Here is a 141126-nt window from a genome sequence, read left to right as displayed (position 1 = left end):
GGAGGACTAGAGGGCTGTGTATCTTGAATCTTTCTAGCACCCTCTCTCCCCTCTCCCAGAGTGGCTGTGAAGCAATCACCCATTCCAGAGCATATGGGATTGGGTTACAAAGAACTGGGTGGGGACAGTTGAAACAGGAAAAAGTCACAAAAGGAACATGTGGGGAAGGGAGAAGCAAGTCTTGATGGGTATGTATTGGAGCTGAAATCTTTTCTGATTTCAGCAGGATTCTCTCTGCCCATCTCCACCTGGAGCCACAGTCTCAAAAGACTCAGCCCTACTTCCTCCAAACTCACCTCCTAAGTGAATTAATGGGTTATCTTTCTCCATCCCACACTCTAAACAGCTACCCTTCAGGCAAACTTATTTCTCCTTCAAGATGGCTTTGAAGTTCCTTTTACCAGATTTAACTGCTGTAAATGCGCAAGGAGATGCTCACTGCAGAGTTTTTCCTAGTTCTTTACCTACCCGATCCCCAGCCCCGCATTTGCCCTGAAGACAAAACTGCATACCATTTTGCTTTGGGTCCCTCCAGCCAGAGTTGCCAGCCAGTCCTGACCATGAGAAGCTAGGGCAGCTACTCCAGAGAGGGCCATTCCGTGCGTCACACAGAGACCCAGCCCCAAGGTGTGTGGGCGAGCAGACAGACCCCCAGTGTTCCGGGGACTCGGCCAGCGCAGTGAACGTGGGAGGGGAGAGGGGGGAGGTGGGCGGGGGGAGGGGAGAGGAGGCAGAGTGCGCCGTCCGCTCTGAGGCCAGCAGCGGGGAGCGGGGCGCTAGAGCTGGAGTAGCGAGGCAGCTGCAACCCATTAGGGGCGGTGAGCTCATGGCTGAGAGAGAGTCTCAGCCACAGGAAACGACACCGGCGGGAGGGGAGGAGGGGTCTGGGGTGGGAGGCGGTGGGCAGGAGCATCGAGACCAGGCCTCTAGCAGGCCGGGACCAAAGAAGAGACCAGAGAGACTGAGTCAGCTCTCCCTGGCCCAGTTCCTCTTTCTTCTCGCTCCAGCCTCTCTGCCAGGGGGTGCCCTTCCTTTGGTAGAGGAGCAGCCCCGGTAGTGCTCCTCCCCCTTCTCCACTCCCCGCAGGGAGCGCCTCCCCGGCAGGGCCTCTCCCCCTCCTCCCCTCTCTGCAGTGAGCACCCCTTAGGCCGTGTCCCCCTACCCCACCCCCACAGTGGAAGCTCCCTGGCAGCGCCCACTGCAGTAATTCTTCAGAGAATACTTCTGGAGTGAAAGTTCGCAGGACAGTGACCACTCCTGTTGGTATGGGCTTCCCCTTAACTATGCCCTCCTGCTTCCCGTGCCCTGAGTGGCTGCTGCCAGGATCCCCTACCCCCTACAGGGAGCTCCCTCCTCTTTGCAACGGGAATGCCCTAACACTGATTCTGTTCCCTGCAGCGTGAGCTGGGGACACCCCCCTCCCCCAATCTCTTGTCTGCTCTAACAGCGTCACGCCCCCTGGCACTGTGAGCCCCCCTCCCCATTCTGTCCACTATCCCGAGGCAACCTCTCTTCTCCGCGGGAATTTCCCTCTTCGGTTTTCTGTCCCTGGCCCTAGCCCAGGCTCAGCTGCCGCCGGTCCCCCAGGGCCGGATGGGTGGGTCCGGTTCACCGGGCTGGGGACTGGGATGGAAAATGGTAGTTCCAGGCAGGTCAGTTCTCATGACCTGAGGCCGGCCCCTTGCAGGGCCGCTGCAGCACCCAAGCCGTAGGAGGGACCCGGAGGGGGAGGGAAGGTCCTGCAAAGGAAGGCACAGGTCAGGACAGAGGAGGACGAGGGGAGGTGTGTGGATTAGGGGAGAGACCAAAGGGAGGATGGGGGAAGGGGCGGGGAAGAGGAGGAAGAAAGAAAGGGTAAGGGCAGTACCCGGTGGGGACCGAGCCAGACAGCGGGGCAGACAGATCAAAGAAAAGAAAGGGGGATGGGAGGGGAGTCCCAGGAGCGCTCCGCAGCCCAGAGCAGGCGTCAGAGGCGCCCACTGGGGGCAGGCGGAGGGGACCCGGGGGTGGCGATGCGGGACTCACCATGGCTCGGCGCGGTTTCGCGTCCGACGCTCGGGCCGGCGGGCGGGGCCGGGCGCGCCGCCGCCTCCGTCCCGCCGCTCGCGTCTCCCGGGTCTGGCGGGAGGACAGCTCCGGCCGCGGCGCACGGCGGCTCGGCTCCCAGGCCGCGGGGCCCCGCCAGGGAGGACTGAGACGGCCGCCCGCCCCGCCTCCCAGCGCCCGCCCGGCTCCGCGCCGACCCCCTGCCGGGACTCGCGGGCCCCGACCCCCTCTCCCGCGGAGCCTCTCCCCGACTCCCCCGGCCGGTCGGCCTGGCTCTCCCGCAGCCCTCTCCCTCCTTCGCACCCCCTCCCCCCAGGGTAGCTGCGACCCTGACCCGGGAGGCCCGCCTAGCCGAAGATGCCCTTCTTTTCCCGCCACCGCCTCGCTCTCTGCGGGACACTCCAGAGGCTGGGGCGTCCGTGAAGTCCCTGAGATCCTCAGCCCAGGACTGGGGTCGGTGGGCGGCCGGAAGCCTCCGTCTCTAACTCGCCTGGGAACCTCTTCTCCCTTCAGTTGCCAGACTTGGGCAGAACCTGGGGCTCAGAAGAGACCCCCCTCCCCAACCCCTGCCCGCCTTGGGTGGAGCGGAGGGCAGGGAAGTCAGGGGATTCCTCCCACCCTCTGGGTCTTGCGGGCCCTCCTCTTTCCCTGCTCTCCTCAGTCCTCGAACGTTCGGGCTCTGACAATGGGCTCCTCTGTTCGGCCTGGGGATGGCGGAGGCGTGGGGGGCTGTGAAGGCTTGGGGTGGGCACCGTGGCTGAAGGGGGGCAGGGTCCGGGGATCAGGATCCTCCCGGAAGGGAGTGCACTGCTGGGAACATTTTCTGAGTCTTTTGTTGGTCGCTGTCCTATCCTCTCCGCACGTCCTTCCTACCTCTCCCACTTCTGCTAGCGGAGGGGAGACAGCAGAACCCCAATCAGACCCCATAATTTGACACTGGATATCAGACCCTTCCTTCTTGCGGGATGGTAATAGTCTCCCAGAGTCACTGGGGCTCCTAGTGGTGGGGATGGCTCTCTGACCCAGTAGACAAAGCGGGGGAGGGGTTGGGTAGACCAATGAAGAAAGTTCTAGCCTCACCCACCCTTCCTGGAGCCTGGATGGGAACTGAAGACCCAGTTAGGCTCCCCCAGGAGGGTTAGGGGAGGTTTAGGCATAGATGGGAGATGTCTTGTCCCTCCTCTGAGCAGGGGCGGGCGGGGTGGGGGTGGAGCTTCCAAAGGGTGGGCTTTTGAGAGGAGCTCAGAAAGCAAAATAGTTCCTAGAGAAGGGCCGGAGGGCCTGTGCCGCTGAGGATAGGGGGTGACGTGTGGGAAGCGTCTGCCCAGGGGACAGAACTCCCATGAAGCCAGGAGGCCGGAGCTTCTGGGCAGTCGCCGGAACAGCGGGAGAGTAGGACATCGCTTAATGTGGTGACTCTTCTCTCACCTCCTCAGAAAGTTAAACCCCACCCATTCTCCACTCCACTGGGTTTAGAAAAGAGGAGAGAGAAAATGTTCATTTTATTTGTAGGCAAGATCCCTCTGCTCCATAGTGGCAAAAGATTAATCTAAGGCCACAAACCCTAGTGACCATCTTTCCAGGAGAGTTAGAAGCAGGGAGTTGGAGCTCTTTTCTGTCCATGGGTTATGGGGCCCTGAGTCAGGAAGACTCTTCAGCTTCCTTAGGATTTGTGCCTGGGAACCGGGAGAGTGTGCCGTTGCTACCCCCTGGTGTCCACTGGGTAAACGCTGCCCAGTAGCTGGTTACCCAGGCCAGTACTTAGGTGCATTCGAAAATCAACCTACAACTTTTGACTCCCCCAAAACTTGTTTCTGAGTACCAGAGGGGGATTGGTTCCAGGAACCCCCACCAATACCAAAATCCATGGATGCGCAAGTCTCCTATATAAAATGGCAGAAGAATGCAATTTGAATCCTTACACTCCCAACCATGGATGGAAAACAGTACAGGTATTTATGGGGGGAAAAATCCAAGTACAAGTGGATGGGAAGTTCAAACCTGTGTTGCTCAAGAGTCAACAGTATTATGAACCTTATTCACTTGCTTCAAATCCAACTCACCTATTCCCAGTATTGAGGCATTATGAACCTTCCCTTACCTGGTCTTAAATTCCGTATACTCAAGCAAATTGGGAAACAGTTGGTAGAGCCTAAATTAGAAAGTGGAATATAAATTAAACTGGTTGTGGGAGTCCATGAACTTCTGGAAGAGGGAGTGGGTCATTTATTTTCCCCATGGAAAAAGAGCACTTGAAAATTTTTGAGCTTGTAGCGTGAGGGAGTTTGAATTCAGGGTCTGGGATCCAGTTACTGCTTTCCAGGAGTTATTTTAATCTGTGCTAAATTAGAAAGGTTTATTTTATTATTAAGTGCAATATGCTATGTAACTGATGTGGCTCAGTTGGTTGAGATTTGTCCCGGTGCACAGAGAGGTCACCAGTCTGATTCTTAGTGTGGTTGCAGGCTTGATCCCTGGTGGGTGGGGGGAGGAGGTGTGTGGGAGGCAGCTGATGGATGTTTCTCTCTCTCTCTCTCAAATAAATATTTTTTTAAAAGTAAAGTGACATTTACTATGCTTATAGTGGTTAAATACCACTTTCTCCAACTAAGAGTGTGTAGGTGTGTGGTGCATGTTTGTGTGTACAATGGGATGTGTGTTGATATATATGTTTTGGGGAGATGTGAAGGGGAAGATGGTAATGGAGGACTTGGAGGCAGGGAACAGACCAGGTTTAGAAGCCCTCTCCTGAATTCACAAACAGTTCTCATCATATTTCATCAATTTCAGACTCTTTGGGGCTTATCAAACTCCCATTTTGAAGATGAAATTCTGGCTTATTGAAGTTAAATAACCTGTTCTAAGCTACACAGTAGGTGGAGAGACCAGGGTTTGAACCCAAGCAGTCTGACTCCAAATCCTTCACTCTCAACCACTAAGTTATAGGGTTTCATTTTAGCTGCCCAAGTCCTTAAAAGAAGCACTTGGAACACTGCACCACTCTTCCACCACCTAGCCATCATGTTAAAAAGTGTTAGCTTTATTTCTGTAGTAGCAGTCCTGAAAGAGTTCCTAAAAGTGTTAGATATGTCCCTGTGAATCAGAGAAAAAAAGCTATTTTTTTCTTTAGACTTGTTCTAGAGTGTTATAGTTAGAACTAGAGGCCCATTGCATGATATTCGTGCAAGAATAGGCCCCTGGCTTCACTCCCAGCTACCTGGGAGCCAGCAAGACCCCGCTCCCACCGGGAGCCAGCACGCTCCATGGCCACAGGGAGCCAGCAAGTCATCGCTTCTGTCTGGAGCAGCACCCCAGTAGCTCCCTCCGCAGTCCCCCTCCCCCTCATAGCAGGCTTCACACCGCTCTGCACCTGCATATGCAAATTAACCTCCATCTTTGTTGGGTTAATTTGCATACTCACTCTGATTGGCTGTGGGCATAGCAGAGTGATGGTTAATTTGCATGTTTCTCTTTTATTAGGTAAGAAGATAATCCCCAAGAAATTTCCATTATGGTTTTTAGGGGGAAGGAGTGTTATCCTAACATGAGAATAGGTGGAAGAAACATTTGTGTCTAATGTTTATTATCTGGTTTATGTGCACCAAGAGATGTAACGACCATTGTACATAGGGTTGGGGCTTTAGGCTGCTCACTATTTGTCCCTTGAAGAGTAGCAGTAATGTGGGCGATGCTTTTTTCTCATGCTGTAAGGTAAGGGGGAATTAATGAAGGACCATAAAGGGGACAGGAAAGGACAGACTTGAGAGAACATTTTCTTGTTGCCTGTCCCTTCCAAGGCCAAACCTTAGTTATCTTAGGATAAGAAATCTGTGTAGTATATATATTTTAAATCTTTTTTTGTTTAACTTTCCCTTAGTTAAAATTTTATTTTATTGGTAATATTCCTTTAAAAATGTACAACAAATATTGGCAAAGTCCGCACCACCAACATCTTGACTGTGCGAGCACATACATTAGTTTCCACACTGGTCTACACGCTCCACTCTTACCTCCTGATAAACCATTCGCTGCACCCTCACCAGACTGATCTTCCAAATCCTCAATCAGATCACCTCAGTCCTTCAATGGCTTCCGATTTGCATGACTCCTTTTTTGCCTATTTCTCCAGCCTCCTCTCTTACCCTGAGTAGAAAGCTTCTAGTGATCCTCCAGCCATAGTGGCCTTTCAGTCCTTCAAATATGCCTTGCTTATTCCCAATTTGGGGCCTTTTTGCTCTTTTTTCCTTCTGCCTGGAGGAAGTCTAGTGGCTGGCTCTCATCCTTCAGTCCTAACTAAAGTGTTGCATTCTCAGATGTCTTTCCCAACCACCTGGTCTAGTGTTCCCCTTATGCCTCCCAATAATGTTAGTTTGTTTTGTTTCCTTCACATTTATCTCTACTTGATTATGTATATTTCCTTTCTCATAATAAGCCCACCTTTACCACTACATATTTTAAAATAAACTCTATGAACTCAGGGACCTTGTCTATTTTGTCACTGCTGCACCCTAGATAGTGTCTGACTTGGTCCCAGGAGACATCAGCTCTCCAGGTAAAGACTGTAAGGGGAGCAGAAAGCCCCACAGACCGAGTAAGACGTGAAAACTGGGAGGGACTGGGGAGGCTGAGGCTTGGGGTCTGCTGCTTAGCTTTCTTTAGCTCTCACAGGTTCTTTTGTGTCTGTGGGTTAGTATTTGCAAGCGGGAGATACACAGCATGGAATCAAAAGCAAATGTGGAACAGCTCCTGGGTTGGAGGTAGCTCACTGGGCTGGGAGAGTCTGCAGGAAGCATGGTTTGGAGAGGGAGCTCTGGAAAGGCTCCACATTCACTTACGGACTTTATTGATATATAAACCCTGAGACCCTTTTATAGAGTTGTAACCCAATGAAAACATAGTTTTATGTTCTGTTTTCTTCATGTGGCAGCGCCCATACTTATTTCCATGCATCAGGATAATTTTTGTGTATTTGCCTTCAGTTAAAGTGATAACTTGGTGCTTCAGTTAAAACATCAAATAGTTCCCCCATCATTTTTTAACTTACTCTTAATTTTGAGGAATTTATATTATTTCTTTTTTATTTTATTTTTTCAATTACAGTTTACGTACAATATGATTTTGTATTAGTTTCAGGTGTACAGCATGGTGATTAGACAGTTATATTTTACACAATGGTCCCCCTAATATTTTAAGTACCCACCTGCCACCATATATACTTACTATATTACAGTATTATTGACTATATTCCCCATGCTGTACTTTACATCCCTGGGATTATTTTGTGACTACCAATTAGTACTTCTTAATCCTTCACCCTTTTCACCCATTCCCCTACTCCCCTCCCCTCTGGCAACCATCAGTCTGTTCTTTGTATCAATGTGCTTGTTTGGAATTTGTATTATTTCTGAATTTTCTCTGTTACACAGAGACAAGTGTAAACAGATTTGCATAAATTTATCCCTCCTCACTTTGAGTTACTTCCATTTAGCTTATTTTAGCAAGTGGAATTATTGGATCAAACAGTAGGAGCCATTTTATAGCTCTTGCTATTACCTAATGAGGCAATACAGAGTTGGGCAAATGTAGGTTTACAGTTGTGAGTACGTGAAACACAGTTCATTCTTGTATTATTATGTATTAATTATTGTATTAATTTACATATGAACAAATGTAAACCTATTTTTGCCCAACCCTGTATTTGGAGAGCACAGGTTGTGAAACTCCTGAAGTATTTAAAAGGTTTGTGTGAAGAGGAATTGGATTTGTTCTGAATGGCTCACCAGTGATAAGGCATTGCTGCAGTGATGAGCTGTAAGGTTAGGTTCTATCCAGGGGAATTTTTAGTATTTAGAGCTGCCCAAAATGACATAAGGCTATCTTCATAGGCAGTAGATTCCCCCTCTCTGGAGATTTTTAAGCGTAATGAGAATTTTAAAAGAACTAGTTTTATAAACTTTCCTGATTTTGTGATCTGTATATTTTCCTAGTCCCATTACTTTGCTTTGAAAACAAATTTTGTTAAAAGAACATATTTGAAGACCTAGCATGTGCTGGGCATATCTAGTGGCAGCTCGAGCCCTCACTAGCAGGCTCCCAGCAGTCTCCAGGGCCAGGCAATCTGAGAATTAGGACAGCATGAAGTCAATGAAACCAACCCCCCAATCTTTAGAGCTGTTAAGCAGGTGGGTAAAAATTTATTTTTAGTTCCTTGACATCCTCTTTTCTGGAGTCATTGTCCACTTATAGGTCTCTGCCCATATTCCCCCTATTCTTGTTACAAAACTTTCATTATGCTCCCAAGTCAAACCCAGTAACTGATTGATTTTAAGTAATTATTATATTATTGTTTTTTATTTCTGCGAAAAGATAATTGTACTTCAAATGAGGAGTTTGGGCCCACCAAAAATCTGTAATTGGTGGAATATAGTATTCCTAATTCCACTAACGTAACTTTACCTCCCCACTATGAACACGTGTGTTTATATACACACATGCCTGCGCACACGTAGCCTTATTTATTTATTTTTTAAATCATCACCTGAGGATATGTTTGTATTAATTTTTAGAGGGAAGGGAAGGGAGGAAGGGAGGAGGAGAAGAGAGAGAGAGAGAGAGAGAGAGAGAGAGAGACATTCATGTGAGAGAGACACATTGATTGGTTGCCTCCCGAACTGGGTCAGATCGAGCCTGCAACCGAGGTACATGCCCTTGACTGGAATCAAACTTGAGAACCTATGGTCCATGGGCCAAAGCTTTAACTACTGAGCCAAACCAACTAGGGCATGCAGTCTGATTTTTATTGAACAAACCAGTTGTTGACATTCTGTTGTTTTTAATATATATACTAGAGACCTGATGCACGAAGATTCGTGCAAGAATAGGCCTTCCTTCCCCTGGCTGCCAGCACCACCTTCGCTCAGGCCAGAGCCACCTTTCCACCTCTAGCCTTGTTGCATCAATTTGCATATTCCCTCCTTATTGGCTGTGGGTGCCTCCATCTTTGTTGTGGAGTTACAGTCAATTTGCATATCCCATCTTTATTAGATAGGAGATATATATATATATATATATATATATATATATATATATATATATAAAATTTAATCGTCACCTGAGGATATTTTTCTATTGATTTTAGAGAGAGTGGAAGAGAGAGGGTAAGATAGAGAGAAACATCGATGTAAGAGAAACACATCAATTGGTTGCCTCCCACATGCCCCCCACCTCCACCTGGGCCTGGGCCGGGGAGGAGCCTGCAACCTGGGCATGTGCCCTTGACTGGAATCAAACCCCAGGCCAATGCTCTATTCACTGAGCCAAACTGGCTAGGGCTAGTTTTTATATATTTTTAAAACTACCTTGGTGAAATCTAGTCTTAAAACTCCAAGTTTAGCCAGGGACAAAAAAGCCCCTATTTAGGATAGAGATTCAATCATAGTCTCTGAGATTTACTTTTTCTTGGAGTATATTTTGCTGAATTCCTCTGCCACCACCACACTGGCCTCAGGAAAACTTTCTGAGTTTCTCCAGAATGCAATGGGAGGCCCTCTTCAAGTCAGCAGGGTGATCTACCTAAGGCAGCACAGTGCAGAAGCAGAGGGCGCTGAGGAGACACAGTTCCGGGTTTAATTCCGGTGCTGCCACTAACGGGGGTGGGCAAACTTTTTGACTCGAGGGCCACAATGGGTTCTTAAACTGGACCAGAGGGCCGGAACAAAAGCATGGATGGAGTGTTTGTGTGAACTAATATAAATTCAAAGTAAAGGAGTGGAGGGGAGAGCAAGAGAACCCTCCGCTCTTTCGGTTCCGTGGGCCGGATAGAACAGCCGAATGGGCCGGATCCGGCCCGCGGGCCGTAGTTTGCCCACAGCTGCCTAGCAGCTATATGCCTTGATCTGGGCTATTGCATCATCAGTAGTCACCCTTCCTCCTAAAAGCTCAATAAAAGCAACCAACCAACATGGGAACACGAGGAAATACAGTCACCAGTAGATGAAAACAACACAGAAAATGGGCTGGTTTTGCAATGTCAGTGTGAGTTTTTAATATGTCCCTTTTGTGCCCAGAAAAGAATATTCAGAGGGCCACTTTGGCTTTTTAATATTTATGTTCCCTGTATTAAAGATGCAAATCAGAAGCCAAGTTCTTCCTTAAGTAACTTATAAACAAATTTAAAATATATTTTATAAATTTAACTTATTCCATGCCCTTATAAAGTAATTTGGTCATCTGAGCTAACCAACATGACATTCCTGAATACCTAAAAAACTCTCACAAATCTAGCAATTCATAAATATAGTTCAATTCTTAGGTTTTCTCAAATGTTCCAAAACTGCTTTTAAAGGAAAGTTCTATTTCAAGTCACGTCTACACCAATTACACATTTTAAATTAGAATTACAAGGCCAATTTGTTACTGTAACGTACTGAATTCTCTTAAACACTGCAAATACTTAAAATACCAAATATGCACAAATTCCTTAATGAAAACATAATGATGCTATGTGTTTGATTTTCTTAAATATTCTATCCAATGTTTTGGTTATTAAAACAAACTTACCCACTAGGAAATATGTCATCCTAAATGGCTGGGAAGCCCCTTCCCAAGTGACTTTTTGGAAACAGGTCTTCCGTGGCCCAGAGAGCATAACCAGCAGAGATTTGTCCCAAGGATTTTGGGAAGCGCTTCTCAAGCCCCCAAGTGCCCCACTGAGCCCTGTTTTATGGATGCTGTGTCATTACTCTTTGAGTGGGCCAAGGCCCCTAGATTCAAGTTACACTCCATCTCATTCTTCAACCTACACACGGAAGTCAGAAACTCTTATCTACATTGCTACACCACTTGTTTGGATATAATGAATCTATTTAAGGATTCATTCTATTTGGAATTCTTTCCACACTCTTCCCAGCTTCTGGGGTCACAACTCCTACAGATGGTTGAATTTCTCCTGGTGTTGACTAACTCTGGTCACAGACCAAATGTTGCACCAGAGACATGTAACAGGAAGATTAACATGTAATAGAGAATGGGCTTTGGGTTAGGATGAATGACACTCTTTGGAAGGTGGGAGAAAAATGTTATGAAGTTCCTTTGATTCATTATACTCTTCTGATATTTGATATGTTTCAAATGTATTATTTTTACCTGCCTCTTAAACTAGATAGTGAAATCTTAATTTATTTTGAAATATATATTTATTGATTTTTAGAGAGAGAGAAACAGTGATGTGAAAGCAGAGCATTGATCAGCTGCCCCTTGCAGAGCCCCTGCCAGGAATGGAGCCCACAACCCAGGCATGTGCTCTGACTGGGAATCAAACCAACAACCTCTTGGTGCACAGAATGACACCCAACCAACTTAGCCACACTGGCCAGGACAAGTGTGTGTGTGTGTGTGTGTGTGTGTGTGTGTGTGTGTGTGTGAACTCAACCAAGATGGCAGCGGCCATGGAGCTGGAGTGAGCAGGAGGCTTGGGTTGCCCCCAGCGATGGAGAAAGCCAAGCTATCCGCCCACCATGGCTGGCCCTGGCCTCTGCTCAAGGCTACAAAGTTTCAATTATAGAAGATAAATAAATCCCAGATACCTGCTTCCAGCCGGCCCTGGCCTCCATTCAAGGAGGCGCTGAAAAAAAAAAAAGAAAAAAAGGAGGGGCTGGGAGCTTGGGTCACCAGGGGGGATGGCCAGCCTGAAAACAGCCCTCAGCTCCTCACCCAGTCTGGCACGCCCCCCCAGCGGAGACCCTCACCCCATGGAGGCATGGCCGGCCTGCAAACCACCACAGGCGCCTCGCCCAGGCCTCCCCATGCCCCAAGGGAACCCTTACCCTGATCTGGGACACCCTTCAGGGCAAATCAGCCGGCCCCCACCCATGCACCAGGCCTATATCTATACTAATAAAAGGGTAATATGCTAATTAGACTGGGAGACCTTCCAGGAGACCTTCCGGACGTTCTTCTGGACAAAGCCATGGTGGCAGGGCCGAGGTAGAGGTGGTTAGAGGCCAAGAGGGGAGGGCAGTTGTGGGTGATCAGGCCAGGATGGGACGGCAGTTGTGGGTGGTCAGACTGGTGGGGGGCGGGGCTGTTAGGGGTAAGCAGACCAGCAGGGGGGCCAGTTGGAGGTGAGCAGGCCATCAGTGGGGGTCAGTTGGAGGTGATCAGGACAGCAGGGGGGGCAGTTTGGAGTGAGCAGGCCAGAAGCAGGGCAGTTGGGGGCGAGAACACTGGCACGGGAGGCAGTTGGGGGTGATCAGGCTGGCAGGGGGGCATTTGGGGGGAGCAGGCTGGCAGTGGGGGGCAGTTGGGGGTGAGCAGGCCGGCAGGCAGAGTGGTTAGGGGCAATTAGGCAGGCAGACAGGTGAGCGGTTAGGAGCCAGCAGTCCCAGATTGCAAGAGGGATGTCCGACTGCCGGTTTAGGCCCGATCCCGGTAAACCAGCAGTAGGACATCCATCGAGGGGTCCCAGATTGGAAAGGGTGCAGGCTGGGCTGAGGAACACCGCCCTCACCCCCTCTCCCCCCACCCCCTACCCCCCGAATTTCGTCCACTGGGCCACTAGTGTGTGTGTGTGTGTGTGTGTGTGTGTGTGTGTGTATGTATGTATGTATATATATATATATATATATATATATATATATATATGAAACTTAGGAGTGTTTTCCTGGCTCTAAATCATAGCCTTCTCTAAAGCCATAACCTGTGTTGGGTACAGATTAGGACCCCAGTGATATGTGGAAAAAAGAAGACCCAAGAAGTTCTGTGCTCTCTTAAAGCAGTACATAGGATTGGGGAATTACTGAAGAAACAAACAAAAAAGAATGAGTTGACAGCCCTGGCTGGTGTGGTTCAGTTGACACAGGTGTCTCTTGAATGGTTGGCTATAATGTTCCCACTAGCCAAGACTGAGAGACTGCAGGAGCAGGGGCAAGTTTGGAAGCCAGGCAGATCTGAGGTCAGTTCTAAGTATGTTTCCTAAGATGCCTGCAGGACACTGAGGAGGCTAGTAACAGTAAGTAGCTGGAGATATGTGCCTGGAACTTGAGAGACTGGGGCTGGAGATATGCTTTGGGGTCAGGTAAGTGGCAGTTGAAGCCATGGAAGTGTACCAAGTCACTCAGAGAGGGCGGTGTGAGCTAAGAATAGGATCTAAGAATAGGACCCTTAGAAACACCATCATTTAAGGTGCAGACAGAGGAAGTGGAGCCTGCCCATGACACTGGAGTGAAGCCAGAGGGGTAGAAGAATGTTTTTTCCTCTCACTTCCAGTCTATCTTCCTTGGTCAGAAGCACAGGGGTGGGTAAGATAGTGATACTGGTGGGCAAAGCGTGGTGTGGTGAGGCCTCCTGGATGCTGTGGGAGCTATATTTGGGGTGGATAGTGTGGGTGTGGTAGGTAGCAGGGAGCTCTCTCTGCCTTAGATCTCTTTTTTCTAGAAAGCAGGGAAGGGGGTTGGGAGTCAGAATTTTTGGATTCTGTGTTTTCTCAGCCACATCACATTTCACCAATTATCCTTCCCTTATTCTGATCCCTAGTTTGTATCAGAAAATCTTTTTAAAAATGGGAAGTGGGTATGTGGAGGAGGCAGAGTTGGTAGAGGGAAGGAGAGGGGCTGCCTTACTATGCGCACATGTGTTTGTGTGTTGTGCACACACATGCACATGTGTGAATATGTTTATGTATGTATATATGTGTATGTCTTATGTTGGTGTTTATATGTGTGTATTATATGTGTATGTTTTTCTCTGTGTGACTATCTATTAAGATAAGTATAGAAATTGAGAGAAAGCATTGAGAAACTTCTATGCCAATTTGATAGAGTGATTTTATGTTAATTGACTTTAGATTTAATTAACTATAAAATTTGGAATTGGGTTTTTCATATCTGTATGTTCTATTTCATTTTATTGTATTTTACAAAATTATTGATCTGAGGCAGATTGCATATAAAACTGCTCCTTCACCTGGATGGCATAGCTCAGTGGTTGAGCATTGACCTATGAACCAGGAGGTCACTGTTTGATTCCGGTCAGGGCACATGCCTGGGTTGCAGGCTCAATACCCAGTGTGGGGTGTGCAGGAGGCAGTCGATCAATGATTCTCTCTCATCATTGATGTTTCTATCTCTCTCTCCCGCTCCTTCCTCTCTGAAATCAATAAACAAACAAACAAAAACACCAAAAAAACAAACAAACTGCTCCTTTACCACAGGTAGTTAGGGAAGCACTAATTTGGACCAGATCAAGATTTTTGGAAGGCCCAGATTCTGAAATTCCCAAGGGAGAGAAATTCACTGGAGAAGTCCGAGGCCCTGTTCAGCATCATATCAGAGAAGCATGGGTCAGGCCTCAGATCTGGCTGACACCCAAGGCTCAGCCTGCTCTTCCTCCCCTTCCTCCCTTTCGTGTGAGATGGGATCACCAGGTTGTTCTCAAGGGGGTGCTTGGCAGAGACCAGGCTGCTCCTCCAAGCCCAAGCTGCTCAGGGCTCAGCCCTCCTCCAGTCTGCCAGGCAAGGAAAACGGATGCCTCACAGAGATAAGAAGGGGTTTCCAAACCTCCAAACTTTGCCTTGGACAGTAACACACCCTCAATCAGGAAGGTCAGTCTTTTATTGAAGCAAAATCAGACACATTCTCGACACAGGGAACCCAGAGCAGGTTCTCCTGCCCTCCTCCTTACGTAGTCTCCCCTGCCTGGGATCCCTCTGAACTGTCTAACCACAGCCCTTCTAAGTTTGCATTTGTAATTTTATATTTTTATAAATTACAAACTTTTAAAGACAATCTCCAAAATTCTATATGGCATAGCCCCCACAAAACCCAGACCGTCCTGCTCACTGAGATCCTTGGGGCTTAAAGGGCCACACGGTAACACACACTCAGAAAGCAATGTAAGCAGAAGTGAAGGCTAAAGAGAATCGCCTCTCTTCTCTCATTTCGGGCACCCATAACCCCCCCTCCGGAATTAAGGGTATGTGCAGTTGGGAGTGTGGGAGAAAAGTGGTATTTGCAAGGAGGCTGAGGATTAGCAAAGAACTCAAGGGAGGAAATGCAGCAGCAGCGCCAGGAGTCTGCAGAGCTTGGGGTGAGGGAAACACCTGGCCTTAGACAGCATTACCCAGGGCACAGGAACTGGCAGGGATGTCAGGCTGCCCTGTTGTGGAGGGTCACGGGCCACGATGAAGAATAGGTCCAGTTGCTTGTCTTTGTACCTGCGATCTTGGTACCTCCCCAAGGGGAGCTCACACGTGGTCAGGGACACCGGCTTCTGGCTCTGATGCAGCTTTCTTGGCTGATCTTGCAGGCTATGATGGGGGTGTGGCAGGTGGCAGCCACACCGGAGAAGGCTTCATCCAGGAAGGTGTGGAGGCCTCTGCAGTGATTTGTGTGCTTGTTGATGTTGCCCATCGCCCCTTTGCATCCCTGGGGGCTGGGCTGCACATTCTGAGTTTCAAACCACTGAGCTGAAACTGTGTTTGGACTTGGTGCTGACCTGGGCCACCCACAGCCCCAGCAGCAGGAGCAGCAGCAGCGGGCAAAATCCCGCTCTGTCTGGGTCCATCTCTCCGAAGGGGGACAATGGCACAGAGGAAGAGGTGGCGGGGGGAGGTGAGTAGGTCACCACTGGGGATGTGTTGCTAGCCCTTCTTAGAATTTCATACCCTCAGTCAGTCATTGCAACCTGGAATATTGAAGAACACCATCGGCATTTTATTGTCCAACGTCAGCAGACCATGTGCCTTTTTATGTTCCCAATAAATCCTACGTTGTTTATCCCTCAAAAGAATTTATGATTACTTTTAAAAAAATATATGTGCAAACTGAAACTCAGAAAAGTTAAGGAACCTGTCCACCATTACACTGCTAGAGTGTGTCAAATACAGGATTTTAATCAACGCCTCTCGGCTTCCAAAGCCCCTGTTCTTTCCACACTCCCGGGTTTCTTGTTGGAAACTCTGAGAAGTCAGGCCACAAAAGGAAACGAATCTTGGAAGAAAAATAGGCTATGGGTCCATACCTCACTCTCCCAGGCTAGCTCAGGAGTTCCTGAAAGAAGCAATATTAAGGTTGTGGAGTCAGGTTAATTCCTGTCTGAATATTATGTGGCCCAGTTTCTTCCTGAAGCTGGATAAACAGTCACTCCCAGTAAGGGAGCCAGCAAAGCAGGGTGGTGAGTTGGGTTCTTTCCATGGCTGACGTTTCACCCTGATGGAGAAAGTCTTGGAATGATAGAGGGTCATCAGATCATCTCAATCAACTATCTCACCAATGAAGGAGCTGGAGGTCCTGAAAGATGAAGTGCCCTTCTCAGTGCTACCACATGAGTGGCAGAGCTGGGGCCAGGAGCTTCCTGACTTTCAACCCATCCCTTTGGTTTAGTGCCAGGCTGAAAGGGAAGGAGAAAGTTTTTCCATGGTAGCAGAGCATAGTGAGTGTGTCTCTGTGGTTTAAGCGGTGCATGAACATTGCCTTCAATAATTCTCTTCTAATCCTTCTGATAATATTTAAGAGAAAGTCTCCTATTAGAGCAAGAAGGTAGGTAAATTCTTTGTTTCTCCTCCCATTTCCAATAGAGACAACAGAACTCATATTCAGTTTTCAATTGAAAATAATTCTGAATGGAAGTTATAAACATTGGATGACACTATATTTATTTTTTACTTCTATTTATTAAGTGACACTCATATTCTTTGAAATATGGTGATAACCAGTTTCATTTTCAAAGTATTATTTGAACTAAATGAGTGCATGCATATTGAGTAAATTATATTTATACTAGTGGCCCGGTGCACGAAATTTGTGCACGGGTGGGGGGGGGGGGCGGTGTCCCTCAGCCCGGCCTGCACCCTCTCCAATCTGGGACATCCCTCTCACAATCTGAGACCGCTGGCTCCTAACCGCCCACCTGCCTTTCCTGCCTGATGGCCCCAACCACTCTGCTTGCAGGCCTGCTTGCCCCCAACTGCCCCCCACCGCTGGCCTTCTCGCCCCCAACTGCCCCCCTTGCCGGTCTGATTGCCCCCAACTGCCCCTCCCCCCCCACCAGCCTGCTCGCCCCCAACTACCTCCCCTGCTGGTCTGATCACCACCAACTGCCCCCCACTGCCGACATGCTTGCCCCCAACTGCCCCCCCCCCCGCCAGCCTGATCACCTTCAACTGCCCTCCCCTCCTGGCCTGATCGCCCCTAACTGCCTCTGTCTCGGCCCTGCCACCATGGCTTTGTCCGGAAGGACGTCTGGAAGGTCACCTGGTCTAATTAGCATATTACCCTTTTATTAGTATAGATACTAGTGGCAATAAGTGGGTTTTGCAACAATTGTAAAGGGAGGAAGCAAATTACTTAAATTGGGTAACTTGCTCTGGCTTCAGGTCCATGTCGATGTATTAGACCCATCCCAGCATCTCTACCTCTGTGATTTGTGTGGCTTCACTGCCTTTGAGATAAAATGCTCCTCAAAGTGGCAAAAGACACTTAGGCTTCTAGAATCTGCATTGCCAATGGAAACTCCTGAAAGGTGTGTCCCTCTGCCTCCAAGGGGGAGCCTGGGCCACCAGCAGAGATCACCCTTCCCACGGTAGAGATCCCTTCATGCAACCCTCCCACAAAGTTAACAAAACATTGATTGTTGAACCCAGGAGAACATTGTCCAGCAAGCAGTTGACGTGGGCCCCAGGGAGCAGATATACATATATTTATTTACCCAGGAAGTCATTTCTCTTTTGCAGGCCCTCAGCTGAGCCTCTCCCATTGAGATGGAAGGATTACCAAGTGATTATTCATTAACAGTTGCAGATCCAAGCTTTGGAGTGAGAGGGTGGGGATGGCAGCAGGAGCCAAGGCTGGCAGAAACATTTCATGCTGACCAAGGTGACTGAACACAGATTTTGCAAGCTCTGAGTCCAATTAAGTTGCAAACATGCTTTCCCTCAAAAAGGTGCTAACCCTGCAGCTGGCCAGCCCCACTCAAGGAGGCCTGGGGAAGGGTTTCCTATGGTTGTGTATCTGATCCTACTCATTCATCACAAGTCCTCCCAACTACCAGAGTCTCAGAGCTGTTTTATGCATGAAGCACTATAGGCTCAGTGCTTAGAGTTGGAAGTTTTCAAGGGTCTATAATATTTGAGACTAGGGAAAAAAATTTGGCTTCAATACTGGAAAAGGCAACTAAAAAATCAAATCCTATATAATAAAAGCCTAATATGCAAATTTCCCCCTTGTGCCGTCATTTGACTGGGAGTTTGACCACTCCCTATGACGTGTACTGACCACTAGGGGGTGGCATGGAACATGGCAGGTGTGGGCGATGCTCTGCGACCTCTTGCTGGCTACCTGGGGGAGGGGGTGACCGGGACAGAGGTGTGGTGAGAATGTGGGGTGTCCACTGAGCTTGCTCTCACTCCCTTGGGAAGCTCCCGTACTCAGGTGCCAGGCGCCCAAAAGGAGCCCGCCCCACACCTGCATGGCCTCTTCCGGGTGAGCTGGGCTGCAGCTGCGGGACCCGTGGATTCGCGCAGGAGCTGGTCTGCAAGGCTGGCCGGGAGAGACTGTGCTGCCTGCCTGGCTTCCATACGGTGCTGCTGGGCAGGCCAGAGGCCCATGCTACACTCGGGCCCACGGTGTCTGGCCGTGCTCACTGCATCTCCGCGTGGGGACTGGGGCGCCATGATTCAAGCAGAGGGGGGCGTGTGGGGACCCGGGGGCCCAGGTGCTGCCAAGGGACCAGAGGTCAGCTGGGACCTGCCCTTCCACACCAGAAGCTCACACTTTGATCACCGGCCAGGCTTAGGGACCATACCTGTGCACAGTTTCGTGCACTGGGCCTCTAGTTTAACATATTTACCTACCAGCTACCACAGTAACATAAAGTAAATTTACTTATTTATTTACTTTTGTGGAATGCTGCACGAATTTGCTTGCCATCCTTGAGCAGGGGCAGTGCTGATCTCTGTGTCATTCCAATTTTAGTACACGTGTTGCCAAAGTGAGCGTGATTTTATGTATTTTGGAATTTGGCACACATAAGTTTATTACTTTGGAATCTTAGGTTAGATTTTTCTTATTTTACAGGAATTCTCAAGTACCATGATTGCAGAAGGAACAGTGTCCATCATAAACTATAGTCAAATCATTTCAGAAGTAAGACTTATTAAAATAATTTCAGGTACATTTCTGTATGAATAATACTGAATGAGAAATATATATTTTATATATTTAATGTGGTGTGATGAAATGTTAAAGTGCCTAGTGTGTTATGGTGGTATTAAACAGGCCCTTGACATAATACACGTCACATTAAGGTCAGGTCGACACAGGGCTCTACGACAGCAGCAGAAGGGAAGGAATAGTACTAATCACCATTTATAAACATACTAGAAGCCTGGTGCACAAAATTTGTGCACTCGGGGCAGGGTCCCTCAGCCCAGCCTGGACCCTCTCGCAGTCTGGGAACCCTCGGGGATGTCCGACTGACGGATTAGGACCGCTCCCCTGCCTGGGAGCGGTCCTAAGCCGTCAGTTAAACATCCTTAGCACTGCTGCAGAGGTGGGAGAGGCTCCCGCCACTGCCACTGTACTCGCCAGCTGTGAGCCCGGCTTCTGGCTGAGCGGTGCTCCCCCTGTGGGAGTGCACTGATCACAGGGGGCAACTCCTGCATTGAGCATCTGCCCCTGGTGGTCAGTGCATCATAGAGACCGGTCATTCCGCTGTTCAGTCTATTTGCATATTAGCCTTTTATTATATAGGATAATATGTACTTGACACAGTGTTAGTTAATAGCAGTCATTAAAATAGTATTTACTGTATGCTAAGACATTGTGCTTTATATATAATCTTATCTAATAAAAGACTAATATGCAATTGACTGTCACTCCAACACACAAGATGGCTGCCTCCATATGGTCAAAGATGGCTGCCCCCATGTGGACAAAGGTGGCCACCACAAGATGGCCGGCAGGAAAGGACAGTTGTGGGCAATCAGGCCAGCAGGGGAGGGCAGTTGGGAGGGACCATGCCTGCAAGGGAGGGCAGTTGGGGGCGATCAGGCCAGCAGGGGAGGGCAGTTGGGAGGGACCATGCCTGCAAGGGAGGGCAGTTGGGGGCGATCAGGCCAGCAGGGGAGGGCAGTTAGGGGTGGGGGACCAGGACCTCAGGGGAGGGCAGTTGGGAGCAACAAGGCCTGCAGGGGAGGGCAGTTGGGGGCAACCAGGCCTGCAGGGGAGGGCAGTTGAGGGGGACCAGGCCTGCAGGGGAGGTCAGTTGGGGGGAACCAGGCCAGCAGGGGAGGGCAGTTAGGGGTGACCAGAACTGCAGGGGAGGTCAGTTGGGAGCAACCAGGCCTGCAGGGGAGGGCAGTTGAGGGGGACCAGGCCTGCAGGGGAGAGCAGTTGGGGGTGACCAGGCTGGCAGGGGAGGGCAGTTAGGGGTGACCAGGACTGCAGGGGAGGGCAGTTAGGGGCAATTGGGCTGGCAGGGAAACAGTTAAGCGTCGATCAGGCTGGCAGGGGAATGGTTAGGGGGTGATCAGGCTGGCAGGCAGAAGTAGTTAGGGGCAATCTGGCAGGCAGGCAGGTGAAGGATTGGGAGCCAGCAGTCCTGGATTGTCAGAGGGACATCCCTCGAGGGTCCCAGATTGGAGAGGGTGCAAGCTGGGCTGAGGGACACCCCCCCAGTGCACGAATTTCGTGCACTGGGCCTCTAGTTTTATATACAAAACAATATTATGTGTTCCAGGTTATTATCACCATTTTACGGGAAAGGAATCTGAGGCTTAGAGAGGTTAAGGTCACAGATTTAGTAAGTGGCAGGGCTGGGATTGAAAATGAGGTAGGTTTGGCTCCAATGTTTTGTTGTCCCTCTCTGCCACACTGCTTTTCTGTTTATTAATAGCTGCCTTATGGGCTGGGAGTCACCTTGTGACCAAATTCTATTCTAATACACTGGTCTTCCTATTGCCTCCTGGACATGTGTTGTGCCCTTCAACTTCTGTGGGTGTTTTTTTGCCTTGTCTCTTCCCTGAGAGCCCTCCCTCAAATGTTATCTATCTGCCAGAGCTCAGCTGTATCATATCAACTTGATCATATGTATGAGCCTTTCTGTACAACTCAACCTCAGGCTAATCCCTCCAGAACATAACCTCCTTCAGCATTAACTCCTGGTGCCATTCATGTGGGTATCTTGTTTTGTTATTTAACTCTTATGTGAGTTATGGTAAACTTGTAGTTCAGGAGTCTGGCCCGTTCGCATTTCTAGCTCCTCAGTGCCAGCACTGAGAGTTCACAGGGATACACCCGGTGACGGTGTGCTGAACTGCGTCACCGCTCTGGTCCTCTCAGTCTCTGCATCACTAACATAAAGAGTTTCAGTGTAATGATTTCTAAAATGCTTCCTGGCTCTAACTCTCTCTGAAACAAGAAGAAACATCAAAGTGCTAGTAGCCAGATTAGAATGTAAGGAGAGACCCTACAGGAAGACACTGAAGGTAGCTGAAAAGAGGGGCAGTAGATAATAAGCAATGATTTCCAAAGACCAGTATTTTTGTGTGAGGGTGTCACAAAAGCCTGTCTTGGGTTGCTGGCCTGAAGGACAGAAGCACCATGAAGTAGTCTTGGGCTGTAAGGGCCACCCTCAGTGTGGTTGTCAGGCTTCACCCTGCATACAGCCTCCTGGTGGTGAGAGGCAGACTGCTCAGGAAGAGGGAGGGGTTCTGGAGGAGCAGGGCTGAGGGGAGGGGCCAGGGTGCTGCAAATGGCAGGAGAGGCTCAGGGGGAAATGAGGTGTGTTTCTTCTACTAGTAAACCTCAGCGTGGATCCTGTATGAGATTGTCCAGCACAAGCTCCTGGTCCCTCAGGAGAGGGCAGAGGCTGTGTAGGAGAACAGGTTCAGCTGTGACTGATAAGCTCGCTGAAAGCTACGCTGCTCTGATAAGGTGCTATGAAGGGGTCTGAGAAGAACTGTTTCTGGTGCTGTTTTCCGTAGGTGCCAAGACTGAGCCAAGCTGGGATGTGGAAGCCTTGAAGTAAAATTCACCCAGAGGAAAGCTGAATGAAGGGATAACATTGACTTCGGCAAGCAGGTGGCTGGTGATGGTATTCTGTTTCCCTGGGCACAGCATGGAAAATTTTCAGCTAACTTTCTGCCAAACAGCTCCTACCTCCATGATGGACACATGGGGCCAGAACAGCTGACTTACTCCTAACGTGGCTTACCTTGATATTTCTGCATTTGACTTGTTCTGGCTGAGAGACATTCTTGCAATACTAATTCAAAAAATGAGACCAAGCTTGTGAATATTTAGCTCCCCAGTTACTTCATGAGTATGTAGAGCAGGCGTCCTCAAACTACGGCCCGCGGGCCACATGCGGCCCGCCGAGGACATTTATCCTGCCTGCCGGGTGCCGCTGCCTGTCCTGCTTAGCAACCGACTTGTCCCGGGCCTGCAGTGTGCATAGGAATTTGTTCATAGTTTTTTTTTTTAAACTATAGTCCGGCCCTCCAACGGTCTGAGGGACAGTGAACTGGCTCCCTGTTTAAAAAGTTTGAGGACCCCTGATGTAGAGCAATATCCCTGGGACAGAGAAGAGGAAAAGAAGAGAATAATGCAAACAGCATGAATGTCTGGGAAGCTGGGTAAAAGTGAACTCAGGCTGGCAAAGCCCAGAGGGTAAAAAGGGTGAGGGGACTGCAGGGTGGCGTCCCCTCCTGAGTAGCTCTGGAGAACAACAGGGCCACCTTGCCCTGGCTTCTCTGAATGTCCTCCTTGGTCTTTTTGTTGGGATCTGGGGTTTTGGCAATGAGTCAACAACCAGGGCAGGGGAGCTGGGTTGGTCTCAGTTGAGGTAGGAGCCTTGTTAGAAGCTCCCACAGGGAATCTCTCCAGGAGCAATTCTCCTCCAAGTGGTGTCCCTGGCTCTGAAGGCCCATGGCTGAGATATCCTGGAGTCTGGTTTTTGAACCCTGAGCCTCAGAACTTGATCCCTTGAAGTTCAGGGGCCACACTCGTTCTGGAAAGCCTCATCTGTTCCCAGGTCCATTTTTCTTTTCTGTGTAAAGGTTCTTTGGGGCCTTCTCAGGGAGCCCAATTCTTTTTATTTATTTATTTTTTAAAAATATTTTTATTGATTTCAGAGAGGAAGGGAGAGGGAGAGAGATATAGAAACATCAGTGATGAGGGAGAATCATTGATCGGCTGCCTCCTGCATGCCCTCTACTGAGGATCCAGCCCACACCTCAGGCATGTGCCCCAACTGGGAATCAAACCATGACCTCCTGGTTCATAGGTTGATGTCCAACCACTGTGCTACGCTGGCTGGGCTCAGGGAGCCCAATTCCACTGTGGTCTTGCCTCAGTGGGTGGCCAGTCTTCCCTTATTCCTGACTTGTAGGATCTGTCCTCAAGGGTAGTCTTCACTCCAACCAGAGGGAGGCATGTGGCTCTGTGCACATGGGTTTTGTGGCCTTTAACTCACTACAAGCCTGCGTGCAGCATTCGGACCTCCCAGGGATGACAAAGACAACCATGATAAAAACAACCATGGCTAACCTGTACTAGGGTTGTAGGTTTCAGTCACTGTTCCAAGTGCTCTATGTCTATTTTCTCTCTCTCTTTCTTTTAGCATTTGAAGGACCTTCCTACTGCTCTGGCCCCATGATTATCTTATTCTCTTTCCCCAATTCTTGAAGAGAAATACCGGTCAGACACACACCCATAGAGACAAAGTGAAGACAAACCTCATAAAGACCCATGTACTCCTGCCCTAGGCTGAATGCAGATGTGTGACCAGAGTGCCACAGATAAATCTCTCTTGATTTTACTAAAACTATTTTTGGGGGAGAGAAAGTAAAGCATTCATTTTACATAAAATAGGACTGTATGATGGAATCTTCTGAAAAATTCAAATAGCCTTTTTTTTTTTTTTTTTTTTTTTTACAATTTGAAATGTTTTTGTCTGATCTTGAGCCCTACTTTATCTGTTCTTGGCTAGGAACTTTTTTTTTGGCAAGGGGAATGAGGAAGAGTTTGATCTTCTTTGTTTAAATTTTTTGTTCTTCTGTTATAGAAGTCAGGCCTGCTTCATCCATCACAGGTGCTGCCAGTCGACATTTGACACTACAGTAATAAATATAAATGATAACACCTCTCAAACTTTCCCTACATGCCAGCCACTGTACTAAGTGTACTAATGTGTACTGTCACATTTGATCTACATAATATGCCTATAAAGTAGGTTACCTTGATATAGATGAGGAAATTCCCATCTCCCTAAGTCAAGAGGATTTTCCATCATAGTGTGTATTTCCATTGTGGGTAGAACTTTCTATGGAGCTTCATCATGCCCCTGGTAAGAGCTGTAACTGCTCTTTTGACCTCTCCATGATGAAATGGGGGTAGGAGAAGGACTTTAAAAGTGTGAGGATCTGAAGTCTTTGAAGGTCTTTTGGAGGCCTGGTTGCATGGGAGCATAGGAGAAATGTGATGAAATGGGCCAAGGCTCTCTCCAAGAGAAGGCTTCCTGGATGCTACTGCTGCTGGTGTTTTCTGCTGCTGTAGGTCTAGGGTTGTCCTCTGGAGCCATAGACACCATGAAGGGGGCAAACGGAATCAATGTGAGAAGGGTCCTGATCTCAAGGGCATTTCCTCTTCCTACATCCTGCTTTTGAGATCAGGACCCTTCTTCTTCTTTTTTTTTTAATTAAAAAATTGATTTTAGGGAGAGAGAGAAAGCGAGAGAGAGTGGGGGTGGGAGAGAGAGAGGAGAGAGAGAGAGAAAGAGAGAGAGAGAGAGAGAGAGAGAGAGAGAGAGAGAGAGAGAAACATTGATGTGAGAGAGAAACATTAGTTGCCTCTCATACACAACTTGGGTATGTGCCCTGACTGGGAATCGACCCTTTGCCCTTTGGTGGACTGGATGATGCTCCAACCGAACCACACTGTTGACTCAGTTGGCCCTTTTCATAGTGAGTATGGTTCATTTACTTCAGAGTGTGGAGACTTTGGGGGAACCAGTGTCAAGTAGAAAAGTCTCCTGCCTAATCTACTTCAGTCTCATACCTAGGAAAGTTAACTCATTATAGCTCCAGTTCTTAGGTTAATTTCTTTACTGGATTTTATTTCTGCTCCTTAGGGACAGGTCGAAATAATTCTTTACAGCTTTCTACACAAGGTTGGTCAATACTTCCCTGGATACTCTCTTTCTCTTTCCAAGCGCCCACCTCCAGCAACAAAAATGTCTCATAACTGTCCAACTGGTGTGGCTCAGTGGTTGAGCATAGATAGACCTATGAACCACGTGCCCGGGGTTGTGGGCTTAATCCCAGTGCGGGGAGGAAGCAGCTGATCAATGATTCTCATCATTGATGTTTCTATCTATCTCTCTCTCTCCCTTCCTCTCTGAAATCAATAAAAATATATTTTAAAAAATGCCTCATGACTAACCAGTCTCCTCTTGCTTTTTTTCAGTTTTAAGGTAGTAATGCATCAGGTTCAGCCAGCCTTGGTGTTTGGCTTAAACCTGTTATTCATTTTGGACCTCAGCCTTGACCTTTGGGAGGCTGAATAGCCAAATGCCTATTTCTTAAAATTTTTTTTTAAAATTGATTTTTAGAGAGAGGAAGGGAGAGGGATAGAGAGAAACACCGATGAGTGAGAAGCATCAGTGATTGGCTGCCTCCAGCATGCCCCCTTCTAGGAATGGAACCCACATCCCAGACATGTGCATGAGTGGGAATTGAACCGAGATCTCTTGGTTCCTGGGTCAACGCTCAACCACTGAGCAACACCAGCCAGGCTGTATGCCTATTTCAACATTATTCCTGGCATTCCTAAATTTGGTTCTGATCAAGATCATATGAAGGAATGGGTGACTGTCAAACTTAATCAGTTAAAGCATCAGAAATGAGAACAAGGCAGGTCATTTCAATTTATTATTAATATCTGAACAGTCACTTTCAAATAGTGGTGAGCGTTCTAGATGAAACTTGGAGTGAAATTTTCCTTATGAACTTTTAAAAATGTTAAAATTCTATCACTCAGTGGAAGCATCCTATCTAATAAAAGAGTAATATGCAAATTGACCATCACCCCAAGACACAAGATGTCCACCCCCATGTGGTCCAAGATGGCTGCCCCCATGTGGACACAAGATGGCCGCCACAAGATGGCCAGCAGGGGAGGGAGTTGTGGGCAGTTGGGGGTGACCAGGCCAGCAGAGGAGGACAGTTGGGAGTGACCAGGCTGGCAGAGGAGGACAGTTGGGGGGGACCAGGCCTGCAGGGTAGGGCAGTTGGGGGGGACTAGGACTGCAGGGGAGGGCAGTTGGGGGGGACCAGGACTGCAGGGGAGGACAGTTGGGGGTACCCAGGCCTGCAGGGGAGGGCTGTTGTGGGCAATCAGGCCAGCAGGGAGGGCAGTTAAGGGTGACTGGGCCAGCAGAGGAGGGCAGTTGGGGGAGACCAGGTCAGCAGGGGAGGGCAGTTGTGGGGGACCAGGTCTGCAGGGGAGGACAGTTGGGGGGACCCAGGCCCGCAGGGGAGAGCAGTTGGGGGTGACCAGGCTGGTTGGGGAGGGCAGTTAGGGGTGACCAGGCTGGTTGGGGAGGGCAGTTAGGGGCAATCGGGCCGGCCGGGGAGCAGTTAGGCATCCATCAGTCTGGCAGGGGTGTGGTTAGGGGTGATCAGGCTGGCAGGCAGAAGCGGTTAGGGGCAATCAGGCAGAGGCAGGCAAGCGGTTGGGAGCCAGCAGTCCTGGACTTTGAGAGGGATGTCCAACTGCCCGTTTAGGCCTGATTGGGCCTAAACGGGCAGTTGGCCATCCCTCAAGGGGTCCCAGATTGGAGAGGGTGCAGAGTGAGCTGAGGGACAAAACCCCCACCCCCTGTGCACGAATTTCGTGCACTGGGCTTCTAGTAAATATATATTATTTTAAGAAAAATGCTGTAATAAATTAATGGTTATGAAGGCTTATACACAAAATAATTATGAATTTTCACAGTTAGAAAATTAGGAAAATTAGTTGACAATATAGATAATAGGAGAGAGTGTGTAAAGTTCTTTAGGAGGAACCTTATATGTCTTTTGACCCCTAACATTGAGCCACAAGTACTATTTCATTGAAAAAATAGTGTAAGGTAGAACAATAAAAATAGATTATATTATAATTATATCTATAATTTCATTATATAACCTTTGTATACTTAATTGCTATATTAGCATTTATCATGTTAAATAAAACAATCCATAATAACTATAATTTTTTGGAGGATTTTTTTATTGAGGTATAATTTACGTACAGTGAGTACACATTATGAGTACAGCTCAATGAGTTTTCACAAAGTAAACATATCCAGACTAAGGAAAAACAAGTCCAGCTTACCTTTTACTCTTTCCAAGACAGTACTCCCCAACGTGATTTTTACCTCTGTCGCCACAGATTACTTTTTAATTATGTTTAATTTTTAGTTATTTAATACTGTTTGGGTCAGGAGTCTTTAAAAAAATAAAGTCCTATTTGGAAATTCTTCTTATTTGAGCCTTAAAGGGATAATTTTAACAAATTAAAAATTTTGTGATGACAATGTCTTCAAAACCATAATATCCATATGGAAATGAAGAATATATCCAATAAAGAATATATGAAGAGTTGTGAAAAAAGAAGTGAAGAGAAAAATCAGCTACCCCAAATATCCTGTACCTCAGTTGAAAATCTACTTAAAATGATAAATGTATAGTACAGTGAGTATAGGATGTATAGATTTTACACTTAGCCATTTGACCACAATGTATATTTCATTCAACCCTCTGTGGTGTATTTAGTGCATTTCTACTTTCAAGACTTAACTTATTGGCCCCACACCCTGCTTGAGTTGTTCAATAGTCTTTTCTCCTTTCTCTTGACCATCCCTTCCCTACCTTCTCTCCTCATGGTCTCAAACCACCCAGCCCATCTAACAGGACTCTGCCTGCAGACTCATCTTCTAGCTGACTCCTGTGTCATTTTTTAAAATATATTTTATTGAATTTTTACAGAGAGGAAGGGAGAGGGATAGAGAGTTAGAAACATCGATGAGAGAGAAACATTGACCAGCTGCCCCCTGCACACCTCCTACTGGGGATATGCCTGCAACCAAGGTACATGCCCTTGACCGGAATCGAACCTGGGACCTCTCAGTCTGCAGGCCGACGCTCCATCCACTGAGCCAAACCAGTCAGGGTTCCTGTGTCATTTTTAAATCTCGCTGCAATCCTATTCGGTAGGTGGTATTACTCCCATTTTGCTATGTGGAAACACAGCTGCAGAGAGGGTCGAGTTGGCTTGAGGTCATGTAGCCATGAACAGCTGAACCCAGATTTACATTCAGTTCCATCTGGCTCCAAAGCTTCCTCTAACTCTGGTAAGAGGTAAAGGAGCATTATATTTGTTAGGAGGATTAGGTAGAGAGTAGACCCCCAGCTGGGGAGGGAAGGTCTAACACTCAGCTGGGTGCTGAAGCAGGGTGGGCAGAGCAGGTAAAGGCATGGTGCCATTGGTCTGGCCTTGAGATAAAAGGAGAGAGAAGGGGCTGCAGGCAATGTGGGAGAGACTATCAGGACCAGGCAACATAGAGCCATAGCTTCTCCAGCTCCGCTCACTGGGAGGGAGAAATGATGTCTGCAGTCCAGGGGGACAGGGATGTGGCATTTCCATATCTCAACCTCAACGGCCTGGGCTGACTGCCAGAGTGGAGAGCCAGGGAAGCACCGAGGCAGGAGAGATGATTATCAGGAGGAAGGAAGCTCTGGCAGCTCCCACCAGCCTGTTTGTGACAAGTAGGCTGTGGGCCACGGAAGTCCCTTGAGGTCAAAGGAAATGTGACCTAGAGCAGGGGGGTGAAGCTGGGGTACGCTCTCACCTTACACCTTCAGGAAGAGGGGGTCTAGCCAGAGACAGCTCAGGAACAAGGCTGTAAAAGCAATGGGCTGGAGAAGGGGCAGGACAATTAGAGAGGCAGAAAGAATGAGTGAAGATCCCTGGAGTACCTCACAAACAGTCTCTTGGCTAGAGAGGTAATGACCTTTATTGCGGTCAACACAGAGTAATTGGCTCTCCAGAGCTCTCAGGGTACATTTCTTCATGGGTGAACTCTTACCTAGTTCTCTTGTCGCTGCCGAGGTCTCCTTTTTGTGCCCAATGGTAAAGTAGAAAGTGCACTGTACGTAGAGGAGGAGGCTTAGGTTCAAGTCCAGGTGCTGCTACTAACCAATTTCACAAGCTCTTAAATTAACCAAGCTTTCTGAAATCTTAATTTCCTCATCCCTAGAGAAAGCAAATCATCAAGTCTATGTCACAGGGATTCGTGTGGCTGCTCCATGAAAACCATGAAATACTATGACATTTGTCTGCCCAGAGGCCACCTCACTGCCACGGCAGAGCTGGGGGAGACTTCTATTAGGAACCGGAACAGCTCTGTCCATAAATCCCACCCCCCTGTTGTGTCCATTTCCTCCTCTTGTCATGCTGCCATGATAGATGGGGCAAAGAAATACACAGGCCCAGGCCAGGGAACCCCCACCCCTCAGCTTACTCAGCTCCTCTCTTGGGATACGTTTCTGGGAAAACAGCAACAAAAAGATAAAAGACCGTCTCTTCTGGAGTTTAGCCCACCAAGCTGCCCCTCAGAAAAGCCTGAGCTAGGAAAGGCCCCAAGAAACGAAAGGAAGAGAACCTTCCGGGCATAGGAGGAGCAGCAGAGGCCCGGAGAGGACAGGAAACCCAGAGTGAGAAAGGCTGGAAAGCTAAACGACTTTGTCCAAGTGCACAGGAACCAGGTGGACTTTTCTTGTGTCCCTTTTCTGGGGAGGGTTACAGGCTATGATGTAAGAAGCATGCAGTGCCTTCTCTTTGTAATTGCAGTTTGGGTACTTCCCCGAGGTGAGCGCACACGTGGTCAGGGACACAGGCCCCTTGCTCTTGTGGCAGTTTTTCTGGCCGTTCTTGCAGGCTATGGTGGGGTTCTGGCAGGTGGCAGCCACACTGGAGAAGGATTTGTGCAGGAAGGTGTTGAAGGTTTTGCAGTGATTTGTGTGCTTGTTGATGTTGCCCATTGCCCTTTTGCATGCCTGGGGGCTGGGCTGCACGTGCTGAATTTCAAACCACTGAGCTGAGGTCATGTGTTTGGGCTTGGTGCTGATGGGGACCTTGGCCACCCACAGGCCCAGCAGCAGGAGCAGCACCAGGGGGCAGAATCTTGCTCTGGCTTGGGCCATGTCTCTTGGGGGGAATAGTCAGAATAGAGGGCTAGGTCCCTGGGGACAGAGAGCAGACAGGGTTTAGCAGACATGAGCCTCCTTCTAGCTAATCACCATTTTCCTTTCCTTTCTCACCCTGGGTCTCATCCCTTCCTCTCCCTCTTGTGCCACACCTACCATGACCCCAGCCCCTAACCCTATGCCCCCATCTCCCTCATGTTGTACCCCTATCTTCCTTCATTATGCTCCTCTTGCTTCCCACTTTGTTCTATCTTCTCTCTCAAGTCCCATCCTGTTTGTACCTACCCCTTTCTCTGTGCCTCAGATGCTCCATCCCCATCCCTCTGTATCCTCATTTTGTGCCTCCACCCCAGCATCACTTTTTCTTTCCCCTATGTGTGTCCTCCCGCCCCCTCCACATTGAGTCCCTCCTTTGTCCATCTTATCGCTCACTCGATGTACTCTCATCTTGTCAGAACCTACCTGTTCTCTATTCAATCTCCTCACCTCTTCACTGGGTCCTTGCGCTGCTGCTGCTGGGCCACTCCTGCTCAGTGGACCGAGGATGCACGTCTCACGGCTGGGCCTCAGCTCTCTGAGGGCCTCTTCTCAGGCCTGGCTCCTTAAAAGGGACCTGGGCTACATTGCCTCAGTTTGGGGGCGGGCTGGGGAGCAGTCACGCATCAGGAAATGAATCAGGTGCGCGCCTCTCCACTTACAAATCTCAAATAAGCTGATAGCTATGGAGCTAGTGTACCTGCCTAAACTTGTTTGGCAGTGAGGAAGCTTGAATCTTCACACTCAAAGACTAGATTTGGCCTCTGGCCACGTGGTTTTAATGACTCTAATAAAGCACCTGATGCAGGTGTCAACCCAAAATGAATTTCAGGGAGAGCTGTCATTTATCTCCTCATTTATATACACCTCTGTTTCAGGATTCTGGGAACAACCAATCACTGTGGTGATAAAAGTTGCTTTTTCTCTGACCTGAGCTACAGATAGAATAGCCTAGAAAGTTGCTTTGTATGGTTTCCTGTCATCAGGATTCGCTGCTTATTTTTCAGAGGAGCTAGAGAAGACAGAGAAGTGGACAAATGATCACAGTCACCATGCCCAGCACCATCCCAACCCAGCTATTCCACGGTGACTTATTCCTCTGGCTCTCTCATCTCCAGGTGCTGAGCAAGGCCACCTGGATCTACCTGAAGAAGGCACCCAACACCTCTTACCCTTCACTCTTCCTCTCCCTACTTTATTAAACTGAAACATTGTCCAAATTAGAAAATGCTGTTGGCAGTGGTGCCTTGGGCCTTCCTTTGCCTGGTGGTAGTGACATCTGTGCAGAAAATTTGGATCGGTGCTGCTCTGGGGGCTCCAGTGAACCTGGCATGTGACACTCAGAAGAACTGGGACACTGAGGCAGGGAAGCATCACTCTATGTGGTTGAGAAGGCCTGGAAAACTGAGATGAACAGTATTTTTGTTCTCAGGATTCTCCTGTAAGTAGTAGGTGATCTCAGAATACTGAGTTCATGCTCATTCATGTAGTCAAGAAATTTTTATTGAGCCCTTGCTATGTGCCAAAGTGCAGAATATCAGTGAACAAAAAAGAGACAAAAATCCCTGTCTTTGTGGAGCTTATATTTCATTGAGGGAAAGACAGTAGAAATAGATATCCTTTGCTCAAAATGATAGTTGCTAAGGAAAAAAGTAGAACAGGATGGAAGTTGGTAGGCAGCGATTTTTAAATAAGGTCATTGCAGTAGGTGACTCTGGGACAAAGACTTGAAGGGGAGTGAGTTTGTGCTTGCCTTGGGAAAAGGCTCCAAGTAGGGAGAACAGCACTGTAAAGACCCCAGCACAGACAGACATGCCTGGGTGCTGGAGGACAGCCAGGGCCCAGTGTGGCTGAGCAGGGACCAGAAGCCGGACCATGGCAAGCCTCAGAGATCGCTAGGACTGAGGTTCTGCTCTGTGCACACTCAGGAGCCCTGGGAGGGTTCTCAGCAGAGGAGTAAAAGGCCTATCTGTTTAAAGATCCCCTGGCTGTTGTGTGGATTGCAACCAGGAAGATTTGGGTGTTTGTTTTGAGGCTAGGGGGACGTCATTTTAGTAGATAGCTCTGTTGTGGGTCCCCACGAAGGCTCTTCGGAAGAAAATGTGGTGCTAGAGATGGGAAACACCACCAGATGGAAACAGAGAGCCAGGAGCAAGTTCATGCAGGCTCTGGCTCCTCTGGCTTACCTTCAGTGAGGCCTTGGCTCTGGGTATTCATTGCTTTGTTAAGGTGCCTGAATCTCTGCAGTTTGAACTTCTGGATAAGAATTATGCCTCTGCTGCTGTAGAAATGCAAATGTGTGGAGATAATATCCATGGTTTAAAGCAGATTGTGGATAGAATGCAGATCAGCATAGGCCAGCCCAGCCCTGGGCTAGAGGCTGGAGTTACAGGAGCGGGTGGGAAGCCAAGAGCTCATTTAAATTCCTAGCCCAGACTTCTCACTTCTCATCATTCTAGAGTGAGATGTTTCCCAACCACAACTTGCACTGCCCTCTGCTCTTGTGTTTTCCTGTCATTATAATTATCCTAGTTTGCTCAGCTCCATTATGCTGGGTTCTCCAGAAGGCTGCCTTGGTGCTATGTGAAGGTAAAATAAACACAGCCCTACTGACTGAGGTCAAAGGGAAAAGAAAGGTTTAGGCTTGCATACAAAATCTGGGGTGTTGAACTTACCATCTGCATGATTCAAGCTAAAACCCCTTACTTTGCCTCAATTATTTGGATAAGGCAAGTGATTTTATTTATTTGCCTTAACTATTCAGCTTCCAAGAGCTGCTTCACTTTGCACTTGGTAAGATAATTTTGCCCTTTTTCCTTCACTACATGTATGGGGCAAGAGGAAAAGATGGAGGAAGGGGGAGACAAGGTTAGGTTAGGGAGAACAAAAGGAGTTAGGCATCAGGCTCAAGGCTGGTCAGGGAGTTTGGCAGAAGGGAGGAGAGAAAATTTAGAGAAGGGAGAGCGGAAGACAAAATGGTGGGAGAGAAGGTGGAAGAAAGCCCCTCACACAAGCAGCCTTTATCCAGGGATATGATGTAGCTAGTTACCCCAGCCTCCTTCTCATTTGATCACTCTAATCACTGGTTTTGGCCCAAGTTCTCCAGGCCACTGGTGTGTGTGTGTGTTTGTATGTGTGTGTGTATGTGTGTGTGTGTGTGTGTGTGTGTGTGTGTTTAAAGTCATTGGGGCAGGTATTGTGCAAACCCCAGCAGTGCCAGGTGGACTTCTGCCTGTCTTCCCCACAGGACAACAGCTGCTGCTTCCTCTGGCCTGCGCTGAGAGGGGGTGGAGGGTTGGGAGAGGGCAGGGCTGGGCCTGGAAAGGTGCCCGCTCTTCAGAGCCCAGCTTGCCTCTCTTCCGGAGTTCCACACAGCCTCTGGATACTGATGGAAAGCCCATGAGAGTTTCCCTCCAAGCAGGAGCAGATCAGAGTTCTGTTATCCTAGTTTTGTTGCTCCTAGGGTAAATAAAGGTAATGGGCTCATTTGTGTAGGCAGGGAAAGTGAAACAAACAGCAAGTTGGGGTCAGATGTGGAGCTTGCTTTGGGTCTTTGAATTCTCATGACCTTTCCTGAAACAGCTGTGGGTCTAGAGGAGGCAGTACTGACAGAAGGTTGGAATCCTTGGCTCCCAGACCAGTGTGTTTAGTCAAGCCAGGATGTATGAGAGGGGAACTGACCTGGGCTTGAGACCTCCCTTATGAGAGGCATTGTCAGCTCCCCATTTACCTACAGAATAAAATATAAATTCCTTAGCCTGATAGTCAAGGTCTGCCACTTTTGGCAAACCTGTCTTTCCAACTTTATCTCTGACATTTCTTCCATTGAGTGCCTCAACCCTAGCCAGGCTGGTTCGTTCTCTCTTCACCCTTCTTCCCTTCCCTTCCCGTCCCGTCCCATCCCTTCCCTTCCCTTCCCTTCCCTTCCCTTCCCTTCCCTTCCCTTCCCTTCCCTTCCCTTCCCTTCCCTTCCCTCTCTCTCTCTCAACTCTTAACAATTCCTTGAGCCCCATCCCAAGGTTTCAGGGTGACCCTTACTTCCCAAAATTGCTCCTAATTCTCCCAATTTAGAGGGATCTTTCTCACCTCTAAATTCTTACCTCTAAATTCCTACATTACTGTCTTTAAATATATCATTTTCTGCTTTGAATCACTGGTTATTTTTTCACATGGATTTATTATTTCCCTCCAATTTAGGCTGTCAGTTCCCAGAAGACAAGGACCATCTGTTACACTTCTTTTAAAAAAAATTATTTTAGAGAGAGGAAGGGAAGAAGGAAGGGAAAGAGAGAGGAGGGAGGGAAGAGAGAGAGAGAGAGAGAGAGAGAGAGAGAGAGATTGTTGCTTCTTGCATGAAGCCTGATCAGGGACTGAACCCACAACCCAGATATGTGCCTTGATGGTATATGGGATGATGCCCCAATCAACAGAGCCACACCGGCCAGGGCTGTTACACCTCCGAAAAGACACAGTATAATGCCTTTAAGATAAGTGACCCAAACTGATTCAGCTTCTGAGTTGGAAGGCATTCATTCTGTCCCTGAATGATCCCAGTCCCAGATGGGATCATGACCAATCCTTAGTGCCAGTGAGTAGACTGAGGAACTGACAATGCAGCTCTTAGGTATTACAACCGAGATTGATGTGAAGTTATGGCAAGAAGTTGAGATGGTTGAAGCCATCCTTTCGGTTCAAGGACAACCCAGGAACTGTCCATGACACAGTATGCTGTTTGAGTAATTTGAGTTGAGCAGGGCAAAAAGTGATACCACTGAGACTGAGGTGAGCTCACTCCGGGAAAAGTTTTGGGTGTTCTCTTTAACCCTAGGAAATCACCCCTGTGCCTCCTACTCTAGCCAGTTGTTCTAGAAATGCTTACCCTTGGGGAGGAGCAGATGAAGAAAATGTATAGATGACTACATGCATAGGGTCACCTTTATAAGAAAAATAATTCAAAATTGTTTCAATGGTGAACTATCAATACTCCTTTTGCTGGTAGAAAAACCAGTACCATTACAAGCAAAATCTAACAAACATATTTCTAAGTCCTGGATATTTACCAACCCTTTTTAATATATAATAGTAAGGTATAATAAGTAAGTCTGCACTTGTTAGGAAATCTGATTCTCTAATTGAACCAAATTTCTCAATCTCAGCACTATTTACATTCTAGTTTGGATGATTCTCCATTATGGGATCTGTCTTGTGCAATGTTGGATGTTTGGTAGCATCCCTGGCTTCTACCCACTAGATGCCAATAGCACTTCCCAGTTGTGACAAGCAAAAATGTCTCCAGACATGTCCAAATTGACCCCTGTTGAGAACTACTGAATTAGAGTTATGATCTTGAGTCAGCTGCTGTCCCTCTCTAAAACATAGTTTCTTCATCTCTAGGATAATTCTTGTGTATGTAAGGTCCAGTGTAATAGGATAACAATTCCATCTCAGGCTTAGGGAGCAGATGAAACCATGACAAGAATGTCAGAATGGAAAAAGCAATCCTATGGGGATCAATACTCTAAGATAGGATTTTAAAGACCACACCACTGGATGGCAGTTTGAAAACCAAAGGCCCATTGCACACTCAGTACTTTTCCTGGCCCTGTGGCTCATGCCTTTGTAACATATACTCATTTGTGTGTCTTTTCTATTGAGTTGTAAATTTAATCTGGACTGGAACTATCTTATTTACCTTTATATTTCCCCAAAATTTGTCATAGTGCTCTTCCGATGATATTTTAAATAATTATTTAAAAAATATTTTAGAGTAATCAACATGGGGCATGGCTAATGATAGAAAGTTTTGTAAAGATGAATTTTAAGTGTTAGATGGGGTTCTAGATTGGCAGAGTGGGGATGGGGTCAAGTCACTTGGCTCTTTTGGGGAATGAAAGAGGCTTTGCAGATATTCAGTGAACTAAGGAAAAAGGTGGTATGGAACCTAGGAGACCATCCCCAGTTATCCATTTAAATACTGTTTAATGGTTAGAGGCACTTTCATGCTGACCATGTCATTCTATTCTTAAAGCCTCATGAGGTAAGTAAGGTATTAATCCCATCCTATATAATAAAGAGGTAATATGCAAATTGACCCTCACACACTTGCACAAGATGGCCACCGCCATGTGGTCAAAGATGGCCACCACAAGATGGCTGGCAGGGGAGGGTAGTTGTGGGTGATCAGGCCAGCAGGGGAGGGCAGTTGTGGGAACCAGGCCTGCAGGGGAGGGGGTTGGAGCAACAAGGCCTGCAGGGGAGGACAGTTGGGGGTGACCAGGCTGACAGGGGAGGGCAGTTGGGGGTGACCAGGCTGGCAGGGGAGGGCAGTTAGAGGAGAACCAGGCCTGCAGGGGAGGACAGTTGGGGGCGGCCAGACCTACAGGGGAGGGCAGTTGGGAGTGACCAGGCCTGCAAGGGAGGGAAGTTGGGGGTTACCAGGCTGGCAGGAGAGGGCTGTTGGGGGCAATCAGGCCAGCAGGGGAGCAGTTAGACGTCGATCAGGCTGGCAGGGGAGTGGTTGGGAAGTGATCAGGCTGGCAGGCAGGTGAGTGGTTGGAAGCCAGCAGTCCCGGATTGTGAGAGGGATCCCAGATTGGAAAGCGTGCAGGCTGGGCTGAGGGACACCCCCCCACCAGCCCAGTGCATGAATTTCATGCACCGGGCCTCTAGTTTTATAGAAGAGGAAACAGAAACTCAGTAGGTTATCCAATATCAAGTCCTGAACTCTTTCCTCTACAATGTGCTATTCTATTCTATAAGTATGTGTGCAGAGGGGAGTGGTGGTGGATGGGTAGCAAATGAAGGAAGAGGAAGACCAAGAGACATGAAAGTTCCCTTCCTCTTAGGAAAGAGGGAAGAGGTGGCATGCTTTGAGGTGGGGACCACATAATATAGTCAGCTTCCTCAAAACAAAGACTTGAATCAGCTAGGCCCCAGTACCTCCATGCATTGGCTCCCGCTCAGTGTTGGCTTATAGACCAGCCTGAAGGACACAGATGAGCCACTTGGCTGTGTTGGCTATCCCCTCATTTACTTGGCTGTGCACATTTCCCTAGAGAGGTCTTCCAAGTAGAGGCTTCTTATATTGGATCTCTGGGCTGAATCTTCCTATGCGCTAGCTCAGTGGAATTGATAGAGACAGGAGTGGGGGGAGGAGACGACATGGACAAGGACATGGAGGTGAGGGGGGCACTGTGGGAGAAGCAGGCAGGCATGGAGGTGCAGTTGGAGGCATGGCAAGGGCCAGATAATGGAAAATCATACATCCTATGAGGGGTAGAGCCTTATTGGAGTTGGCGTGTGTGTGGTATCCAGGAGAGGGGAGAGACCAAGCAGGGGAAGAAATAGGAATGGAAGGGATGGGTTTAGGAAAAGTTTAGAAAAGAGTTCCAGGGCTACCTGACCAATGGACTTCTGCTCATTTTGAGTACTCAACATGTGCCAGGCACTGGACTAAAAGCTCTTGATATACATCTTAATGAATGAATTCTAATACTGCCATAAGGAATAAAATATTATCCTGATTAACAGATGAGGAAACTAAAGTTTACGGTACTTTAGTAAACTTAGATTGACGGTGCACAGCCTGCAAACAGCAGAACAGGATTCAATTTCTGGTCTCTTTTACTCGAAAACCTTGCTCTTAACTACCATGTAGATACTGCCTCCCTACAGGTGGGGTTAGGGGAGGAAGATAACTCGGATTTCTTGTATAGGTAACTGAGGAAGCTGAAATAGATGTTGCAGGAGGAGAAGCAAGTTGTGGAAAGGATGCGTTCAGTTTTGGACTCTAGTCTGTGCTGTCAGAAAGAGCGAGTTAGGGGACTACGAATGAGTACATCTCTGTAACCCCTCCTGAACTACATACACATTGGCCTTGGAGCACTCAGAGTTCTGCTGTCTGACTCCCTACTCCTGCTCTCCAGGGCGACTGTGGTAGGCTCTCCTGAGAGGAAGCCCACACCTTGGATTATATTCTGCAGGGAGATTGGCGAAGGGCCTGTGGAAGTCAAGGACTATGGTTGGCAGGCTTGTTGCTTCTGATGAAGGGGCAGGTATTAATAAAAAAGGGAGTTAGGAGCCCAGCCCGTTCCCAACATGACAAACAATAGCAAGAATCTGATCCGCTGGGCTCATGTGGGCCACACCCCCTCAGTCCAAACTACGCTGTCTACCCAATGGACAATTTGGAGGCTTCAGGGTCATCAAGCAAAAATTTCCAGGTATGCCCTAACTCCAAAAGGGCCTGAGGTTATAGGTGAGAGATTAGTATGATTGTTCACTGTGATTGTTGTGAAATTGGTGATGGGGACACTGTGGGAGGTCCACAAAGACATCTTTGATTATCAGGGCATCATCACTCTGGTGGGAGGCTCTTGCATGTGCGTGGGCTCCTGTGCGTGGGTTGAGAGAGTGGAAGACGCTCTGTTCTCTAAGGGTTGGGAATAAGCATCACTTTGTTCCTCAGAAACAGGACAGTACTTTTCTTCTCACCTATCCGCAAAAACAGGGCCTATCAACATCAAAGAAAACCCAAGAACTTAAGCACTTCTGGCAAGGAGGTTGGAACTAAGTATTCTTACGACACCAGCAAGGAGGAAACCAGATTGTAATGTCTCTTTCTTCCCATCCATCCAATCCCCATAGCACAGGGCTCCTCCAAGTTAGGGGACATTCCCTCCTCCCAGTCGGGCCTTTATCTAGAAACCATTCCAGCCTCTTCTCACCTTTGGGCTGTCTTTGACCTCAGGCATGAAGAAACCTTGCCTGTTGCCCTGCTCATCTTCCAGATCCTGTCTGTCCTTCACAGCAATCAGAGAATCGTAGCTAGCCTGTTCCTTCTATTGCCTCTGCTTTTTTTTTTTTTTTTCCAGAAGTGTTCACTGGGGCCAGGGATAATCAAGAAGAATTGCTCACCCAAGGACCAGTTGGACCTCTTATTCTGTAAGTGTTACAGCTCATGCATAGATGAGGCTGAGTCCAAGGGAAGCAGGGAATGGCTGAAGGTGGTTGACCAGCTGGGTGACCTTGGGTGTCTCCTCTCTCATGGGCATGAGTTCTAGGGCTGGATGATCTCTGAGGTACAGTCCAGCTCTTAGGTTTAGGGGAAGGCACACAGGGAAGGCTGGGTACATGCTGGAGGCTCCAGGAAGGGGCAGACAGCCACCCCAGGCCCACCTCTGATTCCAACCATCTTAACTCTACCAGAAGGAAGAATGGCACCAGCTGTGGCCTGGCTCTTGTTCCTCCAGCTTGTTCTAGGACCAACTCTGGTCATGGACATCAGTATAGAGGTTGCCATCAAGAACTTTCGAAACATGCACATTGACTATCCCAAGGTTAACTACCCAGAGGGTTTCCAGGGATACTGTAATGGTCTTATGGCCTATGTGAGGGGCAGACAACAAAGATGGTTTTGCCCAAAGAGGCATTATGTGATACATGCTCCCTGGACAGACATTCAGAAGTCCTGCAAGTACTGTGAGAGCTTCTGTGAGAATTACAATGAATACTGTACACTCTCCGAGGACTCCTTCCCCCTCACAATCTGCTCTCTGGAGACCAAACAGCCACCCACCAGCTGCCGCTACAATAGCACCCTAAGCAACCAAAGGCTCTATCTGCTCTGTTCCCAAAAGTATGATGCTAAACCAATAGGTATCATTGGCCTTTACTAGGGAAGGGAGGCTTTCACTGCGAACCACCCCTTACTGCCACCACGACCAGCATGTCCCCCTTTCCAAAACTCTGATTCCTTCCCTCCTGACTTTGAAGGTAGCTAGGGTTCCCTCCAAAAAGACCAGGGAGGTAGGAAAAATATTCAGAGCTTTAGTCACCATGCAAAATCATACTGTCTTCTAGGCTCTTTCCAACTTGTTTACTTCCCCTCTCCCCATCATCCGCCCTCTCCCACAGACAGTTTTACCCACCCAAGAAGCCAAGTGTGTCCAGTTGGCAGTGCCTGTCCATCCACTGGGCCAGATACTGAATCCTGGATGGAGGCCCAGAGCCTCAGCTCGCACCATGGCAACAGGCACCAGCTCAATGTTTCGACTCCCTATCCCCACCACCCTTCTCTTTTCAGTCTTCCCCATTTCCCTATGACTCTCTCCACTCACCCACATGATGGATATCTCTAGCTTTAGGGACCTCCCTGAGATCTTTAGGTTCATTTTAGCCTCATATCCCCAGAACCCCCTCGCAGTTTCCTGTCTGCTCCTCTCCATGAAATCATTTTCTTCACGTAACCTGTTCTTTCCTCTCTCCTTCTACCATGGAGCCCAGTGTCTCTCCCCTATACTCCCAGCCTCCTTTAGTCACCCTGTCTTCTCCAACTTCTTTTCCACAATTCTCACCTTGTCTCACTGAAGTTTAAAGTTATTTTCTCTGGCCTATCCCGCCCCCCCGGCCCCCCGCCCCCCGCCCCAGGATACTTGCATCCTATTCCCAAAGCTCCTCCTGATGTTCTCTAGACTCAAGGATCTGCTGCTGACAAAATAGGTGAGCTGGGCCTAGATGTAGTCACAGAAGGTTTCAAAACCACATCTGAGTTGTATAAGCTAGAACCATTGGATGAAACCGGGTAAAGGGTACATGGGACCTCTCTGTACTATTTTTGCATCCTCCTGTGAATCTATAATCATTTTAAAATAAAAAAGATAAAAAACACATCTGACCCAATTCTGATTTCATTCCTTTTTCCTTAGTGCATTAGAACTACCACTCTGGCCATCTTCCTGGCTACCTTTAGCTGTCAGTAGGATCTTCTGTTCCAGGTGAAGCATGATGGAGGTGTGAGGGGTAAAACTAACTTCCAGCTGAGTAATGAAAATGGATTCTCCCTTCCCCTAGCTCTGGAACAAATTCATAATAGCAGTCAGACTAAGTAGATCCTTGGCCTACTCTAGCTGGCTTCTATTTCTCCCCACAATGAAATGTGGATTGCAGCAGATCAGGAAGGTGGCGGGACAGAGGTCTGGTTGGTGATGTCTGGGTCATTCTACATCAAACCAGAAAGTTCTATTCCCCTTTGGCAGGTAGAGGAGGGTGAATGCCAGTGGTGTGTGAATGCAAGTAGCGAATACTTTGCCTCCAAATTTGGTTCATATCTTATCTCCGAATATACTCCTCAGACCTGATCTTAGAAGCAGTTGTTGAGGAGAATGCTAACTCTGGCTCAGGGCATCAGGCTAAGTAGGGAAAAAGATGGAGATCTGGAAATCCTGACTCCTTGGGCTTTCTCTTCTCACCTCTCTCTCTCTCTCTCTCTCTCTCTCTCTCTCTCTCTCTCTCTCTCTCTCTCTCTCTCTCCATGGGCCCACCCTTCCCTTCCCTGGCTGAAGACAGAGTTCATTAGCTGCTGCACACACAAATATTTATTGTTTCCTAAGCTCCTCAGTATTAAAGATGCTGGGTCAGGGGCTGGCAGGCTAAGATGAGGCTACTCCCTACTTACTGTCCATCTTCTTATCATAGGTGCCAGCACCCTTGTAGCCACTCACATAGCCTGAGTTTTCGGTCCTCTCTTCCCGTCCTGCCATGCCTTTGCCCTTGCCACTTTCGTCAAAGCGCTCCTTGTGGCTGCCAGTGTACTTGCTGGTGTCTGTCAGCCGGCTCACTCCGCCCACGGCTGTTGCTTTCTGTAAGCCAGAGGATGATAAGTCTGATCCCGTTCCTTTTCCCTCCCGTACACCAGTGGATAGCTCTTGACATAGTTCTTGCCCACTATGGGCCCAATGAGAGAGAGAGAGAGAGAGAGAGAGAGAGAGAGAGAGAGAGAGAGCCCAAGGAGTCAGGGTTAGGGTTTCCAGATCTCCATCTTTTTCCCTACTTAGCCTGATGCCCTGAGCCAGAGTTAGCATTCTCCTCAACAACTGCTTCAAAGATCAGGTCTGAGGAGTATATTCGGAGATAAGATATGAACCAGATGTGGAGGCAAAGTATTCGCTACTTGCATTCACACACCACAGTTACACCCCTTCTCTTAAGATGGTCTTTGATTCCCTTAGGGCTCAGAGCTCTTGTTCTACCCATGGCATGGTGCTGCTTTTTCAGGGCCCAGATGTGGCTGTGGGCAAGAACTATGTCAAGAGCCATCCACTGGTGTATGGGAGTGAGGGGACTGTGTGTGGATTTTTCTGCTTCCAGAGGAGTTATTATTATTTTTTAAAAATATTTTAAATTGATTTTTTAGAGTGAGAGAAAGGGCAAGAGATAGAGAGAAACATCTATTGTCTGCCTCCTGCATGCCCCCTACCAGGGATTGGGCCTACAACCCGGGCATGTGTCCTGACTGGGAATCAAACCATCAACCTCTTGGTTCATGGATCGATGTTCAACTGCTGAGCCACACCAGCTAGGTGAGGTGTTATTTTTTAAAATTATTATTATTTTTAATTCTCACCCAAGGATTTTTTGTTTGTTTGTTTAGAGAGAGAGAAGGGAGAGAGACAAACATTGATGTGTGAGAGAAACATCAATCGGTTGCCTCTCATATGCACCCCAACGGGGGATTGAACCTGCAACCTAGTATGTGCCCTAACCCGCAATCAAACATGCAACCATTTGGTGTATGAGACGACACTCCAACCGACTGAGCCACCTGGCAGGCCATGGGAGTTATTTTGATGAGGCTATAGCCATAAGACTTCAACCCCAGACCCAATATGCAATGTTCCTTCTACTGCATAGGTCCTATTTGAAATCTATATTAGAAAGAGCTTTCAGTAGAGAGGGGACAAATACAGAATAGAGGGTGGTGAGAGGCAGAAAGCCAGAGACTAGACCTTATATAAGAGCAGGAAGAAGAGTGGGGATCAGATACCAAGTCCTCTGCAGTGTCCACCAGGCCCTATTGCCTGGCTCACATACTGGACACTTGAGAATGAGTCTAAATTTTGCCATTAAAATAGCTGTGGGCCTTAGCTGGTTGGGCTCAGTGGATAGAGCATTGGGTGGAGGACTGAAGAGTCTCAGGTTCAATTCTGGTCAAGGGCACATACCTCAGTTGCAGGCTCAATCCCTGGTATGCATGTGGGAGGCAACCAGTCGATGTGTCTCCCTCTCTCTATCTCTCCCCCTCACTCTCACGCTTTCTAAAAATCAATGGAAAAATATCCTTGGGTGAGGATGAACAAAGAAAAATAAATAAATAAAACAACTGTGGACCTTGGGCAAGTTACTTCCCTTCTCTGGGCCACAGTTTCCTCATCTCTCAAATGACTGGATGATCTCTGAAGTCCATTCCAGTACCAATAGTGCCCCCAGAGGCTTTCTGCCCTGCCTCCCTACAGTACCTCTGTTGGCAGGCATTAGGGTCATCAGAGGGTGGGAGAGGAGACAGAGTAGCAGGGAAGTAAGGTCAAGTATTAGGGATACTTGAAGAATATCACTCACAGTAACACCAGGGGTAGCTGGATCCTTGCCCTCCATGAGTTTATAAATGTTCTCCAGGGTTTCATCTGGGTTCTTCCCCTTGAACCGCTTCTGGCCCAGTTCCTTCATTGCTTCCTGGAACTGTAGAAATGTGATGGTTCGGGCATTCTTGTCCCTGGTCAGTAAGAAAGAAATCCAGAAACTCTGGAACATGAACTCATCACCTGCCAAGGTCTAACCCTCCCTTTACTCAGACTTGGTCACTGAATGTCTTGAGGACAGAGAATAAATAGTGCCAAGTAACCAGTAGGTGCTCAGTAGACCCATTACAAATGTTCTATCACATAAACCCTTCCATTCTCACTATCTTGTTTGTTCTGCTCATGACCCCTACTCCCATCTTTGGTCACTTACTTGACTTTGCTGAACACAATGTCCACATCAGTGGAAGTGACCATCTTGCCATCCATGATGCCACAGTCTTTGCACAGCTTGGAGAAGTTTTTGTTGTTAATTTCAGCGCCACTGCTTGATGATTCTCCGAAGACAGCAAACCTCTGGAATGTTTTTTCTGCTTCTGATGCCATGATCAATTGGAGGTGGGGGAGGACAGTAGGGGGAGAGACTGGGGGAAGGGTGAAGGGGGGGAAGGAAGGACTGGGAAGTAAGAAGGATGGGGGTTAAATCTGAGTCAGCAACAGGAACTAACCCCCTCTTCCCTGTTCCTCTCTCCCCTCTTCCCACCTACTATTCCTAGCATTAGGGATACTAGTATGCATCCTACATTCTGAGCAATCATTGCCACCACCCACATCGCCCCTTTTGGTACCCAAGAGTTCCCAGATGGTATCTGACCCTTCCCAACCTTTTTATGTAAGTGTGTGCATATGTGGGAGGCAGCTGGGGTGGGGGACTAGGTGGCAGTGGGGAGACAGAGTAAGAGAGGGAGGCTTCTATGACCTCAGTGGTTTTTATGACCTCTAGCCCCAGCTACAGTCCTAGTCTTTGGGGGAGGGGTCTTTTGGTTTCCCTACCTTGCACGTTGCATTAAACAAGTTGTCAAACTTCTGATCTCTCCAGAGGATCAAACTTCCCTCATTATTCCAGTCGAGCTTAACCCAACCCTTTGGTCCTGGTCAAATTGCCTTATGCTCTGCTCCTCATTAAAGGCTGAAGAGAGCCCAGGGAAGAGATTAATAAAAACAGGTGGCTTCGGTCCAATATTACTTTTTTTCTAGTCTCCAGTCCCAGGCCAACATGGAGAATCTCATTGGCTTTAGCAGACCAAGCTCAGTAGGAACTGTAAATGGTGCTCTTGTTGGGTTTACCATGAAAATTGTCTTAGAGTGTAAGAGATTTGGGTGAGGCAGGGTGAAATAGGTCAGAGTGGGGGTGAATCTCAGACTCTGAAAATATTTCAGGTAAGTTTCTATGCAGGTCATAGATGTTCCTCGGGGGTTCCTCTTTGGCCTTTTCTCTAGCCAGAAGCCATATACATGGATGAACAGCAGGGATCCTAAGGTAGAGCAACTAGGTTGGTGACTTCTTTCCCCTTCCTGTCTAATCAGTCACTAATTCCGATGTATTTTTTCCTTGTCTTACATATCCATTCCTTTCTTTCCATTCCTATTACTCCCACACTTCTTGAAGTCCTTGTCATCTCATATCTAGTTGATTACCCTAGCTTCTACTTAAAAATTAATAATAATACACACACACACACTCACACACACACACACACACACACACACACACACACACACACTAGAAGCCCGATGCATGAAATTCGTGCACTCGGGGGGCAGGGAGGTCGCTCAGCCCGGCCTGTGCCCTCTCACAGTCCAGGAGCCCTTGGGGGATGTCCAACTGCTGGCTTAGGCCCACTCCCTACAGGGCCTAAGCTGGCAGTCGGACATCCTTAGTGCTGCTGTGCAGGCGGGAGAGGCTCCCGCCACCACTGCTGCGCTTGCCAGCTGTAAACCCATCTCAGGGCTTCTGGTTGAGTGGCGCTCCCCCTGTGGGAGTGCACTGACCACCAGGGGGCAGCTCCTGTGTTGAGCATCTTCCCCCTGGTGGTCAGTGCGCACCATAGCGACCAGTTGTTCCACTGTTTGGTCGATTTGTATATTAGCCTTTTATTATATAGGATACACACATACACACACACATGTATATACACACACATACATATATATTTATTTCAGAGAGGAAGGGAGAGGGAGAGATAGAAACATCAATGATGAGAGAGAATTATTGATTGGCTGCCTCCTGCATGCTCCCCACTGGGGATGGAGTCCACAACTTGGGCATGTGTCCTGACCTGGAATCAAACCATGACCTCCCAGTTCATAGGTTGATGCTCAACTGCTGAGCCATGCCAGTCAGGCTACCCTGGCTTCTAAATGATCACTTTCCCAAGTTGAATGCTTTACCCCTTCCACCCCATAATCAATATCTATTATCACCCCCCCATCAGATTTTCACAAAAGTATTTTTTATTCATTACTCCTGTTCAAGAATACTCTATGGATCTTCAATGCCATAATTTTTTTGCCTGTCATTCAAGAACATTCACATTTGGCCCCAATCTATCTTACCAAACATCACCCACCTCTCATCATTATTCTTCATCTGAGGCCATAATGGCTTAATCACTATGTGCTTGAGGCGGGTACCTCATAGTGGAAAGAGCATAGCCTTGGAATGGAATCAATTGGGGTGGAGATTTGAGTCCTAGATATATTATTCACTAGCTGGTTGGCCTTGGGCAAGTCACTAAACATCTCTGAGCTTCAGTTTCCCCATCTGTACAATGAGGATAATAATACTTACCCTATGGTATAGGGGAATAATATGTGAGAAGTACTTTGCACAAGTAGTGATTATTCCATTCTTCAAAATAACTTGTGTATTTTTGCCCTCAAAATTTCCCTCGTGCTCTCTCTTCCTGGATAAAATGCCCCTCTTTCCTAACCAAATACTCCATGATTGCATTCTTTATATGGTGCTTCACCCTAGGAAGCAAACTCTTTTCCTCTTCCATAGTATACTAAAACAATGTTTCCTAGCCTGGTGGGCTGCAGCCTTCTAGGGTGAGAATTTCTGAATTATTGAAGGGGCCTCTGGAAACTATATGTACACAGAAGACATATTGTCAACTGAATAAATAATATACTTTGCACATGTAGGTATCTATAATAATAAAAGCATAATATGCAAGGGAGGATCCAAGATGGCGGTGTAGATAAACACCTAAACTGCTGCCTTGCACAACAATTTCAAAACTACAACTAAAAGACAAAACATCTATCACCCAGAACCACGGGAAAGGTGGCTGAGTGGAAGTTCTACAACTAGAAGGAAAGAGAAAAGAGCAGTGAGACGTGCACAAGTGCTGAAAAGCTGAGGGCTGTGCGCAGGAATAATTGTTTACTGCACTGGGGCGCGAGACGCGGGGACGCGGTCGGAGACACAGAGCCGGCTAACTGGCAGCCATTGCTGTTTGCCACACCCTAGCCTAGTGATGCCCTGAGACCCCGCCCCGCACAATCTACAAACCCACCCAAGCTCCAAGCAGCGGCTTTAACATATGAATGGCCTGTCCTATCGCAGCTTAACCTAGCAAACTTGCAGCCCGGGTCAGACAGCTCCAAAACCTCCAAACCCCAAGCAAAGAGGAGAAAACTGTAGTTCTCGCTGTAGCTCCTGCTGGGTGGCCTCAGACAGTAGCTGACGTGCACCCCATTGGAGATCCAGAAGCCAGTGTACCTAGTGGTCAGTGTGAGACACCAGATTTCAACTCCTCACATCCATAAGTGACACATTCAAGAGGCAGACTCAGTGAGCACCAAAGCCCCACTGAAACAAGTCCTGCACCATAAGCGTATCTCCAGTGTAGCAGTTCTTCCATTATAGACACAGCGGGTCCTCACAGCCAGTTGGCCTGGAGGTCAATTCCTCCCAGTGTACCAACAGCAATCAAGGCTTAACTACACCAAGACTTTGCACTCAGCCCACAAGGGGGTGTACCAAGAGCGTCCTCCTCAGGTGATTGGGGAGGCTGAGCTACTGGCCCTTATAGGTCACCTACCACACAAAGCCACTCCATCAACACAGGGAAGCAGCCAAAATGCGGAGACAAAGAAACATGTCACAAATGAAAGAAATGGAGGAAAGCAAACTACTGGACGACATAGAGTTCAGAACCACATTTATAAGGTTACTCAAGAATCTTCTAAAAATCGCTGAGGAACTTAGTGAGACCTTTAAGGATCTTAATGAGAATGCCAAAAAAATGGAAAAGGACCAGTCAGAAATTAAGCATACACTGTCTGAAATAAAGAATATACAGAAATTCAACTGTAGATCAAAGGACCCCAAGAATCAAACCAAAGATCTGAAATATGAGGAAACAAAAAACACCCAACCAGAAAAACAAAAAGAAAAAAGAATCCAAAAATATGAAGATAGTGTAAGGAGCCTCTCGGACAACTTTAAGCGTACCAACATCCGAATTTTTGGGGTGCCAGAAGAAGAGAGAGAGCAAAATATTGAAAACCTATTAGAAGAAATAATGACAGAAAACTTTCCCTACCAGGTGAAAGAAATAGACTTACAAGTCCAGGAAGCACAGAAAACCCCATACAAGAGGAATCCAAAGAGGACCACACCAAGACACATCATAATTAAAATGCCAAGGGCAAAAGACAAAGAGAGAATCTTGAAAGCAGCAAGAGAAAAACGGTTAGTTACCTACAAGGGAGTACCCATATGACTGTCAGGTGATTTCTCAACAGAAACTATGCAGGCCAGAAGGGAGTGGCAAGAAATATTCAAAGTGATGAACAGCAAGAACCTACAACCAAGATTACTCTACCCAGCAAAGCTATCATTCAGAGCTGAAGGTCAGATAAAGAGCTTCACAGATAAGAAAAAGCTAAAGGAGTTCATCACCACCAAACCAGGATTACATGAAATGCTGAAGGGTATTCTTTAAAAAGAGGAAGAAGAAGAAAAAGGTAAAGATAAAAATTATGAACAACAAAATGACATCAAATACATACCTACCAACAAGTGAATCTAAAAATCAAGTGAATAAAAAAATCTGAAGGACAGAATGGACTGGTGTATATAATAGAATCAGGGACATAGAAAGGGAGTGGACTGACAATTCTCAGGGGGAAGGGGGTGTGAGGGGTGCGGGAAGAGATTGGACAAAAATCTTACACCTATGGATGAAGACAGTGGTGGGGGGGTAAGGGCATGGGGTGGGATGGGGTGGGGAATCAGGTGGAGGGGAGCTATGGGGGAAAAAAAAGAGGAACACCTGTAATAATCTGAACAATAAAGATTTATTTAAAAAAAAAGCATAATATGCAAATCAACTGAACGGCCAAACAGCGAACAACCATCAAGATGACCACGCTATGACATGCACTGGCACCAGGCAAGCCAAAGCGGGTGTGATGCGATTGGTCAGGGGGGCCCTGCCATTGCCTCACAATCGCCCTGCAGAGGAAGGCCTAGGCCACTGACCTACGGCACTGTGGTGGGTGGGCAGGGCCTCCCTCTGTGGGGTGGTGGGTGGGCAGGGCCTATCTCTTTGGGGCGATAGGTCACAGGGCTCCCGGACTGCAAGGGGGCGCAGGCTGGGCTGATGGACCCCCCTGCCCCAGTGCACAAATTTTGTGCACCGGGCCTTTAGTCTATAATAATAAAAGAGTAACATGCTAATTAGACCAGATGTCCTTCTGGACATCATTCCAGACATCCTTCCTGATGAAGCTGGGGCCAGAGGAAAGCCAGCCTGGGTCCCAGGTGCCTGAGGGCGGCCCAACAGAAGCCAGCCTGGATCCCAAGGCCTGCGGGTGGCCGGAGGACGGAAGCAGCCTGGGTTCCGGGTGCCAGAGGGAAGCCAGTGCCAGCAGCCTGGGGAAGAAAGGCCTACTCTTGCACAAATTTTTGTGCATCGGGCCTCTAGTCTATATAATAAAAGCTCAGCGAGCTTACGGTCCTGGGGCTCCTGGACTGCTATGATGCGCCGGCAGCAGGGGTAGCCACCAGTGCTGCTGCTCAACCCAAGGGCCAGTTGTGCGGCTGCCACCAAGGCGCCAGTAAAGAAGAACGCGAAGGTGGCCAGCATGAGTGTGCAGCTTGAGAAGAAAGCTCTGTGGGATGAATTCAATCAGCTGGGCACCGAGATGATTGTCACCAAGGCTGGCAGGTTAGGGTGCCCCTCTCCCCGCTGCGACCCTCCCCACATGGTGCCAGTCGCGGGCAGCGGGCTTTGGCCTGATCCATGTGAGCAAGTTTAAGAAGCGGGGTGGGGGGCATGGCCTGGCCACCTGCGGGTCCCTCTCATCCAGGGCCAGCTCCTTTGCTTTCTGAGTCCCAGCTCTAGCGACAGCTGCCTGGCATGTCAGGCTGGAGGGTACTGCTTGGGAGGCCAGGAAGGCAGCAGAGAGAAACCCTGTGGACCTGCCACCCTACCAGCAGCCCAGGACCTGGCACCGCCAGAAATGGACTGGCTCAGAACACACCGAGCTTGGGGGGAAGGCAGCCGCCTGTGAGGGGCCTTGCCACCAGCCAGCTCCTGATGGATCCCACCTCAAAGGAAACTTGGTCTTTGGTTCCCTAGTTCAGTCTATCCCAGCTAAAGAGGAGCAGCTGGGCACATTTTAGGGGAGAATTAAGACTCTAAGACAGTGTGTTCTGTTCTGTGGTGATTGCTACCCAGTTGTCTTGGGCCTAAATTCCAGGTGATTGTGGGGTCTGGTTCTGCCCAGGGGGGCCCGCATCTTCCAATTGGCCTGTATTTATTGTAAGGGCCCAAAGAGAAGAAGGGGAACGAGTTTTTTGATGCAATGGATTTGACCAACAGACAAAGGCGAGTGCCGGGCTGTGTCTAATGTATACACAGAGACACCAGCTCTGAGTCTGCCTGGCCAAAGGGAGCTCAGAGCCTGTTTGCAGAGCCTTCTGGTGGTTTCTGTTCCCTTGCTGAAGCCATCCTCCCTGGGAAGCCTGGGGCCCATTCTCAGCTCCAACTCAGTGGGTCTTCTACAGGCCCCCCCGCCAGGCAAGGCCCCCCCCCCTTATTCCTCCCATCCCCCATCAGGGTGTGGGGCTGGCCAGCCAACCTCCCACAGCCTCTCCCTCTGGCTGGTCTGGCCGGATGGGCTGATCCGAGTGGGCCAGCCAGACCCCACCTGTGCACGAATTTGTGCACCGGGCCTCTAGTCCTATATAGTAAAAGGCTAATATGCAAATTGTCCCCTTGACCAGAAGTTCAACTGGGAGTTCGACCAGGAGATGGGGCCAGCCCACCAACCAGCCTTGGCCCCCCCCCCGCCCCGGCCGGCACACCCGATCAGTCTTCCCCGAATTTATGCACCAGGCCTCTAGTTACTATATAAAAAGATGTGATTATTAGAATACTGAACAAACTTACTTGAAAGTATTGCTGAATTCATTGTTTCTTTAAATCAGGGGATACTACAACCATCATGTGGGAATGGAAATCTCTGATCTCCCACTTGAGAAACTACTGCCATAGGACTTATTGTTTAAATAATTAATTTTATATATATTTTAAACTTTTTCTATTTAAAAAAAGTGTTTTATTGATTTCAGAGAGGAAGGGAGAGAGAGAGAGATTTAGAAACATCAATGATGAGAGAGAATCACTGATTGGCTGTCTCCTGCATGCCCCCCACTGAAGGTTGAACCCACAACCCAGGCATACCAAACTGTGACCTCTTGGTTCATAGGTCGAAGCTCAACCATTGAGCCATGCCGGCCAGGCAAACTTTTTCTATCTTTATCTCTCAACTATTCCAGTATAAGCTTCTAGAGAGGGTATGACTAGACTTCACACTTCTTTGCATTCCATCCATCCAGTGGCTTGCACATAGTAGGTACTTAAAACTGTCACTTAGTTGAAGGTACAGTTTGAAGCTGCTTCTGGCCCAAAAGAAGGAAGTTAAAGAGAGCTGTTATCCTTGTTGGGCCACTTACACCAGGGCTGGGCTGGGAACTGCCCTGACAGAGAGGAACCCTCTCTTAGGGCAGAAGCAGCCTCATTTCTGTATGCAGCAGGTTGAGACCCCTAGGCCTAGGAAGTAAACAGATCCCAGTGGAAATTTTCCACCTCAGGCGGGCCCCACACCCCTGGGTAGGCCCTTTATCAGGTTCCCCCTGAGTCATCCTGACCCAGGGCTGAATTTAGATGCTGGAACCTCCAGGTCCTTCCCTCCCCCAATCCAAGTAAGACTACTTTAGACACATGAGAGAAGACAGCAAGCAAAAGTTCTCATTCTAGACTTTCTTCCTCCTACTTCCAGTAGGGCTGGTAAGATTTATCTCCTGTCCTAGGCATCTTTATGTATGACCCTAATTCCAGCAGGTTTTCCTTGTCCAGGAGAGTGTTAAACTGGCATCCAGAGGGGAGAGGGGACTAGGCGAGGAGCCAGAGTGCCCAGTTTCTGTGCCAGTTTGTGGGAAAATAGTTCTGAAGTGAGTGGGGGAAGGGAATAAAGGAAAACTTGGTGCTTCAACTAGGGAATGTAGGGGGGTTCCTTAGATTTTGGGTAGTTGAAAGCTGGGTTTTATTTTGACCAGTTCTACTCTGGGTCACCTCCTCCCTCTTGGCTCCTCCTTTTTTCCAACAGACCCTGCCAAGTGGGGATGAAAGGGGCATTGATGGTCCTTGGATGGGAGGGGGGTTGTGGGTGGTAAAAGGGGTTGAGGGGGTGGTTCCCAGGCAGGAGGGGGTAGGGCAATTTGGGGGTCTTGGGGGCGGGGGCAGTCTGTGCTGGTGTTGCAGTTGGCAGCTTCAGTTCCATTGGCTATTGTTCCCAACTGGCCTAGCGCCCAGCCCCCGAAAAGGCAACTCAGGAACCCGGCTAACGGAGAGGATGGGGTGGGCTCTCTGGGAGGAGGGGAGCTAAAAGGGGTGCAGGTGGGAAGGAATTCAATCAAGTTTCCTTTTGACAACTTCGAATTCTCTTAGCCACCCATTCTAGGTGGTCTTCCTTTTAGGGGCACAGGGAGGGTGCATCTAGCTGTGGGGAGAGCTGGGCAAGAGAGGAGTCTAGGGCAGCAAACCTACCCAAGCCCTGAGAGACGCTGCCGTCCCTGAGAAACCGTCGCCTAGGCATTGCGATTCAGTCGGCCCAGCTGGTCTCACCCTTCTTCTCTGGGCTGGACTAGGAGGGGTTAGTGCCGAAGCCACAGGGTCTCTTGGGTCCCAGCCCGGGACACGGCGTCCTCCCCAAGCCCCCACTCCACCCCCGCAGAGTTGACTCCGCCCCCGCGCCTGTTTACCCAAGAGTCAGAGCTCCTGGGGGTCCCTGGCCCCTCCTCCGCCCCCCCCCCCCCCCTCGGGGCCTTGACCCGGGAGTCTCGGTTGGGCCATCCTCTTCCCCCCTCTTGTGATCGCTCTCTATTTATAGCGGCCCCCCGCATTCCCTACCCCCCTTCTCTGTCTTGTTTTCCAACTTCTCAGGGAGCAGCCGGACAGCAGGCGTCGGGACGCTCAGCAGAGAGAGGAGGTACCGGGACCTTGGGCACCCCGGAGCTGGCATTCCACGCTCTTGACGCCCCCACCCTCAGTCGGTGCTGACACACCTGCCCCTCCCAACGGGCGAGACCCCCGCCTCTTCGGCGGCGGTCCCCGCCCACCTCCTCCTTCCTCCGTTTGCGGCGGGCGGAGTCGAAATCGTGGGGTGTCAGCACCCTCAGTTGTCTACCCCTACCAGTCCCCTCCGCTGAGTCTGGGGGCGAAGGGCGGAGCCACAGTGCGATAGGCAGATCCAGGTCACGGGTGAGGATGGTGTTCTGGGCGCGCGTGGGAATTCCCCGCAGGATTAAGGGATCCCCACACACCCCACTACCGCCTGATTGCGGGGGGCTGTGGTGGGGAGCGCGAGCTTAGCCCAGAAACACCCAGTTTGCTTTCCTTAGAGTTCCCCTTCGATCCCAGCAATGCCCCTCCCGAGCTGCAAACAGTCTGGGGCGGGGTAAGGGGGGCGTGTTTACTGGGGGTCTGGGGGCGGATCTGCGGGGAGCTGACGGCCCGTGGGCGGGCTGGGGCGGGCCGGGGGCGGGTCTGTGGGGAGCCGGAGCCCTGGAGGGCTGGAGAGTCAAAGGCAAGTGAAGGTGGAAGCGGCCCTGGCTGCAGCAGGTAGGGGGAGGGGCAGGCGAGGGGCTCCCCGGCCAGGATGGCGCCTGCGGGGCGGTGGGCGGCCTGATCTCGATCCCCGGGAGCCAACCCTCTGAGGGTCGGGCCCTCTAGGCGGCGGGGCTGGGCTACTGCGCACAAAGGCGGAGGCTCGGCGAGGCAGGGCGTGTTTGGGACGTGCGCGAGGTGGTGTCCAGGGTCCAGGGCGCTCCGCGCGCGTCTGTCTGTCTCCACGAGGAAGGGCAACCTAGGAACTCGTAGGGCGGGTCCTGGGTGCTGGGCCCGGTCAATCCCACCCCTCCTATCCGTCCACCCAGCTGGCGCCCGGCCCTTTCGGGGTCGTCGGTCGGGGGAGGCTGGGAGGAGATTGTGGGACCGCCTTCCTCGCCTTTCTCCACTCGTGGGACCCACACCGAGACTGGATGGAGGAGAGAAGCTAAGACACAGGGCTTTTAAAGTTCTTTTAAATGGCGGAGGGAAACAGTCATGCTCTGCTGTCCTCATATCACTCGAGAGCTGTCAAAAATCTTGGGGATCCCCTAGTTCCTACTTTTAGCTTGCAAATAGGAAACCGAGGCCAGCAGCACTGATTGGGCCAAGGTCACACGGGTAGCGGCCGAGCCGGGACTAGAATCCAGGCTCTGACACAAGACACGCGCCTTCCTCCACATCAGCACTTCCTTCTCTCCTACCCCTGGCCGGGACTGATATCTGTGTTGCCCCGCCGGCCCTCCAGGCTGCAATGATTCTAGTTGAAACCTAGAGAAAACGTTCGCTGGACTCAGGGGTAGGAATTGGGGACGGTTTAGGGACTCAGGGAGATTGGTGACCCAGGTAATCTAAGTCTTGGCTGAGGTTTTATGTCCCTTGGAGAGCCAGGGTCTGCCTGTCTCCCGTGTCGTTCACCTCATTGCCTTGTTTTCTCAGACCCCAGAGCCAGAAGCAGTGAGAACCCTGACCCCTAACCCCACTGCATCCAGCCAATAGGAACTCAGTAAGTGACCCCACCCCCAGGCTGCAGGCTCTTTACTGTGCCGGTCTGCGGCTGCTTTGCTCCTCACCCGCCCCTAATATTGAATGTCTGTTAATTTATTCACAGTGGGAAAGGAGAGAGAGAGTCTTGGGAGGAAGGGAGACATGCGGTCAGTTGGATACAGATGTCCCTTGTCCCCCTTTTCTTGTCCGCCCCCTCCCTCTCTTGGCCCTGCTACTCAGGTCATTTTTAGCCCCTTTCCTTTTGAGCTGCTGACATTGGGGCTGTAGTTGAAGGTCACAGTCAGTTGTGAACTATCTCTACCTGTCCCGTAGTATCTTTTGAGTAGCCAGTTACTGAGCCACTAGTTTCACTCCCTACCTAATTGGGAGTATGGGGTGGCCCCTAAATATAAGCTGGGAAACCTGAGCTGTCCTGCCCCACAGCTGGTATTTCCATCCAGGATAGGAAAGGGGTGTGTGTGTGTGTCTCAAGGTGTGGGTGTTGAGGGGAGCAGTGGGGATGCAGTCTGAAGAGAAGTGCTGTCCGGGTTCCTCTTACACAGCTTTTCTCCCCATTGGACATGGAGCTGGGGCAGGAGAGGCTCTCTGTGTCCTAGAGTCATCAGCTCCTGGGGCCCTGCACCCTGCATTGCCCTGTTCTGAGAGAGGAAGAAGGTATTAGAGGAGATGGGAGGGTGTGGAGGCAACTTCCCCAGTCTTGGTGTTTTCTCACCCTGCCAGGCCACCATGACGGAGCTGCAGGAGGTACAGATCACGGAGGAGAAGCCGCTGTTACCAGGGCAAACACCCGAGATGGCCAAGGTGAGAGACCCTATGACTCCTAGGCCCAAATTCCAGACCTCCAAGCATCCCTCACATCTCCTGCCTTTCCAAACCCATAATCTCATTCTAATCCACACTCCTACTTTCTCCACCACTCCCTATGTTTCTCTCCCCATATACCACAATTGGGAGTCCAGGCCTTTGTCATGTCACTATACTAACCTTAATCCTCTCCATGTCTCTTTTTGTGATCTCTTTCTGTCTTTGGTCTCTTTACCTACCTCTCTTTATCTGTGTCTGTCTCTCCATCTGTTTGTCCACTCTACCTGGCTGTGTGTTTCTGTGTGGATCTGTCTGTGCGTGTCTCTCTCCAGGAGGCTGAGTTAGCTGCCAGAATCCTCCTAGACCGGGGACAGGTAACAGCTGGGGGCAGTTCCAGGGTGGGAGGAAAGAAAGGCCCTCCTACTTGGCTCTCCTCTTTGCTACCTTTCCTTCTAATCCATTCCTTGCCCATCCCCAACTCTCCCCTTCCTTCCCTTATTCTCCCTTCTCAGTGTTCCTTGATGCTTTCCAATCATTCCTTATTCTTCTCCACCCTCAAAATCATCTCCACTGTTATATTTACCTACATTAAATTCTTTCGACCCTATTTCCAATAGTTTGTTCCATTCACCTCTCTCTGCTCCTCCCCCATGCCAATTCCCCAACTTTTGTGGCGGTCTCCTGCCTCTTTTCCTCTCAGCCTAACTCCTACCTGATGGTGATCTGTTTTCTTGCAGACTCACTCGGTGGAGACACCTTATGGCTCTGTCACTTTTACTGTCTATGGTACCCCCAAACCCAAACGCCCAGCGATACTCACCTACCATGATGTGGGACTCAACTGTAAGGACCTTCACTTCTCCTCCCACTGCTTTCTGGGAGGAGGCTGAGGAGGTGGGGAGGGCAAATCCCAGTGCAAGGGGAAAGGTCTTAATGGTCAGGAAGGGACCATGGGGCATGTCAAGAAGTTCTCTTCTAGTCTGACTATGGCCTGAAAGAGGGTGGGTTTTGACTTGGGGACACTTTTCCCTGTCTGATTCTATTGTTGGGGTGTTGGGGATTCTCTTTAGATAAATCTTGTTTCCAGCCGCTGTTTCAATCTGGGGACATGCAGGAAATTATTCAGAACTTCGTGCGGGTTCATGTGAATGCCCCTGGGATGGAAGAGGGGGCTCCTGTGTACCCTGTGGGGTGAGAATTAACTCCCTCCCTCCTCATCAGATTGTGAGGCACAGGGCAGGTGTGGGGAAGATTGGACCAGGGGAGGAGGAAAGGGAGGGCAGTGGTGATTCTGGGAGAGGACACCCTGAGATGGGGCAGTGGGGATAGGTTGATATTTTCCTGTTAAAACACTAACATTCCTCTCTTCCCCAGATATCAGTACCCGTCTCTGGACCAGCTTGCGGACACCATCCCTTGTATCCTGCAGTACTTAAAGTGAGAAGCCTGGGGATCCCTCCAGCCAGATTTCTCTTTCCAGCACAACATGGCCCTGAGAACTCCTATGTCCACCATGGTTGCTGGGAGAGTTTTGGTTTCTAGCCTAGATATGAAGAAAGGTCTCCTTCATGTTCCCAGTCTGATTGTTGAGAGGAAGAAGGGTGGGTTTGAAAAACTGACTTCAGTCAGCTGAGTAGCCCTAATGGATGGAGGAAAGAAAAAGGAAGGAGCTATCTGAGGCCCTGCCTTAGGCTGAGGAGGGACCAGAAAGCTAGACAGGAAGAGGAAGGGGTGACATAATCCCTGAGGAACCAGATAGACCTGTCTCTGTTCCTCCCACTCCCCCTCCTCTATACACACACCTGGGAACTGGGAGCCCTGTGTGTAAGGGTGAGTGGGAGAAGGAGGAGAACACCAGGTGAGGGTTCTGTCCTTGGCTCTTCCTGGACACCAGGGCCCCAGATGGCTCTGGCTCACATTTTTGTCTTTCTTTAACCCCATTTTTCCTGTTGTTCACTGAAGTTGTATCTTATTTTTATATCTTGCTTCAATTCCCTTCTTCTCATTCCTCTAGAGGAAGTAGGAATTAAAACAGAACAAGTTGAACTAGCTTCTGAAAATTGAGAATGGACAAAGAGCTACCTAGGAAAACTGTGTCTGGCTGGTTGGCAGATGGGTGTTTATTTTCAAGACACTAGCTCTCCAAGAGGGAGCTGGGGAAAGACTTCCGGGACCTACACTGACTACCAGTGTCAGTTTTTAGTGTCAGGTCCCTTCTGTACTCTATGCCTGTGGCCTTAGGACAGAGGGTAAGGTGTTTAGAGAGCCAAAGTTTCAGACACCAAGTAGACATACATTTCCCTTTCACAGTTTCTCCACAATAATTGGAGTTGGTGTTGGAGCTGGAGCCTACATCTTGTCGCGATATGCTGTAAGAACTAAAAGCCCCCAGATAAGGGAAAGGCAGGGCCAAGGCCCATGGTAGGCTGATTAAGAGAGTGTTGTTTGCTATTGTGTATTTGGTAGGAGGACATGGTTCTGAGGGTGGGGAGGGAGGCCCCATGGGAGCCTAAGAGTGGGTAGAACTTGGGGAGGGGATGAGACCATGCCCTGCCTCTGATTTCCCTTCCTTCTGCTGCCCTTCAGCTTAATCACCAGGATACAGTTGAGGGACTTGTCCTCATCAACATTGATCCCAATGCCAAGGGTTGGATGGACTGGGCAGCCCACAAGGTTTGGAATGGTCTGTGTGCTGAGCTAGGGTGGGAGTTCCCTTGCATGGGTCCAGTTAGGCTCTACCAGTGTAACTAACTGATTGGCCTGTGAACTTCAAGGAGGGGGACATAGAGCAGGAAAGAAGTGTGTCACTTGCCTGAGTCTCCCCATAATGTTCTGAGCTTTCTCACCTGCCTTTTCTCACAGCTAACAGGCCTCACCTCTTCCATTCCGGAGATGATACTTGGACATCTTTTCAGCCAGGTAAGTGGTTGTGGAGATGGAGGAAAAAGAGGGGACCAGCAGAGAGTTGGATGCTCGGGGTGACTTTCTTAACTGGGACAGGATCTGGGAAGGGAATAAGGCTTGACTTTTTGCATCGGGTAACTGTTGGCTTCTCTTCCCAACCCTAATTTTTCTCCCTCTTCTTTCCTTCAGGAAGAGCTGTCTGGAAATTCTGAGTTGATACAAAAGTATAGAAATATTATTACACATGCACCCAACCTAGAGAACATTGAACTGTACTGGAACAGCTACAACAAGTGAGTCTGTGTGTGTGTGTGTGTGTGTGTGTGCGCGCGCGAAAACAATTTAGAAGCAGTGACTGGGGGTGATGAGGAGGCAGAGAGAAGAGGGAAGTCTGGAAAGTACACCGTGTGCAAGGAGGGCAGGATTTGGTGTGCAACTGGGACAACTGAAGGACAGTCCCAGTGAGAAGAATTGTGAGGCACTACTTCTCCCCCTTTCTCTTTACTTCCCTTGAAAGTTTTGATTCCCAGTTGCTGATGATCTGTCCTAGTGCCTTTCCTCCCCCTTCATTACTCTCTAACCAGGGACCTGGGGGCTATAGGGATTGTACTTGAGGCCAGCCTACCACCTTCCCCTTTGGTACCCACTTTAAACACCAATATTTGACTATAGTTTTTGGGAGGAAGATAGTTTCCATTTGGGAGAGATAACTTATATCTAGATGGATAGTATTGCCTGCCTAAAATTCCTACTCTTCTTTTTACCCCTTTCTAGCCGCCGAGACCTGAACTTTGAGCGTGGAGGTGATATCACCCTCAAGTAAGACTTTAAGTGATACAGCTTTGACTCTCCCTAGATCTTCCCTAGGTGCTTGTATCCCTTAGAAGGAGGATCCTTTGCCAGGGAGTTTTCTTGTTATTTTCCACCTCATCCCATTTAGCAAACTACCACCCTCTAGGTCAAGCATGTCAGACTCGCAGTCAGAGTTTGACATGCTTGCAGTCTAGGTCTTTTTCCTTTGAATCCTCTTGGTGGGGTGGTAGGGATTAGAAGGCTGCTTCCTCTTTGGAGCCAGACATTTTCTGGCTGCTCTTTGGGAAGAGGTGGGTGAGTGAGTACCAGGGACTCATCACCTCCTCCCGACCCTTTCCTCTAGGTGCCCTGTGATGCTGGTGGTTGGAGACCAGGCACCCCATGAAGATGCAGTGGTCAGTAGGGAATGTGGGCTTGGGTGAGGGAGGGTTGGAGTCTTAGGATGGTGGTTAGAGGGTTATCTTGCCAGGACGCAAGCTCTGTTTGGGACACAAAGAGCAACTTTGGTGCATAAGAAGTTGATTCCTTTTAAGAAGGAAATGGGTAGGGGCTGGTAGGAAAGCAACTGGGGATTGGGTCCTAGGGTCCCTTGGATGAGAGGGACCACAGGGAGTGTGACCTCACTCATTCAGCTTCCTACTTACTCCAGGTGGAATGTAATTCAAAACTGGACCCCACCCAGACTTCTTTCCTCAAGGTCAGTAACCCTACTCCATGCGCAGCCTGACTCCTGGCCCCCTGTCCAGAGCTGTATATTCTGAATCCTAGATTCAGCTTCTAGGCCTCCAGGGTCCTGCCTAGAGTAAGTGGGGTGGATGAAGTAAAACAAACAAACAAACAACCAACCCTAAGGGCCTAGAGTGGGGAAGCAGGGAAAAGAGATCCTTTCTATCTCCTGGCTAGCTCATTTTATTCATGTGTGTATCACTTTTTCTGGGGGTTCTCTCCCGAATAGATGGCCGACTCCGGAGGTCAGCCCCAGCTGACTCAGGTGAGTATCCCCAGCCATCTGGGGAATGGGATATTAATGTCACTGAACTATATATACCCGTTGCCACACATCCCATCCCCAAACTGCCATGGCCTTGGGCTCCCGCTCAGCTCATAACCTCACATCACTGTCTCCCTCTTCTCATCTTACTTCCTCAGCCAGGCAAGCTGACCGAGGCCTTCAAGTACTTCCTGCAAGGCATGGGCTACAGTAAGTATGGGGGTCAGAGGCTATCATGAGGACAAGGGATTGCTGCAAGGATGAGGGATGGTCACTGAGGGGAGGAACCATTTAGGCTAATTCCTGGACTTACCACCATCTGCCAAATCAAGCTCATTGACCCCTGGACCCATTTGTAACTCTCATACCCTGCTCTGAGTTGCCAGCCCCTCTTCCCCTCCTCCTCTCTGACTGCCTGCTTATCCTTATGTCTCCACAGTGGCCTCATCCTGCATGACTCGCCTGTCCCGATCTCGCACAGCTTCCCTGACCAGTGCGGCATCCATTGATGGCAGCCGGTCCCGCGCTCGAACCTTGTCCCAGAGCAGCGAGTCTGGGACTCTCCCTTCAGGGCCCCCAGGGCACACCATGGAGGTCTCCTGTTGAATGGCCCTTATTGCCCTGGTGTGGGACCCAGCCTCACCTCCCCCAGCACTAACCTGGGAGGTGTGTAGAATACTGGGCCAGAGTGAGCAAGGGAAGATGGGCAGATCATGTGGGGAGATGACCTTGATCTTTGATTGCTACCCTAACTTTGACCTCTAACCTGTGATACCCCTCAGCTCCTGGGAGAGCTGTCCTAATATCGCTTAGGGACTCAGACCCCTAAATGATCCTTCTCCCTCATTATGTTGTTAAGGTGGAGAGGGCATGCGTCCCCCTCTCCCTAATTTAGGTGTTCGTAGATGAGGGATAAGTGGTCATTGTAGATGTCCATGGTGCCTGCCCCAGACTCTCCCTACTCATCCCATTGCAAGGGTAAGGGACTTGGTGCTGGGTCTCCATTCACCAAAGTGGATATGGCTTCTCATTAACCCTTCAGATCTCTGAAGGCTATGGGCCTAAATGAATGTGTCAGGGAGGCTTGCTGGTGGGTTAGTGGTCCTCAGGATTTGATAGAAATATCCGGTGTGTGAATGGAAGTTAGACTGGGAGGTGATAGGCAATGAACAAATTTGAGGGAAGGATTGGAGATGGGCAATAGGAAGGGGCCTGGGGCCATTGGCTCCACTAACTTTGGTAGCTGTCTAGACAGTGTGTGTCTAGAGTGGGAGGGGGAGGGGTCAAGCCAGGGCAGGGCTGCTTGGGGCTTGGCATAGGGGTGGGAAGGGCTACCTTGGGGCTCTGACCACAGTGTGTTATGTGTGGAGGGTGCTCTCCTGTCTCCCACAACTTCTGCTGTAACAATAAACTGTAGAGGAATCTGAGCACCATTATTACTCTGTCTCAGTGTGCCTGCATCATGCCTCTTTCCTACCCCATCCCTGCCCAACTCTCACATTCTCTTCTCCAAGTGACATAAACCATGGGAGGGGGCTTGCATAGCATAGACACTTCACAAAATGTGACTTCACAGTCACTGGCCCTTATTCAATGGAATGGACAATGGTATTGTCCTTGATATTGATAATATCTTCACATTTTGGGAGAGGGGCTACTTAGACCTTAGAAGACTTCCTTGTCAGTTGAGAAATGCCATGGGATTAGAGATGTCACCAACATCATAATCTTAAGGAAGGAAGTGCAGAAAGCCAATTGAAGTATTCAAGGACACCTTGTGACCACCTTCCTGCAGGAACCTTTGTGGGGCCACCTAGATTCCATTTTAGGTGATTCAATACGATCAGCAGACCACACCTCATGCAGCTTCTAGAGGGGTTATTGGGTTGCTCAGTTGATCCCAATCTGAAGATTCCTTCAGGTGAGTCACAGCAACTAGGATTTCCTCTCAGGAATTCCTCCTCCAACATAAATCCAAGTTTGGGGAGTTAATTAGACTATATCTGTGGTTCTTTGAGAACCTTCTCAACAATTATGAACAATAATCAAGAGAACTTCAGGTATTTTGTGGCTGTTGCAGGCTGATCCTTGGGCTCTTGGGGCACAAGAAGTAAAAATGAGAAGGCACTTTATAGTATTACTAGAGGCCCGGTGCACAAAATTTGTGCAGGGGGGGAGGGGTGTCCCTCAGCCCAGCCTGCACCCTCTCCAATCTGGGACCCCTCGAGGGCAGTCGGACATCCCTATCACAATCCAGGACTGCTGGCTCCCAACTGCTCACCTGCCTGCCTTCCTGATTGCCCCTAACCGCTTTTGCCTACCAGCCTGATCACCCCCTAACTGCTCCCCTGCCAGCCTGTTTGCCCCTAACTGCCCTCCCCTGCAGGCCTGGTCACCACTAACTGCCCTCCCCTGCAGGCCTGGTCACCACTTACTGCCCTCTCCTGCAGGCCTGGGTCCCTCCCAACTGCCTTTCCCTGCAGGCCTGGTCGCCCCCAACTTCCCTCCTCTGCCGGCTTGGTCACCCCTAACTGCCCTCCCCTGCAGGCTTGATCGCCTCCAACTGCCCTCACTTGCAGGCCTGGTCCCTCCCAACTGCCCTCCCTTGCTGGCCATCTTGTGGTGGCCATCTTGTGTCCACATGGGGGCAGGATCTTTGACCACATGGGGGCAGCCATCTTGTGTGTTGGAGTGATGGTCAATCTGCATATTACTCTTTTATTAGATAGGATAGAGGCCTGGTGCACAGGTGGGGGCCAGCTGGTTTGCCCTGAAGGGTTTCCCCGGATCAGGGTGGAGGTTCCCTTGGGGCATGGGGCAGCCTGGGCGAGGGGCCTGTGGTGGTTTGCAGGCCGGCCACGCCCCCTGGTGACCCAAGCGGAGGCCCTGTTATCTGGGGTTTATTTATCTTCTACAATTGAAACTTTGTAGCCTGGAGCAGAGCCAAGCCTTCTGCTTGCTCCCTGGCAGCAGCCATTTCTGTTGGGATTTATGTATCTTCTATAATTGAAACTTTGTAGCCTTAAGCAGAGGCCTGGGCCGGCCAGGGCTGCAGAAGCTTGGCTTCCTCCATTGCCACGGGCAACCCTAGCTTCCTGCTCTTTCCAGCTCCGTGGCTGCTGCCATTTCTGTTTGGGTTTATGTATCTTCTATCATTGAAACTTTGTAGCCTTGAGTGGAGGCCTAGGCCGGCAAGGGCAGGCGAAAAGCTTGGCTTCTTCCATTGCCGGGGAAACCCAAGCCTCCCTCCTGCTCTCTATGGCCGTAGCCATCTTGGTTGGGTTTATTTGCATATTTGCTTCTGATTGGCTTGTGGGTGTAGCAGAGGTACGGTCAATTTGCATATTACTCTTTTATTAGATAGGATTGTCCAGAGTACTGCAGATGGAATAGTACAAGGTCATTTGCCAGATTACTTTATAGAAACCCCATGGACAATTATACACTTTCCTCAGTGAAACAGACCTGATGACTAATGCAGCTTGATGTCTAGCGCTGACACACTGACGTGGAAGTGGGGCATGGAACATGCTCTTGATGCTTGAGCATTTCATCACTCTCATAGCACTGAACTATTTTAAATGCAGTAGGCCAGGATCAGGAGAGGCGGGGGTGTTTTGTGACCACGCACAGGGCAGGCAGCAGGTGCTTAAATGTCACACTAAAGAAAAGAAATCGCATAATTGGAATCGCTGGCATAGCTAGCTCCTAGGTAAACAAAACATGAAGAAAAGGCAAAGAGTTCCAAACAGCATCAGCCTTGACCGGCAATAGCTGCTGCTGTGCCTTATGGAAGGGAAGGTGGGTCTTCTCAGCACATTCAACTGCACAGCAAACACTGTTATGTTAGCAGGGTAATCTTTTTTAAAATAAAAAAGAAGATTTTCACCCTGTTTTTTAAAAAAACTTATTATTGATTTTTGAGAGAGGAATCCGATTTGTTGTTCCATTTATTTATGCATTCATTGGTTGATTTAAAAAATATGTTTTTATTGATTTTTAGAGAGAGAGGGAGAGGGATAGAGAGAGAGAAACCCCAATGAGGAACATCATCAATAAGCTGCTTCCTGAATTCCTCCAACTGAGGATTGAGCCCACAACCCCGGCATGTGCCTTAACCAGGAATTGAACTGTGACCTCTTGATGCTCAACCACTGAGCGACACCAGCTGGGCATTAGTGGATTCTTGTATGTGCTCTGACTGGGGATCAAACCTGCAACCTTGGTGTATTGGGACGATGCTCTAACCAACTGAGCTATCTGGCCAGGGCTAGCAGGGTAATCTTTGAAAGAGGGAGAAAAATCTCATTTCTGTGTAAAATGTGAGTGTGTGTGTATGTACCTGCCATGGGGGTGGTATGTGAAATGGGTGATGTCCATGTGTGTCTCTTGCCTATAGATGTCCCTGCATAAGACGCCCAAGTTAGGTAGAGGGAGAGAGGCTCTCTCCTGGATGCAAGGGAGAGGGGTGTGCTGTCCTTGGCTGACCTCTCTACTTTGTTGGTCCTACACATTTCAGGTGAGCCCATGGGGACACAGTGCCCCCCTGTGGTTGTCATGGTTTCTCCTAACTTGCCCCAGTTCCCAGTTCCCTTCCTGAGTCTCCCATGGTCTTCCAGAATCTACACAGTAGTTACATAGTGCAGGCCTGATACCATGCTGGTGGCTCCTGTCCATTCTCGAGATCAGAGCTCAGAGGTTCACAGGAAAGGGGGGTGGGGTGACTTCATAGAAGCTGAACTACAAATTATTTACTGTTGTCTCTGCTTCAGCCTTAGGACTCCTGTTTCTCTCTTTCTTTCAATCTCAAGGAATGTGTTTCCTTGACTCTAGGGACAGAAGTCCAAGATAGCTAAGAGATGGCTCATTGGAAAGTAGAATAAAACTGTGGAATACAGTGATGAGAGCATTGCAGTGTCCACTTGAAAACTGTGGAACTCATGAAGAGATTTTAAAGGGTAATTATCTGAAGGTACACAAACAGTGAAGCTGTAGCACGTGGGATGGATAAATATATAGCAAAAGTAGAATGCATTGTGTATTTGACATTTAACAAATCTAAAGATAGCAACTCAACAAAATAGAATAAAAAGGAAATAATTGAAAACTTTAAGCATCCCTGTCTGCACCCCCTTTGCTTCACCTTTGGTAGTGTCCATGGGCTCCTCCCTTAGGTCAGTGGGGAGTGTGAGGATATCTGACTGGTTGGCACACCCACATGTACTAACCCACTCTGATTTTGGCCTCCAGTCCTTGTGTTCTATCTATCAGAGCCGGAATCAACAAACAGTGTCCTATTGGGAGTGAGGCAAGACCCTGGAAAATTGTCCTTCATGGGAGAGATGAAGTGGCATAAATGATCTCACAAGAGTTTGCCTACAGCTCTTTGGGTTCTGTCCTGGGTGTATCTTATTCTGAGGGACCTCCCACCTTGCTCTGGTACATTTGCTAAACTGGTTTCTCTTTGATGCAGTTCCCCATCTCATTGTCTTCACATATTATCATCTTACAACTGCAATATCCAAACCCAATCTCCAACCTGCAAGCAGAGGACAGGTGGTGGGAGCTCCAAGGTTTACTTCAGAGAGCCATTTATTGGTGCAAAAATGGAAACCTGGCTCTGCAGGGCCGTCAGAGTTCTCTATTTTTCCTGATATTTTTGTTCCTGTTTAAATATATAAACAATCCATGTGTGGGGTGGAAAATGAGGATGGGGAACAGGGGTTAAGACTTGAAAACTGTTCCACATAAATTTTCTTGTTACTATTCCAACTAGCTTCTACTCTTATCCATTTCCCCATCCTACATATCTTCCCTCCTATTTATATTGTTTAACTCATAATCTTTTTTTTTTTTTATAGAATCCAACTGGATTTTATTTGACACAGAACACAATAGGACTACAGGAATAGCAAACTGAAAAGACAAAGCAGAAAAGACCCAGTTCTACCTAACTTACAATTAAGTAACAGGAGGGCAAGTCATTAAATGAATAACAAAACAGTTGAGCTTAATGGAGAATATTCTTTTTCTAGTGCCCATACTTTTGGAATTCCCACTCTCTGTTGTCCAGCGGACACACCTGCCGTGTTTTGAGCCGTGAGAGATGCAGTGGAAGTGAAAAGCATGATTACTCCCCACGCAACGGTGCACTCTTCAGAAGTGGCAGGTGCCTGGTTAGCCTGACACTCTGTGCAAAGATCCACAATGTGGTTCCTGCAGATGGCACAGTTATCAACCACAATATCCCAGGCCCAGAGGGCTACTGCGTTCCGCTTTTTCACTTCAAAGCACTTCTTGCCTGCGCCGCTGTTGGTGCCACTCGGGGTATCCACATCCATTGCTGCCGCCATTTTGGAAACACATGGTCTCTCATAATCCTAATTTTCTTCAGTTACAACCTGTCTCTCAAGGCTGAATCAAGGGTCACTCCTGATTCTGGCTTCCAGTCACCATGCCCTAGTGAACTCAGCTCTCCCTCCTCTCCTGTGGTTCTCATGCCTGTTCTTATTCCATCCTTCCTTGTTTCAGTCTCATTTAAAAATCACATTCATCTTCTGCTCCCTTATAGCCCTCTTTGGCTCCTTGCTGGGGATCTTTTGAAAACAGTCAAGATAGTTTCTCTTCCTGATCCTGATGTTCCCTTTATGGAGCCATTCTGTAGTCTGTCCTGGTTCCTGTCCTGGTTGGTAAGGATCTTGGGAACGGGAAATGGTCATGGGAAGGAAAGAAAGCACTGCTGGCTGAAAGTAGAGGTGGCTAAAGGGAATCTAAGTGCTCCTGGGTTGGGAGGAGGCAAAACACATGAGTCACTCTGCTTGAATTCTCCCGACCTCTGCTCATTTACCTCAAATGCTGATTTCATCAGTGACCCAGAAACACATGAAGAGCCCTGGAATCTAATGTACTTCTCCTCAAGTCTCCTTTCTATAGTCTTACAATCCTCTGTACCAGAAATAGCTCTCTAATGTCCATATAACCGTGTCCCTTCCAATTCATCCTTCTGAATGTCCTGGCACGATCACTTAAGTTGAAAGCAGCAGAGAACTGATGCTGGACATTTTCCATTGGCCCCTCCCAGTTTCTTTCTGACCCATGCTTCCCCAGGCTGATCTATCAGCAATGCCCCAACAGATGTTTTTATCCTTTGGTTTTTGTTTAGGCGGGGCCAGTAAAAGACAGGACAGTAGATCAAGAGTAGGAGAGTGGAGGTATTCCTCTGCTTCCTCCTATGGAGCCCCTGCAGGCTGCTGTATTCTTCTACCAAGGGCCATAGCTCTTAATGGATGGCTCTTGAGTTTCTGGTAACTGCTCCTTCTTTTCAGCCTAGGTAACAGCATTGCTATTACTCAGCCCCACGGTGGTCCATTATCACTTGTTGCTCTGTCCTAATCTTGGCCATACCTTCTACACACTCTCTTTATTAAACTTGCCCCTCAGTTATCCAATGTGCTCTCTGCTTTCTCCTGAGACCCTAACACATAAGACAGGAGGAACAGGTAAGGTAAAGATGAGGAAGGGAAGGTAAGAAGAGAATCTGTATATTGAGGTTTTCTTAGCATCACAAAAACATGGGTTTGAAGCCTATGTTTAGTTAGGTGATCAAGTTATTTAACTTCGGAGTGCGTTTCCCTGGACTTACTATGGGGATAATATCTACCTGGCAGGGTTAGGAAGGTGGGATAATATATGTGGAAGCAATAGTAGAGTTCCTGGCACATAGCAGATGCTCAATGTGTAAACTCTATCATCATGACAATATACTAGACCCTGATCTGACTGTGTTACGTGTGAGTGCATTTAGCACTGAAGGGAAGCAGAATAGGATGGCGCTTCAGGGAAATTATTTCCTCGTCATTTTTATTTGGTTTTGCCTTTAGCTTGGCTTCTCACTGATCCCTGGGTGCATTAACTGGGCTGGTGAGGAGATTTCTATTCTTAATTTGTGGGGAGGGTAATGGGAAGGACAGAAGACAGAAATGAAATGATATGAGAATGGAACTCAGGAGACCTTGCCCATGTTAAGGACACTTGAGCTTCTCCACTGAAAGTATTTGAAGGGGCAATTGGTGAGGGTGCCTGAGCTCACAGGGCACACCTCCTCTTTCCCTGTCTCTCCACCAAGTCTGAGACATTCCTCCATCTCGTGGGTCAAGGCCATCCTGCTCCTCCTCAATCCCAGGTAACCAGTTTTTTTTATTTGTTCAGTTTTTAAGAGAAGCAGCACATTGTAGGGGTTACTCGCCTGAAAGGCAAATGGTCCATTGGGGAAGGACCAGAGGCATAGTGGCAGGTAGGGCAGGCAGAAGGAAAGTCACCATGTCTCGGCAGAGCCAAGTAATCACCCTTGGAATTTATCTGGCGCCTTTCTCTCTTTCCAAACACACTGCTTCTTAATCCTGCAGCACAAAGCAGCTGGAAGGAGACAGAGGCTCAAAGAGCAATCGTGTCCCTGAAGCCACACAGGACTCAGTGTGAAAAATAGAAACCAGGTGGAAGTAGGCTCCATTGAGCCTGATCTGAAGAGTTTGTTGGACATGTGGGTGGCTGATAATAAGTACTGGGAGTGGGGTAGGTGTGGTTAGTGTAGAAAAAAATCTAGATCTCCACCGTTTCTGTTTTCAGACCTCTTCTCCTCTAAATGCTGGGAACTCTGGCTCAGGATCTCAACACCTGTGGGTAAGGTGGGAGCAGGTTGTTGGAATTTCAGCAACGCTCCCTTGTCTGGGGGTCATGGCTGCAAGTGACACAATGGCTAGGGGCTCTGATTCCAGAAGAAGAGACTGCATCCAACACTCACCCTCCTCACTTCCTGCTCCACTAGGCAGCAGTTAGGTAACCCGGAGAAAGGAAGAATAGCATGCTTGAAGGGGGAAGGTAAAATGGACATTTATTACACACAGTAGCAAAAATGAAACAAGAGTCAAATCTGCAGTGATGGTCTTTATATCAATTCTCCAAAGTATAGGCACTCAACCTAAAATAAACGTCCCTTTCTCAGTCCTGGATGAGCAATGGGATCTCACATAGGAGAGGCTGGGATCCAGTTCATAGGAATGACGCCTAGTGAATGCCACTTAGTCTCAGTGGAGAAATGTCTGAGAACCAAAGCCTTTTGGGAGGTGTTTCCTGGATCCATCAGAAAAGTCAGGAATCTCTCAGGCCCACAAGGCAATTAAGGCCATGAAGGCAAAACCAGCGGCTACACAGCCCCACTTAACCAGAGGGGCCTCAGGACCAGCTAGCTCCCTGGGCAGAATTTCTAGGAAGGTAACATACAGGAAAGTACCAGATGCCACACCCTCTAACACAGCCTGGGCTAAGCCTCGCCCCCCTTCTGTGTCCCCTCCAGCAACAGCCAGCCCTAGGGCTACACCCAGGGGGGACATGAGAGCAAATGACAATATGCAGAACACGGCCCATCGTGACGCAGTGCCGATCTGCACCAGCCGCAGTCCTACACCAAACACTATGAGCCCCTTGTGAGCCAGGACAGCAAGACAGAGCTGCACAGTGGCTACTACTGTTGTCTGCAGTCCCACAGCCAGACCTTCAAATACCGAGTGGAAGGAGAGAGAGAGCAAAAGGATGAAGGCTCGAAAGGGACCCTGTGAGCGTGAGGGTAGAGGTCCATGGCTGTGGAGTCCAAGGACATGAGCCCCACCCACTTCCTCCTCCTGCACTTTTGATCCTCCATGGACTCCAGGACAGCACTGCAATGCCAGCGACTCCAAAAAGAAGACGAAGAAGAAGCCCAGGGAGATGATGAGCTCTCCAAAGGGATAGTCCATCTGGGAACAGAGAGAGGGGCTGTGGGACGGGAAAGGAAATGCAGTGGATGGAGGTATGGAGGTGGGATGGGAGACTGGAGAGAATGGCTAATGTGGGACTAAAACATTAAAAAGGGCAGGCGAATGAAGCCTGGAGGAGATATGGACATGCAACGAGATACCAGAGGGGCCAAGGTTGCAGGGTCAGTAGGGTTGAAATGTGGGAAAACGATGGGGAGCATGACTAAGGGTCTAGGGAAAGAAGGAGTAAAGCAAGAGCTTTGTCTGGGGTTCCATAAACCCCAAAGGATCGGGTTGGCTCCTCTTTTCCCTACAGTGTCTGAGCTGAGGAGCAGAGGGATTCCTGGTATTCCTGAAAAGGATCTGGGTATGAGGAGTCTCTGGTTCTCCTCACCCTCCAGGTTGGGTGTGGGAGATACTTACATAAGCTGAATTAGCTTCTCCAGAATTTCCCCCACTCTCTGTCCTGTTCTAGGGAGAAAAAAGCAGAAATTAGATGGGGGATGGAGCAGGTCAGCTTCCTGCCCTGTCCCTTCAGCTCCACTGCTTTCCTTACAGTCTAATCTGACCTGTTGTCATCATTCCACACAAGAGCTGACATTGTCTCTATCGTTCCACCCATGTCCTTGGCTCTATCACTTTCCCCCCTGTCTCCCCTTGGTTCTGTTTATCATCTGGCTTCTCAGCCCTACACCTCAGCTGCTCACCTTCATCATGACCTTCTGGATCTCCGACTCAATTCCCTCCAGGGCTTCAGCAGTCATGTGCATGAACCCTGCTCCCAGGAAAATACCAGCAGAAATGCAGCCCAGGAGGCTGAGGACCTGGCGGTGACGACCTAATGAAAAGCAAGAGTTACAACCAGTTGGCAATGAGGAGATGGACAAAGGTGACTAACGAGCAACAAGGAGCACTCAACATCCAAGCTTGGGGATGGCAAGAGAATCAGAGCAAGGTGTCAGGGGAGGGTGACAGGGATGAAGTCAGACTTAGATTATGGGGGTAAAGATACAGAAGGGCTATACCTCTGGCTGCCTCCACCTGGAACCATTTGAAGCAGATGGGAATAAGGCCACAGACCAGCGTGAGAACCAGCAGGGCAAATAGGCAGCCAATTTTTACTCCTAGCACTGGTTCCATCCTTGGGGTACAGGATAAGTAGAGACCTCAGAATGACAAATGGAGTTACAAGCTTTGGAGCAGGAGTGGTGCCTGAGGTGGTCAAAGCTGTAGTGTCCACTCCTGAGTTTCAGGAAGCTGCTGGATCCTCTTTGTGCTGCCTGTTTGCACAGCCTTGCATAGCTCACTGGGGCCCAGCCCTAGCTTCCCGCCCTCCCCCTACATGGAGGCCCCTCCCCTGGCTCACACCAAAACCAGAAACTCCAGACTCCCTGCCAGGCACAGCCCTGTGCTCTGTCTTCTCTTCAATTCCATGACTAATCCAAGGACTGTGGACTGACTTAGTTCATGCCTGAGGCTGGTCTAATCCAAAATGGCACAGTCTATGGTAGCTACTTCCCAGCTATTTTGTGTTGGGGACAATCTGGTCCTGGCTCACTCAGGACATTTGATCTAAGCCTTCCATACTGTCCCCACCTCAATGCACATCTTATAGGCTGCTATGCTGATACCTGAACCTTACCCTTTCAGAGAGGATTTGGGGCCACCTGGGGTTAAGAAGGAGGTGGGGCTAAGCAGTGGTGCTGCTATCATTCTGGGAACTAGTGGATGAGGGGACTCCCCTTTCCTGTAACCCCAGAAAAACAGCTCCAGGCATGGAAATGTCTAGTGGAAGTTGAGATTTCTAGTATTACAACATTGAAACTGTTACCACTTCTGACTGTGCCTACTTCCTGATATACATTGCGGGAGAGGGACTGAGAGTTTTAATACACAGAAAGTTGCTCTAGCTCTGAAACAGCAAGGCCGAGGGCAGTGGTCGGCAAACTCATTAGTCAACAGAGCCAAATATCAACAGTACAACAACTGAAATTTCTTTTGAGAGCCTAATTTTTTAAACTTAAACTTCTTCTAACGCCACTTCTTCAAAATAGACTTGCTCAGGCCGTGGTATTTTGTGGAAGAGCCACACTCAAGGGGCCAAAGAACCGCAATGTGACTCATGAGCCACAGTTGGCCAACCACGGGCCTAGGGGAACACAGAAATGAACCAAGTAAATGAAGGACCCTGCATGGATATGCCGGGGTTGAGATGGATGATTTGATCCTGAAGGGATCAATTCTTTTTTTTTTTTTTTTTTTTTTTTACAGTGTAAAATTTTTATATTTAGAATTAGACAGCTGGACTCAGTTTAGATGATTCCAATTTTGTTGGCAACATCCAAAGCATCATAGTCAGGAGCCAGTCGAACATATGCCTTCTTCTCGCCATCAGGCCTGATCAGGGTGTTGACCTTGGCCACATCAATGTCATAGAGCTTCTTCACAGCCTGTTTGATCTGGTGCTTGTTGGCCTTGACATCCACAATGAACACAAGTGTATTATTGTCTTCTATCTTCTTCATGGCTGACTCGGTAGTTAGGGGGAACTTGATGATGGCATAGTGGTCAAGCTTGTTTCTCCTGGGTGCGCTCTTTCGAGGGTATTTAGGCTGCCTCCGGAGCCTTAGTGTCTTTGGCCGTCGGAAGGTGGGTGACGTGCGGATCTTCTTTTTTTTGTGGCTGTGGACACCTTTCAACACTGCTTTCTTTGCCTTCAAAGCCTTTGCTTTGGCTTCGGCTTTGGGAGGGGCAGGGGCTTCCTTCTTAGCTTTCGGCGCCATCTTCGTAAAAAGGGTCGGGATCAATTCTTGAAGGACACTCATGAGGCAAACTCTGGGGAGCTGATGAACCCTGAGAGATAAAAGGAAAGTAAGGAAGGAGAAAAACAGAGGCCAGGCAGCTGCTGGTCACCTGTCCAGGTGGCCCATCTAACTACCCTGAGACCTGTTGAGCCAGTTCTCAGAGCGCTGGGGGTGGCTTTCCCCACTCCCCCATTACTTCTGTGGGAAGTCCTGGTCTCTGGGAGAAGCAGCAGTATTCTTACAGGAGGGGCTGAGCTTGAGGTTTCTGTGGGAAGACAGGCATTGAATCTCTGAGGACTCTCTTTGTTACAGGATAGGCCGTGATGACAAACATTTATACCTTTTAAGAATCACAAGACCCATATATTCTTTGAAAACTTTTAATTATTAAAACTTCAAACAAATGCAGATATACAGGAGTACCAGCACTCCCATCCTGGATACCAGGTAGCTTTAGCCTTGGCAGGCTCGATACAAGAAAACCCTTGTTACACATCCTTGTTAACTCTCAGGGGGATCTTCAACAGGGGACGGAAGAAGCTCAGATGGCGTGGTCACAGGTAAAAGATCTCCCCAAGAGCTGACACGGGCACAGCGATACAAATCCCTATGAGAAAGAGAGGTCAATGTCGGGGGTAGGTTCCTGCAACCTCCCACTAACTGTGGTCACAGCCTCCATACCTGCCATGGCGGCGGGCTGTGAGCACAGCATGCTGCATTTGCCCATCTGGACAGCACAAGTGACAGTGCACATGGCGTGGCCGTTTAAGGACAGGCTGAGTGATCCGAGGCCAGCGATTAGCTTCCTCTGGAGACCCCCGGGCAAGGATTACCATCGAGAACTTTTCCTCCTTTGGCTTCTTGCTCTAAGGTAAGGAGAGAGAGACTGTTTTGGGGAAAAAGATATGGGGAAAATGTTGACCCCCATTCCTGCAACCCTTTTCATATTCTAGGTCATGCACATTCAGGCCCTACAAACGCTCCCGGAATTTTCCAACTCCTCCCACCTGATTCTTTCACCCTGCTTTCCCAAGCTACCTCATCCTTGCTGCAATATTCCCAGGGTACATACCCAGCTGAAGGGGATGGGATGGTAAGCCTGGGAAAAGCTACAGGCCAGGGGCTTAGAGGCTGTCAACTGGGGACAAGGAAGTTCATGGGGACACTGTAAACACACATGAAAAATATGAGGTAAGATGAAAGAACCACAGATCATAATACTGGGAATCTAAGGGTGCTAGGGTCAGGAAGGGGTAGGGGTAGGGGAGCACAGGAGCAGGGGGTAGGGAGAGCAGGGGATCCACTAAGAAGAAATCGGATCGGGACACAAAGCAGTGGAGGGTGGTTTAGCTTTGCCCTCTCACTTGTCCTGGACACAGCTGAGCTCAGCTCTTTGCATGCTGGGGAAGGTAGAAGCAATACTCACCGGGGCAAAGACAAAACCAGGCCGAGGGTCCAGAGGTGACTTCTCCTTTCCCTGAAATCAAAGGAAATAACAAAATTAAGCTGGGCCTGCAGGGTCTATTCTCATAAGTCAATCTCTGCACTCAATCAATCGAGGACTCCTTTAATATTTGATTCTGATAATTACTAACTATGTTCTTTGAGTTAAGCTGGCTACTTCTCTAATTCTCCAAACAAAGAACTTTCTCTTTGCAGCAGGAGAAAGGCAGGAACTTGGCACAAAGAATGGTGCTCTCCTTGTCAGCAACCTCCACTCTCAAAAAAATCCCATTCCAGGACAATTAAATTCAGGATTTTACACTGGCTCATACAGTCCTAGAGATAAGGTTTTTGGCTCAGCCATGTCCTAGGTCAGGGGTCAGCAAACTTTTTTAAAGGCCCAGAGGGTAGGCAAAATCTGTTTGTGTCCCATCTACTCATCTCTGACATTTGTAGTGTGAAAGCAGCCATACACAACAGACACTCAAATAAGCCTGGCTCATACAAATCCTGACAGGCAGGATTTGACCCACAGGCCCTACTTTGCCAGCCACCACCCTACATCATAATGACTTTACATGCCTACTCTCCTGAGAGTCACTTACCTTTGTACGACAGTCTTTTCAGTTTTCAAGGGAGTACTGGTAATTGGTGACAGATAGGTAGGGGTTGGGGGAAGAGAAGGAGAAAGAACCTTACCTTAAGGACCAGGTCCCTGGCTTCCATGAGAAGGCAGTGCCCAGCTTTTGTTCCATTCTCCACCAATATCTGTTCACAAAGGGGAAAATGAGCAGAAGCCCCAAATTACATGAAAACACAAATGTCAGTAGCTCTGTAAGAGCATTCACAGATGGAATAGCAGTCCTAAAGGAAATAGCATTATATATAAGATAGGGATGGTGACCCTACAAGAGGGACAAAGGAATCTACGCAGGAGAAAAAATGGTCGAGAATGAAGAGAAGCTCCAATGTAGAGAAGGAAAAGAATGAAACCCACAAAACTGCTTTAAAACTTGAAGGGAGAAGTGGATTTTTACTCACCAGAAAATCACTTGTCTTGCGCCACAAGGTTTGGACTACCTCAATGCGATCAGCCTTGCTGGGCAGTTCACTAAGGGAAAAGGCTGATACCACCACATTGAACTGTACCTGAGGACCAAAACAAAGAACATGACAAACCTGCTATCTCCCCCTTCCTAGAGCACAATAAAGTTCTCTCTCTCTAAATTTCTTCTGCTGTCTTATCTTCTAACATTCAATGCTGGGTTGCAATGCTGAGGCCACAGTTTTCCATCTGCCAAAATCCATATTTAGCATACTCTACATATTGCCACTTGCCTTAGGTGATACAGGTAGAAACTGTCTGAAAAAGACACCTGGAATATACAGCTTCCCATTTTCTGAACCACCTGTAAAGACAGAGGTGTGGCAACTATGAGTTAGTATAGCATTGATTTTCAATTGGTGTGCCGCAAGAATGTTTAAAACATGTAATACCTGACTATTTAGTCAGGGGCACTGACCTCTTTTCCCTTAGATTGTCAAATAAAAAAATGACAGCCAAAACAATAGCCGTCCGGTGTGAATGAATCAAAACAATACTTATTTTTTGTCAGATGCGCAAAATATATATATTTTGGTGTGCTGCTGAATTCTAATAACTAGCTTATGTGTGCCATGAGATGAAAAAGGTTGAACATCGCCAGTGTATGAGTATAAATTGAAGTGATATCCTGATAAGAAACATGGAGAATAAAGAAAAAGCTAGGTGAGAGTGAGATGCATAGGGTAAGCAAATATTAAAAAGGACAGGGAGAATATTGGGAAACCTGTCCTGTTAATCTTTCCCAACCCATTCACAGTCCAGAAAAGCCTCCTCCCTCCCCGCCTCCCCCCCATCTGACCATAAAATTGGAAGGATACCAGACTCTTCTTTAACTTTTAGCTCTCTCCCTTACTCCCAAATAAAACACTCTTTCCAGTATGCCTTTGCTTTCTTAACTCCTTCAACTTTGGAAAAGCCCTCCTTATAGTTTGTCCTCACCTTTCAGTAACTTTTCTGCCAAATCCAACATGGCAGATGAACTGTCCACACACATATATTCACGTAGGCTCTGACCCCAAATACTATGAGCAGCCCTAAGATGACAAAATATAAATCACCAGTTCTCATAACAAAGAATCATTCCTACAAGAGAACCCTCTATCCTGGATCCCACCCCTGGGGAAACAGAATGCTATGTTAAAATGTTGGAAAAACTAACAATGTTATTTTATTTACAGCTCCTTAAAAAACAAAAAAACAAATGCAGACTCAGGGAAACTACTGTAGGCAAAATAATTTTGAGATGTAAAACTTATGCCCTACACTAAATTCCTTTCTTTCATCTTTGTAAATGTGGGTCTTTTATCACTTAACATTTAAGTTCTGGCTCTAATCCATATATCTTCTCATGCCTTGCCCATTCTGAGGGAAGAAACATTTGAATTCCCAACTTTCCTATTTTCCCAGTCTCTTGATATTGGTTTTGTGTAAGCCTGGCTCTCTAGAGCTAGAATGGATAGAGACAGAGAAAGATACTCACCAGGTAACAGAACCAGTACCTGACCCAAAGTCCATCAGGGTTTTTGGTTGGAACTCTGGAAGTTGAGTCTGGATCTAAAGAAATATACAACACCCCACAGTACGGTAAGTAGACGCATATTTAGGGCTTTGGCAAAAATAAATTAGGAGATCAAGACAGAGGGTATGAAAGGGTGACTGTATTTTGAGATTTAATATAAATACTTTACATAACAGGAAGCCCCTAAAACAGTGAATCTAAACCTTTCTGGGTCCCAATATCCTTTCAGAGGATAAGGAGAGCCTCTTAAAAAATCCACATGCAATGTCCCAAGAATCCTATCTCAGAAGACTACTTTATGAATAAGGGAACTGATGGTAAAAGGGTTCAGGTTGGAAGTTGCGGGATCTTCACCTCATGGAATGCCCTGGAGACTGCTGCAAAGCCACCATCCAGTCTTGCGGCCATATATACCAAGCTCAGTCCCTCACTGTAGCTGCCAGAAAAAATCAGAGTCATTTCCACTGGGAAATAACCTCTATCCCATAGGTACCTCCAGATTTTTAGGAAATGAAATATTTGGAACGGGCTCTTCCAGGTCAGCAATTTCACTTTGCAATACAGAAGAGTCCTGGGGAGCCTGACAAACCAGATTGCTTTTTGAAACATAAAACTATGTAATTGTGCTTGTCCAACTCTTCTTCAAAAATCAAACTTCTCTTCTTTCTGCAGCCCCTCCAGTCCCCCTTACCTCAGTTCTTGCCAATGGTAGGTAGTTTTACGTAGGGTATGCAGCACTGCTCCACGAAGTTTCTCCTCTGTCTGAAATGAGTCTGGGGTGAGAACAAGGACGAATAGGGCTCAAATCTAGTATCTGAATATACTGCCTGCCCAACCCTCCCCAACTCCCACCTGGGAAAAGCCTTAAAGCTTAAAAGAGAAGCCAAACCTAGAGAAAAATTTCAGGTAAGAATAACTATAGCACCAGTGTATCAGATAGTATTTGTCTCTAATAGCAGTTTATTTAATTTGATCCATCCCACCCTACAGGTTTTGTTCTATATTGAAGGGAAATGTGGTAAAGATGTGTAAAGGAGCCCTGGATGAGTGGCTGTTGGTTGGAGTATTGTCCTGTACACCAAAAAGGTTGTGGGTACAATCCCCAGTCGGGTGTGTATGGTAGAGAATCGACTGATGTTTTTCTTTCCCTCCTTCTCTCTCTGAAATCAATAGACATATCTTCTGGTGAGGATTAAAAAAAAAAGTTATAGGATAGGGACAATATTTTGTGGATTTCCTCACGTCCGCAAAACTTAAGATTGTGACGTCTCCACTGTTCTTAAGGGAGGAATGGGACTTGGAAATCTTAAGTCTCATAATTGTGTTCAGTTCAGTACTATTTTATTTACTGAGTGCATATCATGAGCCAGGTACTGTGGGAAGTACAGGGAATATAAAATGTATAAAAGACAGGTCTATAATATGAAGGAGCTCACAATCATGAAAATGACAATGCATTATATGTATTCTATCGCTGAAGATTTCAGCACTAGATAAGGAGTCATACAGGGGCTTTATTTCAGAATAAAAACGTAGACAGTCCTAATCCAGTGGATTTGGAGGAAAAAAACAAAGCACTCTTTGACCTTCACCAAAGTCCCAAGGACAATCTCTGAAATAATCTATCTTCTCTTAGTAAGGCATCATTGTAGTAACTGTTCTGTCCAGAAAGTCAAACAAGAAACTGCAATACCTATTTGAGAGACTAAAATTATTTCTTGGTCTTCATTTCTCACTATTTCGATTTGAACTACTCTTTAATTATTCTTAAACCCTACCAGAGTTTTCCAGGAATTTTTTCTCAAGATGTGCTGCTCGTCTTTGCAACTCCTCTGGCTCTACAGGTACATGCCGGCTCCAGAGATAATTGGTCAATGCTTGCACCTGCTTCTCCACATTGGGCACTGAATTCTCTGTGGTCCAAAGAGGAAAAGCGGCATCAGATGTATGAAGGCACGGTCTCCGCTTCTTTTCGAGCTTCCCTCTCCCACCGCCACTCACCGAGCAGCATTAACTGCGCGGCGTCAGCCAGTGCTCGAGGCAGCCGCACACACGGCAGCTTCAGGATGCCGGGATGCCGGCGATGGGGCCTCTTTCCCAGAAAATCGGACTTGTTATCCACCTGGGATACACCGGGCACAAGGGCGGCGAGAGCCTGCAGGCCGGGAAAGAAAAGCAGCTTGCGGGGCAGCGGGGAAGGCCGCGGGTACTCGCTCAGGGAGGGGCCGCCGAGGGCGCTCCCGCTCGGGGCCGAGCTGTTGCCCAGATCCAGGGCCTCTCCGAGAGCAGGGGCAGCAGGCACTCACCCGGGACTGGGGAGCCACTCCAACGCCGCGGTGCCATCTGCCTAGTGTCAACAGATAACTCGGGCCTCTCACAGTCGCCATGACTCCGGAAGCGACCCGGAAACGGAAATGTAGTTGCCTGTGACCTTGAGTCTTGCCGCAGTGAACTTCCCAGCGGAATGTCGGCACGGGAGGTATCAGCCAATGAGGAGAGCGAGTGGTTGCTAATAGCCAATAAACTAATCGGTAAGTGGGTGGGACTTGGACCTCGGTTTCCAAGTAACCAGCGTGAAGCGGCGTGGTCTGGGTTGGGGCTGGTCTCCGGGTTCTGAAATCCAGGGGGGCGGGCCGGTTCCCTGGGTCTGTAGGGAGGCGTGGTAGACAGGCCGGCTATTTTCTCCCTGAGTCAACTGTCTGCGTTCCTTGATTTTATTTCGCCCTCCGGAAAACTCTGAAGTCATGGTCCTCTTACCCTCCACACCTCCGGGAGAATGCAGTAACGGTAAGATGAGATAGAAGCCAGATATAGGCGACTAAAGAGAACAACAATGAATAGTTAATAAATTTGTGTTTTTGTGTGTGTTTTTTTTTTACGTTAGTTTCTCTTCATATTAAACCAGCCCCCTTAGGTAAATAGCTAACACAGAGATCATTATATGCCAGATACAGTGGCAAGCACTTTTACATAATATTACCTCATTTAGTCCCCACAATCATATGAGATAGATTCTGTTTTTAACTCCATTTGTAGCTGAGGAAAGTTGAGGCTTCAGGAGGTTAAATTCCACACCCGTGATCACTTAGCCTGTTAGGTGACAACTATATTTAAACCTAGGCAGTCTAAGTCTGAGCTTCACTTCTAAACAGATGTCCCACCATCTTGTTGGTATTTGAATGCAAGTTAGCAAATTAACTAAGAACAATATGGTAAATGTTCTGAACTGTTAAATTAGCATGTAGCAAAGAGTCAACTATGGTATATCCTTTAAAATATATTTTTATTGATTTGAGAGAGGGAGGGAGAGGGAGAGAGAGAGAGAGATAGAAACATCCATGTTGGGAAACAATCATTGATCACTGCCTTCTGCATGCCCCCCACTGGGGACTGAGCCTGCAACCCAGACATGCCCTGAGGGGGAATCCAACCCTGACTTCCTAGTCCATAGGTCAATGCTCAACCACTGAGCCATGCCAGCAACTATGGTATATCTCAGTGGTCGGCAAACTCATTAGTCAACAGAGCCAAATATCAACAGTAAAATGATTGAAATTTCTTTTGAGAGCCAAATTTTTTAAATTTAAACTTCTTCTAACACCACTTCTTCAAAATAGACTCGCCCAGGTCGTGGTATTTTGTGGAAGAGCCACACTCAAGGGGCCAAAGAGCCACATGTGGCTCGCGAGCCGCAGTTTGCCGACCATGGGTATATCTTAATCTGGTGACTGGATTGGTAAAAGTATTGCCTTTGCCCTGTGGACCCTGAGAAAGGAGGTATATATTAGGGAGGGCTCCCAGTGGCTAACTGGGCTCAAATTTTAAAAAAAGAGCCTAGCAGCCATTACTATTCAGGAGCCTCTCCTGCAAACTGCACTTCAGGGAGAATCCTGCACTGAGCTGTCTGCCTGCATTGTGTTCTTGCCATCTGAGCCAGCCCTGAAAAAGGAGCTCCTGACAGAATAAACTGATGAACAAAATAGATTCAGAGACACAGAACCATGGAACAGACATGAATTTCAGAGGGAACTTATTAACTGGGGAACTTATATGCATACATGCATAGCCCATGGACACAGAAACGAGTGTGGTGAAGGCTTGGGAGGGGCTGGTGTGGGGAGGAGGGAGTCAATGGGGAAAACAACAACAACAACAACAACAGCAACAACAAAACAGGAGATATCTGTAAAACTTTCAACAATAAAGATTTTTTTTAAAAAAAGGAGTTCCTGTACTCATATTTCAACCAATAGGACTGAGGCTTTCCCCATCCAATTGGACCTGCACAGTTATATCAGTATCAGCTTCTTCACCAACCAATCAAAGTGGCTCAATTCTGACCAATCAGGACAGTGCCTTTTGGACCAATCAAACTGTGAGGATTTGGAGTCCTCCTTTGCATGAGGAGGAACTAATCAAGAACCAGAGGTTGGGTATTCCTGTCTATATCAGTCAGTTCCACTCTTCCCTTCCAATGGGGCCTGCAACAACATCTTTGTACTGGAGGGCCCTACTTATCAAGTCAGCTAGACTGTTATCTCTGAAATCTGACAGGGTATGAAAATAAACTATTTTACCAGGCTCACCAAAAAGCAAAGAGAGAGGACCCAAATAAACAAAATCAGAAATGAGAGAGGTGAAATAACAACAGACCCCACAGAAATACAAAGGATTGTTAAAAAATACTATGAACAACTCTATTCTAACAAACTAGACAACCTGGAGGAAATGGACACATTCCTAGAAAAATACAACCTTCCAAAACTCACTCAGGAAGATTCTAAAAATCTCAATAGGCTGATACCTATGGAAGAAATTGAAGCAGTCATCACAAAGTTTCCAGCAAACAAAAGCCCGGGGCTAGATGGCTTCACAGGGGAGTTTTACCAAACATTCAAGGAAGAACTAAAACCTATCCTCCTCAGACTATTCCAAAAAATTCAAGAGGAAGGAACACTTCCAAGCTCCTTCTATGAAGCCAGCATCACCCTAACACCAAAACCAGATAAAGACAACACAATGAAAGAGAATTCCAGGCCAGTATCCCTCATGAACATAGATGTCAAAATCCTCAACAAAATTCTAGCAAATTGAATCCAGCAGTACATCAGAAAGATCATACACCATGACCAAGTAGGATTTATCCCGGGGATGCAAGGATGGTACAATATTTGCAAATCAATAAATGTGATACATCACATAAACAAATTGAGAGATAAAAATCACATAGTCATATCAATTGACGCAGAAAAAAGCATTTGACAAAATCCAACACCCTTTCTTGACAAAAACTCTCAGCAAGGTGGGAATAGAAGGATCATACCTCAACATAATAAAAGCCATATATGACAAACCCACAGCCAACATCATACTCAATGGGCAAAAACTAAAATCATTTCCCCTAAGAACAGGAACAAGACAGAGACGCCCACTCTCACCACTCCTGTTCAACATAGTGCTGGAAGTACTAGCCATTGTGATCAGAGAAGAAGAAGAAATAAAAGGCATCCAAATTGGAAAAGAAGTAAAACTGTCCTTATTTGCAGATGACATGATACTGTACATAGAAAACCCTAAAGACTCCATCAAAAAATTATTAGACTTAATAAATGAATTTGGCAATGTAGCAGGATACAAAATTAACGCCGAGAAATCTATGGCATTTCTATACACCAATAATGAATTTACAGAAAGAGAGACTAAAAAAGCAATCCCATTTACCATCACACCAAAAAAATTAAGATACCTAGGAATAAACTTAACTAAGGAGGTAAAAGACCCATACGCGGAAAACTACACGACACTGAAAAAAGAAATAGAGGAAGACATAAATAGATGGAAGAACATACTGTGTTCATGGATTGGTAGACTCAACATCATCAAAATGTCCATACTACCCAAAGCAATCTGTAGATTCAATGCACTTCCCCTTAAAATACCAACGGCATATTTCACAGACCTACAACGAACTTTCCAAAAATTCATCTGGAATAAAAAAAGATCCCAAATAGCTACAGAAATCCTGAGAAAGAAGAACAAAGTAGGTGGGATCTCAATACCAGATTTCAAGCTGTATTACAAAGCCACTGTTCTCAAAACTGCCTGGTACTGGCACAAGAACAGACATATAGATCAATGGAATAGAATAGAGAACCCAAAAATTGACCCAAATCACTACGCTCAATTAATATTTGACAAAGGAGGCATGAATACACAATGGAGTCAAGACAGTCTCTTCAATAAATGGTGTTGGCAAAATTGGACAGATACCGTGTTTCCCCGAAAATAAGACAGTGTCTTATATTAATTTTTGCCCCCAAAGACACGCTAGGTCTTATGTTCAGGGGATGTCTTATTTTTCCATGAAGAAGAATACGGTACACATTTATTGTTAAATGAAAATAAAGGAAATTTATTACCTGTATACGGTACGGTAGTACGGTAGTTGTCAACACAAACCAGACAAACTGTGAATCCTACAGTATCAAGAATTTACTCATTTATTTAATGACAATCATGTCATCATCTTCTGGAACATCATCATAACAATCCAATTCCTAAATTTCCTGGTGAATTTCTTGTGACTCCATTTCTTTCAGAATCAGTGGACCAAATCTCTCATGTTTAGCAATAGCACTGTCTTTAAATGAGTACTTCTTGTCAAGGTAGCCTGCTCACAGTGCATTTGCAATGCAACTGTCAGTGATTTTCTCCCATGAATTCTTCACCCAAGTCACAACTTCTTGCAGTTTAGGTTTCACAAAGTTTCCACGCTGATTTCTCTCCATTCTATTTTCAATGTAGTCATTAATTTCCATGCGCAAATTGTCTTTGAATGGCTTGTTTATTGCAATATCAAGAGTCTGGAGATAGGCCGTCATTCCTGCGGGAATCATTATCTGATCTATTTTTCTTTCGTGAAGAAATGTCTTCATGTCTTTAGCGCGGTGAGTGCTGGCTGCATCCCAGACTAGCAGACCTCTTTGGCTCCCTCGCATAACAAGCGGCAGCATAAAATCGACCCACTTCCTTATAACTGCTTGTGTGGCCCAGGCTTTTTCAGTTTCAAGAATAAAAACGCCTAAAACACATTCAATCTTTTCCTTCTTGCCCTTAGAAATGATTAAAGGTGGGATTTTAGTGCCATCCAGACGAATTGCCAAAATACAGGAAACACGTGCACTTTCGTAAGCAGTGGAGGGAATGTACGCTAAGGAGGCACCCTGCTGTTCAATTGTTGTTTGAGATGACTGGCCCATAAACACTGCAGTTTCATCCATAGCAATCATGTTGGAAAGATTGTATTTAGAGAAGTCAGCATCATCAATAAAGGACTTGAATGCAAGTGCTCGCTTAATAACTTGAGTATCTTCCAACCTAAACAATGTTGTAGATCTTCTTAAAGACAGTTCACTTCGCCGAAGGAAATTATCCAGCCAGTGTTGTGATGCTTTGAAGTCTTTGGGGGCTATGTCAAACTGTGGTGCCATTGCAAGGGCAAATTCTTGAATCTGAGTCCTATTCACAACCAAAGCCTTTGCTCTCCTGTCAACAACCCATTCACAGATCAGGTCTTCCAGCTCAGAAAATAATGGTTGCCGACCTGATCCACACTTGAGCTTTTTAGCATTTCCCTTGTCCACTTGTTCAATGAGGTTACCATACTCTGCTTGCCATTTTCGGACCAATCGGATACTCAACATCTTCTCTTTGTAGAAAGCAGTAAGATTTTGGCCCTAAGAGTCTTCCACAATTCCTTTCTTGTACTCCATGGAGTAGCTTTTTCTTTTTGCACTCATTTCTAGGGGTAAAAAACAGGAATTGGGGTATCAAGGTGGGGGGAGGGGGATCACTCAAAATGACACAGGGGGGATCAGAAGGGGGAATCAAAATGGCACAGGAGAATCAGAGGGGGGATTACCATTTTAGTAACCCCTTTTGATCCTCCTGTGTCATTTTGATTGTCCCCTCTGATCCTCCTGTGTCATTTTAAGTGATCCCCCTCCCCCCACCCCTGTGCCACTGAACACCTTCACCAGACATCCCCCCTACCCCTTTATCAGACATTTATTCCCTGGGGCCTGCCTGGGGACTGTCATTGGGCTTGCTGGGGCCTGGATCTGGGCTGGAGCAGGGTCTGCCACTGACTGAGAACCTTCAGTCATCATGAAGGCGGCTGCGAGCATCAGGTAGTGTCACCAGAGACAGACCAGCACTCACCACCTTCGCCACGTCCCATCCACTCTAATCCTCCTGTTCTTCTACATGCATCTGCGAAAGTCTTCTCCTCTCTCCCGCCCTGTGCTCACCGCTCATTCTGACCTCCGCTCCGCCTCCACACAGCAGTGACGTCAGGACTCTGCATAACGTCACTGGTTGCTAGACGCCAGTCGGGGCGGCCCTAGCGACCAGTTTACGGTAAATTAATTTTCATTCTGAGACAGAGCCTGGGGGCCTTATTTTCGGGGGATGCCTTATATTTCACTCAGAAGGAAACCTGTAAGTAGGTCTTATTTTCGGAGGATGTTTTATTTTCGGGAAAACACGGTACATGCAAAAAAATGAAACTAGACCACCAACTTACACCATAAACAAAAATAAACTCAAAATGGATTAAGGACTTAAACATATGACGGGAAACCATAAAAATGCTAGAGGAATCCACAGGCAGAGAAATCTCAGACATATGCCGAAGCAATTTCTTCACTGATACTGCTCCTAGGTCAGTGGTCAGCAAACTCATTAGTCAACAGAGCCAAATATCAACAGCACAACGACTGAAATTTCTTTTGAGAGCCATGTTTTTTAAACTTAAACTTCTTCTAGCGCCACTTCTTCAAAATAGACTCGCCTAGGCTGTGGTATTTTGTGGAAGAGCCACACTCAAGGGGCCAAAGAGCCGCATGTGGCTCGTGAGCCGCAGTTTGCCGACCACAGTCCTAGGGTAATGGAAACTAAAGAGAAAATAAACAAATGGGACTACATCAAAATAAAAAGCTTTTGCACAGCAAAGGAAACCATCAATAAAACAACAAGAAAGCCCACTGCATGGGAGAACATATTTGCCAATGATATCAATGATAAGGGTTTAATCCCCAACGTTTACAGGGAACTCATACAACTTAACAAAAAGAAGATAAACAACCCAATCAAAAAATGGGCAACTGATCTAAATAGACACTTTTTGAAAGAAGACAGAAGGAAGGCCAAGAGACATATGAAAACATGGTCAAAGTCACTAATCATCAGAGAGATGCATATCAAAACAACAATGCGGTACCATCTCACACCTCTCAGAATGGCTATCATCAGCAAATCAACAAATGACTAGTGCTGGCGAGGATGCGGAGAAAAAGGAACCCTCGTGCACTGCTGGTGGGAATGCAGACTGGTGCAGCCACTGTGGAGAACAGTATGGAGTTTCCTCAAAAAACTAAAAATGGAACTCCCATTTGACCCGGTGATCCCACTTCTAGGACTATATCCCAAGAAACTAGAAGCACGAATCAGAAAGGATATATGCACCCCTATGTTCATAGCAGCACAATTCTCCATAGCTAAGATTTGGAAACAGCCTAAGTGCTCATCAGCAGATGAGTAGATTAAAAAACTGTGGTACATCTACACAATGGAATACTATGCTGGGGTAAAAAAAGGAGTTCTTACCATTTGCAACAACATGGATGGAGATGGAGAGCATTATGCTAAGTGAAATAAGCCAGGCAGAGAAAGATAAATATCACATGATCTCACTCATTTGTGGAATATAATGAACAACATAAACTGATGAACAAAAACAGATCCAGAGACAGAGAAACATCAATCAAACCTCAGGGAAGGTAGGGGAGGATGGGGGTAAGGGTGAGAGATCAACTAAAGGACTTATATGCATGCATATAAGCCTAATCAATGGACACAGACAACAGGGGGGTGGGGGCATGAATGGGGGGTGGGGGGTAATGGGGGAATAAGGACACATATGTAATACCTTAACCAATAAAGAAATTAAAAAAATAAACTATTTTAATAAAATAGGCAAAGAAAACTTCTGGAACAGTATATCCATTTTGTGTTATGCGTACCTTGAGAAAAGTTTTAGAAAAATAAAGTTTTAAGTAGGGGAAGTCAAGCAAGCACATCATAAGTCTGGGGTTGTTATTGCTTCATCCTGCGCTTTCATTTTTCATCTGTAAAATACCTAGAGCCAGTTAGGCTGGCCCAGATATCCTTCAGTGGGTTGACAAATAAGGATCTTTGGTTAGAGGAGCATGCATCTTTGTTTTGCTATATGTTGGTAACATTCTGAATTGAAACGAAGAACAATAATTTTTTAAAAATTGCCCACTGGAGCCAAAACCGGTTTGGCTCAGTGGATAGAGCGTCGGCCTGCGTACTGAAGGGTCCCGGGTTCGATTCCGGTCAAGGGCATGTACCTTGGTTGCGGGCACATCCCCAGTAGGAGGTGTGCAGGAGGCAGCTGATCAATGTTTCTCTCTCATCGATGTTTCTAGCTCTCTATCACTCTCCCTTCCTCTCTGTAAAAAATCAATAAAATATATTTAAAACAAAACAAAACAAAACAAAAAAACAGAAAGTTTAAAAATTGCCCACTGGAGGTAAACATAGGCTGCTTGGCTGGAGGCAACCAGCCTGAGAACTTGGCCATCTTGTGCCCTTGGAGGGCAGAGAACATCAGAAACAACAAATAAAAATTTTAATGAGAACAAGTCTCCACCATGGTTATCACATGCTCTTCAAACAGTTCATCAGAAAAGACCACCACACTGAGGAAAAAATTCCAAATGCAGTTATCAGCTCTCAGTCTGTTATAGGGAAAAGAAAATATTTGAAATACTCAGCAATAAGAGAAAGGCTAAATAAGTGATCACGCTTCTCTAGGATGAAAAACTGTTGCCATTATATTACATTCTGAGAGAAAGTTTATGGGAATGGGAAAACATTCCCTTTATGTTGTCAAGCAATATAACCAGAAAAAGTACTCATAGGACACTTGTAAATATCAAGAGACTTTATCTTTGGTTGCTGAGATTACAATTTTTTTGTCTGAGTTTTCTGGTCTTCTAACATTTTCATTGAACATGTGTTACTTCTCTAATAAGAAAAAATGTTATTTAATATATTGACTCTAAATTAGACTCTCTGATGTCCTTCCCAGACCACAAGACCCCTCTCCTTGGTACAGCAGGGACTGCACACTTGCCTAGAGTTCTTCCTCCAGGTAGATGATACTCATAGAGGAACGTTTGGAATACTAAAGTTTGCTCAAAGAATTCTTTTTTTAAAATATATTGTTATTGATTTCAGAGAGGAAGGGAGAGGGAGAGAGAGATAGAAACATCAATGATGAGAGAATTGTTGATTAGCTGCCTCCCACATGCCCCCCTACTGGGGATCGAGCCTGCAACCGTGGCGTGTGCCCTTGATCGGAATTGAACTCAGGACCTTTCAGTCCATAGGCCGACGCTCTATCCATTGAGCCAAACCAGCTAGGGCCAGAGAATTCTTGAATGATTTATATGGGGTCATTCTTTCCCCCAAGAAACTATCAAGAAAAATGCTTTGCCCTCTGTAATACTGAAATTTTCTCTGTGTCTCTCAGAAGGCTGATTGGTAACGCATACCATCCAGGGAACCTCTACTTTTGCTACAAGAATATTTTTCTTCAAGATGAATCATCGTTGACTTCTCCCATGTCTCCTGCTATTCTTTCTCATGAAGGCAAAGCTGGTGTCAAAATATGAGCATAGTATGAGGATAGATAGAATATTAGTAAAAGCCCTGATTTTTAAACTGGCAAAACATGAGGGATAAGGCAAAGAGCAATGGTTGCTGCTGTGCATTATGGAAGGGAAGGCTGGTTTTCTCAGCACATTTACTTGTACAGATTACACTGTTATGTTAGCATGGTAATCTTCATAAGAGGGGAAAAAAATCTGATTTCTGTGTACATATGTGAGTGCGTGTACCTGTTATGGGGGTGGTGTGTGAAATGGGTGTTGATGTGTGTGTCTCTTGCCTATAGATGTCCTGGCATAAGAAGCCCAAGAGTTAGGAAGAGGGAGAGTTGCTCTCTGTGGGAACAAGGGGGAGAGGTTTGCTGTCCTTGATTGACCTCTCTACTTTGTTGGTCCTGGGCATTCCAGGTGAGTTCATGGAGATGCAGTGGCCCCTGGGTTGGCATGATTCTTCCTAACTTTCTCCAGTCCCCAGTTCCATTCCTAAGTCACTCCTGGCTTCTAGTCACTATGCCCCAGCTAACTCATCTCTCTCTTCTGTCCTATGGTTCTCATGCCTGTTCTTATTCCATCCTTCCTTGTTTCAGTCTCATTTAAAAATCATATTCATCTTCTGCTCCCTTATAGCCCTCTCTGGCTCCATGTTGGGATTTTATATCTTTTGAAAATAGTCAAGATTGTTCCTCTTCCTGATCCTGATGTTCCTATTATGGAGCCATTCTCTGGCTTTATTCTAGCTCTTGATATAGTATTGTTTGAACTAAGGATGGTTCCTGTCCTGGTTGGTAAGGATCTTGGGAACGGGAAATGGTCATGGGAAGGAAAGAAAGCACTGCTGGCTGAAAGTAGAGGTGGCTAAAGGGAATCTAAGTGCTCCTGGGTTGGGAGGAGGCAAAACACATGAGTCACTCTGCTTGAATTCTCCCGACCTCTGCTCATTTACCTTAAATTCTGATTTCATCAGTGACCCAGAAACACATGAAGAGCCCTGGAGTCTAATGTACTTCTCCTCAAGTCTCCTTTCTATAGTCTTACAATCCTCTGTACCAGAAATAGCTCTCTAATGTCCATATAATCGTGTCCCTTCCAATTCATTCTTCTGAATGTCCCGGCAAGATCACTTAAGTTGAAAGCAGCAGAGAATTGATGGTATGCTGAATGTTTTTTGTTTGAAAGAAGGAAGGCAGACAGATTGTCCTTTTAAAGGCATGGCTGAAAAAAATTTAGGGGGGGCATTAATTTTAACAAAACCATATTGTTACAGTCTGTATTTTCACATAATTTATATGTTTTTTTCTGATAGCAATGAGTATCAAATTAGCCAATATTTCTTGAATTATTATGGTTATTAGATAGGTTTCTAAAAAATTAATTTTAATTTGCAGATATATTGCTGTTAAGGACATAGCAACTGTATTGTCAATACAATTCTTAAAGTAATACTTAGATTTGGAAATGAATTGTGAGTTTTACATATCATGTTCTAACATTGTAATTGGGTTGCATATATTAAGTTAAAATGATTACAGTAAATATTATGTATCATTTTAATTTTATATAAAGTGCTATAACTTATGTTGTGATTTTACCACTTCTTTAAAAAAATATGTATTATTGATTTCAAAGAGGAAGGGAGAGGAAGGAGATATAGAAAGAGAGAGAATCATTGATTGGCTGTCTTCTGCATGCCCCACACTGGGTATGGAGCCCACAACTTGGGCATGTGCCCTGATTGGGAATCAAACCATGGTTCATAGGTTGACACTCAACCACTGAGCCACGCCAGCTGGGCCGATTTTACCACTTCTTCTTCTTCTTCTTCTTCTTCTTTTTTTTTTTTTTAAAGATTTTTATTTTTATTTATTTATTTTTTAAAAATATATTTTATTGATATTTCACAGAGAGGAAGGGAGAGGGATAGAGAGCTAGAAACATTGATGAGAGAGAAACATCGATCAGCTGCCTCCTGCACACCTCCCACTGAGGATGTGCCCGCAACCAAGGTACATGCCCTTGACTGGAATCGAACCCGGGACCTTTCAGTCCGCAGGCCAACGCTCTATCCACTGAGCCAAACCGGTTTCGGCAGGATTTTACCACTTCTTAAAGCAATATCTAGATGCATCGAGTATTATAAAGAACTAGAGGCCTGGTGCACAAAATTTGTGTACTGGGGGGGGTGTCCCTCAGCCCAGCCTGCACCCTCTCCAATCTGGGACCCCTCGGGGGATGTCCGACTGGCAGTCAGACATCCCTCTCACAATCTGGGACTGCTGGCTCCCAACCACTTGCCTGCGTGCCAGTCAGCCTGATCACCCCCTAAACACTCCCCTGCCAGCCTAATCGACGCCTAACTGCTCCCCTGCCAGCCCGATTGCCCCCAACTGCCCTCCCCTGCTGGCCCAGTAACCCCCAACTGCCCTCCCCTGCTGACCCGGTCCCCCCAACTGCCCTCCCCTGCTGGCCTGGTCACCCCCAACTGCCCTTCCCTGCCGGCCTGGTCGCCCCTAACTGCCTTCTCCTGCCAGCCTGGTCGCCCCTAACTTCCCTCCCTGCAGGCCTGGTTGCCCCCACTGCCCTCCCCTCAAGGCCCGGTCACCCCTAACTGCCCTCCCCTGCCAGCCTGGTTGCCCCTAACTGCACTCCCCTGCAGGCTTGGTCCCCCCCCCCCAACTGCCCTCCCCTTCTGGCCTGGTCACCCATAACTACCCTCCCCTGCTGGCCATCTTTGACCACATGGGGGTGGCCATCTTGTGCGAGGGTGTGAGGGTCAATTTGCATATTACCTATTTATTATATAGGATTATCAAATTTCACACATAGATGAGAGAGAACCATCACTCATCTGCCTTCTCCACATCCATTACTGGGGATCAAGCCTGAAACCTGTGCATGTGACCTGAATGGGAATCAAACCAGCAGCCTCTGGGTGCATGGGACTGTGCTCAATCAGCTGAGCTACACCAGCCAGGAAGAACTTTCAGTGTTGGTGGTCTGCCTTTTGGAAGCTTGGGTTTGTTACTCTGTAACTCAGAACTTGGATGGAGATGGTAGGCTTACATATACAGATATATCATAGCATTTATTTGCTTTTTTACAACATTAATATGATTATACACTTCAGAATGTGCAAGTGTCATTTAGAATATAAATAGACCTATAACTTTTCAGTTCCTTGCCTTGCCTGTTTTTCTATATCCCCTGTTAAAACATGAGAAAGCACCTGCAAGCATTCTAGCTAAAAGCCTACAGAAGTAGACCTCTCTTGAGTCCTGCCTGCCTTAGTATCTACTCTGCTACGACCCTAGTTTAAGTCCTTATTTCTCACCTATTCCTCTGATACTTGCCTTTACTGCCTTCAAAGTCCCACACTCTAGACCAGCCGTGGGCAAACTACAGCCCATGGGCCGGATCCGGCCCGTTCGGCTGTTCTATCCGGCCCGCGGAGCCGAAAGAGCGGAGGGTTCTCTTGCTCTCCCCTCCGCTCCTTTACTTTGAATTTATATTAGTTCACACAAACACTCCATCCATGCTTTTGTTCCGGCCCTCTGGTCCAGTTTAAGAACCCATTGTGGCCCTCGAGTCAAAAAGTTTGCCCACCCCTGCTCTAGACCATTCTCCACAATGCATCCAGAGAGATCTTTCTAAAACACAAAACCCTTCTCTGGCCTTCCACCATCCTAATATATAAAAACCCTGGGCCCATCATATCCACAATGACCGGAGGCTCAACCAACCGGAAGTCAGTCCTGCAGTCAGTGCTGGGTTGCCCTGGCGACCCAGCACTGACTGCTGAGGGGCCTGCGAATCAGGCCCGGAGAGAGGCCTGAAGAGAGGAACAGGGTCTGATCCATAGCCTCTGTGGCAGCTGTTGATCAGCACTTACCTCTCTCTTTCTCTCCGGGCCAGGCCAGCAGCCACACCACCATTTCTCTCCAGGCCTCCACTGGGGTTGCTGATCAGCCCCACCTTTCTGATCAGGCCCCACTGATAGGCCCAGAGACACTGACTGGCATAGAAACTGACCAATCAGAACCAAATCTGGGTGAAGTGTGAGGAGCCAATGGCTGCCTAGGAGGCAGAGCTTTTGACGCTGACTGGCATAGAAACTGACCAATCAGAACCAAATCTGGGTGAAGTGTGAGGAGCCAATGGCTGCCTAGGAGGTGGAGCTTTTGATGCTGACTGGCATAGAAACCGACCAATCAGAACCAAATTGGCTGGCAGAGAAGGGCAGTTGGGGGTGAGATCAGGCCTTCAGGAGAGGGCAGTTGGGGGTGATCAGGCAGGCAGAGGCAGTTAGGGGAAATCAGGCCAGCAGGGAAGGGCAGTTGGGGGCAAGATCAGGCCAGCAGAGGAGGGAAATTGGGGGCGATCAGACTGGCAGGGGAGAGCAGTTGGGGGCAATTGGTCTGGCAGGGGAGCAGTTAGGTGTTAATTAGGCCAGCAGGGGAGCAGTTAGGGGGCAATCAGGCAGGCAGGCAAGCAGTTAGGAGCCAGCAGTCCCGGATTGTGAGAGGGATGTCTGACTGCCAGTTTAGGCCTGAGGGGTCCCAGATTGGAGAGGGTGTAGGCTGGGCTGAGGGACTCCCCCCCCCCCCGCGCCAGTGCATGAATTTTGTGCACCGGGCCTCTAGTGTTCATAATAAAAACAAAATTTCTGTGTGGCAAGACAGACAGAGGCAGAGAGAAAGGTCAGATCATTTATGGAGTCACCCAGTCTTCCACTAATCACTCAAGTGCCATCTGTGCTCTGGCCCCCTTCAGTTAATAATATTTTTCTAATACTGTCCATCCTTTAGTTCATCCTTTTTTCTTTTTCACCCTCCCCATCCACCTGGCTAACTCCCACTCATCCTTTAAGGATGGACACAAGTTTTGTCTTCTTCAGAAAACATTTCTCTGTTAGACTCCCCAAAGTAAGTTAAAAACCTTGATCATGTCTTCTCATGGAAAACATGCTAACACAACTCTTATCACAATTCCACTGTCATCATTTGCTCACTTGTCTGTTTCACCACCAAAGTTGAGCTCACAGAAAATACATCATCTTTCATCTTAAAAAAACACACACTTTATAGTTGAGAGTATTACAGATGTCCCCCCTTACCCCCCTCATTGACCCCCTCCACCCAGTTCCTGCCCCACTCCAGACCTTCACTACCCTATTGTTTGTGTCCATAGGTAATGCATATCTATCTATCTATATATAAAAGCCTAAGCAACCATTACGACCAAATGACCAGAACGACTGGAATGACTGGTCACTATGACACGCACTGACCACTAGGGGGCAGACACTTAATGCAGGAGCTGCCCCCTGGTGGTCCCACAGCGGGAGTGCCGCTCCCTCAGTAGTCCTGTAGGTCCAATCTCCGGAGAATGGGCCAGGCATCAACAGACCAGCACTGCTGGCATGATCCTCTGCCCCTCCTACTAGTCTTAATGCACTTTCTTCTTTACTTCTCTAGTTGTAGGACTTCCATTCAGCCAGATTCCAGGTGGTTCTGAATGATGGTGGTTCTGTATTTTAGTTGTAATTTTGATATGGTTGTGGGAGGTGGCAAGCTCAGCATTTAACAGTGCCACCATCCTGGTTCTTCTTCTTATTCCCCTTGTGTCCCAGTTCTGGGCCTGAAATGCATTACTCATCATGATTTTCGAGGGCAATGAAAGAATGAGGGGATGTATAAAGGGCTAGGTTGCTGTATGTGGAAACAATCAAATGGTGTAATTGAGGAGAGTTTAACAAAGGGACCACTTATAAAGGTGCACACAAGGTGAGGGAAATCCAAAAGAAAAGAGGTAGTGGCCCCGCCCACCCTGTCAGCCCAGCTCCCCTTCGGGGTTGTCAGGGCCAGGGCACTGGGCTCCAGAAGGTTATCTCATTGCTGTGGGTGGTCACGATGGGGAAGTCAGATTTTCTTATCCCTAAAGCTATCGCCAACAGGATGAAATCCAAGAGGCTTCAGAAGCTGCGCTGGTACTGCCAGATGTGCTAGAAGAAGTGCCGGGACGAGAATGGCTTTAAGTGTCACTGTATGTCTGAATCTCCTCAGAGACAACTATTGCTGGCTTCAGAAAATCCTCAGCAGTTTACCGATTATTTTTTAGAGGAATTCCGATATGACTTTCTAGAACTTCTCAGGTGATGCTTTGGCACAAAGAGAGTTCACAACAATGTGGTTATGATGAGTCTATCAGTAGCTGAGAGCACATCCACATGAATGCCACTCAGTAGGAGACTCTGATGGGTTTCACAAGTGGCTGGGCAGAGAAGGCTTGTGCAAAGTGGACAAGATGCCCAAAGGCTGTATTCAGTACATGGACAGGGACCCAGAAACTATGTGCTGGCAACTGGAGCTAGAGAGAAAGAAAAAGCAGGGCCTTGATGATAAAGAAAAAAAAAATCACTAAATTTATTGAACAGCAGGTGAGAAGAGGTCTGGAAGGTAAAGCAAAGAAGGCCTCTGTTTTGGCAGAATTAAGCAGAGAAAATGATGATGAGAAAGTGACATTTAATTGGAATAAAAGAGCATGGAGTTCAACAGTAACATCTCCCAAGTCAAGTTCTTTGGGACCAAGTGCATTGAAGGTGATAGGGATGGCAGCGTCAGTGAAGTGGAATCTTCCCATAGCTCAACGCAACCAAAAGAAAAGAAGAAATGGAAATCTGCACTGGATGAGATCATGGAGATGGAAGAGGGAAAGAAAAGAGTTGCCCAAACAGATTGCTGGCTGCAGCCTGAAATCATTGTGAAAATTATAACCAAAAATCTGGGAGAGATATCATAACAGAAAGGGCACTGTTAAGGAAGTAACTGACAAATATACAGTGGTTGTAGAGATGATTGACTCTGGAGACAAGCTGAAATTTGACCAGACTCATTTAGAAACAGTAATTCCAGCACCAGGAAAAAGAATTCTTGTTTTAAATGAGGCTACGGAGGAAATGAAGGTACCTTAGAATCCACAAATGAGAAGACCTTTTCAGCTACTATGGTGATCGAAACTGGCCCTTTCAAAGAACGCAGAGTGGAGGAAATTCTCTATGAAGGCATTTCTAAACTTGTTTGACTTTTAATATTTGTTAACATATTAAAATCCTAAAGCATCACATGGGTGTTTGTTCCCCAAGGCATTATGAGATCTACTGTGTGAGGGAGTTTCCTTTGTATAAAGCAAGTGGATTGATTTCAATATTACTGTATAGTTGTTTCGCTCAACTTGTAGAAAAATCTAGCTGTGTCTCATGAAGTAGCAAAACTAGGTAAATTTGTCTTTCTCATAACAAGACGACTACCATTCCAGACGTCAATGCTGCATTCAAAATCAGAAGACACATAGCTGGTTGGTGAGGAAAGAGGACTTTCTTTTCTAAAGCATTGCCTTTTTACCCGCTTAGCTTCCCAGAAGGCCCCCTGGTCAGAACCGAGTCACGTGGTCATTCCAATTGTCTGGGAGAATAGAAAAGCCCTGGCCCGACTTTGTTCAGCTTTAGTCTCCTGGCAGCTGGTAGAGGGCTAACATTTCTGGGTGCAGCTCCAGAAGAGAAGGATTTGCTGAAGAAATCCCAACCCGCAGAGATGAACCCTTTAACTAAAGTGAAGCTGATCAATGAGCTGAATGCATGTGAGGTCCAACTCGGTATGGCCCATGAGGTGTCCTGGCACTCCCAGTACAAAGACAATCCCTGGACCTCCCTTGGAGGTCTTCCTTATGAACTGATCCAAGGGGACATCACCTGTGTGTTCTCACACTATGGAGAGATTGTTAGCTATGTAAATTTGTTTTTCTCACTTTTGTTTTCTTTATACTCTTTCTTTGCTTTTTAAAATCTTCATTAAAAGAATGTTATTGTAAAAAAAAGTTTCGCACATGTTATTCAAACCTACATATATACAAATTTAAGAGTAAAGAAATTGTTGAATATTGCAAAATGTGCATCAGCTGCCATGTACAACTTTGGAAATATTGTGCTAATTTTTGAGTACCTTTGGAACTGTGCATTGGAACGTGAAGGGAAATAAGAAAATAGATGATTGGCACCATGATCATATAAAGTACATTGCACTCATGCAATCTGAAAGAAAGAATTTGATAAGTTAGTGTTCTCTTTTATCAATATGTTTCTGCTGTCCAGATCCAATATCTGGAAGCAGTGTCTGTCTGCTATCCTGGCAGTGGCACTATTTACAAACAGTCTTGTCACCTAGGTGTAGTTTCCTTTTAAGGACCTGGGCAAGAGATATGTTTCCCTTGAATTACCCTTGAATTAGAGCCATGTCCATCATGAAAGCTGAGGTGAAGATTATGGGCTACACTGGATCATAAGTGACAGAGGGATCTCTGTATTCTTTTTAAAATATATTTTTATTTATTTCAGAGAGGTAGGGAGAGGGGGAGAGAGATAGAAACATCAATGATGAGAGAGAATCATTGATCAACTGCCTCCTGCCCCACACTGGGGATCGAGGCTGCAATCCGGGCATGTAACCTGATCAGGAATCGAACCTTGACATTTTGGTTCATAGGTCGACTCTCAACCAATGAATCACAACGGCCAGGTTCTCTGTATTCTTTAGTATATTTATTATTTTATATATTTATGTTCGTTACTTTGGGGTTTTCTTAAATGTGAGGCCCAGGGAAGGGGCCCCTCTTTCTGGGTCTAAGGGCAGTTCTGGCTGTATCTTCAGCACTTAGACAAAGTCAGGTCGTCATAGTAGATTCCTGAGAAGTATATGATGAAATATATTCTGTGTGAATGGGACGAATGTCTGAAAGAGATATGGCTCACTATAGAGTTGGTGAATTTTAAGAAGAGGTTCATTAGAGTACAGATAGTAGGGAAAAGTATTCAAGGCAGGAGAAGTTTAGAATTGTTGACCATGAAGAGACCAACATTTAGAAATGTTCTCCAAACAAAACACAGATAAAATCTTAAATTTGCCTTTGTATGGATGTAAGGAGGGTAATTTCTACTTAAACCATGAAGGCTGGGTCCAGAGTTCAGATTGTAAGAACACTGTTTCTTCAGAGAGCAAGGGATAAATAGCTCTGTACTAAATGGGAATTGAGAGACAGTACATGTGAACTTTGAAATTAACTGGAGTAGCCTTCGAAGCCTGAATGATGGATGAAACAGGGCCAAACCAAATTGTGTGGCATGAGATAGTATTTATACATTTTCCCAAATGTTATGTAGATGTACCGTGGAAAGTCATTGTCACTGTGGTAAAATAATACATGTTCTTTTTTTTTTTTTTAAATATATTTTATTGATATTTTACAGAGAGGAAGGGAGAGGGATAGAGAGCTAGAAACATCGATGAGAGAGAAACATCGATCAGCTGCCTCCTGCACACCTCCCACTGGGGATGTGCCCACAACCAAGGTACATGCCCTTGACCGGAATCGAACCCGGGACCCTTCAGTCCACAGGCCAACGCTCTATCCACTGAGCCAAACCGGTTTCGGCTACATGTTCTTTATGTAACTGTCCATCAGAGGAAATGGGGAGGCCCAGACCAGGGAGGTATAGGGATAGAATAGGATCACAGGCCACCCTTCTTAAAGAAAAATACTTTGTCTTTCAAATTTATATCAGAGCAACTTAACCAACTGACTGCAAAGCTGGCTAAGAAGTTCTCAGTGTGACGTGTCCTTGAGCTATGCTTTGTCAAGACCACTTGCCTCCTACTCCTGCTTTCTCTCTCTAGAGGTTTATGGGGAGAAGTTCTAGAAAACAGACTTGGCAAATTTCAAGAGATAAGAGATAATTTTTATAGACTTGCAGAAATTTTGGTATCTGCTGAAAACTGTCTGAAATTTCTTATCTGTATCTTCTGTCAAGAAAATAGCGTCTGTAATGTGGAGAATCTCAACTGCCTGAGGCCTTGTAGCAAACTTAGGTTGTAAACTGCCTTCTGGACTACATTGATATGGATCTACAAAATTTAGGGGAAAAGTCCTCCATTTAACTACTTGCTTCGGGGAAGAAAGAAATTTGTGGCTCTTTACCTGGGGGCGGGGGCGGGGGGGTTGGAGAGAAAGAAATTTGACCATAGCCTTGGAAAGCTGTCAGAAAACGATTATTGGCATATAAAGAGACAATTCATGATAGAGGATTTTTAGCGGAGCTCAGAGATGCAATATGTCTCCAGCAGTAAAGGTGTCTGGGAAATGTTTGACTCACTGTTTAACTTTCTGTGACTGTTTAACTGTCTGTAGCCTCAGGTTGGGCTGAATACCCAGAAAGCCAGAATGCCACCCAAAGATAAACCTCAGGTCCAGGAAGGAGGTTAATGAATGAAGAGTGTGATAACTACCTGATGTTATTTGTTAACTTAGAAATGATTGTTCTCTCTAGTGATCTCTGTGACTACCACCATATAGTTTTACTATTAATCTCCTATAAAAAAGAGACCCTGTTCAGGGTGGGTGTGGATTTATTCCCTGCCGGCCACCACTGGCAGCAAGCAGCTGCTTTGCCTGTGTATGCAAGTTTCTCTTATTAAAGCTCTTATGAATTTGAATAAGGCTATGTATCAGCTCTTCAGAATCAATCCTGAATTTAGATTGGGGCTTTCCCTCAACAGGATTATAATTAGTGAAATGAACTGTGGGAAATTATTTAACCTCACTAGTAAAGAAATACATGTTAAAAATTAGGACACAGTTTCTCTTAATAAAATAGCAGTGAGATCTATACTCTATGCATAGCAGATTGCATTGTAAATAGATGCAAACTTTTGGAGGGCAGTTTGCAATATGTCAAGAACCAAAAAGATGTTTGTGTCTTTGATCCAGTGATCCCTTTGTGTGTGTGTGTGGCGGGGGGGGGGGGGGGGGGGGGGGGGGCGGGGCAGAGGGGGTTTATTATATAAACATTTAGAGAGTTCCTTCCATATGACAGATAGCCCTCTAGAGACTGATGTTATAGATTGTGCCACTCAGAAACCAACAGTTAGCTGGGGGAAAACACACCTATAATTAGATAATAATAATACAAACAATGAGAAGAGAAGGGAAGATGGGGGTTAACTGCAGGTCTAGGGAGTGTGTGGCAGGGGATGGGGAAGCTTTCCTCCAGGAAATGACAACAAATTAAATCTGGAAGGATAAATAATAAATTCCCTAGAAGACCAAGAGGGGACAGATGTTCCAGGAAGAGCCAGAACAAGACCTGGAGGTGACTGTCTATGGTTCACCATGGCTAGATAAAAGGCCTGGAAGGAATTTCTGGAACTTAGCCAACCATTCTCCAGGATGACTCTAGAACAAGATTTCACACATTTAATTTCTTTCCCTTGACTCTGGTTTTTATTTTCTGTCTAGAGTTACAAAGTCATCTCTTCCCTTCCCTGGGATAGACATTGGTAAATCGTACCACTTTGGCCACAAACTCCCCTGTGGTAGCAACAGGCAGGCATGAGCTGTGTTCCCTGGGTCCCTTTACCTCCATGCAGGAATTCATGACCCTGAGTCCCTAATAAGAAGCAGAGATGAGTTCTCAGGTGGGAGAGATTGGCTGCTGAAGTCTGTCATGGAGTACCTGCATGATTCCTTCTATTTCCTTGGCATTTCATCTGGCAAGGGGCCCCGGAGTTACCTTGGCAGAGGGGAGAGTTAGGCCATAGTATAGAGGGAAGTGATGGGACATACTCTAATAGTCTCCAGAGAGGAATGGACTTATTCCTGTTCACCAGCATTGCCAAGAGTGAGGTGGAAGGATCTTTTAGAACAGCCAGAGAAGGTCAGCAGTCATGATTGATAGCTTAGGGATTATAACCTACAGGAAAAGTTAACAAAAAGGCCTTGGGAAAGGAAGTTTTGCATCACTAAGAAGACTCAACATATAGTTGGTTTTTACATTCCACCTCTTCTCAAAATGGAACAAGCTCAATTGGTTACAATTGCATTGACTGCATTAGCCCCAAAGGCATTCAGATAAGCAGTGCATGTGAGAAAGCACTCTCTAGTATTGAACCATTGTAGACACTTGAGCAAGGATCTGGGAGACTCTGGAGAGCTCTACAAGTAGGAGAAGCCCTGTCATCAACCTGCCATGCTGTAAAGGGCTAGATCGATGAGAACCTAGTTTAGGAATTTTCCTTTCACCAGGGCAGCCTCATCTCATTTAATAAAGATTTACTTAGCATGTGCTATGGACCCTACATCATAAGTGAATATGTATATTTTTACTTCAATTTTCCAGATGAGGGACAATGATTCCTGTTTATGGGCTTGTGGCCAATCAGAAAGATGTCAGAATCACAGGAAGCACTGAACTGAGGAGGAAGGAAGCTAGGCAGGGCCGAGTGGTCAGGCTGAAAGAAAAACAGACTATGGAGAGCCCCAGGGTGACTCAGGCTGTAGTGCATAAAGCTAGTGAGGGCATTTGGAGAGCTGGTCCAGAGTGTGGACTGTGATAAAAAAATCTTGAGACCAAAGCTGTAGCTCTGGTAGTGGAAGGAGAAGAGTACTAGGGGTTGAGGGTTTTTCTTTATAGAACCTGGGAGGGCATGAGAGAGGCCATCTAAGCAGCACCTGTTCTTTTCCTCAGATCTCAGCTCCTGCTCTTCGACCCCCCCCCCCCCCCAAGGGCCCCTCAGGCCCTCTTCCCTTCCTTCCAGCCAACTTTCAGAAACCTCTCCTCACTGGGAAACTATGAATTCTATTTTCCTCAGGCTCTTTGATATCCTGGCTTCAAGTTAGAGAACCTCAGGACTACGTAGGAGAACCAGGGCTTGGGGGGAGCAGTCAGGTGGAGGCTGGTGTAGGATTTATGTTTTCTATTTAGACTTTGTTCTTCCATAGCCTCTTCTCCTCTGGATAAAGGGGAACAATGGGACCCCTTCCCCATATGACCTGTAGCAAAAAAGAGGTTCAGGGAGTGGAGGCAGTTATTTGGGGATTCCAGGAGTCGGGGCTGTTTCCATTTATTTCTGTTCATCTTCCAGGCCATGCATGGGTCTGATTTCCCTAAGGACCACTGGGCGCCTGCTGTGCAGTCTCCCCACACATTGCTTGATGTCCTATTTGAGTGACAGTACTGAAAGCCTCTACTAATGGGGTAGAAGCCTACTCAGCTCCACCACATTCAGTTTCTCCCTACAGCTGGGCACTATAATAACGTACCTTAGGAGTAGGGACACTTAATGCCTCTCCTGAGGCAGAATCCCAAACTCTAATTCTGTGGGATTCTCAGCCCAGGGCCTAGCAAAGTGGCCTCATGCCTGAGATCAAGACTGTGAATGTAAGGATTCTCATTGGAGGGGCAGAGGAAGCTGTGATAACTCTTTTGTGGTACTGGGGAGAAGAGTGGGAAGGCAGGGGGTTAGGGCCCAAATGAGGTCAAGTGAGTGCAAGAGAAAGAGGAGGATGGTGATGCTTTCTTAGTTTGTAGTATGAAGCAGATTTCTAATGGTGGGGGACTTTATTTTTATGGGTAATTTGAAGGGCTTGCCAATATTCTAGGCTGCTTCTCACCTAGCTGTCTGACTTTGGGCAGGTCATTGAAATTTTCTGAAGGTCAATTATCCTATATAATAAAAGAGTAATATGCAAATTAACCACCACTCGGCCACACCCACAAGCCACGCCCACCAGCCAATCAGGAGCGAGTATGCAAATAAACCCAACCAAGATTGCTACGGCCACAGAGAGCAGGAGGGAGGCTTGGGTTTCCCCGGCAATGGAGGAAGCCAAGCTTTCCGCCTGCCCTTGCCAGGCTTAGGCCTCCACTCAAGGCTACAAAGTTTCAATGACAGAAGATACATAAATCCAAACAGAAATGGCAGCAGCCACGGAGCTAGAAAGAGTAGGAGGCTAGGGTTGCCCCCGGCGATGGAGGAAGCCAAGCTTTCTGCACACCCTGGCTGGCCCAGGCCTCTGCTTAAGGCTACAAAGTTTCAATTATAGAAGATACATAAATCCCCCCAAAAATGGCTGCCACCACATAGTGAGCAGAAGGCTTGGCTCTGCTCCAGGCTACAAAGTTTCAATTGTAGAAGATAAATAAACCCCAGATACCAGGGCCTCCGCTTGGGTCGCCAGGGGGCGTGGCCGGCCTGCAAACCACCACAGGCCCCTTGCCCAGGCCTCCTCACGCCCCAAGGGAACCCCAACCCTGATCCGGGACACCCTTCAGGGCAAACCAGCTGGCCCCCACCCATGCACCAGGCCTCTATCCTATCTAATAAAAGAGTAATATGTAGATTGACCATCAGTCCAACACACAAGATGGCTGCCCCCATGTGGTCAAAGATCCTGCCCCCATGTGGACACAAGATGGCCACCACAAGATGGCCAGCAAGGGAGGGCAGTTTGAGGGACCAGGCCTGCAAGGGAGGGCAGTTGTGGGTGAGCAGGCCAGCAGGGGAGGGCAGTTGGGAGGGACCAGGCCTGCAAGGGAGGGCAGTTGGGGGCGATCAAGACTGCAGGGGAGGGTAGTTAGGGGTGACCAAGCCAGCAGAGGAGGGAAGTTGGGGGCGACCAGGCTTGCAGGGAAAGGCAGTTGGGAGGGACCCAGGCCTGCAGGGGAGAGCAGGTGGGGGGGGGGGACCCAGGCCTGCAGGAGAGAGCAGTTAGGGGCAAACAGGCTGGCAGGGGAGCAGTTAGGCATCAATCAGGCTGGCAGGGGAGTGGTTAGTGGGTGATCAGGCTGGCAGGCAGAAGCAGTTAGGGGCAATCAGGAAGGCAGGCAGGTGAGCAGTTGGGAGCCAGCAGTCCTGGATCATGAGAGGGATGTCCGACTGCCCATTTAGGCCCGATCCCGCCTGATTGCGTCTTAGAGGGAGCTGGGATGCACAGTATGTTTGGGGTAAATCCTTTTCTTCTTGCCTCAGTTTCTTCATCTCTATAATAGGAACAATCATCCAGGATAACCAATCTGTACTGTCAGGTTTATTTTCTAGGTATAATGTTATTCCCATAATGAAATATGTGCTCTGGAATGTGAGAAATGGAAGGGGGTATCCGTTCTGGTGATTTTCATCTGTTACATTTCTAAGGACCCCAGTCATGATGACTGCATGTGAGACATATTTTTAGAACATCCTATATAATAAAGAGGTAATATGCAAATTGACCCTCATGCCCTCACACAAGATGGCTGCCCCCATGTGGTCAAAGATGGATGCTACAAGATGGCTGGAAGGGGAGGGCTGTTGGGGGCGACCAGGCCGGCAGGGGAAGGCAGTTGAGTGGGACCAGGCCTGCAGGGGAGGACAGTTGGGGGGGGACCAGGCCTGCAGGGAAGGCAGTTGGGGGTACCAGGCCTGCAGGGGAGGGCAGTTGGGGGCAACCAGGTCTGCAGGGGAGGGCAGTTGGGGGTGACCAGGCCAGCAGGGGAGGGAGGTTGGGGTCAATTGGGCTGGCAGGGGAGCAGTTAGGTGTCGATCAGGCTGGCAGGGGAGTGGCTAGGGGGTGATCAGGCTGGCAGGAAGAAGTGGTTAGGGGCAATCAGGCAGGCAGGCAGGCAGGCAGGCAAGTGGTTGGGAGCCAGCAGTCCAGGTTTGTGAGAGGGATGTCCCTGTGGGATTGGGCCTAAACCAGCAGTTGGACATCCCCCGAGGGGTCCCAGATTGGAGAGGGTGCAGGGTGGGCTGAGGAACACCCCCCCCCCCCGTACACAAATTTCGTGCACCGGGTCTCCAGTACTGAATAAATGAATATGTTTACTTTTGGCCATTTGATCACTTTGCTTTGTCATCTTGCTATGTGGAATTCCTTTTGTTACTAAGCAATTTTTTTTCATATCTATCAATTGAAACATTTTTATAGGTGATGAGGATGTAAAGATGAATTAAGTATATTGTAGCTCCTCTGTAAGCTTATAGTCTCAATAGGTAGAAACAGCTGTACTCAAGTGTTTATAATATGAAGCAAAACCCATAAACTGCAGTCAAGACCAAGACCTGCTCTGATTAGCTTATTCAGTGGGTTTTTAAATTTGTTGTTTGTTTTTAAAATAATTTTTGGAGTTGGTGATAACCTTTCCTAACAGAGTTTCACTATAGAAAATTTGGATTCCTGGCTTGCCTTAAAATAGCCCCAAATGTAGCCACATTAAGCCACCATTATCACAATGTAACTATCAGCTGAAGTTGAGCAGCAGCTGCACTTCTTATGGGGGCAATAGTTAAGGAGGTTTTCACTGACTCTATTCCTCCCTCCTGACTTCCAGCCTGTCTGCTTACTCAGTGATGATACTTGCCTGACTCCTGTAGACATTTGTGTTACGACCCATCAAGCTTATTAAGGTTCTGCGAGAGATCTAGACAATACTCTACCCAATCCCTGACCATCCTCCTTCTTTAAACTGTGTTCAGAGCATATCCCCAAACACACTTTTTAAATAGTTTCTACTATAGGTTCCATCTCCAAATGTTAAAATACCCTCCATTCCCTCCAAATTAAATCCAAATGATCTAATTGATGGGAAAGATCTTGAGCTGAGGATCTGTTTATTTGAAACAGGAATCAATACAAACTCATGTTAATGAAATTACGCTGAATTGTCAGCATGATTTTGTCTTTAATATCAAAGGACTGCTAAATATGAACTCTTATTTCATTAGTTTAATCACCACAGCAGTGTCACAGCAGCCACTGAATTATCAGCTAATTTTATTATGCTATTATTTGTAATCAAGGGATGTTGTATGATATAGTCCCAGGAAAATGCCTTCTGCATTGTGGCAAGAACAACTGTTGAGAATGTTGGCCACAGAGTTGCTCAAAGCTATCTTGATGTCCAGCATTTGCAATTCCCCAGGGCACTCTTGTAATGTCTGCCTGCTCAGTGATAATACCTGCCAATAAGGCAATATCAACCGTCAATAGCTTCCTTCACATGGATTTCCTAATGCACTAGCTATCTATGGGAATGACAATACACATTGCTTGCTGGTATCACTTAAAGGACTGTTGTAATAACACGGTGCAGGTTATTTTACTTGTGATCAATGGAGGGAGCTAAGTAACCTGAGCTCAAATGACAATGGATGTACTGGTCTCTCCCTGATCTCTTAGGTCTGCTTTATTCTTGTACTAGTAGCCCATCACGCGATATCGCGTGCAGCAGGCCGGGAACCGCAGTGCACCGCCGGGAGCTGCACTGCTTCCATGGGAGCCGTGCTGCTCCTACGGCAGCTGGAAGCGAGTATGGGCACTGGGAGGGATCCGTGCTGCTTCTGTGGGAGGAGGGCCTGCTGTCTCATCTCCGGGCCTGCACTCGGCCACTGCGCGCTAGCCCCCCTGTCCCCCAGAGGCCCTCTGCGGCTGGTGCATCGCCGCAAAATGAGCAAGCGTCCTGCCCCGGCAGCTCCACGCCTGCTACCCAGAGGCCCTCTGTCACCGCAGCGATGAAGCAAGCATTCCGTCAGGCAGCTCACGCTGCCTGCTCTCAGCGGCAGCCCCCCCAGGACTGGGGGACTCCGGCGAGGCTGAGGAGACTGGGTGCCGCCTTCTTGTGGCTATGGGCATTGCCATATTTGTGATGGAGTGGTGGTTAATTTGCATATTACCCTTTTATTAGATAGGATGGGGCCTCCTACATATCTCCTCTGTAGGCCATTGAACAAAAGCAGATCTTGACCCCTTTGATCAACTTTCTGGAATGAAATAGGAAAGTATAGAAAAGGCTGCAGTAATACACTTGAGGTAATCACTTTCTAAGGGATGCTCTGAATATATCACCTTGCCATTGGCACAGATATGGAAGGTGGATTGGGTCAGTAGGTCAGTAGTTAGGTCTCACCGAGGAGGGCTATTGCAGGGAGGCCTTGCAGAGACTTCCTAGGGATCTCTCTTGTCAGTTTTTTTTTTTTATCATTCAAGAGGGAATGGAAAGGAACTAACTTCACTGTGTTACAGGGCCTTGTTGTTTGTGTTAGTCATTTTGGTATCGAAAAAATTCTATGATCTTGACATATTGTTATGTATCATAACTGCCCATGAGCTTCCAGTCTTATGATTAGAGCTTTGGAAGACACAAAATTGTCTTTATTCCTAATTTGCATTGCCAGTGCTTAGAGGAGGGCCAGGCATATCATAAAACTTAGAATATGTATGCGGAATGAATGAATAGTTGAACATTGTTAGAACCCCTTAAGAATAAATGAAGACTTATGAAATCAAATATCCACAGCTGGGATGTGAGGATGTGGCTAAAATGCATTCTGAGCTTTTCCTATTTAATCACGTAATGGCACAGGAAAAGAGTAATTTTATACAAACTTTCATTCTTCTTCTAGACCAGTTATTTTCAGTGACTTTAAAAAATGTTTCAATTATAGTTGACATACAGTATTATATTAGTTTCAGGTGTGCAATATAGCAGAGTCAGCTTTTTAACATTCTTTACTCATGGAATCAGAGCAAACATAAATAAATGGTCACAGAATTCTTTCATTAACCCTACGAAAAATACGAAAAACTGTCTTGGCAAGCAATTAGAAACACTTCCACAATAATGAGACTATAGAGCTTGCTTCGTTTAACCTCTCTTTTGAACAGAATTGGATAATTATGACCAAATATTTGGCCTTGGACTTCATTATTACTACTGAAAGCATTTTTTCCAGGTAGAATTTTTTATGATAAAGCTCAAGATAACGCTGTTTGTAAATTTATGAAATGTGTACAACTGGTGCTGTGAGATGACTGTTAGGGAGTACACAGATTAATATTAAAAATGTTATTTCAATATTAATAAATAATCAATGTAACAAATCTGTGGTTTCATGTGTATTATTGCTTAGAACAAAGCTGTGTGAAACAGTGAGTTGATAAAAAGGAAATAATAATACAGATGGAATGGAGCTATGGTGCAGGTTGTCTCATGTCTGGGAAACCCTAACCAGTCAGGCTTACCTGGGTCTATGCCCTAATTGTCAGGTTTCTCAATTTGAGCCATTCCACTTATTTCCCAACAATAGTCATTATTGTGATACCTTTAGACGTTGGGGTTTTCCCTTTGATGCCTTTCTGAGGAATCTTTGGCTTCTTAACTGTTAAGGTATGTTCTTCCAAAGCTAGAATGTCTTCCAGCAAGGGGAATCATCCCTTACTCCATCTCAGTCTCCTACATGCCTCACATCCTTCCTTTAGGAGGGATGAGCTTCACTGTCAAAGTGCATGGGCTTTTAAAAAAGACAGATCAGGTTTTGACTCACAGTTCTGCTAGTCAACAGCCATGTGACCTCAGACGAGGAACCTGCCTTTTCTTTTCTATGAGAAAAACAGTAAAATTCTTTACATTGGGTAGACAAGATGGTGGGTCACTCTGGATCCTGAGCATAGGTGAAGAAACTAAAAAATGTAGAGTGTTACCAACTGGACAGCAATATTGTGAGGCTTAATCCAAAATGTCTTGTATGAAATAGCTGTACCAAAGAGGTGGTGGCTTCCTTGTTCATTCCCAACACTCCTTGCATTTATTTTCAATACTTCATAGGCATAAAAATTGTGAATGATGCTGAGATATTTTAGGCTGTACAGCACCTGTCAAAGCTTCCTTTTAGATTTAATGAGTTTTAGGCCTTTTGTTTTTCTATTAGACAAGAGGTTGGTGAATCTTATTGGGGACTAGTGGCCCAGTATATGAATTCATGCACATTGAAAGAAAATGAATTGGGAGAAATATTTTAATATCGCTATTCGCCCTTTCTCTATAATAAAAATGTCAACCAAATTCATGATTGACAATGACAGATGGAAACACATGCATGCAATTGGTGCCAGCAAGAGCTTTATATATATTGTGCATGTACGAGTCAACTTAGCCTTTTATAGATATAGAATAAACTTGCTTAATTAGACCTGCTTTCTGATTTAGCTAAACTTTTTCCAGCCCAGTGAAGCACCCCAACTTCTCTTTCAGGTAATTGTCAGCAACATAGCAGTAAATATCAACATGAAGCAGATTATTATTGTAGATCACTCAGGGAGAACAAAGGGTAAAATATTTAACTGCATCAGTGTTTGACTATATTCTGTGCAGTGAGAAAACCTGAAGTCATTTTCAAGGTCTACCATTTCTTACTTCTTTTCAGTTGCATCAAGTTTCTAAACTTTCTAAGTCTCCGTTTTCTGGCTAATGAAAAGAAAATAGGACTCCACTGAGTCTCCTATCTACCTACTCCAGCTACTTCTGTGAGAATCAAATGAAATGAGGCATGGGAAAATGCTTCACAGATATTTGGTTACAGTGTAAAATGACTGCACCTGGCTAGAAAGCAAGTCATGTTCCTGGGCTGAAGAAACTCCAAGGAGGCTAGTTGCTAGGGAGAGGAAGCCAGGTGTTGCTACGTGATGTCATTACTCGGATGAACACTTAGCATATTAGCCTTTTATATATATAGACTAGAGGCCCAGTGCATGAAATTTGGGCATGGGTAGGGTCCCTAGGCCTGGCTGGTGATGAGGGCTGATTAGGGTCTTCCTTCCCCTGGCTGCCAGCTGCTGGCTGGGGCCTTCCTTTGTTTCATGTCGCCCCCTGGAGGTCAGCACACATCATAGTGAGTGGTCAAACTCCTGGTCGGTCAAATTCCCGAGGGGACAATTTGCATATTAGCCTCTTATTGTATAGGATAGTCAAAGACAGGAACTACTTCATTAATGTTGCTGACTGACTGATATTCCCTAGTGCATGAGCTGATTAGTCAGTCTTTACACCTACACTGTCTCAGAGGCATAATATCATCCATAGTCTTCTATGCTGATCTTATCTCTCATGCAATTAAAAAACAGCTCTGAGGAATAGGGATTTGCATGTTGCTTGCAATATAATAGTTACATGTTTTTCTTGATAGTCTTAAAGTAACAACAGTAAGTATACATACTATATTAGATTTCATCAGAGAAGCTATATCTAAGTATCTATCAAAACATTTATTATAAGGAATTGGTTCATGCAATTATGGAGGCGGGCAAGTCCTGAGACCCATGGTAAACTGGAGACTCAGGAGAGCTCACTGTAAGTGCCAGTCTGAGGCCAGCAGTCTTGAGACCCATGAAGAGCTGATGTTTGAGTCAGAAGGTAGGGAAAAGCCAATGTTCTAGCTTGAAGGCCATTAGGCAGGAGAATTCTCTTTTATTTGGGGGAATGGTCATCTTTTTTGCTCTATTCAGGCTTCAACTGATTGGATGAGGCCCACCCACATTAGGGAGAGCAATTTGCTTTACTTGCTTTATTTAGTTTACTGATTTAAACACTAATCTCACCAAAAAATACTCTCACAGAAATATGACTAAATATCTGGGCACCTCATGGTCCAATCAAGTTGACACATAAAGTTAACCATCACATATACATACATACCATGTTTCCCCGAAAAATAAAACATCCTCCGAAAATAAGCCCTACTTACAGGTTTCCTTCTGAGTGAAATATAAGGCATCCCCCCGAAAATAAGGCCCCCAGGCTCTGTCTCAGAATGAAAATTAATTTACCATAAACTGGTCGCTAGGGCCGCCCCGACTGGCGTCTAGCAACCAGTGACGTTACGCGGAGTCCTGACGTCACTGCTGTGTGGAGGCAGAGCGGAGGTCGGAGTGAGCGGTGAGCACGGGGCAGGAGAGAGGAGGAGACTTTCACAGATGCGTGTAGAAGAACAGGAGGATTAGAATGGACGGGACGTGGCGAAGGTGGTGAGTGCTGGTCTGTCTCTGGTGACACTACCTGATGCTCGCAGCCGCCTTCATGATGACTGAAGGTTCTCAGTCAGTGGCAGACCCTGCTCCAGCCCAGATCCAGGCCCCAGCAAGCCCAGTGACAGTCCCCAGGCAGGTCCCAGGGGGTAAATGTCTGATAAAGGGGTAGGGGGGATGTCTGGTGAAGGTGTTCAGTGGCACAGGGGTGGGGGGAGGGGGATCACTTAAAATGACACAGGAGGATCAGAGGGGGCAATCAAAATGCCACAGGAGGATCAGAGGGGACAATCAAAATGACACAGGAGGATCAAAAGGGGTTACTAAAATGGTAATCCCCCCTCTGATTCTCCTGTGCCATTTTGATTCCTCCCTCTGATCCCCCCTGTGTCATTTTGAGTGATCCCCCTCCCCCCACCTTGATACCCCAATTCCTGTTTTTTTACCCCTACGGTAGAAATGAGCGCAAAAAGAAAAAGCTACTCCGTGGAGTACAAGAAAGGAATCGTGGAAGACTCTTGGGGCCAAAATCTTACTGCTTTCTGCAAAGAGAAGATGTTGAGTATCCGATTGGTCCGAAAATGGCGAGCAGAGTATGGTAACCTCATTGAACAAGTGGACAAGGGAAATGCTAAAAAGCGCAAGTGTGGATCAGGTTGGCAACCATTATTTTCCGAGCTGGAAGACCTGATCTGTGAATGGGTTGTTGACGGGAGAGCAAAGGCTTTGGTTGTGAATAGGACTCAGATTCAAGAATTTGCCCTTGCAATGGCACCACAGTTTGACATAGCCCCCAAAGACTTCAAAGCATCACAACACTGGCTGGATAATTTCCTTCGGCGAAGTGAACTGTCTTTAAGAAGATCTACAACATTGTTTAGGTTGGAAGATACTCAAGTTATTAAGCGAGCACTTGCATTCAAGTCCTTTATTGATGATGCTGACTTCTCTAAATACAATCTTTCCAACATGATTGCTATGGATGAAACTGCAGTGTTTATGGGCCAATCATCTCAAACAACAATTGAACAGCGGGGTGCCTCCTTAGCGTACATTCCCTCCACTGCTTACGAAAGTGCACGTGTTTCCTGTATTTTGGCAATTTGTCTGGATGGCACTAAAATCCCACCTTTAATCATTTCTAAGGGCAAGAAGGAAAATATTGAATGTGTTTTGGGCGTTTTTATTCTTGAAACTGAAAAAGCCTGGGCCACACAAGCAGTTATAAGGAAGTGGGTCGATTTTATGCTGCCGCTTGTTATGCGAGGGAGCCAAAGAGGTCTGCTAGTCTGGGATGCAGCCAGCACTCACCGCGCTAAAGACATGAAGACATTTCTTCACGAAAGAAAAATAGATCAGATAATGATTCCCGCAGGAATGACAGCCTATCTCCAGACTCTTGATATTGCAATAAACAAGCCATTCAAAGACAATTTGCGCATGGAAATTAATGACTACATTGAAAATAGAATGGAGAGAAATCAGCGTGGAAACTTTGTGAAACCTAAACTGCAAGAAGTTGTGACTTGGGTGAAGAATTCATGGGAGAAAATCACTGACAGTTGCATTGCAAATGCACTGCGAGCAGGCTACCTTGACAAGAAGTACTCATTTAAAGACAGTGCTATTGCTAAACATGAGAGATTTGGTCCACTGATTCTGAAAGAAATGGAGTCACAAGAAATTCACCAGGAAATTTAGGAATTGGATTGTTATGATGATGTTCCAGAAGATGATGACATGATTGTCATTGAATAAATGAGTAAATTCTTAATACTGTAGGATTCACAGTTTGTCTGGTTTGTGTTGACAACTACCGTACTACCGTACCGTATACAGGTAATAAATTTCCTTTATTTTCATTTAATAATAAATGTGTACCGTATTCTTCTTCATGAAAAAATAAGACATCCCCTGAACATAAGACCTAGCGTGTCTTTGGGGGCAAAAATTGATATAAGACACTGTCTTATTTTTGGGGAAACAGGGTATATAAATATATAATACAATAATTTTTTTTCAGGTACTCAGGATTTAGGCATAATCTTTTTAAAAAATCAGATTTACATAGCAGAAAAATTAAAAAATGTGGATTGCATTTTTTGCAGACATTCCTTCACACACACACGCACCCCTACTCCTTAATCAGGGATTCAGAGAACTACAAAGAGTTTGAGCTGGAAAGAATTTGTGAGGTGCTGGAACTGAATGTGTAAGAGAAAGGAGGATATGTCAAAGTGAGTTCCTCAGGTGAGCAGTTTGAGGAATGAGAAGAGATGGAGAAAGAGAGAGAATGTGATGTACTGAGGGTCTGAGGTCCAGGTAAATCAGGGTAGGTGAGACACAGATGCCTTTCTTTGTCTCTTCATTCCCTCCTCCAGAACAGAAAACATGACTTAGATGTTGACTCTCTTCTTTCTCACTTCTCCTAGACAAGACTGTCTTCTTCTACATCAAGAACTTTGTAAATCTCCCTAATCAACAGCCCAGACTCCTCCGCTCCATCAGTAGGGATTAGAGACACTCTTTGCATATGAAGATCACCCCACCCTGACAGGGCTGATTCTCTGTGCTTAGCAGCATTAGGCACAGGTGATCACCCTCTCCTCCTTGATGAGGCTGACGTGGGAATTATGCTTCTTGTGACAGAAAAAGGATGAAAGGCATCCTGAGATCAGTCCTGGTACTCTCAAGGCAGATAGTCATGTCAAGCTTCACATTGATCTGCCTCTTCCATGACCTCAGCCTTTGTTCTCAGCCTCCTCACAAGTTTCTCCTCTTCTCCTGGTATCTGAATTTTGGAGATTCAATGATTTGTTTGTTTCTCTTCGTGATCTCACACAGTCTCAAGGCTCTAAAAGCCACTGATTCTCCGGTTCCCATATTTACATTTTTAGCTCAGCTTTCTCTCCTAAACTTGAGACTTGTATAGTCAACTGTTCACTTGAAATCTTCACTGGATGTGTAATAGACACCCTCAAACTTAATGAGTCCCAAATGGAAAGAATTATCTTCTCCCCTACTCATCCCCTAAAACTGCTCCTCCATTAACATTCCCACCTCAGTTGAATGTAACATTATCCTTTTTGTTCTGAGGTCAACAATGTTGGCGTTCTTGGTTCCTTTCATCCCACTTTCAATAAGTCAGTAAAGTCAACTGTTTTTATGTTCAAACACATCCAGCATCTAGTTGTTTCTCACTGCCTCCATTGCTACCACCTAGTTTGAGAGAGCAATCCTTCCTACTAGGATTACTATACAAGTCTCTGACCTGGACTCCCTACTTCTACCCTTGACCTCACACACAGCAGTCTCAGTAATCCTTTCAAGATGTATCTCAGATCATGTAATTCTGCTTAGAATCCTCTTCATTTCACCCTGAGTAAAGGCTAAAATCCTTACAAAAGTTCTTATACACTGAAGTGATCTGTCTTCCCACACCTTTACCTTTTGGAACAAATCTGCTATTTATTTTCCCTCTCACTCATGCTTTTCTAATATCTAGCCTCTTTGCTGTTCCTGAAAGATACAGACGCATTATTGCTTTAAGACATTTCCTCCTAGACATATGCAAGGCTAACTACCATACCACATTCACTCTTTATCAAGGAGGCTTCCTTTAGCTATCCTATTAGGCCACCTGGTGAAAAACATTCGAACCTGTGAAAAATTTTTGTCAGTTTATTTGAGCCAAACTGTGGACAACTGCCGGGAAGCAAACTCTCAACGTATTGAGATAATGCTCCAGAGAACAGCATTTTGCACCTTATTTTATATATTACAATCAAAAGAGGAGATATATCTGGGTTATATGAAATCCAATGGTGATAGATTAAGGGGGGTGGGAGAAAGCAAAGCAGGGAAACCTTTGGGATTGGATAAAAAATAAAATGATAGCCGAAACCGATTTGGTTCGGTGGATAGAGTGTTGACTTGCAGACTGAAGGTCCCAGGTTCGATCCCGGTCAAGGGCAAGTACCTTGGTTGCGGGCACATCTCCAGTGGGGGGTGTGCAGGAGGCAGCTGATCGATGTTTCTCTCTCATCAATGTTTCTAACTCTCTATCCCTCTCCCTTCCTCTCTGTAAAAATCAATAACATATATTAAAAAAAATAAAATGATAGACACATACATCTTTTACATAGGTGGGTATATGATAGTTAACAGTCAATAATTAACTCACTAACAATGAGGGGATTTGTGGTCTCTGCAGAGTTGTGCTTTGAGGGGTCCAGAAAAAAGGAAAATTACTTTGACATTCCAATGATATGTTACCGTAGATGCAAAAAGACAATAGACAGGCTTAGTTAAGGTAAAGATTGACCTTTGTCAGGGAAGATGCCATCCTAGGACATGACTACTTACCGTAAACTGCTTTTAGTTAAAAAGTTTTAATTTCAGACCATCCTTTGTGGTTACTTTAGGTCTCCGAGTTTGCCAGGCTGCCATGCAGGCCTTCCCTGAGCTAGTCAGGTTAGCATGTGGTGGCTTTTTGTCCACACTATTAAAAAATGCTACCCATAGTTTCACCCCATCCCCCTTCCTGCTATATTTTCCCCATAGAGCTTATCACCTTAAAGGTCTATATAATTTACATATTTATTATGTCTATTGTCTCTCTTTAAAAATTATTTGTTGTTTCTTTTATGCTCTGATGACTCTCACATACCTCTAACAGTCCCTGGCACATAGATACTCAAGCAATGTTTGCTGAGTAAGTCTCCCCAAACCAATTGCCACTACACAAGATCCTGACTTGTCAAGGATTGATTTGGGCTCCAGGCCAGCCCTTACCAGCTGCTTGTGCCACTGACATTTCCACCTTGGTTTCCAGGAGGCCTACTGGAAGGCTAGTATAGACATCTCCTTCCCTGTACTGAACACCTCTTTATCTGTGAGGAATTTCAGTTCATTCTTCTAATGCGATCTCTCCGGAATCCGCACTCCTGGCTGACCCCAAATAGCTGCCTCTCAGCCTCTGGAGAGGGTCCTTGGTGGCAAAGCCCAGCGGGAGTTGGGCCCCTAACCACCCTCAATGACTGCATTGTGTAAGTGCTCCTTTCCGCCAGCAGAGGGCAGGAGCTGCCGCGAAATCCAGTGCAGAGCTCAGGGCGCGCTTCCGCCTGGCCTGTTTTCTCGATTGGTTCCCCGCTCTCGCCGAAACTCCCGCCTTCTTTCTGGGCGGGAATGAGGGAGGAGGCAGGCCTAGAGAGTTGGTGCGCGCGTGCGCGGTGCTGATGGGCTGGGGGGCTTGTATTCGGGAGAGACGTGCTCCTACCTGCGACGTTACTCTCGGGGCTCACGGTCCCATGTGCTCACGGGTGGCTCTAAGGAAACTCGGGGGACGCGCCCCTGGGCACCGAGTGACCGGCGCACAGTGGACTCTTCATTTCCATGGGGCGGGTCACGGGCTCCTGGAGCGGGGTCTGGAGAGCCTCCCGCTCCCTTCAGAGCCGCAATCCGCAGGCTGGAGGGCACAGCCCAGACCGGTGTGCTGCGGGAGGCGGGTGCGCGATTCCCGGCGACCCTCCTCTCGTTCTCTGCGCCTTCGCCCGCTCTCCTGGCCGGTAGAGGGCGCGCTGCGCCGCCGGGACCATAGAGATAGTCTCAAACTTTCAAAAGCCTCTTTTAATCACGGAGGAAAACCGCGGGGAAAGAAACAGATAGGCTTTAAATAATGGCGCCTACTGAGCCCCGTGAATTCTCATTGCGAAGGAGGAAGGAGGAGGTGTCTGCAGCACTGCTGCTTCGCTGCGGAGTGAGGGGTGGGGGCTTCGAATCAACTCGATGCTGCATGTCTATGGTGGTTTTGTTTCATTTCAGACCTTAGTTGTTTGAACTTTCTATCACCAGGGACCCTTCCTTACTCATTTAAGGGCTTCCGTGAGGTAGTCTCACTTGTTCCTTTATATGAGAGTACAGATGCGCTGTACATGCAGATGGCAGACGTAAATTCGAACATTAAGAGAGCAAGTCTAATATTGTGTAGGCCCCACTTTCTTTTCCAGATGCAATAATTATTCAGCTTTTTTCCCCTATCCTTTTATAGTCTTTATGTATCTATGTATGTTACATACATAAGGTTACTGACATGTATATAGATGCATGTATTTATTTCCTCCCTCCCCCCAAATAGTAACATTTTATACAGTGCTGGACATCATTACTTCTTTGCCTCTAACAATGTATTTTGAACATATTCCAAGCCAGTAGCAAGAGTACCTCATTCTATTTAATGGCTGCCTAGTATTCCGTTGTAAGACTATACCATCATATTTTAACCAGTCCCATATTCAGGATATTCTGTTTGTTTTCAAACTTAAAATACACACACACACACACACACACACATGTGTATGTATATATATATATATATACACATGTGTGTATATATATATATACATACACACACACACACACACACATATATATATATATATATATATATATATATATATATATATTCATTTAAGAGAGGAAGGAAGAGGGAGAGAGAGATAGAAACATCAATGATGAGAGAGAATCATTGATCGGCTGCCTCCTGCAGGATCAGGAATTGAGCCCGCAACCTGGGCAAATGCCCTGACCAGGAATCGAACCGTGTCCTCCTGGTTCATAGGTCAACACCCAACCACTGAGCCACAGTGGCTGGGCTCCCAATTTTTACTAGTATAAACAAGCTGGAATTAATGTACTGGAACAAAGTGGCAACATCAAGCCCCATACATTTATCTCAAGTGTATGTGCCTTTGATAAGTCACTCCATGTACTCTCAGTCTTCCAGGACCTGATGTTCTAAAGCTCTTGCATGAGTGTGGGGTAGGGGGAACTGTGGGTTGACAACAGAGAACTCTTCCAGATGCACCTGGTGTCACTGGACCTAATGAAACCTGGGGAAAGTGAACATTTTTGGGTACTCAGTTATTTATTTATTTATTTTGATAATGAGAAGCCAGGAAGTCAGTATCAGTTGGATCAAGGTTTGATATTTTAATACTGGAGAGCGTTAAAATAAGAACTTGTAAAAATATACGATAGACAAACTAAGATACCAGAATGGACAACTAACTTATTTTTATATTCACATTGAGCATATTCTAGAGCAACTTGAAAGTCTGTAAAACAACTTCTTTACTTAAATGGACTCAAATGAGTCGTACAGTAGTCTATAAGGCTGGTATTTTACAGATTACACTGAGGCCCTGATAGTGACGTAATAGCAGGCTGTAGCAGAACGTTGAGTGTCTCCCTCAAAGCTGGAGTGCTCTTCTTTACTGTGGGCTGCCTTCTCCGAGGGAGGCAGGATGCACAGTAGGTTTAGGGAAGTTCTATCCATCCAGGTTGCCTCTGATTCTCATCTTGAAGATGTGCACATCATCCAGGCTGAAATAACTGCTTTATCAGGGTTTCCCCCCCTAGGTAATAATGTTTCCTGAATAAAATGTATTTTTAGAATGTGAGCGATGAACTAATCTGCATTGTAATGGCTCTCTCTACCTTTTATATCCACAAGGATCCTTGTCATTCTCCCTCATGAGGAAACTTTATAAACACAAGTAATAAAATGATATTTTTGTCGTTTAATCTATCTATACATACATACATATAGATAGATAATCATTACATGATACTTCTGAGTACCTGAGTTAAGTGGTTTTACCACAGCACAGACACTTGATGTTCATTGGCCTCCCTTATTTATCCTTAATATGTGTTTCTAAAGGGGTGCTTGAAATATTATGTAGTATATTACTTGATCTCTAGTAAAGCAGTTGTCAAAGTGTGTTCCAATGACCCTGATGGTTCCCCAAATGCTTTTGGTATGTCTGTGAGGTCCTAATCTATACAACTGTATATCTGTTAGAGACTAGATTTTCTTTATGTAATTAAAAAAAGTAACATTATTCAATAGATTGACTGGAAAAACAGATATGACAATCCAGCTATCTTAAAAATAGCCAAGCTTTAAAGAAATCCTAAAAAATGTATAACAATGCCTTTTCTTCATATTAATTTGTTTTGGAAAATTGGATTAGTTTCCATAAAGTATGATTTCCATGTCTATGTGTGATGGGTTCATTATTATTATTTTAAAATGAATTAATGAATACATATTAAAAGTTTTCTCAGTGTTAAATTTATAACATCCTATATAATAAAAGGCTAATAGGCAAATCAACTGACTGGTGGAATGACCGTTCGCCATGATGCACACTGACCACCAGGGGGCAGACACTCAACACAGGAGCTGGTCCCTGGTGGTCAGTGCACTCCCACAGGGGGAGTGCCGCTCAGCCAGAATCCCAGAGCCAGGCTCAGGCTGGCGAGTGGTGGTGGCGGGAGCCCCTCCTGTGTCCATGGCAGCGCTTAGGCCCAAGGAGCAGGCCTAAGCCATCAGTTGGACATCCCCCGAGGGCTCCTGGACTGTGAGAGGGCCCAGGCTGGGCTGAGGGACCCCTCTGAGTGTACAAATTTTGTGCACCAGGCCTCTAGTGATAAATATAAATAGATATAACCCAGAAAAGCTCTTTGAAATCCTTACTAATTTTTAAGAGTGTAAAGGAGAATCAAGGGCAGACAAGTTTGACTTCTGCTGCTCTAGAATATTGGGCAGAAGTTGGGAGTGTGTGGAGGAGGTGAGGTAGTCTCACTCTCTAAGCTGCCGTGTTGTGAGAGGGATTATGGATAAGGCATTGTTGACAATCTCTAGTAGCTGAGTATGGCTCCTTGCTGACAATCAGCAAGAGAATGGGCTCGCAATCATACAGCTGCAAGGAAATATATCCTGTCAACAATGTAAATAAACTTGGGAATAGATTCTCCCTTAATTCAGCCTCTAGATGAGAAGATAGCCAGGCCAACACCTTGGCTGCATCTTTATGAGGCCTTGAGCAGAGGACCCAGATAAGCTGTGCCTGGATTCCTGGCCCTCAAACACTGTGAGATAATAATTTATGTTGTTTTTAAGCTGATAACTTCATGGTGATTTATTATGAAAAATAAAAAATTAATACAATCTTTGTCTCTTCATTTACTCCAAAAATTTTATTGAGCATCTACAGGCGCCTGGTATGGTAGGCACATGTGACGAAGCAATGAGGCTGAGGCATTTTACCCACATAGAGGGTGTCAGCCAAAATCTTCAACCATTTCTTTTCATTTAAGACGAAAACAGGTAAGCCTGACAATGGCCCTCGCGCCAGTTGCTGTCGATGGTGGCCTGGAGCTCCCTGGGGGAGCTGAGCGCCCGAGTCTCGCGCTCCTAGGGGTACAGATACTTCATATACCTGCGGGGCGGGCGGGTGGGGTATGTGTGCTGGGGAAGCCGGGCCCTGCTGATCAAGACGTACACCCAGATGCCCCCTGCCCCGCGCCCCCTCCCCTGGCCCTCCCCCCCTGCTCCCCCACCCCACTCCACCCACCTGGTGCTGGCGCCTGGCTTCACTGGGTGCGGAGAATGAAGGTGGCGGAGGTGATGGTGGTGGGCAGGCTGGGTCCGCGCGTGACCTCCAGCCACACCTTGCAGTTGATGGCTTCCACCAGGCCGCCTTTGGCCAGCACCAGGCGAAACAGCGCGTACAGGTCCAGCACCTGCTTCGCCGTGATGGGCACGTGGTTCACTGGCGTCCCTGGTGGGGGGTGAGCAAAGAGTCAGGCCACGAAGATAAGACCCTGCTTACGGGCATCCTGGGGGACTGGAGGAGTAAGCTGCTCAGACCAGGCCGGGATACAGGGCGGGACATCGAGAAAGGAAAGGAAGGAGGAGAGGTGGGAGAGTGGTGGTAACCCCTCCCCCCCAAACAAACAAACAAACAAACAAACAAACCCTGAAAATGTCTCAACAGGTAGGTCAGTTGTGTGCACTCAGGTACCGATTGGGTCAAGGTATCACAGGCCTATCCTAAGTTATAGGTACTTGATTAGAAATCTTTGTAGCTGGAATTATCTGGGCTCCAAGGTAAACGGTACCTCCACTTCCTCTCACCTTGGAGTAGCCCCAATAACAAGAATTACCAATTCCACCACAGGCTTCTGAAGTCAGGGTCAGAAAAAACTAGGCTTCAAATGTCAGGCTGGGACAGGTTATGTCAGAACCACCTGAAGAAAGATCTGGAAGCGCTGAATCCCGAGCTCCACATCCAGACATTCCGTGTCAGTATATCTGGAGTGGAGCCCAAGAATCCATAGTATGAAAAGCTTCTCAGGTGGTTGTAATAGAAAATATTTAGTCATACTTTTGCACAAGCATGTGGGCAGAAATGGCGACTCATGGGTTTGTTTATACTGTTTGATCATGTAACTTGTTGTGAAAGAAGGCTGGCTCTTGGTCCTAAGGGACTGTTTTGAAATATTCCAATGAGACAGACCGAGTGACCTGAGTGTGGGCTCTCTCTATCACCACTCACCCATGGCTTCTTTTGACCATAATGTTTGCCCTCTTGCCTTTCTACTAGGCTAGAGGCAGTTTAAAGAAAGAAGAAAAGGGCTTCCTGTTTCAGGGATATCTGATACATTTGCACTTGGTGAGTGACTGATCTCTCCAGGTTTTCCACAAGTCCACTAACCCAGATGGTCTCACCTTATTTCTAGGTATTCCTGAAATAACACCTTAAGCTTTTGTGCTATTTTGTTTTGTCTCACCCAATGCAAAGTTAGTGGTGAGACCAAAATAGCCTCCCTACTGTAAATACATTTAAATTTTACCGTGGAGTGTTTTTTTTTTTTTTTAAATTTTCATTTATTTAATTTATTTTTATTTTTTACTGTGGAGTCTTAAAGTAATAAACTGTGCATATGAAATTGTTTCATTATCAAATTCACGGATCTTATAAGAAAAAGTCAGTTTAAATAATTGAACAATTTACAAGCATGTACTTAAAATACTACACATTTACACATCTGCAATAACATAGGCAGCTACACACAGAAAATTATTCCTCCCTTACAGACTCAAGGAACTTCCAAGTATCTAGGCTGGAAGACCATTAATACAAGCCCATTATTTGTAGAGGAAGAACAGCATGTTGGAATGATCTTCCAAAATTCTGTAGTCAGGTAGTGAAAAATCTGGACTAAATCTTACAGCTCCTTGTTCTGAGAATTCTATTCCTTTAGTTGAGGTCACATCATAGCCCAATACCACAATCATAAATGTAGACATATACTGTGAAATCTTACCTAATAATAGACAAACATGTAAATTGACCATACCTCTGCTATGACCACAGCCAATCAGGAGTGAGTATGCAAATTAACCCAACAAAGATGGAATGTTAATTTGCATAGACAGGCCTGGAATGGCCAGGAGGGGCGGGACGCCTGCTATGAGGAGGAGGGGGGCAGCAGACGGAGCTACAGGAGCAGTGCTCCACCAGGAGCGAGGACTTGCAGGCTCCCAGGTGGCCAGGAGCAGGGACTTGCAGGCTCCCAGGCGGCCAGGAGAGAAGCCGGGGGAAGGAAGGCCTATTCTTGCATGAATATTGTGCAACAGGCCTCTAGTAATATCATAAAAGGATTCCTTGTAGGCAATTTGTCCAGGGAAATCATGTGTGTTCATTATGGCTCAGACTTGATGGGGTCTTTCCACAATGTCTGTGCTCTAGGACAAGAGAGGGAGATAAGAGACTCAGGTTTCGCTTCTGCTGTGGGTATCCATAACTAAGGGAATGGCCCCTTCAAACATGACCTGTTTGGGATTCTCAGTCATTGTTAGTTCCCCTGAAGTAGTAGGAGCCTCCTCACTTTATCTCTGCATTCCCAAAGCCTCACTGCTCTGAGGTTGTCATAGGAGCTCGATGTTTATTGAAGTGATGGTATCTGGTCTGTAGCTGTCTTCTTGAGTCTCAGTATACACTCCCTCCCTCCATTTGGTCCACCAGTGAGACCAATGAGAAATCAGATCAAGGCACAGAGATGAGAAACTTGGGCAGGCATTCAATGTAGGACCTTGTGCACCAGGAAATATATATAACGATGGACTGTTCTCTTGGAGGAATTTAAAATATTCTTTTGGGTCAAAGTTATAAAAAGTGACTTAAGATTTTACTCAGTTAAACTCTAAATATTCATACTTTCAACTGTGGAGCTTTAAGTAATGATGTAAACATGAGTATAGAGAACACACCTACACAGAATAAGATATATGTATTAGTCAATCCACCTCTTCCTTCCAGCGAGAGAAAGGAAGAAAGTTCTATGTCAAGGAATGAAAGGAAGTTTATGGTAGAGTTGAGAAGCACTTACAGAGAACAAGAGGATCAGACAGGAGAACAGTTACTAAAGTAGAGTGTGGACCTTCTTTCTCTAGGGATATTTGGCCTTTTTCCCCTCTTAAATTTCCACCATTCTTTTAAAAAAATATTTTTATTGATTATTTATTGATTTCAGAGAGGAAGGGAGAGGGAGAGAGAGAGAGATAGAAACATCAATGAGAAAGAATCATTGATTGGCTGCCTCCTGCATGCCCCCTACTAGTGATTAAGCCTGAAACCTGGGCATGTGCCCTGGCTGGGAATCAAACTGTAACCTCCTGGTTTGTAGGTCGACACTCAACCACTGAGTTACACAGGCTGGGCCTCCACCGTTCTTTAGAGGATGTTGGGACTCTTGATCTGTTAGGACCTTTCATAACCATTTTTCAATTGTTCTTAGTCAAATGCAATATGATCAAAATGGAATGCACAGGTATAGACATAAAATTAATATGTTTTAGGAATGTATATGATGTTATAAGGATTAAGTGAGGGTCAGGATCCTTTAGAGAAATTAGAAAGAGATAGAATTTAGATCTGAATCCATCAGAAGTTACATCCCAGGGAAGGGGTGAGGAAATACAGGGTGTCACCCCAAAATGTATGCATACTTTGAATAATTACTAATTCCAATAAGAATTAGAAAGAAACATCAATTGAGCTATCAAAAATGTATGAGTATACATTTTTGGGGGGCACCCTATATTCATTTTTAGCATATTAATCTCAGGTTATTTCAATCTATTATTTAAACATTTCATTTGATTCTCAATGAAAAAACCCTCTTTACCCAGGTCTCTTCAGCCCTGAAGGGTCTGAATCTCAAAATCCATCATGTTCATGGTTATTAATGCTCTAGTCCTATTAGACTAGACTTTCATTTTTCCAACATGCTAAGTCTGTGTCTATCTTAGGAATTTTGAATGTGCTCCTTTCTCTGCTGGGGTGATTTTCCTCCTGGTCACTGCATGACCAACTGCTTTTCATCTTGCTCAGATTTTGTTGCCTTTTACAGGACTTGCCTGCCTACTCTCAGCTGTCACTTCCATGACACATCCAAACTGTTTCCATCACATTGCTCTGTCTTATTTTTTTCCTGACACTTATCACGAGGAAAAATAACCTTATATGTTTACTACTTAGTCCCAGGATAATGTGGCACCATGAGAGAAGAAACCTGTCTTTGTTTGCTTTGCATTATTAGTATCTATAATAGTGTCTGGAACACAAAACATGTTCAACAGATAGATCCTGATGAAAGAAGAAATGACTGGGAGAAGAAATGAATACAGAGTGGAGGGAGCTTGGGGCAGGTGGGTAATTGATCACCCCTCTTCTGAGGTGTGGAAGATGCTGGTCCTAGACTGGGAAAGTCATATGAATTGGTGACTGAAGTGACCATGTTCTTCACAGGATAGTGATTCCATCTTTGCTGTGTTCAGTCTCCTCCTCCTGCTGTTATGTGTCTCTATGAAGAATGAATACAGTTGTGCCATGACTTATTTTACCTAAAGTCAATAGATTCTGTTGAGCATGGCAACTTCCCAAGCCCAGAGCCCCTGTGTAATACCTTCAGTCAACAACACACGTGGAAGTGCAAAACCACCAAAGGCTTCTCTGGGAAAATGCTCAAATGCAGCTGCTGACTGTAGTACCAATAAGAGCAAGATGTAAGTCATTGTGGAGTAGTGCTTGGAATGGGAACCATCTCTGAGGGCCTTGAAAAGGGAGTTTAGGACTCCCAGCGCCAAGAACAGAAGTGCGGATTTGATGATATGCCACCTCTGCTCTAGCCTAAGTCATACACTCCAAAAAGACACCCCCATCCCCCATCATACAATCACATGAATGCTGCTGCTGACCACAGTTCTTAAGGAATTTCCCTTACTGCTCCTCATTCATTCCTGAGTGCAGCCCTGTGATGGAAGCGGGGGAGGGAATCTCATTATCCAGCCTTTCTCTCTGTGGCTCTACAACCCCCTAATCCTGGAGCCTGTGCACCTTCCTGACCTGAGTGTGAATGAGCCACTGATTCCCCCATGGGGGCAGCAGTGGAGGCTAAAATGGGCAAGAGCATCCTCACCCTGAGACATCCCAATTGTGTGCTCCCTCCCTGCCCTTCCACCACCACGGACCAGCTGTCCCCTTTTCCAGGACATAGAAATTGCCAGGGAAGACTTCCCATCTTCTCTAGGTAGCACTAGAACCTGTGAATGTGCTACCAGAACTGGTGATCTCATTCCACATTGGACCCAGGATCCAGTCCTAGTGTAACCACTAATACCTATAGAACCGATGCACTCTTTTACAGAAAAATATCTCTGTAGTTAAAAAATTTTTGTCATCTCATCACATAAGGTATTTTATCTCTGTTTTGGATTACAACAAAAAGGTTTACATTTCTCATATAATTTATTACTCATTAATCAGACAGAATCAAAGGCCTTTGCTTCCTATTTACTCAGCTGGGCCCTTTTACCTCTTGGGATGGAAATACACAGATCAGTTGAAGCTTCAGGTTTTCAATGTGAGGCAGAGAGGGAGGACATTCTGAGTCACTTCATTTTACAAGGAGCCTCTTACACTCATGCCTCTCTATGTACCCCAGATCTCATATGAGAGGAAGGGAAACATTCTCTTGATCAGATGTGTCTGCATGACAGCAGAGGGGCACAAACAGACACAGAGACTGGTAGGTCATTCTGCAAAGGAGTTTATTGCCGGTGCACAGGAGCTTCAGTGCAGCAGAGCTTAAAGGAGTTGTGGGCTGGTGGTGAGGACTGGTGCTGATACCCAGGGTGGATGGTGGCATGGGACCATGGCAGTGACTGCGGGCACAGAGCTTAGTAGATTCTATCGAAGTGAACTGGACGATTTCTTCTGTTACAGGCAATACTGTAGTTTCTCAGTAAGGTTACTTGTTGGTATCGGCACTGATTGTAAGGTAGTGCTGGTCCTGTGAGGTTGCAGTAGGTAAGATTCACTGCAGCTTGGCTTCTATAGCAATTAGGACTGATTCTATCACGGCAGGTTATATTTGTCGTGTAACAGAGATTAACGACAGCAGCAAGCCGTGTGTGGATGAAAGTATTTTCACCTTTGCACGGCCTCTGGAAGCTCATATAATTAAGGTGGTTAATCGGCTGCATTGCAATGGTGCATTGAGCATTGGTCATGTTTACGTGTTGAACTTCAAACCACTGAGCCCAGGTTAGACCCCCAGGTTGGGCATGGAAGGAGATCACCATTTCCATGAGCCCCAGCAGCAGAAGGAGACAAAGCTGGGAATCCCTCTGTGTTGGAATCATGTTTCCTGTCAAAAGAGAAGCATCTCCTGCATCCCTGCCCAGTTGTGACACACCCCTTCATCTGTCACCCTGAAGGGCCCTTGCTGTTACCAAGGTCCTGTTTCCTTTCCCTTCAGCCCCCTCCCAAGTCTGCCTTGTGCCCTGGGTACTAACCCAAGCTCAGTCCCCTGGCAGTTGCTGTCCCATCACTGGTCCTCCTGTCCCAACCCCGGGGGGTCATTGTCTTACCCAGTCCAGTGCTGTGGCAGCTGTGAGAACAGATCCAGCTGGTGGTCCTGGGTCTCAGGGGCAGTTGGTCTCCCCTGTCCTGTGGACTGAAGATATAGAGTAGGCCCTGTGGGTGGGGCCAGCAGAGCCAGGAGGGGTTTGAGTCTAAGATGTGCAGAATCCCACAGACGGGCACATGACCCACTTTTGCAATGAGCCTCTTGTTTTGTCATTTGCCGATCAACACATACCCCAGGACAGCTGGCTGCTGCTTCTGTGGTACAACTCTAATGGCAGGAGTCTGTGCAGGGTGAGCTCTGCCAGTGCCTCTGGTTCCTGTTGGGGAAAACTGCCCACTGGCTGCAGAATGGCCATAGATCTTAGAACTCAACTTGGTGTGGCACTGAGGGACTGAAGTACAGAAAGGCAGGCCTAGTTCTCAGAACAAAGGGAGTCCAGGGGCTGTCTTCCCAGGGGGAACCCAGGTCCCCTTCACTGAGGGATCTCCCTGGTCATCCCTCAGCCAATGTTCTGCATCTCATCACCTCCCTGCGCTGCCACCTCGAGCTGAGTTCCTTGCTGCTTAAAATCCTGAAGGTGTATAGTAGTTTCTTACGTGTCCTTGAGGTTTGTTGTTTGCTCCCCTTATATGAGATTCACTTTCACATGTTTTAACACATGGTTTGTTTTTTTTTGTTCACTTTCTGTGAAGTGTTATAACTTGAAAACAACCAGGGGAAAGTCTTTCTGTAGAATCTGCCCCAGAGTAAACATGTAGTGTCATTTAAAGGAAATTGTGCAGAGAGGGGACAGACATCCCAGTGGGGCAGGCTTCATACTAAAAGGTGTTAAATTTCTGGTCAAAGTTGTAGGTTAGAAAACTATACTCAACCCTTAAGTGGTATTATATACCCTTTCAACAAAAAGATTTACATCATTTTTTACTACCTTCCTATATTCCTGTTATTTGGAAATGCCATACTTTGATTCTTGATGTCGTTATGTCAATAAGGACATAGTGGTTACCTGGTCAGGACCCCGTGCAGAGCTAATAACACTCAGCCTTAAATCCTTTTCTTGCTGAAATTTATTAATATCTTTTATCATGAGGCAGTTTTTCTTTTTTAGATCACTAAATTTTTTTATTGTCACCATTACAGATATTTTTATAATGTATGCTTTATGGAAATCATTTTCATAAGTGACGAAGATATAAAATTGCATTAGATGTAGAGTCACTCCTCTGTGTTGCTGACAGCCACATTAGGTAGAAAGACCTGTAACCCAGTGTCTATATTATGAGGTAAAAGGCATATACTGCCGTCACAGGAGTGTATCTGGTCAAAAACCTGTTCTGATCAGCACATACAGTGTTCCTTATAATAGTGGATTTGTGATGTTAACTTGTCAAATTGGGAGAGTTCACATAAATTTGCATGTCTATCTTATTTGTAAAAATCAGGAAATGTTGATTGGTGCACTGAGTTTCCATTACCATAAGGGGTCAATTGGAGCTGAGTCAGCAACTGAGTCTGTTGAAGGGAGCAATTGTGCAGGGGTTTCCACTGACCCTACTCCTCCCTGCTGATTCACATCCTATCTGTTCACTCAGTGATGGCTCCTGCCTGGCTCCTGTGGACAATGCTTTTATGACCTATCAGCCTTGTTACAAGTGTCCTGAGTAGCAACTCACATAACACCCTGCCCAATTTGCAACCATGCTTTTCCTTTAAAATTGTATTCAGAGCATGCCTCCTATGATTTTTCTGGATGTTTTCTCTATAGCTTTCCTCTGGACATTTCAACTGCTCTTTTTTTTTTTTTTTTTTTTTTTTTTTTTTTTTTTTTGCCTCCAGGACTAGTACAGATAATCCAGTTTGATATCCAAGAACTGTTGGAGAGGACTTCTTTATATGAGGCAGGAAAATATATAAGCCCATGTTAATTAAAGTACACTGTAACTTCTATGTAAGTTTGTCTTTAATAGACAAGAGGAACTTTTCAGAGACTCTGTTTTGTTTTGTTTTTCATTAGCACAGACCAATTTAGTGCACATTTTTGGACCTGCTCCATATTTCCACTGAGAGGAATAGCCAGAATGATGCCCTGGGGTTATTAAGTCATTGTTGAAATCTAGGAACATTTTAAGGTATTGTCTCAGGAAAAGACTTCTGCATTTGTGGTAAAAACCAGTGTTTGAAAACAATGGCCTCGGTGGGAGTCAATGTCTTATTTAATAAGGGCCCTTGTACAAAACCAAGAGCTGATCGTTTGCAATTTCTTCAGCCCAGGGTACTCTTGCAATGTCTGCCTTTAACCTGCTGATAGGGAGATGCTAACTGACAGTGCCTTCCTGCACGTGGCTTTTCTAATGCAGGGTGTTGTGCGGGAAGAACATTGCTTGCTGGTACCTCTTGGACTGTCTAATAACACGTTTCAGGTTAATGGAATTGCAGCGAATGGAGTGAGATTTAACGAAGATCAAAAGACATTTGGTGTGCCGGGCTCTCCTTGGTCTTTTGGAGTCAGCAAGGTGGCCCCAGCCCTGCTTTCCTTTTGTATAGGGGTCCTTGCACATCTCCTCTGAAGACCATTGTACAAAAGCAGAACTGGACATCTATAATCAGGTTTCTGGAATGGCATAGAAAAGGAATGAGCCTTTCTTCTTTTCCTCAACTATAAGAAGTACTTCCCCTCCCCGGAGAGGGGATAAAGATAATTAGGAAGGGATTATGGACAGGTATGTCTGAGGAGGGATGATACTGTGTTTTCCAAAAAAAATTAGAAAGTTGCCTTCAATTGAAATTGAACCAATGCATATTAAGTACATGGAGGCATTAACTGAGTTCTCAGGGCTCAAGGAAATTAATTAATTATGTTGTGTGTTGGCATGTTTGTATATAAAATGATTCTATAAGTATTGTGGAACCGTGACAAAGAGTATAGGTTTTGAATAGCCTTGTTCAGTTTTCAATCCCAACTTTTTAAAATCAGAGACCTTTACTAAAAAAGTTGGTCAGTTACTATCCCTCTCTGTGCCTGTCTTCTAATCTGTAAAACACTGATAACAATAATACAGACATAACAGTTTTGTAGAAGAAATTTAAGTGGAATATATGCATGTATGTAAAATACCTTGCACAGAACATTACATATGGTAAAAGCTATCTTTATAAGGAATATTGATCCTATCATCAAGTTGTCAATGTGATATCTAGTACTTCTCTAACCTCTCTGTGCTGTTTCCCTTGAGCTAGAGCAGGCTTGTTTTTTTCCTTACTCCCCAAGGTGAAGGCATGAGAACTAGAACTCAGGTTTCATCTATTTTTGACCAAGTCCTATTTTGGTGGAAAGCAACTCATATTTGGCAATTCCCTATTTTTTAGGAAGCTTTACCTAAAAAGAAAAAGAAAAAATTGCCCTTTAACATCTTGCTTCATCCATGAAATCTGAGCAAAGAGAAACAGAAGATCACAAGAATTCCATCTTTTGTCAGGTCAGTGTTAAATTTGGAGAACTGTCCTAGCAAACAATTAGAGAACAATTTTGTAATGAGAATATAGTTCCATTGTGATTTATTCTCTCTTTTGTGTGGAATTTTATAAATATGGCCAAAACCACCGACTTTGGGCTTAATTTTTTTTCTGTTATCATTGGGTCCTTTATTCTTCATTAAAGCCATTTTTTTTCAATATGGTATTTTCAAATTACAGCTCTTGAAAAGTGTTCATTGTCATGTGTTATGTGATAATTTACATTGGTGCATAATTTTATGTACATTTTTGCTTAGGACCACACTGTGTAAAAACATGAGGTGATAAAATAATATTAATTAAAAGAACAGGTGAAATGGAGCTGTGTTCAGGGATGCCTAATGTCTATAAACAGTTGCGTTTGCCTAGGTCTACAGTCTACTTTCCAGAATTTTTGAGTTTGTGCTAATCCACTTATTTCCCAACAATAGTTATTACTGCTGATATTCTTAGTAAATGGTGCCTTTTCTTTGGAGGGTCCTTAGCTTCTTACATTGTGAAGGTATGTTCTTCCTTCAAAACCAGGGTATATCCTGCATGGAGCATTGTCCTTTACTCCATCTCAGTCTCCTTGCCTCACACTTTTCCTTAAGAGGAACAAGCTTGGTTTTCTGTAGAAGTACATGGGATTCTAAAAGAGACAGATCAAAGTTTGATTCACAGTTCTCCTATTTACCAACCATGTGACCTCAGAAAATGAGCTTGTCTTTTCTTTTCTCCCAGGGAAACAGTAAAATTCTTTATGGTACAGACATAATACATCTGATGATGGGTCACTTTGGATCCTGAGCACAGATGCAAGTTTACATCATCTTTAGAAAATTGGAGGAGAGAGTTACCTACAGGGCAGCATTGTTGTGAGGCTTAATATACACGGAGTGGCCAGAGTATTATGATTTCTGAATGCATAATAATCTGGCCACTCATTGTATATCCTATGTAATAAAAGACTAATATGCAAATTGTCCCCTCGACCAGGAGTTCAACCAGCAGGCAGGCTGGCCAACCACCCATGTTTCCTCCCCCTGGCCAGGCTGGCCGGACCCCACCCATGCACAAATTCATGCACCGGGTTCAGAGATCATAATAATCTGGCCACTCAGTGTAAATGTCTAGAGTGCAATATGTACACCCATTCAGTGTTGACTTCCTTCATTTCCAATGCTCAATGGAAAATTATAATGGATATAAATGAAGAGCAAAACCAAGATATCTTGGGATACATAGCACCTATCCAAAAAAGTTTTCTCTTGGGTGTAAGAAGTTACAGGACTCTTGATTGACTGTTAAAACAAAGGTAGGTGGCCCAGCTGGTGTGGCTCAGTGCTTGAGTGTTGACCTATGAACTAGGAGGTCACAGTTTAACTCCCAGTCAGGGCACATGCCCGGGTTGCGGGCTTGATCTCCAGTGCGGGGAGTGCAGGAGGCAGTTGGTCAATGATTCTCTCTCATTATTGTTGTTTCTATCTCTCTCTCCCTCTCCCTCTCTGAAATCAATATTAAAAACAATATATATATATATATATATATATATATATATATATATATATGAAAGTTAAAACAAAAAACAAAGGTAGTGAATGGAACAGACCTTATCAGAGATAACCAAAGAGGAAACTACACACTACATTGATGTCTGCTGTCTTCCAGTGTATCTATCAGTCCTCTAATCTAGTGCCAGAGGCTTGAAATCATCCTATAATCTTCTATGCTGTTCTGTGCTCTTGCTCAGTAGAATGACAGTTCTGAATGACAGGATTTATTATCTTCCCTACCATAAAATCTGTTTAAAAATTGTTTGAGCCAAAACCGGTTTGGCTCAGTGGATAGAGCGTCGGCCTGCGGACTGGGAGGTCCCGGGTTCGATTCCGGTCAAGGGCATGTAACTTGGTTGCGGGCACATCCCCAGTAGGGGGTGTGCAAGAGGCAGCTGATCGATGTTTCTCTCTCATCGATGTTTCTGACTATCTATCCCTCTTCCTTCCTCTCTGTAAAAAATCAATAAATTGTATTTAAAAAAAAAAATTCTCTTTCTTAAAAAAAAAAAAAAAATAAAAAAAAAAAAAAAATAAAAATTGTTTGAATAGCCTTTAAATAATGATGTAATCTTTATATAAGATCAATTTTGTTTTAGACTAGAGGCCTGGTACATGAAATTTGTGCATGGGAGGGGTGTCCTTCAGCCTGGCCTGCACCCTCTCCAATCTGGGACATCCCTCTTGCATATGGGACCACCATGGCTCCTAAATGCTCACCTGCCTGCCTACCTGATCACCCCTAACCCCTCTGCCTGCCTGCCTGATGCCCCTAACTGGTCCCCTGCCTGCATGATCGTCCCTAACCACTACTTACCTGCCTACCTGATCACCCCTAACTGCTTGCCGGGGGGCAGGGCCAGCCCTGTGAGGGACCGTCTGCCTACCTGATTGCCCCTAACCACTGGCCTGCATGCCTGATTGCCCCTAACCACTGGTCTGCCTACCTGATCATCCCTAATCATTCTGCCTGCCTGCCTGATCGCCCCTAACTGCTTGCCGGTGAGGAGCTGTGGTGGTTCTTAACTAATGGGCAATATGGTCATGATGCCATTATGGTCTCTGGCCTTTTATTATATAGGATAATTATACCTTTTGCTAAAAGCACAATTCTTTGAGAAAATCAGATTTACATAGACAAATAATTCATAAATGGCAACCAAAGTTCCCATACATACACACACACACACACACACACAAACACACACACACCTAATTTCTTATTCTGGGTATTAGATTTCTAAATAGAAATATCAAGCTCTTAAAAAAATTAATGGTAGAAGGGGGTATTAAAAATGATGTTTTCTTGCTCTGAAGATTCTATTAGTACTACGTGGCAATCCCAAAACAAGACGGTTTGATCTATAATCAATAGAGATCTCCAAGAGAATCTGCTGAGTCAAGGTAGTGAGATGGAGGGGAAGAAAAGAAAGGGGAAGGTAGAGATGAATATGTGAGAAGGAAGGAGGGTGTGATGGAGTAATTAGCTCAGTACCTAGAGGATGAGGAGAGATGAAGAAACACAGAGAATGTGAAGTACTGCGAGTCTGGGGTATGGTTAAGGAGACAACCCTATGTCAGTGGAAATAAATGCAGATGCCCTATTACTCACTGTGTCTTCATTTCCTCTTCATGGCACAGGTCTGGACCATGTTCCTGCTCATCACTTGAAGAAGACAGTCTTTCTAGACCCAGAAATTTGGACATCACTTCAGTCAATTCCCCATACTCCTCAGCTCCATCATAGTGGTGGCTGTTGTATTTGCAGTAAGACTCACCCCCACTGACAGGATTTATTTTTCATGCTCAACAGCATTGTCAGAGTTGATCATGCCCTGCTCCTTGATAAGAATGACCTGGCAATGAGTTTTTTTGTGACAAAAACAGGGGTGAAAAGCATCATCAGATCAGTCCTAGTGCCCTCAAGAGAGATAGTTGTGTCAAGGATGTGAGTTTGCTTATAGCACAGCACCATTTTCTGATTTTTTCCCCCTACATCACTGACTCTTAGTTTCCTTCATTAGGCCTTCCACTTCTCCGTGGCCCCATGATGTTGGAGATTTGCAGTTATTCCTCTGTCCTATATCTACACGCACTCCCCTTTATGACCTATTCTCAATGTTCTAAACTACCAGTTTTCTAAGAAAGCTCAAACCTTCAGTCCAGCTTTTGCTCTTGAACCCTAGGCTTTCTACTGAACATCTCCTCTTGGGTGTCTTTTTAATTAAGCATATCAAATCCAACACGTTTCCAGTGGAAATATTTCTCATATTTCCTACTCTCTCCTCCAACCTGCTCCTCTCTTCAACATTCCTCATCTCAGTTGAAGGTAATTCTATCCTCTAAAATTCTTAAGTAATTGTCCTTTCTCTTAGAGCCCACATGCAACCTGTCAGTGAAGTCTCGTTTATTTCTTCAAAACACATACAGAGTCTGACCACCTCTTAGTGACTTCAGTGCCACTACCTCCAATCTGATCCACCATCACCTCTCACTGGGATTACTGGGCTTCTGGCTTCCACCCTTGAGCCCTACTATGAAAAAGCAGTCAGAGTGATCATTTTAAAACATAACTCAGATGATGCAACTCTGCTCAAAATTCTGTAGAGGTTCTTTGTTTCATTTTGAGTAAAAGTTAAAATCCTTACAACAGCTCATGTACTCTTACAGGATCTAACGTCTCCAACCCATTACTTTTCAGAAGGAATCCCCTATTCTCCCTCTCACTCAGTGTTCTCTAGTTCCCTGGCCTCTTTGCCATTCCTTGAAGACACCAGGCATATTCTCATCTTAGGGCCACTCCAGCCTCACTCCACCCCTATGTGCATGATCACTTCCTTACTTCCTCAAATCTTAGCTTGTAAGTCATTTTAAATTTTTTTTTTATTTTTTTAAATTGATTTCAGAGAGGAAGGGAGAGGGAAAGGGAGAGAGATAGAAACATCAATGATGAGAGAGAATTCTTGATTGGCTGCCTCCTGCATGCCCCCCTACTGGGGGTCAAGCCTGCAACCTGGGCATGTGCCCTTGACTGGAATCAAACCCAGGACCCTTTTGTCTGCAGGCCGATGCTCTATCCACTGAGCCAAACTGCTAGGGTGTGTAAGTCATTTTTCAAAGAGACCGACTTTGACTATGTTACTTAAAAATGCTATTCTTGCAGGAATGAATAAATGTCGCTGTATGGGTTTCTAATTTAAAATTCACTATACTTTTCTTTCTGCCACTTAAAACAACCCAAAACCCCTTCTCTCCAACTATGTGGTCTTTCTGGTGTTGTAAGAAACTAAATATACAGTTAAACCATGGTAAGCAATAAAGGATAGTTATTACTTAATGAGCAGTTTATCAGAACTCAGATGATGAAAACAGAACCCACTTTATCTATTTTTATGCTCCCTATTCCTCCACCAAAGCTCCACTATCAGTCAGACATCCCTCACATATTTGTACATTGGCTGTAGCTACTCTAGACCTTGCAAGTCCAGCAGAAAATGGCACCGGCCTTCATCCCCTGATTCTCCGAGTAAATGTCTCTAATTGCGTCAAGTGCCCATCTCAGAAGCAACCACTGCATCCAGGGAAATGAGGCACAAGCACTGATCAGCTCATCACTGGAGCTGTGGTAGAGCCAGTCCACCCAAACCACAGACTGGGGTGAGATGGAAGGTTAGTTTTCCAAAGAAAACTGGAATGTAGTTCCTAAAAAGGAACCCTGCTCTTTGTTGACCTGCTTTCACAGGAAACATGAATCTGATGTGGACCCTGCTTCTCCTCATTCTCTTCTTGGAGCAAAGTGTCTTCACTCCAGGTCTTCCCTTCTCAACACAACATGTAGACCACCCCAGGTCATGGGTCCCTTGAGGACACCACTGATAGATATTGTGATGTGATGATGAGATGATATTGGCTGATCCATAGGTGTAAATGCAAGCAGATCAACACCTTTATTCAGGAGGATTTGGCCACTATAGCAGATTTCTGTAGAACTCCATGTGTGCCCTGTACCAACAGTCATTCTGTGCAGAACGGTCACAACAGTACTCACAATGTCAGAGTCACTGACTGCTTTGCTAGTGCAGAGATGCTGCCCCCGTGCTCCCCGACACACACACACACACACACACACACACACACACACACTGCCACTACCATAACAAGGACTCCACCAGGCCCATCCTTGTGGCTTGTGAGAAGGGGACACCTATCCACCTGGATGACTAGGCCCCTCCCAGACCTGACATGGGAGGCTCAGTTACTTGCACTCTATTCCTTCTAATATTTGAGGCCCTGCCAGTCTTTCCTCTAAATGCTTCTTCCTTTACATAGGGATCTCTCTTTGTTCCCAGCCACCAGCTCCTGCATCTCTCTCACAGCCTCTCCTTTCACCCCAACTCTGCTCTCCACCCCACACTCCTGTCGCTGTGTCCAGGTTTTTTGGTTCAGGACAAGATGAGGGTGAAGAAGTTAGGGCGGAGGGAGCCCACATTAAGTCATCTACTCTGGAAAAGCCTCGCACTCACAGAGGCTACACAAGCCTGGGTTGGCTGATTTTTCCAGGAGTTGCTTTAATAAGAACCCCCTGTGGCACTGGTCCGGATTTTCATTTCCCTTCTCCCCATTGACTATTGCGGAGGGGGTTAGGGACGACACCGGAGAGGGAAACCCGATTCCTTTGTAGAAATAAACCCAGATCGAGGGCAAAGCACAGGAAGGAGTCACTGGGGAGGTGGCCAGCCTGGCAACTCCACGCTGCGCAGAGCCTTGGGAGTCGGCCTACGGTGCCTGCGGACACCGCATTGGCCCGCAGGGGGCGCTGCGCCACCTGAACTCCGCGGGCCAGTGGAGACCAGAATTTCTTCCCTTAAGACAGGGGAGATGAGCCTAACTTTCCAAGAACAGATTTCTGAGTTTACCTTAGCCTTTATGTGCTCGTGCTTTTTAGTATTTAACCGCATTTTTGTTGGGCCATCAGTGAGGGATGTTGTTAACTCTCTAAACTAAAACAAGGAACAAGAACTTTAAGAAAAAATCCCGCCTTGGTAATCGCACGCATTTGAAACAGCACATCAAGAAAGGCCGTCACTGAGGGCGAAAATTCAAACTCAGTTGTCAGCTCTCAGGCTGTTGTCCCGAGTAGAGAAAATAACTGAAATACTCAACAATAATGAACCATCTAGGATACAAAACTCTGCTGTCAATATACATTACACTTCAGGAGAAAGTTTATAGGGTGCTAAGCAAAAAAAGCAGAGCATAAAATAATATGTATTATATCACACATTTTAGTTTTAAATATAATTAGGGGGGGAAAACCCCACCGGTTAGAAATTAGTAAATATGAAGAGTGTCTTTGGTTTGTGAAATTATAGTTGACAGTTTTTCTTATAGATTTGTTATTTTTTTCCAGATTCCTTAATGCTTCTGTATTAAATGTGTTACTTCTCTATTTAGAAAACAATTTTAAAGTTTTATTTGAAATATTGGCTTTTTAAATCAGACATTCTGAGGTCCTTTCCAGCCCCACAAGATACCTAGAATTTTGGACTACTCCTCCAGGTAGGTGATACTGATAGATGAATTTTTGCAATTCAAGGGTTCATTCAGAGAATTCTTGACTAATTTTTATGTGATTGTTTTTTTTTTTTTCTTTTTTTTTTCTTTTCAAATTTTTATTAAGGTATTATATGTGTACATATCTTACCATTGCCCCCCACCCCCACCCCACTCCCATACATGCCCTCACCCCCCAATGTTTTGCATCCGTTGGTTACTCTTATATACATGCATATAAGTCCTTCAGTTGATCTCTTATTTCCCCCACCTCTCCCTAACCTTACCCCTGTAATTTGACAGTCTGTTTGATGCTTTACTGCCTCTGTAACTATCTTTTTGTTCATCAGTTTATAATGTTTTTCATTATCCCCAAATGAGTGGGATCATGTGGTATTTTTCTTTCATTGACTGGCTTATTTCACTTAGCATAATGTTCTCTAATTCCATCCAAGTGCCTACAAATGGTAGTAATTCCTTCTTTTTTACAGCAGCATAGTATTCCATTGTGTAGATGTACCATAGTTTTCTGATCCAGTCATCTGCTGATGGGCACCTAGGCTGTTTCCAAATCTTAGCTATTGTAAATTGTGCTGCTATGAACATAGGGGTGCATATATCCTTTCTGATTGGTGTTTCTGGTTTCTTAGGATATATTCCTAGGAGTGGGATTACTGGGTCAAATGGGAGTTCCATTTTCAGTTTTTTGAGGAAACTCCATACTGTTCTCCACAGTGGCTGCACCAGTCTGCATTCCCACCAGCAGTGCACGAGGGTTCCTTTTTCTCCACATCCTCGCCAACACTTGTCGTTTGTTGATTTGTTGATGATAGCCATTCTGACAGGTGTGAGATGGTATCGCATTGTTGTTTTGATTTGCATCTCTCGGATAATTAGTGACTTTGAGCATGTTTTCATGTGTCTCTTGGCCTTCCTTCTGTCTTCTTTCGAAAAGATTCTATTTAGGTCCGTTGCCCATTTTTTTATTGGATCCTTTATCTTCCTTTTATTAAGTTGTATAAGCTGCCTGTAGATGTTGGAAATTAAACCTTTATCAGTGATACCATTTGCAAATATGTTCTCCCATACAGTGGGGTTTCTTGTTGTTTTGTTGATGGTTTCTTTTGCTGTGCAAAAGCTTTTTATTTTGATGTAGTCCCATTTGTTTATTTTCTGTTTGGCTTCCATTGCCCTAGGGGCAGTATCACTGAAAAAGTTCTTTTGGCATATGTCTGAGATTTTGCTGCCTGTGGATTCCTCTAGTATTTTTATGGTTTCCCGTCTTATATTTAAGTCCTGTACCCATTTTGAGTTTATTTTTGTGTATGGTGTAAGTTGGTGATCTAGTTTCATTTTTTTGCATGTATCTGTCCAATTTTCCCAACACCATTTATTAAAGAGACTGTCTTGACTCCATTGTATGCTCATGCCTCCTTTGTCAAATATTAAATGCGCATATTGGTTTGGGTCGATATCTGGATTCTCTATTCTGTTCCATTGATCTATATGTCTGTTCTTGTGCCAGTACCAGGCTGTTTTGAGGACAGTGGCTTTGTAATACAGCTTGAAATCTGGTATTGAGATCCCTCCTACTTTATTCTTCTTTCTCAGGATTGCTGTGGCTATTCGGGGTCTTTTTTTATTCCAGATGAATTTTTGGAGAGTTCTTTCTAGGTCTGTGAAATACGCCGTTGGTATTTTAATGGGGAGTGCATTGAATCTATAGATTGCTTTGGGTAGTATGGACATTTTAATGATGTTGATTCTACCAATCCATGAACATGGTATGTTCTTCCATCTGTTTACATCTTCCTCTATCTCTTTTTTCAGTGTCCTGTAGTTTTCCGCATATAGGTCTTTTACCTCCTTGGTTAGGTTTATTCCTAAGTATCTTAATTTTTTTGGTGCGATGGAAAATGGGATTGCTTTTTTAGTCTCTCTTTCTGTAAGTTCATTGTTGGTGTATAGAAATGCCATAGATTTCTTGGTGTTAATTTTGTATCCTGCTACATTGCCGAATTCATTTATTAAGTCTGTTAGTTTTTTGATGGAGTCTTTCGGGTTTTTTATGTACAATATCATGTCATCTGCAAATAAGGACAGCTTTACTTCTTCTTTTCCAATTTGGATGCCTTTTATTTCTTCTTCTTGTCTAATTGCAGTGGCTAATACTTCCAGTACTATGTCAAACAGGAGTGGTGAGAGTGGGCACCCCTGTCTTGTTCCTGTTCTTAGGGGAAATGGTTTTAGTTTTTGCCCATTGAGTATGATGTTAGCTGTGGGTTTATCATATATAGCTTTTATTATGTTGAGGTATGATCCTTCTATTCCCACCTTGTTGAGAGTTTTTATCAAGAAAGGGTGTTGGATTTTGTCAAATGCTTTTTCTGCATCAATTGATATGACTATGTGATTTTTATCTCTCAATTTGTTTATGTGATGTATCACATTTATTGATTTGCGGATATTGAACCATCCTTGCATTCCTGGGATAAATCCTACTTGGTCATGGTGTATGATCTTTCTGATGTACTGCTGGATCCTATTTGCTAGAATTTTATTGAGGATTTTGGCATCTACATTCATGAGGGATATTGGCCTGTAATTCTCCTTCATTGTGTTGTCTTTATCTGGTTTTGGTATTAGGGTGATGCTGGCTTCATAGAAGGAGCTTGGAAGTGTTCCTTCCTCTTGAATTTTTTGGAATAGTCTGAGGAGGATAGGTTTTAGTTCTTCCTTGAATGTTTGGTAGAACTCTCCTGTGAAGCCGTCTGGCCCCGGGCTTTTGTTTGCTGGAAGCTCTTTGATGACTGCTTCAATTTCTTCCATAGTTACTGGCATGTTGAGATGTTTAGATTCTTCCTGATTGAGTTTTGGAAGGTTATATTTTTCTAGGAATATGTCCATTTCCTCCAGGTTGTCCAGTTTGTTGGAATAGAGTTGTTCGTAGTATTTTTTAACAATCCTTTGTATTTCGGCGGGATCTGTTGTTATTTCACCTCTTTCATTTCTGATCTTGTTTATTTGGGTCCTCTCTCTTTGCTTCTTGGTGAGCCTGGCTAGAGGTTCATCAATCTTGTTTATCCTTTCAAAGAACCAGCTCTTGGTTTTGTTGATCTTTTGTATTGTTTCTTTGGTCTCTATGTCGTTTATCTGTGCTCTGATCTTTATTATTTCCTTCCTTCTGCTTACACTGGGCTTTTCTTGTTGCTCTTTTTCTAACTCTTTGAGTTGTTGGGTTAGGTAATTTATTACCCCTGTTTCTTGTTTTTTTGCAGTAGGCTTGTAGAGCTATGAACTTCCCTCTCAGGACTGCTTTCGCTGTGTCCCATAGATTTTGGATTGTAGTGTTTTCATTGTCATTTGTTGTCATGATGTTTTTTATTTCTTCTTTGATCTCTCTGGTAACCCAGTCATGGTTTAATAGCATGCTGTTTAGTCTCCATGTGTTTGATTTCTTTGGGTTGTTTTTATTGTAGTTGATTTCCAGTTTTATGCCACTGTGGTCTGAGAAGATGCTTGATATGATTTCTATCTTCTTGAATTTGAAGAGACTTTGCCTATGTCCCAACATATGGTCTATCTTTGAAAATGACCCATGTGCACTTGAGAAGAATGTATATTCTGTGGCTTTGGGGTGAAATGTTCTGAAGATGTCAATTAATTCCATCTGGTCTAGTGAGTCATTTAGGATTGATGTTTCTTTGCTGATGTTTTGTTTAGAGGATTTGTCCAGTGGTGATAGTGGGGTATTAAAGTCCCCTACTATGATTGTATTGCTGTCAATCTCTCCCTTGATATCCTCCAGGAGTTTTTTTATGTATTTGGGTGCTCCTGTATTGGGTGCATATATGTTTACCAGAGTTATTTCTTCTTGTTGGATTGCTCCCTTTAGTATTATGAAATGGCCTTCCTTATCTCTTGTTATGTCCTTCAGTTTGAGATCTAATTTGTCAGAAATAAGTATTGCTACCCCAGCTTTTTTTTCAGTTCCATTTGCCTGGAAAACCTTTTTCCATCCCTTCACCCTCAGTCTGTGTGCGTCTTTTTTTCTGAGGTGGGTTTCTTGTAGACAGCAGATATATGGGTCGTGTTTTCTTATCCATTCCATTACCCTATGTCTTTTGATTGGGGCATTTAATCCATTTACATTTAAAGTTATTATTGATAGGTACTTATTTGTCGCCATTCCTATTCTTTACCCCTGTGTTACTTCTTCGCTTCCTGTTTCTTTCTTTCTTTCTTTCTTTTTTTTTTTTTTTTTTACAGCAGAC

The 141126-nt window shown here is 46.1% G+C and overlaps 9 protein-coding genes and 3 pseudogenes across 34 annotated transcripts in view; 3 read left to right on the top strand and 9 right to left on the bottom strand.

Moving 5' to 3' along the window:
* The window catches only part of ARHGEF40 (Rho guanine nucleotide exchange factor 40), a 20352-nt gene extending 18186 nt beyond the window's left edge, over positions 1–2166 (bottom strand). For 5 of the 6 annotated variants that reach the window (XM_080687312.1, XM_080687313.1, XM_080687314.1 and 2 more), the window contains exon 1: positions 2026–2122. In XM_080687312.1, the coding sequence (XP_080543438.1) occupies positions 2026–2028 (3 nt within the window). In that variant the 5' untranslated portion in view covers positions 2029–2122. Of the gene's footprint in view, positions 1–2025 lie in introns of all 6 variants that reach the window. The other variant, XM_080687315.1, reaches the window with a different exon arrangement.
* An 11294-nt stretch (positions 2167–13460) lies between these two features.
* Positions 13461–15606, bottom strand: LOC308237377 (ribonuclease 8-like; annotated as a pseudogene). Its single transcript has 3 exons — positions 15345–15606; positions 15163–15312; positions 13461–13475 (listed from the first exon to the last, which is right to left on the bottom strand). The product of its transcript is annotated as a ribonuclease 8-like (transcript).
* Positions 15607–29815: 14209 nt separating this feature from the next.
* LOC308258252 (ribonuclease 7-like) lies at positions 29816–30286 on the bottom strand (the record flags this gene model as incomplete). Its single annotated transcript, XM_080688643.1, has 1 exon — positions 29816–30286. The coding sequence occupies one exon, from the start codon at positions 30284–30286 to the stop codon at positions 29816–29818; it is 471 nt and encodes a 156-aa protein (XP_080544769.1).
* An 8914-nt stretch (positions 30287–39200) lies between these two features.
* Positions 39201–40002, top strand: RNASE13 (ribonuclease A family member 13 (inactive); the record flags this gene model as incomplete). The annotated part of the gene is made up of 1 exon (XM_080687302.1): positions 39201–40002. Exon 1 carries the CDS (start codon positions 39541–39543, stop codon positions 40000–40002), a length of 462 nt encoding a protein of 153 aa, XP_080543428.1. The 5' UTR covers positions 39201–39540.
* Positions 40003–41679: 1677 nt separating this feature from the next.
* On the bottom strand, positions 41680–52897 carry TPPP2 (tubulin polymerization promoting protein family member 2). Its single transcript, XM_080644569.1, has 4 exons — positions 52809–52897; positions 44114–44356; positions 43721–43874; positions 41680–41964 (listed from the first exon to the last, which is right to left on the bottom strand). The coding sequence occupies exons 2-4, from the start codon at positions 44284–44286 to the stop codon at positions 41773–41775; spliced, it is 519 nt and encodes a 172-aa protein (XP_080500695.1). The 5' UTR covers positions 44287–44356; positions 52809–52897; the 3' UTR covers positions 41680–41772.
* On the top strand, positions 51913–61835 carry NDRG2 (NDRG family member 2; the record flags this gene model as incomplete). 18 transcript variants are annotated; one of them, XM_080644423.1, is made up of 18 exons in its annotated part: positions 51913–52049; positions 53205–53250; positions 54807–54873; positions 55596–55676; positions 56012–56053; positions 56417–56522; positions 56750–56870; positions 57054–57116; positions 57990–58050; positions 58266–58352; positions 58542–58598; positions 58773–58876; positions 59358–59402; positions 59740–59791; positions 60046–60093; positions 60352–60387; positions 60546–60597; positions 60827–61835. In XM_080644423.1, 15 exons carry the CDS (start codon positions 55602–55604, stop codon positions 60991–60993), a joined length of 1116 nt encoding a protein of 371 aa, XP_080500549.1. In that variant the 3' UTR covers positions 60994–61835. The 18 variants fall into 18 exon arrangements, with proteins under 18 accessions (XP_080500549.1, XP_080500541.1, XP_080500544.1 ...); XM_080644421.1 differs by having other exon boundaries at positions 51978–52049; positions 53205–53522; XM_080644424.1 differs by lacking the exon at positions 51913–52049 and adding an exon at positions 52574–52914.
* A 4583-nt stretch (positions 61836–66418) lies between these two features.
* Positions 66419–66787, bottom strand: LOC308235517 (E3 ubiquitin-protein ligase RBX1-like; annotated as a pseudogene). The gene has a single exon. The product of its transcript is annotated as an E3 ubiquitin-protein ligase RBX1-like (transcript).
* A 2466-nt stretch (positions 66788–69253) lies between these two features.
* On the bottom strand, positions 69254–72821 carry SLC39A2 (solute carrier family 39 member 2). The gene is made up of 4 exons (XM_080671155.1): positions 71204–72821; positions 70886–71016; positions 70602–70649; positions 69254–70178 (listed from the first exon to the last, which is right to left on the bottom strand). The coding sequence occupies exons 1-4, from the start codon at positions 71316–71318 to the stop codon at positions 69546–69548; spliced, it is 927 nt and encodes a 308-aa protein (XP_080527281.1). The 5' UTR covers positions 71319–72821; the 3' UTR covers positions 69254–69545.
* Positions 72420–73342, bottom strand: LOC308249622 (large ribosomal subunit protein uL23-like). The gene has a single exon (XM_080671173.1). It carries the CDS (start codon positions 73001–73003, stop codon positions 72491–72493), a length of 513 nt encoding a protein of 170 aa, XP_080527299.1. The 5' UTR covers positions 73004–73342; the 3' UTR covers positions 72420–72490.
* On the bottom strand, positions 73342–92753 carry METTL17 (methyltransferase like 17). Its single transcript, XM_080671147.1, is given in 16 exon segments — positions 73342–73497; positions 73499–73589; positions 73664–73848; positions 74055–74147; positions 74409–74459; positions 75125–75193; positions 75467–75574; positions 75764–75834; positions 76470–76564; positions 77011–77084; positions 77404–77485; positions 77741–77822; positions 78828–78962; positions 79051–79204; positions 79356–79867; positions 92692–92753. Coding segments are annotated over 15 exon segments (1398 nt in total). The 5' UTR covers positions 79437–79867; positions 92692–92753; the 3' UTR covers positions 73342–73470.
* Positions 92754–94711: 1958 nt separating this feature from the next.
* LOC308237325 (DNA/RNA-binding protein KIN17-like) lies at positions 94712–95882 on the top strand (annotated as a pseudogene). The gene has a single exon. The product of its transcript is annotated as a DNA/RNA-binding protein KIN17-like (transcript).
* Positions 95883–125559: 29677 nt separating this feature from the next.
* On the bottom strand, positions 125560–126024 carry LOC308243407 (non-secretory ribonuclease-like; the record flags this gene model as incomplete). The annotated part of the gene is made up of 1 exon (XM_080658891.1): positions 125560–126024. The coding sequence occupies one exon, from the start codon at positions 126022–126024 to the stop codon at positions 125560–125562; it is 465 nt and encodes a 154-aa protein (XP_080515017.1).
* Positions 126025–141126: the final 15102 nt, after the last annotated feature.

Source organism: Plecotus auritus (genome assembly GCF_963455305.1).
Source record: "Plecotus auritus genome assembly, chromosome: 1".
In the NCBI taxonomy this organism is placed as follows: Eukaryota; Metazoa; Chordata; class Mammalia; order Chiroptera; family Vespertilionidae; genus Plecotus; species Plecotus auritus.
This window is presented reverse-complemented; position numbering and strand designations above follow the sequence as displayed.

What these genes read in the sequence shown, in the direction of transcription:
- LOC308249622 (XM_080671173.1), bottom strand. Translation starts at nt 73,003, where the DNA reads ATGAGTGTCCTTCAAGAATTGATCCCGACCCTTTTTACGAAGATGGCG.
- SLC39A2 (XM_080671155.1), bottom strand. Translation starts at nt 71,318, where the DNA reads ATGGAACCAGTGCTAGGAGTAAAAATTGGCTGCCTATTTGCCCTGCTG. An exon ending in CCAGGTGGAGGCAGCCAGAG is followed by an intron (nt 71,017 to 71,203) that starts GTATAGCCCTTC and finishes GCTTTTCATTAG; the next exon opens with GTCGTCACCGCCAGGTCCTC. An exon ending in TCCAGAAGGTCATGATGAAG is followed by an intron (nt 70,650 to 70,885) that starts GTGAGCAGCTGA and finishes TTTTCTCCCTAG; the next exon opens with AACAGGACAGAGAGTGGGGG.
- TPPP2 (XM_080644569.1), bottom strand. Translation starts at nt 44,286, where the DNA reads ATGGCATCAGAAGCAGAAAAAACATTCCAGAGGTTTGCTGTCTTCGGA. An exon ending in ATTGTGTTCAGCAAAGTCAA is followed by an intron (nt 43,875 to 44,113) that starts GTAAGTGACCAA and finishes CTTACTGACCAG; the next exon opens with GGACAAGAATGCCCGAACCA. An exon ending in CAGCTACCCCTGGTGTTACT is followed by an intron (nt 41,965 to 43,720) that starts GTGAGTGATATT and finishes TCTGGCTTACAG; the next exon opens with AAAGCAACAGCCGTGGGCGG.